The following is a 133344-nucleotide window of genomic DNA, read 5'->3' as shown; positions in this document are numbered from 1 at the left end:
ATTCTGTGTCTCCCTCTCTCTCTGCCCCTCCCCCGTTCATGCTCTGTTTCTCTCTGTCCCAAAAATAAATAAAAAACGTTGGAAAAAAAATTAAAAACAAAAAACAAAAAAAAAAACATAAGAGACTCTTAAATGTGGAGAACAAACAGAGGGCTACTGGAGGGGTTGTGAGAGGGGGGATGGGTTAAACGGCTAAGGGGCATTAAGGAATCTACTCCTGAAATCAATGTTGCACTATATGCTAACTAACTTGGATGTAAATTTTAAAAAATCAAGAAAAAAAAAAGAAAAACATCAATCAACTACTGATACCACCTGGTGCTAACCAGGTGATGGATTTTCCTCCCCTGGAAGAGATGAAAAGTTATTTTCAAAGACTGTTTTTTCAAGGATATTTTTATGATTTATTGCCTCCGTTTCTTTAGAAGAAAAAAAATTAATTCTTGGAAAAAAAAAGTTAAGTTTTCAGGGATATGGAGATAGAGTTAAGACATGGTCCCTGCACAAAAGAAACCCGTAACATCCGAGTACAGAAAGACTGACTTTTGATGGAATTTATAACACCGTTATGGTGTTGGCCTATCCATATACCACAGTTATGAGTGATGGAAGTTCAAACAAGGAAACTGTATGTTTTAAGTGGTGAGATGTATTAAGGAAGGCCTGACCGACAAGATCCTTTGGACCTGGAACTCAAAGGATGACCAGTGTTTTATCAGGTGAAAAGTGAGTAACTAGAAACTCAGATAAGTAGAACACTCCACTCAATGACAACAGAATTCACATTCTTCTCAAGTGCACATGGAGCATTCTAACATGGACAGACCATGTTAGGCCATACAACAAGCCTCAAGAAATTGAAAAGAAACAAGGTATAGTCCCATCGAGAAACAACTATTAGCTGTCTATCTTGCACTGCACACAGGGAAAGACTGACTGCTGAACTGCCTGTGGTGATACGAATCTCTCTGCCAATAGGAGGATGGATTTAGGACATGTTCCACAAACCTAAGAGTGCCTGTGCCCAGGTAAGCACCTTCCAGAAATGGCACACTTACTTACTGCAGAGGAGCACTTCAATACCAGCCTGCTGTCTCATGAACTGCACTCATTACTAGGGCTGGTCACTTATGTCAATCCAGCCCAACTTCCAGAAGTTGCTGCCATTATGTGTCCCCTCCGCTAAGTAAAGAAAAGGGTAGGCTTGCCTTCAGAGGACACAGGGTATACTGATGGCAGTTGCCAGGGAAACCTGCCAATTTGGCATTCCTCTGCCATCCAACTAGACCCAATGTACTTTGTTTTAAAGTAGGAACTAGACAAAGTAGTCACTGGGCAGAGTTGAGGGCATTATGGATTGTGCTGATGCATGAACCCATGCTCACCAATTTGGCTACTGACAGCTGGGCAGCATGAAAAGGGTTGACAACATGGGTCCTGCAAAGGCACAAAGGAAGCTGGGCTATGTGAAATAGAGCCCTGTGGGGAGCAGACCTATGGAAAGATAACTGGGGTGTACACACTAAACCTGACGCAGCTGTCCAAGTATGGCCCGCGTCCACTCACTCCCCACCCACACTGCCAGGCGAGCACGGAGCAGGTGCACTAGCCTGGGCAGGGGCCTTCTGCTGGAGGAAATGTGGACTCCATGTGATGCAGTATAATAGGTCCACTGTAAACCAGGACACAGAGGTCCCGGAAGTATTTGGGAAATAGTAAAAAGATTACATTTGCCTTTAAAATATTCCGACCCACAGCTGCTGACAAGGACTGTCCCCAGTGCCACCTCAGGCAAGGGCTATTGGGCCACACCCCAAAGCATACTGGATAGACCGCATGCCCTGTTTCTCACTGGCCAATAGATTACATAGGCCCTTTGTATCAGTCTGGAGGATGTTCTACTGTTCTACCAAAATATCAAATGGCCAATGCACACATGAAAAGAAACTCAACGTTATTAGCCATCAGGGAAATACAAATCAAAACCACAATGAGATACCACTTCATATCCACTGGGATAGTTATAATAAAAAGATGGACAATAACACGTTTGTAAAGATGTGGAGAAACTGGAACCCTCATACATTGCTTCTGGAATGTAAAATGATGCAGCTACTTTAGAAAACAATTTGGCAGTTCCTTAAAAAGTTAAACATAGAGTTACCATATGATCCACCAAGGCATATATACCCCCAAAATTGAAATCATTAGGTCTCGAGAAAAAAAACATGTATATGTTAAATAAATAAAACTATTCATAACAGCCAAAAAGCAGAAACAATCCAAATGTTCATCAATTGATGAATGGCTAAACAAAAATGTGAAATATCCATGCAGCAGAGTATTATTTAGCCATCAAAAACTGATGAAACACATATACATGCTACATGTATGAACCTTGAAAACATTATGCTAAGTGAAGGAAACCAGATACAAAAGTCCATGTCACATGATTCCATTTTTATGAAATGTCCAGAACAGGCAAATCTATAGAGAAAGAAGGTAGACTGATAGTCACTGGAGGGTTCTGGGGTAGAGAGGGCAAGAGGGAGTGATAGTTAAAGGATGCCAGGGGCACCTGGGTGGCTCAGTCAGCTAAGCATTGGCTCCGGCTCAGGTCATGATCTCATGGTTTGTGAGTTCGAGCCCTGCGTCGGGCTCTGTGCTGACAGCTCTGAGCCTGGAGTCTGCTTTGGACTCTGTGTCTCCCTCTCTCTACCCCTCCCTGAGCTGTGTCTCTCTCTTTCTCCCCCCTTAAAAATAAATGAATAAACATTAAAAAAAAAAAACCACTAAACTGTAAACTTTAAAGGGGTGAATTTTACAGTATATGAATTATATCTCAATGTTTTAAAACTCAAATAAGTCATGGAATTAGAATAAGTGTGATATACTTAGTATAGAACAAAGTGGGACTAATCATCTTTATTTGATTGTTTGCTGCAATAATGTTAAGAAAGAAAAGCAGAGCACAAAATTCAATAGATTTTAGTAATTCCTTCTGCAAAAGTTTATGGAGCTCTTACCATCCTATGTTAAGAGCTGCTTCAGAGTGCACAGAGTGTACAAAGTTGACTGGTCCTCAGCTCCTGTCCAAGAAGTTAATGGAGAGGCTTAGAAGAGGACACGGTGGACTGATGACAGCCCAAGCAGGGTTGCTTCTGCTTGCCTACCCAAGCACAGGGCATGTCAAGCGGGCCACCAGGCTTCCAGTTCTGGTTGCTGCAGACAGGCCTTCCTGGAAAGGGAATGACTGGTGAGATGAAGGCAAACAAGCCACCCAGGAGAGAGACACCAGAATAAATTACAGAACAAAATCACAGCTCGATCTCCCAGACAAGAGAGTGGTTGTGCACCCTTCCATCTGGGGCCCCTAAGGAGAGGGAAGGATTGGGCCAGATTTCTCTGGCTCCCAACCTAATCTCAGGGCAAGTTCTTCTAGGCAAGGAGGCTGGGGAGGGGATGTATTAAGGAGCCGGAAAACATGAGTCATCGTGCAATAGGTTATATCAGAGATTAAGAAAATGAGGGGAAGGAGAATAACTTTTAAAAGGTACAACCTGGGTGGGAGATGGTCCCACTTCAGCAAAGTGATGACGGGTAGAGGTACAGCCTAGATGGTGTGAGGCTGATGGAATAATGGGGCCTAGCTTGGTACCAAGTGAAGGAGAGGGGACAGCATCACACACAGAGTGAGCATCATGGCTGACTCAGGTCATAGGAACAGCAATGTGGAAGAGACATGGCCAGGACCACAGGGAGGGGATGAGACCAAAAAGTCTGGGATATAGTGGATACAGCAGGAAGATTCTAGCTTTCCTAATGGAGCAACAGCTATTCCGTTACCTTTTTTATCATTAGCTGCGCCTCCCCGACTCCTTTCCTCTATCAATTTGTGGGACCTGGGGACCTGTGGTTACACAGAATACAAAGCAAAATGCTGGAAATGACCCAAGACAATAAAAGTGCTGGGGAGTGGCGCCTGGGTGGCTCTTGCCGGTTAAGCATCGTACTCTTGATTTCAGTTCAGGTCATGGGCTCACAGTTCATGGGTCTGAGCCCCGCACTGAGTTCTGCGCTGGCAGTTTTGAGCCTGCCTGAGGTTTTCTCTCTCCTCTCTCTCTGCAACTCCCCCTCCCTCTCTCTCTCAAAATAAATAACTAATGTTACAAAAAAAAGTGCTGGGGAAAGAGAGTCTGTTTCAAAAGAGAAAGTAGCATTAGTGTGGAGATCAGGAAAGATTTTACTCACAAAGGTAGTAGCATATGAATTTGAAAGGATGTGAAAGATTTAAAAAACTGTTTCCTGGTGACAATAATACTAGTTTGAGAAAGACACAAAAACACAAAGAAAAAATGAAAATCACAAATTATTCTACTACTCAGATAAAACAACCATTAACATTTGAGGGGTATATCTTTCCTCATTTAATGTTATATACATCTATATATCTATTTATATCTGTCTATAAATATCTACATCTATATGGGTATATAGATATAAAAGTACATGTGTTGTGAATATATATGTACATATAATATATACACACATTTTTATATTTCAAAAAACTCTTGTGATTGATAAGGATTCTGAAAGGGAAACAGAAGAGGAGACAGAGAATAAGCATAGGGAGGGCAAAAAAATGCACTGAATGGCAACGAAGCATTGCAGAAACATGAGCTAAACAGGACTGGGTTCAAATCCTGCCTCTGCCTCAATGGAAACCCATGAAAATTACTTAATTATGTTGATCCCCAGGTTCCTCACGTATAAAATGGGGATAATAATATTTACATGATAGAGCTGCTTTAATGATCAGAGACGTGGATATGTCAAGTGTATGGCAATGGTAGGCAGTGAGCACATGTGTTGGTGTAGCACAGGCTGTTTGGGTAGCTGCATGTGGTTCTGCTTCCTTCTGGTGTAAAATACTTGCAGGTAAGAGGGAGGCCAGAGACAACTCACTCACTGTAGCCCATGGATCTCAAGGATTCCAGATCCCACTGACTGTAAGAACAAATTCACCAGAAGTGGCAATAGATCTTTTAAAACTGTTTAACAGCCACCACCCCCACTCCCCGCAATTTCTAGAAAAATCACAACCTGTAGTGCACTTAACACTCAGCCATCTCACTGCAAGGGATTTCCCTCTCATCAGCCATATTGCATTAGGCAACAGGCCAAGGTTACTAGGTCAGTTTTTTAATGGTTATTTTAATATTCTTCATGCTTGAAAAATTCTTCTGACCCTCATAAGCCAAAGTAGCAGAAGGACTATGATGGCTAGAATCTGACTGCTGATTCACTGAGTGAACTTGGGTCAGGTAGATAATCTATTTCTCCTGAAACAGGGCAGGCAAGTTACTGTCCCTGAGCAAAAGCATCAGCATATAGGGACAGTGACTCAGGGCCACCAATTTGAGTGAAGTATCTACATAATCCATTTTTCTCCAAAGCTATAAAAGTAATTGCCCACCCATCTCTGGCGAAGGAGACTATTATCCTTTCTTCACTGTGATTTGGATTCAATTTAGATATCAGCTATATTTATGAGCCCTCGATTCATTAAGCCCTGGAGACAAACAGATGGTGCCTTGTAATCAGGCTAAGGGCAAAATGACTTGGAGAGCCTGGAGATGAGTCAACACAAACCTATCTGCAGTGCCATTGAGGATGGCAGTATCTCCCAGAAGAGGCACCTCATTCTCAGGGAATTAGCAGACTGTAAAAATGGCCCTAAATCATTGCTGAGAGATACAGAGTAAGGGGAAGAAGAGAAGCAATCACCATCCAAAGCAGTGGGGGAGAAGGCAGGAGGGTTCTGAAAGGGCGACTGTGTAAACGGTGGGTGATCAAGAGAATTAAGAGGCTACAGGAGTCCACAGCCCCCACCTGGATATTGCAGCCCCAGTAGCTGAAATGCAACCTGCGTCACTGAACTGAGGAACTGACCTCTGCAGAGAGACAACAGTGAGTCATTCAGCCAGTATCTACTGGAGGCTTATGTTCAGGACACCACTAGGTTAGCATTGTGGGCGGTACAAAGATACACGTAACAGAGGCTCTCCTGCCAGGGTGCTTGTAACCCAATGTTCACATGTGACCACAGTACTCAACATCATATCGAGTGCCAGCAAGCAGCTAGGGAGCCACGCAGAAAATTATGTTTATCCCTCCTGGTGGAAAGAGTTGTTTGCCTGGGATAAACAGAAAGCTTTTGCTTCCAGTGATTAATTCTGTGTTTGTATAACCTATTAACATACCTGTGCAAATACAGATCATAAAAATAAGTCAATCTTTTTAGTTATATAGATTATATAAGATTGTAAGTTTTCTAACTTAAAAAATCAAGATATAAAACCGAATATTCTCTACTGAAGGGCATATTTAACAACAAACTATATGGAATGTAAAATTATATAAATTTTTTGAAATGTTTATTTATTTATTTTGAGAGAGAGAGAGTGCAAGCACGAGCAAGCAGGGAGAATCTGAAGAATCACAGCATCTGAAGCAGGCTGCCCCTCCCCCACTCACACTCCAGAGCCTGGAGCCTGCTTTGGATTCTGTCTCTCTGCCCCTCCCCCCTCTAAAAAATAAATACACATTAAAAATTTTTTTAAAAAAGTTTTCCTGTATAAATAATCCTCTTAACATCACTGCATACAGGAGTCAGGCAAATCTGGGCCAGTCTGGTCAGAGCAGAATACCATGAGAGCAAAGGCAGAGTGCCATCCCTACCTTAGATCTTCCCAGAGCTTCACAGGACTGGCCCCTCCTCGTTCAGTCCTCTGCTCAGATGTCATGGGCTGGATGTGGAGAAAGGAGGAAGTTGTGTCAGGGATTTACCCAGGTTTCATATTTGGTTAATGGGACGGATAGCCGTTCCACCAGCCAAGTCAGGGAATTTAGGAGAAAGTGCAGGCTTATTGGGAGGGGAGTGTCCACAGCAGGGGGAAGGAGGGGAAAGAGATGATTAATCCAGCTCACTTATGGACATGTTGTAGAATCTGTGGGATACTGAGGTAGAGATGTCCAACACACAACTGAGTGTAGGGTTCTACAGCTCAGGTAAGAAGTATGGCAGAGAGAGAAGAGAGCATCAGTATACAGATGACAGTAAAAAACCATGAGGGTACATGAGATGATCCCAAGAGGAAAAAAGAGAGTAGATGTCCTTCACTATTGTAGTCTCAGTAGTGTGACAATAACAGAGACCTGTGGGTTGAGCAAAGAATGATATGGAAATAACACACATATTTTTTTCCTCCTAAACCTGGGAGAGAGAAAATAGAAAAATAACTACAGGAAGGATGAAGGAGCTAGGAAGGGACTTTTTCTAGAAGTAGAAGAGTCTTGGGTAGGAGAAGCCCATAACAAGAGAGAGCAAACACAATTACAGATGAGAGAGCAAACGATAGATGAGGTGGCAAGAAATGATGGAATCCAGTACAGGAACTGATTGGTGTTCAGTGGGAGGAAGGCACTCAAGACCAGAAGAAATGACTGAGGTGGATGCAGGTAAGTCCAGATGTGAGAGCAAAGGAAGAGGTAAGAGAAGTTCTCAGTGCTCTCAGTGAAAAGGGTTAGTGGGGATATCAGGGGAATGGAAGGTGAGGCTGAGCAAAGATAAATGAAAAGTGTGACTTAATGGCACAGTTCAGGACATTTAGAGGTCTAGAGAAGAAACGTGATTTAAGGTTGCATTGCTGGCTAGTGCTTAGGAATATGGCAGCAAGAGGGAGGGGACTGCATTAGAGAGGGGAACTAACACGTACGGAGTGTCTGATATATCCTAAGCACTGTTCTTGGTAAATAGGGTTATTTAGATCTAAATAGGGTTATTTAGATCATACAATGCATCTAAGGAACTTACTAATATCCCCATTTTGTTGATGAAACGTTGAGGTTCCAACAGGCTAAATGACTTGTTTGAGGTCATAATGGTAATAAGCATTCAAGGCAGCATTCAAATCCATGTCTCTCAACTACATGCATGTAGCAGTCCTGGGGACACAGGCCAGTCCCCTTTCCACTCCACCACATTTTCCCCCCTTGGTATTTCTTAAGAAGAATGTTGCTGCCCAAAATAAAATAAAATAAAATAAAATAAAATAAAATAAAAGGGGGGGTGCCTGGGTGGCTCAGTTGGTTAAGCGTCTGACTTCGGCTCAGGTCATGATCTCGTGGTCCGTGAGTTCGAGCCCCACATTAGGCTCTGTGTTGACAGCTCAGAGCCTAGAGCCTGTTTCAGATTCTGTGTCTCCCTCTTTCTCTCTCCTCCCCCTCTCCTGCTCTGTCTCTCTCTTCTCAAAAATAAACGTTAAAAAAAAAATTAAAAGAAGAATGTTGCTGCCCAGAACAACAATAATATCTAGTGCATTGGTGGAAAAATTAATTCAAGACTAAAATGTTTCAAGTATAATATTTTTGTTCACTACAGAAAATATCACTATCTAAACACACAAATCCTACTGCCATACTCGTTACTAATAGAAAAATATTTTACATAGTTGAGTGAAACCAATGATATAAAAGTAGGAGACATTGACTTCCCCCCATGTGGAGAGTTTTGAGATTGCATTTTAGAACTATTCTTCCTAAAGGGCAGAGTGATGGACTAGGTACCTCAGACTTAATGTTCTGGCATATATAATTTGTGAAAAAGAGAAACTATCATACCTGAGCAGAACCTGGTGGCCTGATACGATTAGCAGCTGCTCCTTCTGGGGGGAAAAATAGCATTTCTTATAAAACACTTGATAGACTTAAATAAGCAGTCCAGGAAGGGGCCCAATTACCTTTTGCCACAGAATCTTGGTTTATTTAAAAGTTCCTACCTAGGGGCGCCTGGGTGGCGCAGTCGGTTAAGCGTCCGACTTCAGCCAGGTCACGATCTCGCGGTCCATGAGTTCGAGCCCTGCGTCGGGCTCTGGGCTGATGGCTCAGAGCCTGGAGCCTGTTTCCGATTCTGTGTCTCCCTCTCTCTCTGCCCCTCCCCCGTTCATGCTCTGTCTCTCTCTGTCCCAAAAATAAATAAACGTTGAAAAATAAATAAATAAATAAAAGTTCCTACCTAGTTTTAAACAAAACTTTTGGGGCACTGGGTTGCTCAGTCAGTTAAGCCTCTGACTTTAGCTCAGGCCATGATCTCATGGTTCCTGGGTTCAAGCCCTGCATCCGGCTCCATGCTGACAGCATGGAGCTGGCTTGGGATCCTCTCTCTGACTCTCCCCCACTCTCTATCAAAATAAATTAATAAACTTTAAAACGTTATTAATGTGCCTGGGAAGTTTACTTTTGTTTAAAACAAACACCTTAAGTAGTATTCCATGAATCTACAAAATGTAAGATGTACAGAGCTGTGACATATTGAGTAGCCCTGCAGGACAGTCCTCTAACATGGATTTTAAGATGGTCTGGGTCCCTGACGATTCTGCCTGAGAACTGCTTTGTAAGAACTATTGTTGCTTCAAAATAGTGGTTCTTGTCAAGGAGGTAGAGGGATGAGGCCACTGCATGTAGCAGCCTTCCATATCCTTAAGACCACAGATATGGCTTTAATACAAATAATATAATGAGCTAAACACTGAATGGGTTTTAACTTTCTGATATTCCCTTTCTAACCATTCTACTACACTATCATCTACCTCAAATATATTCTAACTATTCTGGTCAACATCCTACTCCCAAACCTTCAAGGGCCACCTGATAGAATACTGTGCAACTTCTTTAATTAGCATTTAAAGTCCTTCCCAATGTAGCTTAAGCCTACTTCCCATTATTCTGACTCTCCTTTAGTCACAAATTTTGCCATTTCCCCATTCACTGTCCATGCTAGAGCTACAATCCCATAGTCTACTGCTATTCCTCTGCCCACTGTTTTCTCTTTCTGAAATAGTCTCCCAATTTATTTACAAGCTAGTCATTCTTCAAAGCTTAATCACTCAAACCCCAGTCCCAAGAAGCCTTCTCTGAAACTGCTCGCTCACTGTATCTACCTGAGGCTGTGTTGAAACCACCTATCATAGACTGTTTTTAGTGTTTTTCTGTATCTTTTCATTCTACCTAATCAGACTGTAAATCATCTCAGGAAAAGGACTAGGTCTTTAACTTCTAAATCCAGTACAATACCCAACAAAATATACACACCAAGAAATATAATTGCTGAAGGTGACTTTGAACTCTGGTTTTAAAATTTCTGTAGCTATTACCAATTTTCTCAAAATTTTAGAAAAAATTCCATAAAGATCACAAAGTAGTTTTAAGAATATAAAAAAGAGTAGTGTAGCTTTAAACTGGGCGTCAGCTTAAATAGACATGAGTTTAGAAGCGCATTTCTCTTACAGTAGATACGATCGATCGTGTGTAAACCTCTATTAAGAACATAAGAAGTTACAAAGGCTCTCCAAAGAGCAGAAATTAGCAAATTAGGCAGACACTTCTTGTGCTGTCTTTCCTTCTACAAATTACAAGTAGGTTAGTTTAATGCATGAGAACCCGAATAATTTTTTAAAGTCTTCTGCATCAATTATACTTCTAAATGACAGAGTAAGGAGAATAATACATGATGTACATTTGCTATCAATTAGGTCTGCATGATGAAAGATGTAATGGTTTGTCAGCTGTCACTGCTGTTTTCTTGGAACACAACACGGAAAAAAGTATAACAGAATAACCTCCATTAAAAAATCTTCTGCATTGATTATTTCAGGTATTTATCATTATCATTTACCAAGATCTGGCTTCTATATACCAATCAGAAAGAGATAATTTCTCATACCACTAGGGCAGAGTCTGCCTCTTTCCACACAATGCACAGCACAGGAACTTTTAAAGTAAGAGTGCACACTTCTCATGCCAGGCGCTGTACTAACACTCTACCTACATTTTCCTCATTAACCGCACCACTGTTACCCCCATTTTACAGATGAAGAAAGTGAAGTTTTGAGAAGTAAAGCCCAAGGTCAAGACTACTTTGTGGCTAGCCTGAGGCTGGCACTCAAGTCTCCCAGATCCCAAATCTCATTCTCTGGAAATGTGCAAAGGAAGCTAACATTCCTTTGATTTGTACAAATCCCCTTCAGGAATGAATACGCTCAGCTCCCTGCTGCTATTAGCCTTTGTAGTTCCAGAATCACGGGGCTTAATGACTTCGGGTTTACCTTCATATTCAAGTCTCTCAGGCTCTTTTGTCATTTTAATTATTCTAAATAAGTCTCTGGTTATCCCCCTTATTTTTGAAACCCTACAATTACTGCATCACTTATGTCTTCATTTAACATCACTGGGCTCCTACTGAGCTGAGCTCAAAGACTGTTCCAGGAAATATGGGCGTGAACCAGACCAAGTATGTGCCTTCAAGTAGCTGAAAGCCATACCATAATAAAACCAAGGTATGACGTTTTTAATTCAACATATATAACACGAATGTTTCCTACGTGTGTCTTAACTCAATCATGAGACAAAAAGAGTTTCAGAATCCGGAGCTCACGGCACTTGGTTCCTACCTGTGTGATACACAACATGGGCAACCTGTCTCACTTCACGGCAACATTAAGAGATTCTAATTTAGTCACAGATATATTCCCTACGGCACAGTTGACGCTCTGCATCAGCTCGCCAGATACTGGTTATCTATCATACGAACAAACTAGAGGCTCCCTCCCTGGAAGTTCACTGTCACCTCAAGACACTGCCTTCCTCAGAGAAACTTCCCCTGTTCTGGGTCAGACCACCGCTCTAGAGACCCCATGCTTGCAACTAATGGCTGCCCCCCACCAGAGTGCAAGCCCCAAGAAGGGCTCCACGAGAGGCTCCACAGCACGTGTTCGTGGCAGCAGATAACTACTAGACGAGCGGAAAGGATCAAGCGCTCCGTCGCCCCGCCGCCGTCGGCGCCCGTGAAAGCCGGAACGTCCTCCCCCGAGCCTCCCAAGAACTGGCTGCGACCGAAGCCCCTCACGCCCGTCCCCGCCAGGCCCGCGCTCGGGATACAGCCTTCGCGGAGTTAGCCGCCACCGCACGAGGGAAAAAACGCGAGAGAAATCTGAGGTCCCGCCAGCCTAAGAGCCAGGGACGCTGGAGTCCTCGCGTGAACTTCTCACGGCGAACTCTCACCCCTGACGTTATCCCTACGCGAGAGCCGGGGACCCTGAGCCACAGCCGGCGCGCGTCATCCCCAGCCAATCCGGGACCTGCCCCACCCACCGCGCACACGCACGCCCCTGCCGGGACCCTCGCTTGCCGGCCGCTGGTTTCTGATTGGCTAGGATCAGGTGTGGGCGGGACAAAGAGAAGCCGGCTTTACAGCGGGCGTGGGCGAGAGCCTGAAACCGGTTGGAGCTTGACAACCGTCTGGAGTTTTAAGAGTTCCAGTCGTTGCAGGCAAGTGAAGCTTGAGGGAGTCTTGGGAGCGGAGGACTGCCGACCGTGGGGAGGGAAGAAGTGGTGCAGCGCTTGGCTGGGCCGAGAGGGCCTTGGGAGTGTTGGGGGCCGCGGGGCTGGGAGGAAGGGGCGATGCCCAGGTTGAACCGGACGAGGTGTAATTGGAAGCTCTCAGGCCCGACCTCGTGGTTCAGGGAAAGTTGGGGGTCCCGAGACAAAGCCTGACGGCCTGTCGGGTGAGGCGATACGGAGCCAACGAGAGGATGAAGCCAAAGCTTGTGGAGTGAATCGTGGCCGAGAGGGAAAACTCGGGGAGAGGCAGTAGTGAGAGACCCATGGAAAGGCCTGGGGCCGACCTCAGGGAGCCGGTAGCTGGAGCAGGGAGCCTTGTGGAGAGTGGGCCCGCGAGGTGGTGAGGAGGAACTGGGAGGGCGAGCGCTCCGGCCCGCAGAGTCCCGACAAGGTCACGGGAAGAGACAGGGGAGGAGGTTCTAAAGGTTGAGAGCGTAAAACCACACGACCTTACCCTTCTTTACGACCCCGTGTTTCCTCCCACCGTTGGCGATCCTCTCTTACGTTAGGGAGGTAAGAAGCCCTCAGGCCCTGTATAAACATCTGTGAAGGAATTTAAATTTCTTCCTGAAAGTTAAGCCTGCCGGTTAGAGATTAGAAAACATAGCGCGGGTTTAGAATTGGGAGCCGCTGAAATGATTCGGCGGTGTTAGTGTCCTTCCTCTTGTTAGTACCGGTGTGGGCAGCAGCTATTTCCCTGTATGGGGTAATCCCCACCGCAGGAATCTGTGCTTCGGGAAGTACCCAGGCACTTTCGAGTATGACCGGTTTAGGTTGAAAAGTTCAGACAGATTGAAGTGGTACCAGGCCCTAGCAGGACAAACATGTTTGAGTCATGTATACCAGGGAATCTCTTACTTCCTTGTGCCCCAGAATCACTTGAAGAGGGCTTCTTAAAATACAGATTCCTTGGGCCCTGCCCCTGACTCAATAACTCAGAATCTCCAGGGTGGGACCTTTGCAGCCATTTTAAACGAGCTGACAGCTGACCGATGAAAAATCAAAATTTGAAGCCCTTATTAATAGTTCCTGTGACCAAATGACGGGCTGTGAAGATCCTTCAGTCTGTTACATCATCTCCCTGATGTCTTTTCTAGGTTCCCATGCATTTGGAAAGGTCTTTGGTAGTATCTTAGTAAGTTTAGACAGTAGTGTTTTCGAACTGACTTTGACTATCTGGTCATCAATGGCTCTTTTTGTACCTGTTCAGCTTTTTTTTTTCTTTTTTTTTTTTATATATGAAATTTTTTATATATGAAATTTATTGTCAAATTGGTTTCCATACAACACCCAGTGCTCATCCCAAAAGGTGCCCTCCTCAATACCCATCACCCACCCTCTCCTCCCTCCCACCCCCCATCAACCCTCAGTTTGCTCTCAGTTCTCAACAGTCTCTTATGCTTTGGCTCTCTCCCACTCTAACCTCTTTTTTTTTCCTTCCCCTCCCCCATGGGTTCCTGTTAAGTTTCTCAGGATCCACATAAGAGTGAAACCATATGGTATCTGTCTTTCTCTGTATGGCTTATTTCACTTAGCATCACACTCTCCAGTTCCATCCACGTTGCTACAAAAGGCCATATTTCATTTTTTCTCATTGCCATGTAGTATTCCATAGTGTATATAAACCACAATTTCTTTATCCATTCATCAGTTGATGGACATTTAGGCTCTTTCCATCATTTGGCTATTGTTGAGAGTGCTGCTATGAACATTGGGGTACAAGTGCCCCTATGCATCAGTACTCCTGTGTCCCTTGGATAAATTCCTAGCAGTGCTATTGCTGGGTCATAGGGTAGGTCTATTTTTAATTTTCTGAGGAACCTCCACACTGCTTTCCAGAGCGGCTGCACCAATTTGCATTCCCACCAACAGTGCAGGAGGGTTCCCGTTTCTCCACATCCTCTCCAGCATCTATAGTCTCCTGATTTGTTCATTTTGGCCACTCTGACTGGCGTGAGGTGATACCTGAGTGTGGTTTTGATTTGTATTTCCCTGATAAGGAGCAACGCTGAACATCTTTTCATGTGCCTGTTGGCCATCCGGATGTCTTCTTTAGAGAAGTGTCTATTCATGTTTTCTGCCCATTTCTTCACTGGGTTATTTGCTTTTCGGGTGTGGGGTTTGGTGAGCTCTTTATAGATTTTGGATACTAGCCCTTTGTCCGATATGTCATTTGCAAATATCTTTTCCCATTCCGTTGGTTGCCTTTTAGTTTTGTTGGTTGTTTCCTTTGCTGTGCAGAAGCTTTTTATCTTCATAAGGTCCCAGTAATTCACTTTTGCTTTTAATTCCCTTGCCTTTGGGGATGTGTCGAGTAAGAGATTGCTACGGCTGAGGTCAGAGAGGTCTTTTCCTGCTTTCTCCTCTAAGGTTTTGATGGTTTCCTGTCTCACATTCAGGTCCTTTATCCATTTTGAGTTTATTTTTGTGAATGGTGTGAGAAAGCTGTTCAGCTTTTTTGACAGATCTGGGTTCATTGCTATGGGCAGATGAGAAAATTAAAATAAAGGAAAATCTAGAAGTGGTGCTAGTGAAAAAAAAAATCTATTCAAAGCACAGTTCAAATTGTTGGAAGAGTCAAGTCACTGGGGAAGGAAGTTCCATTTAATTTTATGCATGACTTGCATATTTTTACAATTCAAAGAAAGAAATGCAAGCTTTTGTTAGGGAATGGATTTTAATATTTTTCAGATTAACTATATTACCAGCATCATAAGATTGATGCTTTGGCAATATATTGTCAATCAGAAGAACTCTGGACTGTGTATCAGGAGATCTGGGTTCTAATTTTACCCTGCCAGAGATGTATTCTTGGTGTTGAGCAGTTCATATAACCCTTCATAACCCTTCTTCCGTGTGTAAAGCTAGGCTTTTGGCATGGATTAATCATCTCGGTGGTTATTCTCAAATTATATCACCCATAGTTATTGATCCTGATACTTTATTTATTTATTTATTTTTTTAAAAATTTTTTTTTTCAACGTTTATTTATTTTTGGGACAGAGAGAGACAGAGCATGAACAGGGGAGGGGCAGAGAGAGAGGAAGACACAAAATCGGAAACAGGCTCCAGCTCTGAGCCATCAGCCCAGAGCCTGACGCGGGGCTCGAACTCACGGACTGCGAGATCGTGACCTGGCTGAAGTCGGACGCTTAACCGACTGCACCACCCAGGCACCCCGATCCTGATACTTTAAAAGTTAGCCATTTTCAATTTATGTGCTGTAAATCATAAATATTTGGGAAACTTTCAGATGAAAATTAGGAAGAGAATTATCAAAATCTTACATGCAAGAAGTGTTATGAATATGTAGTATATTAGAATGTAAAAGATTATCTAAAAATGTAATATGAAGTATAGTACAATAAATCTGGTATAAGTGTTGAGTTTTTAATATTCCTCTTTATTTTATCCTCAGATGTGCACACAAGGTGTTCTTCATCAGAGACAGGTTATTATTAGTCACTTAAAGCAAATAGTGACCAAATTATTCCCCCATACCCGTATTCTTACCCTAGGGATTACTTTCTGAAAACCAGATCAAATGTCCTACCCATCTATGACCTTCCATCATAGGTGAGGAATGGAGATCAATGGATTTTCTTCTTTTATGTACAGGAGAGAGACTGCCATCCCCTCTCCTGAAAGAGGGAGACAAAAAACTTTTGCTCCATTGACCTGTTGAACAATTATAGTGATCCAGATGTGAGAGATTAGAGGAAAGATTACTGACTTTCTTGCTTTTAGAGATAATTCCCAAATGACTTCTTAGTTTAGGAATAAATAAGGCAAACGGAAAAAAAATGAATGTATCTGCAAAAGAAGATGCTAGTTTTTAAAAGTGGATTGTGTCATAGAATAGTTTTATAGAATAGGTTCCTGTGGTTGCAAGGAACCAAGCCCCACCCATGTTATCATTTCTTTAATATAAAAATTAAATAAGCACCTGGGTACATACAGTTTGGCATTTTTCTTACTGACCAATTAAACTCTACAAATGTGTATAATTGTTACTGCTTTCACTAAATATTCCTAAATAAAATATACCCGAGAATAACTTTAATTGTTGCAGTATATTATTTTTAAATTTATTCAACAAATATTTCGTGGTATGCTTACTATGTGCAAGTGTGTGAGGCAGTGAAGATAGATATAAGCAGGGCAGATTAGCCTCCTGACTTCAAGGATTCTAGCAAGAGAAACAGATACTTATAAGAAAGTTTTTATAGAGAAAGCATGAGGTCCTATAGGACTGCATAACCGAAGCAATTATCATAAACTCGGGAAGTCGAAGACTTCCAGTGGCCGTCAGTTAAGAACCTGAGGGGAGCCTGGGTGGCTCGGTTGAGCGTCTGATTCTTGATTTCAGCTCAGGTTGTGATCTCATGTTTTGTGGAACTGAGCCCCCACATTGGCTCTGCATTGAAAGCAGGGAGCCTGCTTGGGATTCTCTCTCTGTCCCTCCCTGGCTCATTCTTTCTCTCTCTCAAAATAAATAAACTTTTTTTTTTTAAAGATTAGAACTTGAAAAATGGGAGGAGTTAGCTAGGAAAAATATCTGAAGGAGATGGAAAGGAAGGAAAAGTGTTAGGCAGAGAAATCAGCTTGTGCAGAGACACTGAGGTGTAGAGAACATCTTTAAGAAATTTAATATGGTTATAATGTGGGATTCCGTTGGCAAGAAAGGTGGAAGGAGGATCTGTGATGAGCTGTTAGGCCTTTCAGAAGCTTATTTTTAGTTTTGAAAGCAACAAATAAGCGTATACTGGACTAAAATATAATGTTTAATCTCTCCATCTAGTCCATTTATGTAGTTTCTTGAAGGCCAGTCTCAAATATTTCTCTGAAAGTTCCCAAACCTACTTTATTTAAAAGATACCACACTCTAAATTCGTTTCTCATTGTCTCTGTTATGCTCTTGGCAAGTAATCATGCTCTTTCATGTCCCTTAAAAAAAAAAATCTAATTTTTAACCATTAATTATTTCAGTGTTTGTTTTAACTCTTCACATATACAGTGAGTGTCCTGAACTTAGAGCTTGTTGAACCTTGTATATAATAAAAGCTCAGTAAGTAGGGATTTATTCAATCAGCAGGTGATGGAGTACAAAAAAAGAAGAGAAAGTCTAGTTCCAATCTGAGTTTCCTCCTATTTAGCAGTGTGATGCTGCACAACTCTAGATTAAGGTTTTCTTCTCTGTCAGATGACAGAATTGGACTCTTCCCAATGGGGATGAGGGTTTAGAAAGATGATTTCACTTTTCAAACTAAGCACTACGCCCCCCTCTAGAGTTGGATTTTCTTTGAGGGTCTTACCTACTCTTTACACCCCCTGGAATAGCAAAGTGTTGAGTGAGAGTTATTATTGAAGGGAGTATGGTGCACTTGAAAAACCCAGAAATGAAGGTGAGATGTTATATGGGTAGTGGGATGGGCAGTTGACTTTTGACTTTACTGTAAATGACACTAATCAGAGACTTGCATACTATGGTTGACTCCCTTATTTTATCTGGGGTAAAGTTTACAGGCAATTTAAAATCAGTTCAGTGAAGAAGGAAGTATATATATACTGTGACTAAGGTGAAACTGAATTTGTTACTTTCTCATTGTGATGAAACGCCTATTAAATAGCTTCCTGTGTAAAGGGATATGACTGAAAAAGGGAGAATGGAGTCTTTGGTCTCTGTGGTAATGGAAGTGAATCTTTTTTTTCCTGCCCCCCCTCCCCTATCCATATAATCAGGTTAATATCTTGCCTTTTTTGGTACCACTTACAGGGGTAATATAAAAGAAGGTAGAAATTTTTAAGAGGGAGGCCGGAAATGTAAGGTATGGAAAGGGAAGTAGAACTGAAGCTTAGGAGATATTCATTCATTAAGAAGATGAATTAAGGGGGTCCTGGGTGGCTCAGTCCATTAGTCATCAGACTCTTGGTTTCAGCTCAGGTTACGATCTCACAGTTTGTGAGTTCGAGCCCTGCATCGGGCCCTGCACTGACAACATGGAGCCTGCTTGGGATTCTCTCTCCTTCAGTCTCTGCCCCTCCTCACTCACTCTCTCCCTCAAAATAAATAAACATTAAAAAAAAGATGAATTAAGAACAGCCCTGGAGGCCATTCAGTTTTTGGCCACTGCAGTTATTCATTTGCTGCAGTGATGGTAGAAATGATAACCCTAAGTAGAAAACTAAAAGGCTATCTTATGTTCAATTGAACATAAATTATGCTTAAAAAGAGGCATTTCTAGCAGTTGTATTTAAAATAAAAGCTTTGTCCTAAAAAAAAAAAACAAAAACAAAAAATAAAAGCTTTGTCCTTAATAATGAACTAAAGTAGAAATTTTGGTTATTCAGACTGTCATTTTTTCCCAAAACAGCCACCATCAATAATAGAGATTACTGTAATAGGTTGGAAACTATTCAGAGGTGAGAACTGAACCAGGTAGCATGTTGGAGTCAGTAAGTCAGTCTCAGTTGAAAGCAGTGAAAATTACACTTAGAAGTGCTTAGTAGGATTTTCAACATGTTTTGAAGAAGCAGTAAGGAGTATTGGTTTGGTTTGAGTGAAGTTGTTAAGTTGAAGTTGATTAAGGGTGAAAATAGCCAGAAAATTAATAGCTACTATTTTAATTGACAAAAGTTATTTCAGTTAAAAAAAAGTTTTCACTGTTATCAGTGACGTGGTGCTAAAAAGGAATTGGTTGTGTTGGATAAACATCAAACAGTAGGTGGGAATAACTACAGCCCTCCCTAAAGGTAGCTATGGGTTAAAAATACAGTTAGTTTCTAAAAAATCCTTCTTAAACTTCATGTGGATACACACTAGGTTTTTATGTGGAAACTAAGTATTTTAAGTACATCCAGCCATTCAGTGTTCTAGATCCTTTTAATTGCAGAACCTCTGGAAACTCTCTTTCAGATTCTTCAGTCACTATGTCAACCGGCACAGATGTTTCTCTTTCTTCATATGATGAAGATCAGGGATCTAAACTTATCCGAAAAGCTAGGGAGGCACCGTTTGTTCCCATCGGTAAGCTTGTGATGTTCTAATAATCAGTCTGTTGTAAGCTTTAGCGCAGTAGAAATGTGGTCAGTTCATCAAGCATATCCTGAAAGCATTTATTTTCATATATTTTTTTCATATGTTGAAATATGTAAGACTGGCTTGATAGAACTCTCTATAAAAAGTTCTGTGTGTATTCAGACTTCTTTTATTGACTCTTTCTTATTTCAGTGACCGTTTTGGGGGACCTGAAGATCACCCTCAGTCCAGTGATTTGCTAGAAAGACTCACAAGACTCAAAAAAACCTCTTAGACTCACAGTTATGATTTATTACAGTCTCTGCTATATTAACTGATTCCCTTCAGGAAGGGAAATAGGACTGAAAGTAAAAGTTCCCTTGACACTCTTAAAGCATCTACTGGCTCCACAGCCCACATTTTGAAGATGATCTTAACTTTCTGAATCTGCTACTATTTTGCTGCCAATTAAGGAGTTTTGGTTTTGAGGGGGGAAAATTAAAAACTCAATTTGTATGTTAATTAATGATCTCATAAAGCATCCTTATAAAAACAGTCAAAAGTACATTGATTGACAGTAAAGTCATTTTGGTTCCCTGCCCCCTTGCATGACATGCTTATGACGATTGGTTTTACAGGAATGGCAGGGTTTGCAGCAATCGTTGCCTATGGACTATATAAATTGAAGAGCAGGGGAAATACTAAAATGTCTGTTCATCTGATCCACATGCGCGTGGCAGCCCAAGGCTTTGTTGTGGGAGCAATGACTCTTGGTAGGTTCCTACAGGAAATTTTCAAGTTTGTAATTCCCATTAATAGATTTCTTTGTAAATAAAACAAGGCAGCTTGTAGCTGACTTTGAAGTAGTTTGTAAATGTCACTTATATTTATTTTCACATAAAAATTGGATTAATAAAAATAGTTCAAGTAGTGACCTATTTTTACTGTCTGTAATATATCTTACTAATATTTAAAAAAAAAGGTAATTCTGTGCATCACGGAACTTATAATTTCACTGAGGAGTCTAGATATGTATGTAGGTTGCCAGTAAGATCCATTATCTGGGAGAGACATATGATTGCTATTTCACTGAATTTTTGACAATAGGAAAGATTTTTATTAATATAAGTATTACATTCTTTTATTGGCTTTACTTGATGTTACGTAGCAAGAGTGACTCCTTTTAAAGTTGTAAGATAAACATTGATTGTTCTTTAAAACAAGTATTTCAATAGTCCGAGCTACCTGGGAAACTATATAAAAGAATTTTAGAAGTGTAAATAGTTTAAGAAGGCAGGAGTGTAAGCAGTTCAGGGTCTTGTTCCCCTTGTAAATATCGCATGGTAGCAGGATGCTACTTTTAGCTATTTTATGAACTGTTTTCAATTTTCTTAATGTCATGGGAAATATTTAAATGCTTAACTAGCATTCTTTTTCTTTAGGTATGGGCTATTCCATGTATAAGGAATTCTGGGCAAAACCTAAACCTTAGAAGACGAGCAGCTGTCTTGGTTTTGTTGGTGGTGCTTGCTCCAGACATCTCATGTTGAATTTATATGTTTATGTTGCAAATAAATGGTTTGAATGGGTCAGACAATAACATGGTAATTTAAATATTGTTTTCCTTTCTTGCAGGCTCAATTTGCCTGGTAACCAAATTACTAATGACTAGTTAGCTAGGTCATTCCGGAGAGTCAAATTAGCACAAAAGAAATATGTCACTTTTAAATGTACTTGTTAGTGGTAAAACATGCATCTTCTTAAAGCCTTCTGATGAAATGAGTTGTAAAGAGAACAACTTGGCAAACCTGAAGTCCTCCCAGTTGCTGCAGATTATCACATGCTTTTGATGTTATGTAGGAATCCTGTTTAACTTTTTTCTGCCTGTTTTGCAGACTGGTTGAGTACTTCAGTTTTTAGGGCTGGTTGGCTCTTAGACCCCTTTCAGAGCAGTGCATGGAATATGCTTCCCCACAAATGAACATGTGTGTGTGTGTGTTTAAACCAAACCTAAAAAGCTGATAACAGCTGGTTAGAAGTAGTATTTATTTCAGCATCATATGTAAACATGAGCATAACTTAAGTATGGGTCCCAGTTTAGCTTTTTTTATAATTGCAGAATTCTATTTATGCTATTGTATTAGAATAATTTTTAAATGTCATCTTGAAATAGAAATGTGTGTTTTAAGTACTAATTCTAAGGTAAATGAAAAATACTTTTTAAATGTATGAAATTTGTTTATTTTTCTTTGTAAGAATCATAAATGTAACAAATTACCTATGATCGAAGTGATTAGTGATTTATCAGCAAGGTGGTTTGGTCAGACATTATACACAAACTTTGGTATACTTTAGAATGCTTTATTGCACTTGTGGAATTTTCTTGTCTAACCTGAATTTACATTCCATGGTGATAACATGGTAAATGTAGTGTTATTAAAGTAAGTGAACACATCAGTCGTCTTGTATTTCTTTCAGTTTGGAAAAAATAAATCATTCCTCAAAGTAACACAAGGATCAAGTTCCAAGAAAAGAGAGAATGTCTTATACCTTTGGTAGGAACTGTGGTTAAAAAATATTTACTAAATAGGAATAATGGTTTACATTTATTGAACATTTATTATGTGCTACACACTGCTCTAAGTGCTTTTCATGTATAATGTCATTTAGGTTTCCTAACAACCCTAAGAGATAGGAACTATGATTCTTATTCAACAGGAGGAGACTGAGGCATGAACAGTATAAATATCCAACCCAGGGTCCCATAGCTAGAGAGGATTGTTGGTTTGGGACTAGAACCTGGGCAGTTAAGTGGTGGGTGCCAACAGGTATTAGGAAAGTTGGCCTTTGTGAAATCAAGGCTGGAGTGGCAGCAGTTATCCTAAATTAATAAAATTAGACAAGAGGTTATAGCATGGTCTTGACTCACCACTGACTGTATAACCTGGATCAAATCTTTTTTGAGTTGTCTCAATCTTAGCTATAAAATAAGAAGTTGAACTAGTTAATTTATATAGTCTTATGTAGCTTATAGGTCATTATATGAGTCTGTGAAAAAGTGCTTTAAAAATAAAAGCTATTACTAGGAGCTATTTTCTCAGGTTCCAGTAGACCTCATAGATCCTGGTAGGCAATCCTAACAATTGTTTCATGAAGGATAAGCCTTCTGTAGAAGAACACATTTGGAAACAATTTTCAGAAAATTATTGTTCTAATAGATGAGTACATTATTGATTCTGTTAAGCTAAATGCTCACTTGAGAGAAGTTGATCTAGACCAATGCCAGAGGATAGGGCAAATGAGTGAAGTGTGAAATGGTACTGAGCATTATGTAATTGGGTGGGGTTGCTCATCCAAGGAAGAGAGTGATACATTAGCTGGATAAGTAGGTTGGCATCAAATAATGGAAGTCCTTAACAGTGGCTAAAATGAATGTGGTATTATGTGTTATTGCATCAGTCCTGGATTCATGGTTCTGCCACCTACTAGCCAAGTAGCCATGGTTTCCTCATCCGTAAAATGGGGACAAGATCAGTGGCCTAGGATTTTTGGGAAGGTTAAATGCAGTGGTGACTAGCATAGCACCTGATGCATCGATATTCCATAAATGACTGCTATTACCTTGTTACTATGATAAGCTTGGGAATGCAGCAGGACAGGAGATTCATGAGCCCTGCCCTCAATTTATAGCCTAGCAGGGAAGGCTGCCATTAAGTGATTACAAAAAAGCATGATGAATGCTAGGTATAGGTTGCAGCAGTAACATCGAGGTTGGGGGACCTAACCTGGGGTTGGAGTGAGAGAAAGTATCCTTGAGGAATCAATGTTTTACCTAAAAGAAATGGTATGTTGATTTTTCACTGAGATTCCTTGGCTTAATGTTGCAGGTTACTGGAGAGCTGATGAGTGACTGTTTCCGTGTCTCCTCTGGTCTCTTTGAGGGCACAATGACCTAAAGTACCTGGCATTAGTGCCTGGCTTATATAGGTATTCAGTAAATGTGGAACTAATTGGGATAAGTAGGTTTTGGTTTTATTACATTCATGATCCTGCTGTCCCCTGGAGTTATCTATTTCTAATGAGCAACAGTGACATCTGGTGGTAAGAGTTTGAACTTACATCTTCAAGGTACACTCTGATTCTGTATCAGAGAGTCAGGATTTTGGAGTAGGGGATTGGTCATGCTGGGCAAGCCTCTTGCCTCACAGATGAGGAAATGCTACTTGGAGAGTTTCAGGAGCTTGAAATATAGGCTCTATCCCCATGTAAACCTACAGCCCATTGTAACATACCTACTAGGCCAGAACAAAGCTGAATAAACATAAGGTATTTTAAAGTTCTCTTGTGTCAAATAGTAGAACTGTCAGTTATTTATATACTTGATCCTATTTGTTTGTTTGTTTTGTTTTGTTTTTTTATTTTTTTTTCAATGTTTATTTATTTTTGGGACAGAGAGAGACAGAGCATGAACAGGGGAGGGGCAGAGAGAGAGGGAGACACAGAATCGGAAACAGGCTCCAGGCTCTGAGCCATCAGCCCAGAGCCTGACGCGGGGCTCGAACTCACGGACCGCGAGATCGTGACCTGGCTGAAGTCGGACGCTTAACCGACTGCGCCACCCAGGCGCCCCTACTTGATCCTATTTGAAATAAAGAATTTGTTCTTAGCAAGACAAAAGTTAGAAAAGTTTTCCCTAAATTCAGCAGTGATACGATAAATGGTTCTGGGTTAGAGATCAGTGTCCAGTTGGTCCCCTCAGAGGAACCCAGGAACAGGTCCTCTCTGTAGTATTCTGAGCTTTTTCTAATGGTGTTTGGTCTTTTTCCTGTCCCCAGTGTAACTCTGAAGTGTCACGGACTAAAATTTTACCATGTGAGGAGGAAATGCCATTGTGCCTTTCAGCTAGAGTGAAGAAAGCTAGAGGCCTTGCATGCCTATCACCTAAACTCAGCCCACACACAGCCATACTCGCCGTCTTCCCCACTGGTGCCCCTTCCTGGCTCACCCATTGCTGTCAGTGACACCCTCCACCTCCCCCTGTCACACTCTGGGCTCAAACTCTTAAAAATGTCTTCCCTTCCTCCTGTTCTATCACTGTTAAAGCGCTCACCAAATCCTGCCAATTTTTCGTAAGCAGAGTCTCCCGTCACTCAGATTTGTCCTTTTTCTCCTGTTGTACCACTTTAAACCTAGGCCCTTCAGCTCCTGTTCTGCTACCTCGTCCAGCAGCGCTGAAGCCCTGTGCTCACCACTGCCCCCATCTTTGCTCATGCTTTACCTGTTTCCTGAATGTTCCCTTTCCACAGTCCCAGGCAGTTCAAGTGCACACCATGAAGACCTAACCCAAATTCTATTTTGGTAAAGCTTCTCTGAACTCTCTAGGCCACGGTGGACTTTCCTTTCTCTCACATCTTGCCATGACAAGTTGAAAACACAATGCATGCTCCACTATAATAATACTTTTGTGCACTGCTTTGCTGTGTATTAAATGCTTCAATAGTCTTTTCTATTAGTTCTTCACAAAAATGCAGAAGTATGTATTATCCTGACTTTACCAACATAGGAAAGGAAAGCTGTAATTTACCCAAGGCCATACAACTGAAAAGTGGCAGAGCATGACCCAGAACTCAAGAGCCTGGTCACAGGGAGAAACTGCATGATGGAAGGGAAGGCAGGTATATAAAGTAATAACTGCTCAATAAATAATTGTTCTTATCTTCATTTCCACTTTCCACCACACACATATACACATTCATTACCCAATTAGGTCTGAGGTCCATTTCCCCCGCCAATATTCCATAGCTGCTTCTTCCTCAGGTTTCTTCATATATGAAAATTCTCAGTATTTGTTTTGGCCTTTATGAGAAGAAAGATGAAGAAATCCCCCCATATAAATAGTCTTTACTGTGAAGGTGGTAAATTAAAAACTAGTAAGTACACAAGGCATTGGGGACCTAAGCAATAGGAAAAAAACGATAATTACTGAGACCAGGTGACTCATTCAAGTGTTTATGAAAGACCATGATATGAGCTAAGAGTGAAATTGAGAAATGTGGGGTAAAATATAAAAAGATATTATCAATACATTGTGTCGAAGGCTTGGAGGGGAGCCGGGTAGATCTCATCCATCAGAGAGATCCCTTGGAAGCAAGGACTACTGAATCTTGGCAGAACATTGAGTTTCCTAATAAAATCAGCATATGATGGGTGAGATCACCATACATACAAACACTAAGACTTGAATAGCCAAAATGGTGTTATGCTAAAACAAAAATGTACTAGGGGGAGTCTATGAGAGCTGGTAGCCAACAAAGGAAGCCCAAATCCATGGTGAGTTGAAGAGACAGCACCTTCCAGCCAGAAGGATCTTGAACCTGGAGAAAATGAACAATTTTTATCTGGGGGGGGGGGGGGGGTGGTGGGGAGGAGGCTCCTGATCGTGATGAGTGTTAAAAATATCTCAAGGTAGTTTGCTTCTGGTTGCTTTGAATCCATGCTCCCAATATCTTTCTGATGACTCGTTTGGTTTCGTGGGTGTCTGATTCTGGGAAGGGAGGGGCCCTGGATATGGGTCACAATTCCCCAACGTAAACTAGTGGCTTAGTGTTCTGGTTTACATGTCAGTCACTTAATACCATGACTGCTGTTAAGTCCAACCCCAAGAGACATTTATGGTATAATGACCAAATCAGATTTTGGATCTGCAAAGCTGAAGTCCATAATTGGAGAGGTCTGAAATGCATAGAGCCTAATGGAGCCTTAGTTTTAAGCTGCAGCAAAGCTTGCTTCCATTTTGAGGCAAAAACAGCTAAATATGTAATAATACACCTGAAGAGTATTTCACAGTTTACAAAGAACATTCATGACCTATTTGATTATCATGGTAATAAACAGTACTATTGTAATTATTTTATAAAGTTTATTTATTTTGAGAGAGCACAGGCAGAGAGGGAGAAAGAATCCCAAGCAGGCTCCACGTCAACGCGGACCTGGACTCGGGACTCAAAACCATGAACCATGAGATCATAACCTGAGCCAAAATCAAGAGGCAGCTGCTTAGCCACTCAGGTGCCCCAGTACTGTTATTTTAAGAAGAAAGTTGATGTTTGTGACTTGACTCATGTCAGAGAGTTAGAAACCCAGGTACTTCTGATATTCAATTCAACTTTGCTTCTCATAGTAAGAAGAGGATCACTGTCTGCTTACGCTATATTTACTGATTTGTGGGAGCAAGCATATAATTTCAGTGCAGGAAAATCTATTTGGTGGCCTTATGATTATCTTTTAAAAAATAAATAAGCATAGATAAAGGTCCTACTTTATAGTTGGAGCTATATGGAACTGTGGGAAGGACCTAATTTTTAGGGATTAGAAAAAAGTGGTTAGACCCACAGAAATCTGTGCAACTGATTTTTTTTTTTAATTTGTTGTAACATGGGAATGCAAGCTGGTGCAGCCACTCTGGAAAACAGTATGGAGGTTCCTCAAAAAACTAAAAATAGAACTATTCTATGACCCAGCAATTGTACTACTAGGCTTTTATCCATGGGGTACAGGTGGGCTGTTTCGAAGGGACACATGCACCCCATGTTTGTAGCAGCACTATCAACAATAGCCCAAGTATGGAAAGAGCCCAAATGTCCATCAATGGATGAATGGATAAAGAAAATGTGGTATATATATACAATGGAATATTACTCGGCAATCAAAAAGAATGAAATCTTGCCATTTGCAACTACGTGGATGGAACTGGAGGGGATTATGCTAAGTGAAATTAGGCAGTCAGAGAAAGACAAAAACCATATGACTTCACTCATATGAGGACTTTAAGAGACAAAACAGATGAACACAAGGGAAGGGAAACAAAAATAATATAAACACAGGGAGGGGGACAAAACAGAAGAGACTCCTAAATATGGAGAACAAACTGAGGGTTACTGGAGGGGTTGTGGGAGGGGGGATGGGCTAAATGGGTAAGGGGCATTAATCTACTCCTGGAATCATTGTTTCACTGTATGCTAATTTGGATGTAAATCTTAAAAAATAAAAAATAAAATGAAAAAAGTAAAAAACAATTTGTTGTAACATATACATAACAAAATTTACCATTTTAACAATTTTTAAGTATACAACTCATGGACACTAAGTACACCTAACAATGCTGTGCAGCTATTACCACCATCTGCCTTCAGAACCTTCTCATCATCCCAAACAGAAACTTAACACCCTTCAATAACTCTCATTTCCCTCTTCCCCTCTCCCCTGCCAACATCTCTTCTACTTTCTGTCTCTATGAATTTGCCCTATTCTAGGTACCTAAAATAAATGGAATTCTACAATATTAGTTCTTTTTTTTGTTTGTTTTTCAACGTTTATTTATTTTTGGGACAGAGAGAGACAGAGCATGAACGGGGGAGGGGCAGAGAGAGAGGAAGACACAGAATCGGAAACAGGCTCCAGGCTCTGAGCCATCAGCCCAGAGCCTGATGTGGGGCTCGAACTCCCGGACCGCGAGATCGTGACCTGGCTGAAGTCGGACGCTTAACCGACTGCGCCACCCAGGCGCCCCTACAATATTTGTTCTTTTATGCCTGGTCCATTTCATGTTAGCATAATGTTCTCAAGGTTCATCCATACTGTAGCAAGTGTCAGAATTTCTTTCCTTTTTATGTCTGAATAATATTCCACTGTATGGATAGACCACATTTTGTTTATCCATTCATCTGTTGATGGACATTTGGGTTGTTTCCACCTTTGGGTTATTCTGAATAGTGCTGCTATGAACATGGGTGTACAAATATCTGTTTGAGGCCCTGCTTTCATATTTTGGGTATATATCCAGAAGTGAAATTCCAGGATCATTTAACTTCTTGAGGAACTGACAAACTTTTCTATAGAGGCCGCACCATTTTATATTCCTTAGCCAAACTGTGCATGAAAAATTCATATACAAAACTGTACATGAATGTTTGTATCAGCTTTATTTGTAATGTCCCCACACTGGAAACAGCCTAGAAATCTTTCAGTGGGTGAATGGTTAAACTGGCATATCCATACCGTAGAAAGCTACTCAGAATAAAAAGGAACAGAGTATTGATACACAAAACAACTTGGATGAATTTCCAAAGAATTATTCTGGGTAAAAAAGTCAGTCCCCAAAAGTTAGATACTGTGTATTTATATAACATTGTTGAAATGACAACATTTTAGAAAAGACAGATCAGTGGTTACCAGGGTTTAGGGACTGGAAGGTGGGAAAGGGATGTGAGTGTGGTTATAAAAGCCCAAGAGAGGGATCCTTGCGGTGAATGAAGGTTCAATATCCTGACTGGTGGTGGATATGCAAACTACCACCAATGTTGTAAAATCGAATAGAAGAAAATACACCAGAAACATGAATACAAATAAAACATGAAAAGATAGATGGATTATATCCTGTCAATATTCTTCTGGTTGATGTTGCAAAAGGTGGTCTGGTGCCACATGTCCATGCAGGTCTCTGAGGGTGAATGCCTCATGGGGGGAGAAAAAGCAAGAAAAGCGACTATGACATGTCTGAAGATTTTCAAATTATAAAGGCCTGAATAAATATTTAGAAAGCATCCTTGAACCTTCTTTCATATAAATTTGCCTCCCACTTATATTGGGCAGTGACTTAAAAAAAAAAACAAAAACAAGTGTTTTTCCACGATGAAAATAGACCATGTTCATTATTTTTAACATGCCCAAAGGTGCAAAAATAAAAACAGCATTGTAATTTCACCACCCAAAAATAACCATTTTTTAAAAATATTTCTATATTTTCCTCCCAGACTTGTTTGTGTTTGAAAAAAACACAAGTTTATTTAGCAATTACTATTCTGCGTCCCGCTTTTTTCACTACCACAACACAATTTTCCCCCACATTTTTTTCTTTTTTAATGTTCACTTATTTTTGAAAGAGAGAACCAGAGTGTGAGCAGAGAGGGGCAGAGAGAGTGAGAGACACAAAATCCGAAGACACAGGCTCCAGGCTCCCCAAACTGTTAGCACAGAGCCTGATGTGGGGCTGGAACTCAACAACTGTGAGATCATGACCTGAACCTAAGTCAGACGCTTAACCGACTGGGCCACCCAAGTGCTCCTCCCCAACATTTTCCAAAGACATTGTGAACGTGTCAAGTTTCGTGGTGGGCCATTCACTTTTCAACTCTCTTGCAGGGCTGTGTATCTCTGCGTAGAATGCTTGGCCCACGAAACTTTTAAAACCTACCTTCCAGAATCGGACGACTGAGCCAACTTTAAAGTCTCAGGCACAGGAAGCCTCTTCCCACCCAGCCCACCGCTCTTTTCCCCAAACTGCTTCAACCCGCCCCACCTCCGCCTTCTTCACTTTTCCAAGCGCCCGCTCGGCCTCCGTAGACACGTGGTGACGTCACTCATAGAGCGTTTCTGGTTTCCCTGGTGACGGTTGTCGGGGCAGCGCGTGCAGGCGTCCAGAAGAGACCAAGCCGCTGCGGCCCTAAAAGTGAGGAGCGCAGTGACCGCTGTAAGTGTGGGGAAGGACGGAAGTCCCAGGCAGAAGCCAGGGGAGCCCACAGCCACTGGGGGGTCCGGACCCGCGCCGGAGCGCACGCGCTCGCCCGGGCGCCCTAACCTGCCCCTGGCCTGACCCTCCCTGCACGCGTGGCGAGCGAGGTCTCGCCCCACTTCATTCTGTGAGTCTCCACATACAGCCCTCTTCCCTCTCCAGGCAGACACGTAGTTCCCATGCAGTACAGGGGTTAGTGAGGTTCGGAGGGTGGGTCACCTGCCCACAGTCACACAGCAGGTGGCATGGTCAGAAGTCCGGCCCAGGTCCGTCTGACCAGCGCACTGTTCTGGTATCTGCTACGGAGCCCTGCCGCACAAGTACTGAGAGGCGGAATGGGAACTACGCGACTTGGTGGCATCCACTTCCAGCATATTCCCGAGTCAGGGCCAGCCCCCCCCCCCCCCCCACGGGGCCCGAGCCGACGAGAGAGTCCCCTCAGAGCGGGACTCCCGCCCGGGGAACCAGACGTTTGCACCCCACCCCACCTCAAACTGATCCCTGCATTGATGCTACCTGAGACAGTCGGTGTACAGGGCGCCCAATCTCTTGGGCTTCTCCTCTCCACCCCCAGGACCCTAGGCTGTTGCTAGGAATACACTAGGCTAACATAATAAAGGCGGGGGGGGGGGGGGCGAGACGGAGTCTGGTAGGGCCAGAGGAGGCTCATGCCTGGAAGGGGCCTCACTCAGCCCTTGGTCACTGGTCTCTGTCCTCTGGGATCTTTGCTTTGCTACAGAAAGTAGAGTAATGGGTGGGTGCCACTCTCCCCAGCCCTTGGCTCCCAGTCTTTCCTGAGCCAGACTTCCTTCCATGTAGACTTAGCCCTAACTTAAAAACAAAAACTAATTAATAGGCTTTATTTCTTAGAGCAGTTTTAGATTTACAGAAACACTGAACAGAAAATAGAGAGTTCCTATATAATCCTCCTCCCTTTCCCCACTATTAATATCTTGCATTGGTGTTGCATACACTGATAAAGCTATCTGTTATTATTAAGTTAAAAAGTCCATGGTTTACATTAATGGGTTGTGTGTGTGTGTGTTGTACAGTTCTATGGATTTTGCCAAATGCATAATATCTTGTATCCACCATTAAAGTATCCTACAGAAAAGTTTCACTCCCCTGAAAACCCCCTGTACTCCACTGTTCATCCCTCCTCCCCTCTCCCCAACCCCTGGCAACCACTGATCTTTTTACTTCTCTACAGTTTTGCCTTTTTAAGAATGTCATACACTTGGAATCATACAGAATGTAGCCTTTCCACACTGGCTTCTTCACTTAGCAATATGCATTTAACTTTCCTTCATGTTTTTTCATGGCTTGATAACGCATTTCTTTTCATCCCTAAACAGCATTCCCTTGTATAGTTGTACCGCTTTATTTATTCACATATTGAAGGATATCTTGGTTGCTCTTTATTTTAGGTAATTACGCATAAAGCTACTATAAATATTCACTTACAGGTTTTCGTGTAGACACAAGTTTTCAAATCATTTGGGTAAATAATGATTTTTGGATCATTTGGTACGACATGGTTGGCTTTGCAAGAAACTGCCAAACTGTCTTCCAAAATAGCTGTACCATTTTGTGTTCCCACCAGCAATGAATAAAATTTTCTGCTGCTTCATATCCTTACCAACATTTACTGTTGTCAGTGTTTTGGATTTTAGCCATTCTAATAGATGTGTAGTATCACATTGTTTTAATTTGCAATTCCCTAATGACATATGATACTGAACATCTTTTCATATGCTTATTTGCCATCTATATATCTTCTTTGGTGAAATGTATGTTCAGATCTTTTGCTCCCTTTTTGATTGGGTTGTCATATTGTTGAATTTAAGAGTTCTTTTGTATATTTTGGATACAGTTCCTTATCAGATATGTGTTCTGCAGTCAAAGTTTTTCTTCCAGACTGTGGCTTGTCTTTTCATTCTCTTAACAGTGTCTTTTGTGGAGCAGAAGTTTTTAATTTTAATGAAGTCCAACTTATCAGTTTTTTTCTTTCATGGATCGTGCTTTTGGTATCGTATCTTAGAACTCATTGCCAAACCCAAGACCATCTAGATTTTTTTCCTATATTATCTTCTGGTGTTTTTTTAGTTTTACATTTACATTTTACATTTAGGTCTATGACCCATTTTGATGTAATTTTGTGCAAGGTGTAAGGTCTGTGTCTAGATTTATTTTGTTGCACATGATGTCCAGTGGTTCCAACACCATTTGTTAAAAAGACTTTTTTCTTCATTGAATTTCCTTTGCTTCATTTCAAAGATCAGTTGAATCTATTTGTCGGGGTCTATTTCTGGGCTATGTTCTGTTCCATTGATGTATTTGTGTGTTCTTTCCCCAATACCACACTGTTTTAATTTCTATAGCTTTATAGGAAGTCTTAAAGTTGGGTAGCATTAGTCCTCCAGTTTTGTTCTTCTCCTTCAATATTGTGTTGGCTATTCTAGGCCTTTTCATATAAACTTTAGAGTCACTTTGTTAGTATCCACAAATTAACTTGCTGGGGTTTTGATTGGGACCTATAGTTGCAACTACAGATCGAGTTGGGAAGAATTGACATTATTAACAGTATTGAGTCTTCCTGTCCATGAACATGGAATATTTATTTAGTTCTTCTTTGATTTCTTTTCATCAGAGTTTTCTAGTTTTCCTCATACAGATTTTTTACATATACTTATATACATATATTTTTTATATGCATACATTTATGTACATCTACATATTTACATATACGTGTTAGATGTATACTTAAGTAGCTCCATGGTTTAATGTGAATGTAGATGGTGTTGCATTTAAATTTCCATTTCTAGGGGTGCCTGGGTGGCGCAGTCGGTTAAGCGTCCGACTTCAGCCAGGTCACGATCTTGCGGCCCGTGAGTTCGAGCCCCGCGTTGGGCTCTGGGCTGATGGCTCAGAGCCTGGAGCCTGTTTCCGATTCTGTGTCTCCCTCTCTCTCTGCCCCTCCCCCGTTCATGCTCTGTCTCTCTCTGTCCCAAAAAATAAATAAATGTTGAAAAAAAAATTAAATAAAAAAAAAAAGAGAAAAATAAATTTCAATTTCTAGGTGCTGTTTGCTGGTAGGTAGAAAAGCAATCGACTGTTGTATATTAACCTCTGTCCCACGACCTTGCTATAATTGCTTATTGGTTCCAGGATTTTGTTTTTGTTGTTGATTCTCTGAGATTTTCTACATAACCAATCATGTCATCTGAGAAGAAGACAGTTTTATTTTTTTCTTTCCTTTGTTACTTTTCCTCTTCCGTTGTCAGAAACAGGAGCAGATTTCCCTCTGTTTTTCGCAGTGAGAATCTGGTAGGGTTCCTGGAGATAAAAATCACAAAACTATGAGGGCTGAACCCCGAGGAATTTTAAAACTGCAACCTAAGCCACACAGGATCGTCACCAATTCATCAGGTAGAGATTAGTGTTTCTACCGATATTGACTCTAGCTGCAGGCTTCTGCTCCAGTAAACTGTGATTCTTTGTATTCACCTGACTCTCCAATATTCAGGGCAGTACTTTGCCCTGTGACCTCAATTGTCTAAGGATTCTAAGTTCCACTGATTTCCAGTTGTTGATTTTTAGTTTAGATCTTTTTCTTATTGTGAGGATAGGAATGATAACTTCTAAAACTCTTTACATGTCAGAAGTTTCTGCTCAGCTTTAACTTTTGAAACCCTCTGCACCTTTGCTTCTACTACTCAAGTCCAGAGCAAGTAGCAAGACGACTGGTCATGCCCTCAGAGCACCACATGTAGAAGGCACAAATGTTATTAAGATGGATTTTTAAAAAAAAAAATTTTTTTTTTCAACGTTTATTTATTTTTGGGGGACAGAGAGAAACAGAGCATGAACGGAGGAGGGGCAGAGAGAGAGGGAGACACAGAATCGGAAACAGGCTCCAGGCTCTGAGCCATCAGCCCAGAGCCCGACGCGGGGCTCGAACTCACGGACCGCGAGATCGTGACCTGGCTGAAGTCGGACGCTTAACCGACTGCACCACCCAGGCGCCCCTAAGATGGATTTTAAAGAAATGCTTTCTAAACATTTGTTACAATTACATGCGAGTAGCATATTCACAGATACAGCAGCTGGTTACCAAAGATGGTTGGACTAAGGGAGGTCAAATTCATTCATTTGTTCCAGAAATATTTACTGAGCACCTACTGTGTGCTAAATACCGTAACAGGTCTGCAGTACAGTAATGAACAAAATAGATTAAAATGTACACTCTTAGCTTACAAGCTAGTTGGAGAACATAGGTGATAAGTAGGTAAAATGTTCTGTATATCAGATGGTGAGAAATGTGATGGAGAAAAATAAATCTGGGCAGGGGAGAGGGAGTTCAAGGGGTGGAAGCAAGGGAAGGGAATGCATTATTAGGTAGGGTGGTCAGGGAAGGTCTCCCTGAAAACATCCCCTCTGAGTAGACACCTGTCTACTTGTCTGGCAATGAGAGAGGAAAAGTAACCATTACAGGTTGAAAAGGAGGAAATAAAACTGTCTTGTTCTCAGATGACCTGATTGTCTATGTAGATAATCCCAAAGAATCAACAAAAACAACAAAAATCCTGGAACTAAATGTAAATATCCTGGGAAGAACATTTCAGCAGAGGAACAGCCAGCGTGGAAGTCTGTGAGTTTGATGCATTCTTGATAATGAAAGATGGTTTGCAAGAGGAACCAGATTACACTGGGCCCTGTTTTTATGCTGAGGTGAGCATGGTCCAACTTACCTACTAACGGGGTTTCTCTGGCTGATGTGTGGAGAAAAGACCATGGGGTGGAGGGCAAGGGCAGATGTATGGACATGAATTAGGAGGCTACAGTAAGGATCAAGAGGTGGGAAGTGTTCAGATTCTGGGTATATTCTGAATGTAGACCAAGAGCATTTGCTGATGGATTACCTATGCAGGGGGAGTAGAGGGCACTGATCATTAGAGGCATTGCCATTTTTCATTTTGTCACAGAGCCTTTACACATGCTGTGCCTCTGTCCCAAATGCTCTTCCTCTACTTAACTCCTACTCATACTTCCGGTCGCAGCTCACTTCCTTGGGATTGCTCTCCTGGATTCCCCCAGGCTATATCAAACTCTCTGATAGAGACTATCAGCGCTATGTATCTCCTTCAGAACATCACAATTATCATTTTATGCTTTTTTATGTGATCATTTGATCAATGTCTGTCTCCTCCACCAGACTAGAAACTCCATGAGGAGAGAGCTATTCATATGCCAATAAATATTTGCCGAATGATCTTCTGACCCACATCCTACACGAGCAAAGGAAATCAAGTTGAGTGTCTTTAGTGCTGTTTGCTCTAAAGCCGAAATTGCTGCTGTGGTTCCTTTATTCATTCATGGCATAAATGTTCATTTAGCACCCACTGCATACCCATGCTGCCTTGTGCTGCAGAGACAAGATTCAGAGATGAACATGACAGTTTCTATACCGTGAGGGTAGGTGGAAGGTGACAGAAGTCTTCCAGTCTTTCATCTGGACCCCCCCAAATATAAACGGCAGGCATATCTTTGTTCCTGCTTTTTTTTTTTTTTTAATTTTTTTTTTCAACGTTTATTTATTTTTGGGACAGGGAGAGACAGAGCATGAACGGGGGAGGGTCAGAGAGAGAGGGAGACAGAGAATCGGAAACAGGCTCCAGGCTCTGAGCCATCAGCCCAGAGCCCGACGCGGGGCTCGAACTCACGGACCGCAAGATCGTGACCTGGCTGAAGTCGGACGCTTAACCGACTGCGCCACCCAGGCGCCCCTGTTCCTGCTTTTAATATACACCAACCACACTGTCATGAAGTAGTCAGGAATCAGGCAGGGCCAACGGGTGTTTTGAAAAATTTAGCTTTAGCATTACTTCTTTTGTTTTTCAAAAGTAAAAGTTTTCCTTTCCGTTTCCTGGGAATCAGCATCCCCTGCTTAGATCCATGTTGTCTTTGGTCAAGGATCTACCTTGATTTGCAATTAAATTGTTTAGGAAGGGAAAGAAGAATGTGGTCAGGGCCCATCTCAGAAGGTTCCTGGCATCCACCCTTCAGTTGCCCCTATCTGCAGCTTCCTGCCACCCCAGCCTCCGCCCTGATCAGTCCACCCTGCCTCTTCTTTCTTCAGACTCACCCATCTGTTCCCCTCTCTGCCTAGTAATATCTGCTCACCTCTTATCTGCTCCCAGCATCTTTTCTTCCTCCATCTTCCCCTTCTCTCTCCCACCTCCTACCTAGCCTCCTGCTCACCCTTTCCCCATAGTGCTTTGTCCACACCCCTGTCTTGGCCACCTGAGGCCCCAGGTCAGGATGCCCTTCTGAGCCCCAGGCCCACCCAGCATCTCCATGTGGAAAGCCTAGGGAGTCTCAAACTCAGCAGTGCCTGGGACTGGGCTTGCCAGCAGCTTGGAAAACTCCTCTGCCTGGAATAACCATCTCCCCAGCCACTCAAACCCAAACCTTCTAGACTCCCCTCTCCTTCTCTCCTGCACACTTGCCTCACATTTCTTCCATTTCGGCATCATTCCCGTTCCCCATTCTCCATCCCCACTGCCGCAGCCTTGATTTAGGACCACGTTGCTTCCCGGAAGCATCCTCCCAACTAGGCCCCTTTGCCTCCAGCTTCACAAAATGCAAGTGCGATCCTGTGTGCATCCTCTAAACATCCCCATCATCTTCAGGTTGAAGTTCAGGCTCCTTAGTTGAGCCAGATAAGGCCTTCTTTCCAGTCCCTCCCCAAACCTCTGCGCTGCCCTCTGTCCATCCTGAGCCTTTCTCGATTCCCCACACTCATCACAGTCTCTCTGCAAATGCTCTTCTTTTGACAGGACAGCCCTCTGCCCCCCACCCCTGGCGCCCTCTTCTTCCACTGGAGCCAGATTCTTTAGCACTCAACTTCAGGCTGACTCAGTGCCTCCCTCTCCTGCAGGTTTTCCCAGCCTCTCAGAGCACCTGCCCCCCCCCCCCTTATTCTCAGGCCTCACTCATCATTAGACTCACCTGGGACACTTTAAAAATAGATGCAAAAAATAAATAAAATTTAAAATATAAATAAAAATAGACAGATGCCCAGGCCACAGCCCAGACCAACGACATCCAAATCCCTGACAGAGCAGATGCTAATGCCCTGGCGGCTGATGTAGACCAAAGGTGCCCCGTCGGTGCAGACATGCTGTCTGTCTCCCACAGATTTGACTGGGTTGAGGACACCCCATCTCATACGATGAGAAAGATGATAATAGCTAAACTGTCAGGAGTGGTCACATGCCAGGCACTGTAATACACACTTTCCATGCATTCTCTCATTTAATCCCTACAGCCACCCTGTGAAGTATATAACGATTATCATCCCATGAGATCATGACCTGAGCCGAAGTTGGATGCTCGACCGACTGAGCCACCCAGGCATCCCTACAAGTTATTCTTTATTCATTTATTTACTCATTCATTTTTTAAGTTTTTTTTATATAAAAAAATTGAAGTAAGGGCACCTGGGTGGCTCAGGTTAAGTGTCTGACTTTGACTCAGGTCATGATCACATGGTTCATGGGTTTAAGCCCTGCATTGGGCTCTGTGCTGACAGCTCAGAGCCTGGAGCCTGCTTCGGATTCTGTGTTTCCCTCTCTCTCTGCCCCGCCCTTGCTTGTGCTCTGTCTCTCAAAAATAAATAAACATTAAAAAAAATTTTTTTTTAATTGAAGTAGAGTTTACACACAATGTTTCAATGGTTTCAGGTGTACAATATAGTGATTCCACATCTCTATGTTATGCTGTACTCACCACAATGAGGGTAGCCACCATCTGTCACCTACAGCAATGTTGCAGTACCATTGACTATATTCTCTATGCTGTGCCTTTCGTCCTGTGACTTAGTCATTCTGTAACTAGAAGCCGGTAACTCCCACTCCCTTTCCCCCATTTTACCCGTCTCCCACCCCCTCCCCTTTGGCAACTACCAGTTTGCTCTCTGTATCATTCATCCATTTTTTTTCTTTCATCTTTGAGCACCTGCTATATTCAGTGACAATTCTAAAATATTAATTGAAGGCCCATTCTGGGAAAGATGCTGAAAATTAGGAAATAAGACCTAAGATCCCTGCCCTTAAGAGTCCTCTTATAAAAGGAATAGCAATAAAGCCATAGATAATTATAATACATTAAGGTAAATTTAGTGATCAAAGGATGCCCAAGGGACTCTAGGAGTCTACAGAGTGTCTCCAGGGAATCTTCAAGCTAAACAGGAGTTTTGGGGAAAGGGGAGAGGCGAGGAGGGAAGAGCCTGGGGAGGAAGGCATCCCAGGAAGGTAGAGTGGCTGAAACAAGCCTCTGAGATGCCTCCAGGCTTGAGCACTGGGAGGAGTTACAAAACCAAACATCCTCAAGGACTGATGGCAAATGAAAGTGAGTGAATCCAGCAGGTGTGAGAGAAAGAACACCATTTATAAGCAATGATACCAGACAGCCGAGGTGGATGTGCCGGCTGCAGCATCTGGGAGTGGGAGGGATGGTGTTGAGTGGAAAGAGCATAGCCTGCCCAGAGGGAACTCCTTCTGCTAAGAAGCTGCTGTCCATGTAAGGCTAGAGACCCAGCACGGCCAAAGCTGTAAACTTGTCAAAAAGAAGCTGGAAATCTGGATTTACTTGAAATCTACAGATGTTTGAATGGTTTTTTTTTATTTTTTTTTAACGTTTATTTATTTTTGAGACCGAGACAGAGCATGAACGGGGGAGGGTCAGAGAGAGAGGGAGACACAGAATCTGAAACAGTCTCCAGGCTCTGAGCAGTCAGCACAGAGGGCTCAAACTCACGGACCGCGAGATCATGACCTGAGCTGAAGTCGGACGCTTAACCGACTGAGCCACCCAGGCGCCCCTACAGATGTTTGAATGTTGACAACAAATTCAAATCCTCACGGAGCATTCTGAGCAAGTTAAAGAAAAATGTGGGATGGATGCAGCTCTCAGACCAGCCAGAGTGCCCTCCATGAGTCCTGGCCGGGTCTTGGAAAGGCAGGAGCCACTCAGATCTGGTTTAAAAAGATCCCAAATGATCAGGTGCGGTATAGGTTAGAAGTACCAAGACAAGGCCCAGGGAAGGTGGGAGGCAGGCAGCCAGAGAGATGGGGAGGCACCAGGGGGATATTGGAGTGAGCGGGCAGGAGATAAGGTGCAGAGGAGGTGACCTTGTGATGTGAAGGAGTGGCTGTGGAGGCTAGAGGGAGCTATGTCATGGGGCTGGGTCACTGTGGGCCCAGTAGCCGAGAAGGCTTTCTGCTAATGGGTCACAAGAATCACTGTGAGGGCCTGGAAGCCTCTGTATGTGGGGCAAGAGAAGGAGGAAGGGATTCCCCAAGACAGACCACCAGAAAGGTAGAAAAAAATAGTATTTTGTTCCTACCATGCATAGCTGACAAAGTACCTTCATGCACCACCACCCAATTTGCATTTGCCCCTTACAGCACATCTATGGTCTCCTTCTCATCTCCTGCTTACTGAAGAGGGATTGAAGCCCAAAGAGGTCTAGAAACTTTCTTTCTTTTTTTTTAATGTTTATTTATTTTTGAGACAGAGAGAGACAGAGCATGAATGGGGGGAGGGTCAGAGAGAGAGGGAGGCACAGAATCCGAAGCAGGCTCCAGGCTCTGAGCCGTCAGCACAGGGCCCGTCGTGGGGCTTGAACTCATGGACCATGATCATGACCTGAGCCGAAGTCAGACGCTTAACCAACTGAGCCACCCAGGTGCCCCTAGAAACTTTCTAATTCACACAGCTGGTATAGAGCAAGTTCACCCTGAAATTCAGGTGCTGTCTCAGCTTGGGCCAAGCTACTTGTATGGTAGCCCAGACCAGCAGTGTCCAACATCCAGGCTGCACCCTGACTAATGACATCAGGATCCCTGGGTGGGGGACCCAGGCACCAGTATCTTAAAAGCTCCGGGTGTTTTCAGTGTGTAGCAGGGGTGGGAACCGCTGTTTTATATGCTAGTCACAGCCTCCAAGTTGCTTTTCCAAGTTGCTGTTGACCTAGAATGATTTTTAATAGCTCTTCCTTTCACTCTCCAAGGTAACCCAATTTGGAATATGAAGTATATGATGGTCCCTTCTTATAATCTACAAAAAATAGGGAATCACAGGATAAACTTATTTTTAAATTCTCCAGTTATATTTTCAAATAATAGGCTCAGTAGGGTTTTCTTCAATCTCTAGGCACTTTTTCAGGTGAAATTCCCCTAAATTGGGTTGGCAAACTAAGGTGCACAGTCCAAATCCAGCTCACTGCCTATTTTTGTAATAAAGTTTTATTGGAACACAGCCACACCCACTCATTTCTGTCTTGTCTATTGCTGCTTTCCATTACAACAGCAGAATATAATACTTGTAACAGAAACCATATGGCCCACAAAGCCTAAAATATTTACTATCTGGCCCTTTACAGAAAAAGTCTGATTTTCCTGTTTATATAACATTGAGTCTGATTGTTAAGTTACATTATATCCCTACGTGTCCCAAAAGATGGAACGGGGAATTGAGTGACTATGGTCAGCTGTGCAGACAGTCAGCCGTGCCTGTGTGACTGAGCCCCCTGTAAAAACCCTTTTGCTTGTCTGCTTGTTTAATGAAGTCTGAGCAGAGGCTCATCTATGGCTGTCACACATTCAGCAGAGGTGTCCAGGGGTTCCTGTAGTTTGAGGGTCCCCAAGACTATCCTGAGCTTCCACGATTTGATAGAAGCACTCACAGAACTCAGCAAAGCTGTTATACAGTTAATTCTGATGAAAGAGTACAGATTAAAATCAGCAAAGGAAAAAGGCACATTTGGCAGAGTCCAGGAGACACAAGGCACAAGCTTCCAGTTGTCCTCTCCCAGTGGAGTCTCAGGAACAGAGCTTGCTTCTCCCAGCAACAATGCATGACAACATGCATGGAGCATTGCAAGCCAGGGAAGCTCACCCAAGCCTTGGGGTCCAGGGTTTTACTGGGGGTCAGTCACACACGCATGGCTGACTGCATACATGGCTGACCTTAGTCACTCAATTTCCCACCCTTCCAGAGGTAAAGCTGATATGGCATGGCCCAAGGTCTCCATCATAAAATCACATTGTTAGCATAGGCCATCTTGAGTGGCCCAAGCCCAGGTAAAGAAAGGCTTTATTGCCAGGCAGGATATACCTAAGACTTAGAGGTTACCTCCTTCAGAGCAGGTCAAGGGCCAAACCTTCCTTTGGAATGTGCAGGGTGTGGACAACCCAGACTTGCTGAGTTAATTCCTCTAACAGGACAGAACGATATAGTTATATAGTTATAGTTATAGTTATAGTTATAGTTATAGTTATAGTTATAGTTATAATTATAGTTATAGTTACAGTTATAGTTATATAGTTCCTCTAACAGGGCAGAGCTACCTAGTGAGGAATTCCAAGGTAACAGCAGCTCCTCTTTTGCTGTGACAGGCTCAAAGGCTATACCGTGGGCTCAGTTCTCAGCACATCCCAACCACCTGGGCAGCACTAACACAGCCCCATGCCTGGTCTCCACCCCAGACTAGTTAGATTGAATCCTCCAGGACTGGGGCCTGGACATCAGTACTTTTGAATTGTATCCCTGCAGATTCAATATTAAGACAGCTTTAACAAGCTCTGGGTGTAGGCTCTGGGACCACCCCTGAGGACAGGGTAGGGATAAGTACAGTGGAAAGGTGTTGCTGGAGCATCTGGGGGTGGTCAGGCAGGGAGCATGTTCTTCCTGGGGGGTCAGGAAAGGATGTGGTGTTTGTGCTGGGCCTGGGAGAACCAGCAAGGTTTAAGTCTAGGGGAGAAGGACATATAGGGACAGAGCAGCAAAGTGAGACTAGAACTGGCCTTAAGAAAGGGAAAGTTGGCTGGAAGAAGAGACAGAGGCTTAATCCCCCAACACCTTTAATGCCTTTGGACTTGGTTTTGCAGCTAATGAGCATCTGCTGAAGTTCTTTGGTGCAGGAGTGTGTCAGGCTAAGAGCTATGCTTTAAATAAAGTATTCCCTCAGCCAATGCAGGGTAGACTACAAGTAGGAAAAAGGAGAGGGCAGCCAGGGCAGTAAGGACCTGCTTGAACAGTCCTAGGACAGAACCATCTGTCATTTGTTCATCTAATACTCATTTCCTGCCTGCTACACACCAGGCCCTGTTCTAGGCACTGAGGATCCAACAGTGAACATCAGATAGTGCTTGCCATTGTAGGACTGGCAGAGAGGGAGAGAAGCAATCAATAAACATACAGTGTGTCAGGTGAAGCTAAGTGCTGTGGAGAAAGATACAACAGGGTAAGGAGTGTGGGGAGTGAGAATAAGAAAGTTTTCCACAATGGAATGGTGTAGAGACTTCTCTGATAAAGTGACGTTTGAAAGAAGTGAGTAAAGTGGATGTCTGGGAGGAGAGCATTCTAGGGAGAGGGAATGGCAAGTACAAATGCCCTGAGGTGGTCGTGAGCATAATGAGAGTGGGGCTGGAAATACACGGACATTTATGTAAAGACATTTATGGAGGATCAACAAGATTTATCACTACATGGATGGTGGGTGGATGTTGTGACTTCAGTTTGGTTTCAGGCAGGGGTGCTTAACACCAGACATGAGGAGGCCGTTTAAAAATTCCTGTGTCCGTGCTCTGTTATTCTGTTTACCTGAAGTTCAAAAGTAGACAAAAATACCCAGAATGTATGAGGAACTCTGACCACTCAATAATAAGCAGACAACGTGATTTAAAAGTGGGCAAAAAATATCAATAGACATGTCACAAAAGAAGATATGAAAATGGCCAGTAAGCACAGGAAAAGATGCTCGATATAATTTGATATCAGGGAAATGCAAATTAAAACCACATTGAGATGCTACTTCATAGTCACTAGAGAGACTAAAATTTAGACTGACCATACTAAGTGCTGGCAAGGATATGGAGCAACTGGAACTCTCAAACACTGCCGGTGGGAATGTAAAATGTTACAGCCAGTCTAGAAAACAATTTAGCAGTTTCTTATAAAGCTAACATAAATTTACCATATAAGCTGGCATTTCCACTTCTATGTATTTGCCCAAGGGAAATAAAAACATATGCTCACACAAAGACTTTCTTGTATATGAATGTTTATAACAGTTTTTATTCATAATAGCTGAAAATGGAAACAGCTCAGGTGTCCAATAACAGGTGAATATATGAACAAACTGTGGTATATCTATGTGATGGGATACTACCCAACAATAAGCAGGAATGAACTAATGATGCATGCAACAACATTAATAAATCTCCAAAAGGTACCGCTAAACACACACACACACACACACGAACAAAACAAAACAAAAACAAACCACAAAGGCTACCTACTGTATGATTGCAGTTATATGAAATTCTAGAAAAGACAAAATGTAAGGGATCAAAAGGAGATCAGAGTTTGCCTGGGACTGGGACTGGCAGGGAGATTGTCTGCAGAGGGGCACAAAGGAACCTTTCTGGTGTGATAGAAATGTTCTACAGTGCTGTTGCTCATGGCTGACACACGTATATGTGTTTGTCAAGACTCATTTGCACACATAAAATGGCATATTTTATTGTCAATGACTTATACTTCGGTAGAATTTAAAGATTAAAAAGAAAACATAAAACTCATCTTCAATGGCAGAGGTCGGAACAGTGGTTTCTTGGGGGGAATGACTGCCTGGAGAGGGCACAATATAGTCTGCTTGGGGACAGGAAGTACTTATACCTTGATCCAGGTGGTCACCCCAGGGATGTATACTTATGTAATGGTCCAATGAGCTGTACATTCAGGATTTATGTACTTTACCATGTGTAAATTATACTTAGAATTTAAAAAGTATGATGTCTGAACCCCGCTCCTGGAAATTGGGATTTAATTGGTTCAAGGATGTGTCCAAGCTTTGTTATATTTTAGAAGCCCTTAGGAGATTCTAATATCCAGCCAGTGTGGAGAGCCATTGCTTTTAGAGACAGGAAGGAGAGCAGTGTTGAGTCTGAGCGACGGGGAGCAGTCTGGTGGCACATTCAGGGCAGGAGGAGGATGTTCAGCTCAGCCTTGGCTTTCAGGGGATTTGAGGTGAGGCTGGGTCTTCCAGGCTTCCATAGGGATACACACAAGGCTAAGCAGGGTACTGCAGACTTGGAGGCTGTAGACAGAGCTGACTGTGTGCTGAGTACTCTTGGGAAATGTGTGCTTGTTGAGGTTTGCTTCTACGCAGGCTTCTTTTCCTACTCCTAGGGCAAGATGGCAGCAGATGAAGGTGCACGGGACACCTTGCGGCTCCAGTTCAAGGCCATGCAGGAGATGCAGCACAAAAGGTTGCAGAAGCAGATGGAGAAACAGAGGGAAAAGGAACTGAGCCTCGAAAGCAAAGTTGATGACCAAAAAGAGCCCTTGGAGATCTCGGATGGCCTCAGCCTTCTCCAAGCTGGGGAGCAAAACTCAAAAAACAGCTTCGAGCAGAGGTAAATGCAAACTTGAACCCACCCAGGAGCACTGGAGAAAGGTAGAGAAGGTGGGGGAGAAATTATTACAGACAGCTAGACAATCAGGTTGACTAGATGCGTGTGTATAAGTTGGGCCACAGAGGTTTTGACACAGAGGTTGTTACTGAAGATTTGCCTCTGATAGATCTGTGCTCCCGTGGATATAAGTTGGTATGAAATGTGTGTAAAAATTGTTCAAAGTCAAATTGAAAATTTGAAACTCATCAGGGTGTAGTTTATTCACTTGGATTTTCTTATTCAGTCTCTCATGAAAACCGTGTTTGGGTTTCTGGGGAGGTGGTTGGCTAACTCTGATGGTTCATAAATGATGATTGCTGCAAATTCTCATCTGAGATCGTTCTCCTATGCCAATTCCCTTTCCTGACACATAACAACCATAAACATACCTGTCCTAAGAAAGCTCTTGGTGGGTTCCTTGGTTTTTCACATTGGTGAAAAGGTTGAAAGTAGTCTGGAATCTTCTCATTTTGTTTTAAATTCAGTGCATGTTGATTTATACTGGTTGTCAAAGCAGAAGTCTATATTGATAACAAAATTCTCTGATAGTAAAAAAAACAAAAACAAAAACAAAAAAACCAAAACTCCACAATAGTTGTTGAGTTGTCTCTTTGCTTCTGGTTTGGCCCAGAATCTATCTTACCCATCCTCAGATGGGTACTTTTTATGGTTTCTCAACTTTCAAAATGTTCCACTAAAAAATGTTAATAGGGAAAAACATACAGGTTGTGCAATAATTGGAAAAGTTCCTTTGGCTCCGAGATATTAGCTCTAAGTTAACCCCAGACCTATGTTTCCACATGATCTTTTCCCAAATTGGAGAAACTAGTTGGTGGAGGCCCGAGCCACTGGTGGAATAACAGCAGTAATGATGATATCAGCTGTTAACTAATAATAACCGTTCCCTATAACGTCTATAACTTACTCACTTCCCACACAACTGTCCCTAGGGAGCCTGTTCTGTGCCTCACGGTAGAAATGATCACAGACCCATCAATCATGTGGTTCTCGTGTTTTAAAGTGCTGGAGAGTACCTTGCAAGACAACTCATGATGAACAAAACCAACCACCTGCTCGGATTTCTGTCAGGTTTACCTGAAACCTAGAGACCTAGGCTCAACTTAAGGCTTAGACAATTCCTATGTGGTCTTCTAATATGTATATGTATGTGTATATACACATGCAGTTAAGACTATCAGTATCTTGGGGCACCTGGGTGGCTCAGTCGGTTAAGCATCTGACTTTGGCTCAGGTCATGATATCGCGGTTCATGGGCCCAAGCCCTGCCTCGGGCTTGCTGCTCTCAGTGCCAAGCTCGCTTTGGATCCTCTGTCTCCCTCTCTCTCTACCCTTCCCCTGCATTTCACACATTTTTATATATATTGCTACTGCAGTCAGTCTGTTCTAAATGCTTCATGGTACATGCTATGATTTCTTCTCAACCTATAAATAATTTAGAAATGTGTTTTTCTTTAAAAAAAAAATAATGTTTTTTGAGAGAGAGAGAGAGAATGTGAGTGGGGGAGGAGCAGAGCGAGAAGGGGACAGAGGATCTGGAGTGGGCTCTGTGCTGATACAAGTAAGCCCGATGTGAGGTTCAGACTCACAAACCATGAGATCATGACCTGAGCCAAAGTGAGACATTCAACTGACTTGAGTCACCCAGGTTCCCCAGGCATGTGGTTTGTTGTTGTTTTTTTTAGTCCCAAATGTATGATGCGTTTGGGGGTTTGTTTTTTATTTTATTTTTTTGCTGTCTTTTTAGTATTGATTTCTAATTTTAGTCAATTGCCATTAAACAAAAAGATGTGTATGATGTCCATTATGTGGAATTTGCTAAGATTGCCTTTGTGGCCTATAAGATGATACATTTTTATCCATGTTCCATGGATGCTTGAACAAGTATGAATTCTTGGAGAGAGGCAGTCAGTTATATAGCCCTTTCTTAAATCCATAGTACACAATGTAATTCAAACCTTTTTTCTCTTTTCATGTGTGTGCATGTGTGTGTGAGTGTGTGTGCATAGTCACTCAGTTTTGAGAACAGTGTGTTAAAATCTGCTCATTGACATTTTCCATTTTGTACAGACGAGTTCTTTTCACCACCTAGTGCCCAACCAGGTACAACAAGCCTGGGCAGTGGAGGCCTGACTCCTGCCCCATCGGTCCCTATAATTCTGCCTTTGCCCTTGTAGGATGCTTGAAGAGGAGATCACACACCTTCGAGAGCAGCTCAGGGAGACAGTGGATGAAAATGGGCGATTGTATAAGCTGCTGAAGGAAAGGGACTTTGAAATCAAACATCTCAAAAAGAAAATAGAAGAGGACAGATTTGCCTTCACAGGTAGCTCAACCATTGCTGTGGCAGTGCCTGCCCTGATCTCCAGGTAGCTGGCCGAGCTGCCATGGAGCCCCCTGGGCAGGGCAAAGAGCAGGTTCCAGAGCACACGTGCTCAAGAGAGAGTGCCAAGGGTCAGCCATGGTCAAGTTCATGCGGATGAGTAATGGAAATGAAGGAGAGGTAGGGGAAGAGAGCAGGCCAAGGAGGCCAGTGAGCCAGGAAATGGGAGCACAGGAGCAGCAGGGACAGTCGGCAGGCATTCTGGGTGGTGTTGGTGAGCTGGCTAGGACTCATAACAGGGGTTCTCCGTGGGTTCTTGCTGCACGTTTGTCGGGCCAGCGCGGTCCATTTTATCTTGGTGCTCTGGCTCAGCCGTTGTGTTGTGGATGTGAAAAAACCCCAGTGGAAGCAGGCATTCACTCTACAGCACTTGCTGCTCCAGAAAAGTGGACGAGACAGGGAAGTTAGCTGTTCTGAGGGAATTTCCTGGGACCTAGTAGGGTCTAGAGTGGGCCTTGGCCCTTTTGGTCTGGGCTGGACCTTGGCTCTGTTGGTAGCGACATTGGCCATATGGGTCTGGGGATGACCTTAGTTCTGTGGGTGTGACTAGACACTGGCTCTGTGGTTATGAGCTACACCTTGGCCCTACAGATCTGGTGGGGACCTTGGCCCTGATTGTCCTCTGTTCCATGTACACCCATTGAGCAACTCCCAGGTAGCTGACGAAACCAGAAAGTCAGTCTAAGTAACCAACCACAGATGACAATGGGCCTCACCCGGCATCTTCCAGAGTGCCCCTCCCTGCCTTTTGAGAGCCAGTGTATTTAAGGGTAGGTACATGCAGAGGACCGGTAGTGAATTCACAGCCTTGGTCACTATTGTGCCTCACTCCATTCTTTGGCCTTTTCTGTCTAAAAAAACAACACTGAAGGGAAGGACTTGTATTGTGAGGAATAGAAAACCACACCCAGCCTGGCTGAGGTTCAGATGTGAAGGGGCAGCTTGCCCTTTGGCAGGGCCATAGAGAAGCTGATGAGTTCCAGGGGGGAAGCAGGAGACGCTTCCCCTCCCCAGGAGCCTGTGGACACAGGGGTGATTCCCTCTCTCCCAGCTTGCCCCGTGCTGTCCTTTGCTGGCTCTGCCAGCTTGCTCAAGGCCTCGTCTGACTGCCAGCCTCATCTCTTCCTCAGGACTTCTTAAATCCAGTCCATGCTATGCAGTCACCATTTCTGATTTCCAGTGTCAAATTTTGAAGAGAAAGGTCTGACTGGCCCAGCATGTGTGTTTAGACCAGGCCTCAAGGGACAGTCTGCTGACAGCTGACGGACTGGTTTTCCTTTGGCTGGATTTTTAGTGATTGCTTTAATTCTGTTTTTGTTTTTGTTTTTTTTTTTAAGTTTATTTGAGAGAGAGAGACAGAGAGAGACAGAGCGAGAGCAGGGGAGGGGCAGAGAGAGAGGGAGACACAGAATCTGAAGCACGCTCCAGGCTCTGAGCTGTCAGCACAGAGCCCGACGCGGGGCTCGAACTCACAAACTGTGAGACCATGACCTGAGGTGAAGTCGAATGTGTAACTGACTGAGCCACCTAGGCTCCCCAATTCTGTTGTTTTTTTTTAACTATACTTCTTTGCATAATTTTTTAGTGATTGCTCAGGCAATCACAAAATACATAACTTGTCACAGGCTACTTAGAATTAATATTTTACTAGTTCAAGTGGAACAAAGAAACTACCACCATATGGTTCCCTTTACCCTCCCCCATAATAGTGCAACTTTTATATGTATTATATCTCTATATATTGAAAATCCCAACAGATAATGTTATAATATTTGCTCTCAATCATTACACATATCTTACAGAGCCTAAGGAGACAAAAATAATCTATTATATTTACCCAGACATTTAGTATTTCTGTCCTTGCCCATTCACTGCTGCTCCCTTATCATGGGATTGCACCTTCAAGAGTGGGGCTTGGGAAAGAATAGAAAGAAAAAAAAACAACAATAGAGGATTTTTCTTGTTTTCTCTGAGTGCCCCTTCCTGCTCTTGGACCTCTTCATGACATCTACTTCCAGGATTTATGCTGCTTTTGAGTCCTGGAAGGAAAGCATAACACAGAAAACTCACTGCTGGACCATGTGTCCTTCCAGATCTGGTTTCCATCCCTGTTCTGAGCCTTTCTCCTGAAGTGTCCCTAGCCTCTGCAGCAGGTAGGAGGAGGCCAGGGGCAGCTGCAGGCCTGGGCTGCGTCAGTTTGAAAACCATCAAGCACCCTTGTATACCTTCCACCAGTTGTCACTTTCAGTCTGTTCTAAGGCACATGACAGTTGTGTTAAAAAAAAAAACAGGCCTGGGGCGCCTGGGTGGCGCAGTCGGTTAAGCGTCCGACTTCAGCCAGGTCACGATCTCGCGGTCCGTGAGTTCGAGCCCCGCGTCGGGCTCTGGGCTGATGGCTCAGAGCCTGGAGCCTGTTTCCGATTCTGTGTCTCCCTCTCTCTCTGCCCCTCCCCCGTTCATGCTCTGTCTCTCTCTGTCCCAAAAACAAAAATAAAAACGTTGAAAAAAAAACAGGCCTAAGAAGGTGTCCCTGCTGGTTACCCACTGCTGGAATGTCGGAAGCATTCAGAGAACTTGCAGACCATCTGACCAGACCTGCGTTGCGCACGTGGACAGGGGACTGTGAGGCTACCCCGTCAGTCAGGAGCTGAGCTGGGCTAGCTCCCATTGCCTGCCATCTGCACGGCCCCATACAGTTCAGATTCCCACATTCACACCCTGCCAGCAGCTTCCTGCCCTTGCCCACTGTGTTCTAGCTACTCCGTCCTGCTCGATGGGCCTCAGATTCTCCAAACATATTCCTGCCCCTGGACCTTTGCACTTGCTGTGCCCTTTTCTTAGAATACCCTTCCTAGTTGGGAACACTCTTCTTGATGGCTTGATCCCTCACTTGTCATTCATCCAGGTCTCTGTTCACACGTATCTCCACAGACAGGCCTTCCTTCCTGACCACTCCATCTAAAATAGCGTCACCCCCATCCCTCTCATCCCCTTGCCCAGCTTCATAGCAGGCAGTCCTCCCAGGCACTGGAATGCATATTTATTTGTTTTGTATTATCTGTCTCCCCTGCTGGAATGTAAACTCCATAAGTCTGTTTTATTCACTGTTGAATCCCTAGTAGCGAGAGTGCCCAACACTTGGTGAAACTCAATAAATATTTATTAAATGGGTGCATGCCTCTGTGTTGGTTAGGTGTCACCACAAAGCTTTGTGTCAGAAACAACCACATCATCTTGGCGGCATTCGGCAGTAAGCATGTATTGAGCTCAAACATCTGGGGTTAATTGGGGCTCAGCAGATCTAGGTCGGGCTTGACTAGGGTGGGTTAGCTTTATTCCACGTGTCTCTCTTCCTCGTCCTGGGCCCAGCCAGCTGGCCTGGCTGTGTTCTTGTGGAGAATGGCACGAGTGAAAAAGGGGGGGCTTTAACTGCACAAGTGCTTTTCAAGCCTCTACCTGTGCCTTATCTGCTAACAACCCATGGCCAAACAAGTCATTGGCTGAGCCCAGAGTCAGGCAGGCATAGAGGGGTCGAGGGGGGCACACACGATTTGCCGGAAGGCACAGAGCACAGGGTGTGGGTGTGTAACCGTGTCACTGAGGAGGGCATGGAGAATTGGGGCAATAAACTGATATCCCATAGAATTAAAACTCTGCTTCCGGATTTTGTAATTTCCTGAATGGCTGCCTTTCTACTCATCGGAGTGGGGTTTCAGGGTGCCTACGTGTGCAGTCACTCCCCCGAGCCTCTGCCCTTTCATGAGGGTTTCAGCTTTTCAAACCCCAGGGCTGTTGGTAGTGTGGCATGAGTTTGATGTGTGGGCCTGTGCTTTTAATTGACCTCCCGGTTTTCCTTCACTTTAGGGACAGCCGGTCTGGCCGGGGATGTGATCGCCACCAAAATCGTCGAGCTGTCCAAAAAGAACCGGGCGCTGATGGCAGAGTCAGAGGGTGCGAAAACCAGAGCGAAGCAGCTGAACAATCGCATCCGGGAGCTGGAGCGGGAAGTGAGGGGCCTTGGTCACTGCCGCCTCTGGAGGGGACTCCCAGGACCCTGGGCCACTCCTCCAGAGAGGGAGCCACACTTAGATGCTTTGGGTCCCTCTGAAGGGCTTGTGGGCCAGTGTTCGCTAAGAGTGCCTCAGTCTTTGTCACGTCCTGAGAGGGGAAAGTGTGTCAGGAAGCAAGGGGGGGCACAGGGCACGGGGAGGCAGCCGGCATGGCGGTTAGGACGCCGACCCGGAGCCTGACCACCTAGAGGTGAATCTTAGCTCCAAAGCTGCCTTACTTTGTGACATTGAGCAGGCTATAAACTCACTGTGTCACATGACAGTAATAAGAGTACTCACCCTAAGGTTTTCTGAAGATTAAGTGTAAAATGCTTTGACCAGTGCCTGGCAGGTAGCAAGTACTAGATAAATGTCTGTTAAACGAATTAACAGGGAACCTTGTGCCAGGGCACTCTAGCAGTTGGTCTCACTTTTTCCCATCTTCCTCTTTCTGCTGCCCCCTGCCCTCCCACAGCTAGTCACAGACCCCTCCAGTCTTGCAAGGACACAGCCCAAGCAGTTCATGGTCCCTTAGGAGCTGCAATGGAACCCATATGCTAGAGAAAACCTACGTAGCTTCCTTATATGGCTGAAGAAGTTGGAGCTTAAAGAGGTTAGGGGGCTTTCTCAAGTCATACAGCACGTGGTGGTGCTGCATCGCAAATCCAATTCTGTTGCCCCCCGAAATTCTCCTCAGTTGCTGTGGTAAGGCATTGAATGAGAGCTTCCTTATTCTATAACAGTTTGTTTGAGACCCATCTCAGGCTCTGTGCCAGGCCCCACGGGGGGAGCAAAATAGGCATGGGCCTTGCCTCCTCAGAGACAGACCCAGCCCCGAGGGCCTCGTAGAGGAGTAGGTACACACAGTGGGTCCATGGAGGATAGGAAGGGGCCACACTGGGAAAGGGGGCATGGGCCCCCATGCAGAGGGCCCAGCAGATACCAAGACTCTGAGTGGGGAAGAAAGTCTGGGAGGAAACCCATGTGGCCAAGAGTGAAGCAAGAAGAGGTCAGAGACCACACGCCCAGCCTTGCCAGACACAGTCCGGTGTTCGTGTGAACAACCGGGAAAGCAATGGAGGGTTAGTTGACTGTATGCAGTGCTGGGCTTGGCTACAGGCCATGAGCCCATGTGGCAGGTTTCTTTGCATCTCCTCGTCTTTGTGTCTCCTCGTCAGTCACATTAAGTCCATAGTCCCTTTATGGTACGCCTCCCAGACTGTGGACAGAACTCTGGGATACAGACCACGGCTGCAGCGTTATTATGTGCTAAGCTGTTAGTGAATCCTGGTGCTACTCTCGTGTGTAGTTGGGCAGTGAGGCCGACAATGGATTAAACCCTCTCTCATCACAGCAGTTTGTAGAGGAGAGTTCTTCCATTAATGGTCCTAAAGTGAGCTGAAAGGTGAACCACACACCCGTGGCGGCACCAGGGCACTGCACTCAGGCACGGCAGTTGCCAAGCAGAATCCAATATTAAGTGCGAGACTTACTTTTCAGCTGCAGGCGGCCCAGGCCAGGCTACCAGCCAAGGCGGCCACCGACGTGGGAGCCAAGGCGCCGAGGGCTCAGATGGGAGACAGAGCCTTGGTATGAATTCTCTTCTGTGCTGGGGAGTCTGGGAGGCAGCCGTGGGCCTGGGTCTCCCGTCCTCTATGTGAGTATAGGCGCCTGTGTCCAGGGTCCACCTCCGTTGCTGAGCCAGTGCCCACCATTGTGGCATCCTCAGAGCAGCCATCAGGGAATGAAGTCCGTGGCCTGAGGCCAAGAATGCCCCAGTGGAGGCCAGGTCTAATTCTGATTCAGTCCCTAGAGAGAAAGAACAGGAGGGGTCTGAGGACCCTGGAACCCTAGAATGTGGGGACCAGCAACGAAGGTCTTGTCCAACTGGCCTCCCACTCTCAGCCCAGCTGTGTCCTCTACAGCATTCTCACTGGGGAGACATCCAGCCTCTATCTTACCCCAGGGACAGGGAGCTCACTAGTGCCCAGCCCTGTGTGTTGGTGGGGGGGACATTTCATATTGTGAGAAGTCTTCCCTTTGTACAAAGTAAAAGTGACTATTGGGAATGGCGGCTTGTCCCTCAGATTCCATTTTGCTCAACCAGTGTGTAGGGCATGAAACCCAAGAAACAGAAATTGCAGGCCCATGAAAGGAAGGCAGTCTGACCCTGTGGGTTACCAGGGGGGAGCATGGAGCCCAAGGCAGATAATAAATAGCATCAGAGTCTCAAGAACAACCCAGGAGGCCTCTCCAGGGGTTTTTCTTGGGAAGCCAGACCAGTTGGAGATACAGGGAGCCAAGCCTTAGGACTCCCTGTTCAGTGTTCCTTTTCTAGTCTCACCTCCCTTTTGCCTACAATGCAGAGTAAAGCCACCTCATGCCTTTCTTGAGGAGAATTAAGCCCTCAGTGTATAGTGATAGGGCCCTAGGTTCCAGGAGTAGAACCTAGTAGAGTGAAGGCTAGTCTTGTATAAACCTGTCTCATTGGTGGGAGGGCTCTGCCCTTGGCAGGGGCTGTGCTTATAGGGCCTTTCCTGGCCCCAAGGGACACTGTTCAGCAGCTCCTGCTTTATCCAGAACACTGAGCACTTCCACGTCCCTGACTAGTCTGCCACTGATGAAGGACTGCTTGATTGGTCACTTGTTGAGCCCTGTGACTCAGGGAATCAAAGATACGGCCTCTGTCCACAGGGGAGCCCAAGAGGGGAGATGAGCAGCCATATTGAAGGAAGGAGGGGGACAGGGCCTTCAGAAAGAGTCCCAGGGGCTCAGAGTTCACAAAGAGAGCACACCATGCGAGGCAGCTAGGAGGTGGGCTGGAGGAAAGTTCCTGAGGTGGGCCTTGCTGGAGAAGGAGGATGGAGGAGGGCCTTCCAGCAGGAGCTGTGCAATCCGAGGCTGAGAGTCTGAGAAGCTGTTCTGTTTGCTAGCTGGGTGTCGGCTGGACAACGTCTGGCTGCAGCCCACAGCCAGAGAGGGGAAAGGGGAATGTCAGCCAAACAAGGCTAGCGTGGGGTCACCCACGGAGGGAGGCCTTGACTGGCAGCTGGAGCAGGAATTTCAGCTTTGCTCCGTGGCCGAGGGGAGCCTTGTGGGCTTCTGATACAAGAGTGGGTGGTGGGCCGCAAGCCTCAGCTCAGCAGTAGCCTGTGCTTTCCAGGGTACCTCTGATCAGACAGACAACAAAAGCAACACCCCCCTCACTGGACTGTTTGGGGCAGCCCCAGCCTGAACCACACTCCAGAGGCCTGCATGCTCACTCCTCATTCTGGCCCCCATGTGCCAAAGCACATTCCAGAGTGGAGCTGAATGCCTTGTCTCCACTTGGCACAGTCAGCATGGGGCTTCAAGGGGCTGTGCCGTGAGCAACACTGGCATTGTCTGTGCCCCTCAGACTACATTTCAGTTATTCCCTCAAAGAAAATAGCCCAGGGAATGGAAGGCTTATACCCATACTCAAGTCCCCCACAAAGCCTGTGGAATTTCACTCTGGGCTGAAGTAGCCCTGAAATGGCAGGAGGCGGGGGTGCAGCTGTCCAGGAGGAGAGGGCTGGGGGGCTTGGCAGAGCAGAGGGGTGAAGGCTGTTATGCATGCGGGTCCAGCCCTCACTAGGACACTATCTAGTTCTCAGCCCCCTTTGCCAGCTGCCCCCTCAAGCCAGGCTAGGCCCCCAGCCCTCACACTGCTCTCTGTCAGAATCTGCCCCAGAAAGCATCCTTTACGTGCATTATGCTATCGACACTCATGGCATCCTGGAGGCTGGTGTTGTATGGCCCTATTTTACAGATAAGGAAATCAGGCTTGGGGAGCGGTGTCTGTCATTGCCTGGGTTCTAGATCTGGGTCCAGGATGTGTACTCTTTCCATGCTCTGAGCAGGGTCACAGCCATCACGTGGGACACTCATAAATAGAGCTCCTGCACCACCACCAGGGCCAGTGGGGGTCATGGCACCCAAGACCTGACAGGCAGGGGTCACTTGCCAGCCTGGGGCAGATGTAAAACAGCACACGAGCAGGGAGAAGGATGGCAAGTAGCCAGACAGGGGGAAGGACACACACACACACACACACACACACACACAATTTTTTTAAAGATACGTTTGCGTTCTGTGTAAGTTCCCGGTTTATTCTCTGTTCACATTTGTTACTCTGTTTAGCCTCATGGTGGAGCTGTGAAGAAGCAGGACAAAGAAGTATTTTTATACCCGTTCCACAAACGAGGAAACCAGATGAGGCCAGACTTCTCGGGCTGTGTGTCCAATTCCTGTTTCCTTCACCAGTGGTTTTCACCTGGGCTGTCCAGAACCTCTGGGGTCCAGGGAACCTCCCAGACCCAAGCTGCGTGGCTCTGCCTTCCATGCTAGTGTTCACAGGAGGTTTTGTGTGTGGCTGCTGAGGAGAGATCAGAAGTCCACTGCAGCCCCCGCCCTGCTTCCCAGAAGGCCAGCTCACCTGGTCTTTGGGGCAAGAGCAGATGGTCTTGGCATCACTGCCCGATGGGACTTTCAGCCCACTGGTGATGCGTGGGCGCCAGAAACAGCTTCAAGTGGGAGAATCAGCTAGTGCAGGGGAGGGACCAGGCTTCTTCTAATCTGACTTGTGTCAAACCCAGTCAGCTTTGTGCCCTTGAGCAAGTTACTCCCCCTCTCTGGGCCTCATTTTCACTACTTATGGAAGGGGTTTGGATGGGCTGACCATGGAATCCCTTTAATGCCAAACTTTTTTGAGTCTCAGAAACTTATACTGAAGACAGAGAAATGGGCCGCGCATTTTTTTAATAATTTTTTTTAATGTTTATTTGTTTTTGACAGAGAGAGAGAGAGAGAGAGAAATAGTGCAAGTTGGGGAGGGGCAGAGAGAGAGAGGGAGACACAGAATCTGAAGCAGGCTCCAGCCTCCGAGCTGTCAGCACAGAGCCTGAGGCAGGGCCCGAACCCACAAACCGCGAGATCATGACCTGGGCCGAAGTGGGCACTCAACCGACTGAGCCACCCAGGTGCCCCTGGGCAGCACATTTGAGAAAAATTTGCATCCAAATGGTTTAAATCAAACATTACTAAAAAAAAAATAAATAAAAGACATTGCTGAGAGTTCCAGCAGGCAGTTTTCATGGTTGCTGCAGTTCTGCAAGCCACAGAAATGGAGTCTTTGGGGGTCAAACTGGGTCCTTATTTCTATTTAGTGAGTTCATTGCCAGGAAAGGGAGCCTCAGGCCCAAGCTGATGGTTCCAGGGGAAGGAGGCCCCGAGTTAGGATGGTCACCATCCCCCTGCCAAGTTGAGGTTGCCTTCTGTGCATGAACTAGTCCCCTCTTTATTCTGAGTGGAGACGGTTTAGCTGCAATGCCAGTCTTTGGAGCACAGCAGAGAGTGCCCACACCTAGGGGGTGTCTGGGAGGTGTGCGGCCTGCGGGCTTCCTCCAGGGGCTCCCCCTTCTGTGGTCACTGCCTGTGTCCGTGGACGTGCAGTACTCTGAGCAAAGGGCTTGGCGCCCAGGGTTGGGTTGCCAGGATTCACGTCCACGCTCCACCTTCCCCAACCGGGTCTCCCCAGCCACTTCAGCATCCTCTGCCTGTGCACCTGACAATAGAACCTGCCTCACAGGGGTGCACGGGGATTACATGAGTTGCTCCATGTTGAGCACCCAGCCCGGTGCCTGGCACACACCTGGCTGAATGGAGGCTATGATTATTGCTACTATTAGGCAACAAGTGACTACTCTCTCCTCTGTCCTTCCCAACTAGCCAGAGACCCCAGAGGTGAAGGTCTTGCAGGACAGGCTGGCAGCCACAAACCTGAAGATGAGTGAACTCCGCAACCAGATCCAGTTGGTGAAGCAAGAGCTCCGGATGGCCCAGAAGGTATTTCAGAGCCAGCAGTCAGGTCTTCCTGTATGGCTGGGATTGGGAAGAGCATGGCCAGGACAATGGGTTCCATTCAGGGGCAGCAAGTGCTTGGCCCCATGAGCATCATGCTGCTTGCTCTGGGTCAGGTTCCAGGTCCAGTAACTTCCTTCTGTCGGCCCTTGATATTGACCATTGGTGAGTGGGGTTGCTGGCTGCCTGAGGGGCCCTCGTGGTGCCCTCGTGGTGCTCTCCCAGCCCTGGACAGAGAAGGACAGTGCCTTCTACCCAGGGAAAGTGCTACAGACTTTCCTTATGCTACGTGCACCCTAGTAGATCCCGGGTCTCTCCTTAATAAGCCACCTTGGACTTGGAAGCCTGCCAAGACTTGCCTCCTGCCCTCTGCTGTCTGTGATATTAGAATATGAATAGGTTGTTTGTGTATTAAAGGCCCCTTTCAAAGAAAAATACTTAGACTTGGGATGCAGGCCCAGCTGGTTCATTATTTATTTTTATTTACATAGTGAATTCTCTGGCACTTGTCTTCTCTGCTGGAACCACTCAGACTAGCCAAGATTTCCAAAACAGTGTTCTATTGTGGAAACAAGCGCCGGAGACCGGGTGCGCTAGATTGGGTTCCCGTGACAGGCTTCAGAGGGGCTCTGGGCACCAGCTGGAGTGTTTTGTGTCCACCTCAAAGCCTTGAGGTAGGGCCTGCACACCACCGTTCAACAGCTACAATGTTGGGCCCTTCTGGAACCAAACACCCCCAACTGACGTTCGGTAGCTCTCCTCCTTGCTGTGCTCAGACACGGCCCCTCGTCGGTGGCTTCTTACAGAGGTCAAGGCCCTGTGGCCATGTACTTCCTGTATCTATGCAGAATGATCTCAGTTTTCAGTGACAGGTGAACAAATTGAGGAAGCAGATTTTGGTCAACTTTGCAGTTCACTCATCCCGGAATATGTCAAGAGCAGAGAGGGCCGCCTCTGGGCATTGTTGGCAGTCCCTTGTCGGCTGTAAGCATCGCCAGGAAATGCTGGGGCCGGTGGGATTCCTGCTTTCCCAGGGACAGCGGCTCTGAGAACATGGCCAGCTGGCCCGCGAGGCAGGAGGAAGGTGTGTAGGCGGGGGCCAGGCCCTCTGGGAGCCCCGTGCACCCTGCACTGCTTCTTAGTAGGGCAGCAGTATTAGGGCTCTTGTGGGGCCCTCTCTCCTGGCCTCACTCGAAGGGCCTGCCGTTTTCAGGTTTTGACCAGTGAGGTTGGGGAAGATGTGAATGTCCAGCAGCTCCTGTCCTCTCCTGGGACCTGGAGGGGTCGGGCTCAACAAATTCTCGTTCTGCAAAGCAAGGTGAGTGCGCTTCCTCTGGGCCCGAACAGAGGGCTCAAAATGCCCCAGAAAGGCTGACGCCGACCCACATTAGAGGCACAGAACCCTAAAAAGGCCTTGAGGCACTACAGAGCATGCTTGCAGGGCTGCGTCGTCTTCCATTCTCCCCCACCAGCCTGATTTTAATTTGTTATTTAACGAACAGGCATTTATATAACACTTACCATGTGCCAGGCACTGGCGCTTAACAAATGCCAAAACCTTTGATTTATTTTACCCTAGGCATATTTTCTTCCCTAGTTCATGTAAATTTGCGTGACTGTTATCCTTGCAGGCTTTTTCCAGTTTTGTCCAGATGCTTGAGGGCTTTTGAAAGTTTCAGTTACCCAGTAGACTTAGCCTTACCCCCGTCTTTATGTTCTAAATATTTCGGAGCATCTCTGGAGGCTAAGAGCTGCGGCTCCAGAGCCAGGCTGGCTTGGCTTCAAATCCCAGCTCTTGAGTCACCAGCTGTAACGGCCTTGGGCAAGTTCATTCTTGTCTCTGTGCCTCGGTTTCCTCATCTGTATCCTGTGGATAAGGATAGGAGCCACCCCACAGGCTTGTTGGGAGGACTGAATGAGTCTATATGTGTAAAATGACCAACGCAGTGCCTGGCATGGAGGAAACACTGTACAAAGGTTAGCTGTGGCTATTTTCCTTTTTTGCCTTCAAACCAAAAAGCACAGGAGTAGGTGTGTAACTTCTACTATTTGCCAAGCACATGGCCTGCCTCCCCAGGGACTTTCAAGTTCACAGTTCCTGGGTGGCTTTTGTCCTCAGGGCCTCATGGGGATCCTTGCAGCCAATACGAAGGTGCAGAAAGTCTCCAAAACACTGTAATTAATGACCAATGCGTGGCCTTGGGGTTCAAAAGACCCCAGTTTGAGTCTGCCTTCAGTTGCTGGTCTATAGGTTCAGTGACCTTGGGTAAATCACTTCTTCGCTCTGGGCCTCTGTCTCCTCACCTGTAAAACGGACGGTGTTGTGGATTAAATGAAATAACATTTGTAAAGCACCCAGCACAGTGCCTGGCCATAATAAGCACTCAGCACGTTTGTCGTTACCATTGTTAAGCTGCATAAATAAACGATTAAAAGTTTCATAGTGTTCTCTAATGTTTAACTGGAATTACCACACATTGCCACACGAGGGCGCTGATGTGTGCTTTCAAAAGCATGCTGTGGAATCCTAGTCAATTTTGCCCCAGCATAGGTTTACCCAACTGTGTTCCATCATTTATGTATCAACGTGGAAAGCAGGGTTAGAAGGACCCTAGGCATTATTCACTTCAACTCCAGTGCAACAAAACCATCGTTCTGTGGGGTGACCTCTACCTGCCACTGGCCAAGAGCCTATGAGTGCTGCACTGTGAGCTGTGGCCCACCCGGGCCAACTTGGGGTTTCTCAATGTTGCCTAATCCTAAAAATCACCCATAGCAGGTGAATAAAATGCAGGTCCCCAGGTCCTTCCCCTGGAGTTCTGACTTGTTGGTCTGGAGTAGGCCCTAAGATTTGTCATTCTAAGCATCTTAGGGGTTCCCAGGCTCAGACAAGTTCAGGATACTGAATCCTTATAACTTTATACGGGGTGTACCCTTAGGCCCATTTCACAGATGAGGGACGCGAGATTCAGAGAAGTTAAGTAAGCTGTGCACATTCACACAGTTAGGCTCTGAGCTGGTCTCTCAGCTTTTAAATGCCGTCCTCCCTCTGCAACATCTCCTGCAAGTGGCCAGGAACACGTGGCCTCCCAAGTCTTGGGTGACCTGTCTGTTAGAGAGTTCTTCCTTGTACTGAGATCCTCCAACCTCTCTCTCCAAGGTTCCTGGAGCCACTCAGCTGCTTCTTGGTCTCAAATAGCTTCTAAGGGATGGAGTGATTTTTCTCATTGTCCAACTAAATCCCCCTCGCGTCCTCCCCTGTTTTGCTCAAGATGCCGCCTCAGGTTCCTCCCCCACCTCAGTGCCCCTCATATGGGGTTTCTGCGTCCATCAGACCCTCCCCTAGTGGGATTTCCTGTTGCACCGCAGGACAGCCTCTGAGTGGTTGAGTCTGTGGGTGCAAACCCACTGTGGAATGACTAGTTTACCGCTCTCAGGTTCGTGAGCTTGAGAAGCAGTTGGGACAGACCCGGAGCCAGTCTGCAGGAACATCCAGTGATGAGCCGTCTGTCTATCCAGACCCAAGGAAGCTGTCTGCACAGGAGAAAAACCTGCTGAGGATCCGCAGCCTGGAAAGGGAAAAACAGGAGGGCTGGGAGGTAATGATGTCCAGGGAGGAGGTTAGTCGGGCACGTGGCACCGGGAGAACATGGCCACCTCTGCAGGGCTCTGAGGCCCATGCGTTCATGAGTTCTGAGTCACCCCTTACAGGCAGGAGACACCTGGGGTTTGGGGCACCTTAGTGCATGTTCCTCACATCCTGTCAATCCAGCTTGACACCCTCAGCCCATTTCATGAGCTTTAGGTGGCCCCATCCTGGCTGTTCTGGAGATGTTGGACCTGAAATTGTCACTGTAAAACGAGAAGAGAATGTCACGGCCCAGAGTGATGACCCAGGGACAGCATCAGGTGGGGCTCAGGGGAGGAGAGCTCCAAGCTGTGGGGAGGCGGGCAAGCTGGGACCAGCACCACACGCATCTCACTGGCTGTGCTGGGAGTGGCAGAAGCCAAACTCTGTCAGGCTTATGCGACAAAGAATGTATTGGCCCATGTAGATGAACAGTCTAGAGGTGGTCTAGCTTCAGGCACAGATGGATCCGGGGATCTGGGGACTTGGTCTTAACACCACTTTTTCCAGACAAGCTTCATTCTCTCCTGTGGGGACTCCTGGTAGTCCTAGTTTCTATCTTCCAGCCCAGCCCCCACAAACAAAGGGCTTCTCCTCCCCAGTAGTTCCAACAAAGTCCCAGAGCCATGTCACGGCAGTTATGGTACGGGATGCTTTGACCGGCCAGCTTCAGATAGATCCCCTCCCCTGGGTCTGAGAGATGAGTCAGCCTCTCAAAAGTGGGTGTGAAAGTGGCGAGCGGGGCTTTCTCAAAGTAAGTAGAGGAAGAAGCAGGTGCTGGGAGGCTGGGCACGCCCACTCCTCGGCACTGGCCATGGGCTTCTTAACAGTGAGGCCTTACCTTTCCATCAGGAGACTTCCATTTATGAGTGCCAACTCTGGGCTAGGCCCTGTGCTAGGAACGTTGTGACCATCGCTACGTCATACCCCCAGCGTCCTAGATCATCAGGTGTGAGGAGGGAACAGTGGGACTGGAGAAGCAGGCAGGGCCAGGTCCTCCCAGACCTTGTGTGCCGGCCGGGGGTTAGGCTTTTGTCTTGAAGGAGGTGGAAAACCACCAGAGGGTTTTAAGTTGTGGAGGGACGCAGATTGCTATGCGTTTGGGGAAGGTCACGTGGTCAGGTATAGGGGGCTAGGTTGGAGGAGGTATGGGAGGCAGAAGCAATAATCCACTTGAGACATGACTGAGGACCTGAGCCAAGGCAGTAAGACTATAGCCAAAGGCCAGACAACCTGCAATATTTGAGGGTCGACTTCACAGGGCTCAGTGACGGGATGGGCGGTGGGAAGCAGAAGGGTCGTGAAGGACTTCCAGTGAATGTCACAGGTGGGTAGAGGAGACAGGGAGGAGATTCAAGGGAGATGGGGAGTTGAGATTTGAAAATGTTGGGTTGGAGGTGCACCTAGCTCAGACTTACACATTCACCCAGAGCAGAGTATGTTGTAGTTGTTGAACCAATCACAAGCCACGATGCGGGTAGAAGGAATCTGTTCCCCATGTGCACTTCCTCTGCCAGATGCCCACTAAAGGTGAGGCAGCAGAGCAACAGGTGAACAGTGGCTGCCTCCTTGCAAAGACCAGAGGCCCATCACCTCCTTACTATTTGTCATTTCTGTAAATCACTTCCACAGGGATCTGAAAACACCTTCCCAGTGATAATTAACCCTCAAGACCAAAGCAGATTATGCCACCTAATGCCTAAACCCTCCTCAGTGTCGCAATCTCGGCTCCTGATGGTTTATCTAATCTGGACTCTGTCCCCTCACTTGCTGTGCTCTAGTCACACATGTTCTGCCCCGGGGCCTTTGCTCTTACCCTCATTTCCTTTAGTCTCTGCTCACACGCCACCTTTTCAGAGAGGCCTTCCTGGACCATGCCATTGTCTCCCCGCCCCCCACCTCTTCCCTTCCCCACTTTTCAATAAGCATTCCGTCACCATTTGACATCTGTCTTCCCAGCTAGGATGTTAGCTCCTTCGGGAGAAAGACTTTGTTTTGTTCTCTGCTGTATCCCCAGCACCTATAGTAATGTTAAATACATAGTAGGCCCGCAGGGAATGTTTGAGAGGGGAGGGGGGGGGGGGGGGGGGGGGGGGGGGAGGGGGGGAAAACTCCAAAGGCGTGGGCAGCACTTGAGTTGTCACTTTGTAGCTCATGTGAACGGGGCACGGTCCAGGCCGACGACGGGCGGCCGCACGGGAGCAGTGGGGCAATGCAGTGGGGCGGCACCTACTCATCCAGCTCTTGGTGGGGTGAAGCCACTTCAGTTTGAACCCTGGGCTTGGTGCTGTTCACTAAAGCATGGCTTTTCTCTTTCCTCAGCTCAAGCAGGGAGTGAGAGGCGGGGGCAGCCAGGCTCTCTGGAAGACACAGCCAGAGCTGGCGAGTGTTTCCTCTCCTGTCTGACCCAGGCAGAGCCAGGGCAGCTGCCTGGACACCTGTGTTCTCGGGCTGACGGAGGAGTGCTGTCACCCACTAGTGACATCTGTCATGCACCAAGGCGAGGGCAGGAGGCTCTGGGCCCACCTGACACCCCCGAGAGGCGAGGGCTGGGGGCCAGGGCACCGGCTCTGGGCCTCACCTGTGAGCGAGAGCCAGCGACCAGATGTGGCCGAGGTCCCATTCAGCCCCACTACCCACGACTGTACTTCCTGATTACAGAAACTTGTGGGGGAGCGGGATGGCCTCCAGAGAGAGCTTGAAGAACTGAAAAAGAAGTTTGAGGGCATGAGGTCCCGGAACAAGGTGCTTTCAAGCGAAGTGAAGACGCTGAGGAGTCAGATGGGGACCCTGGTGGAGAAGGGCAGGCATGACGATGAGCTCATCGATGCCCTCATGGTACGGCCCAGCCTCTCGGGCCCGGCGAGAGCCAGGCCAGGTCCCTCAAACACGGCCCCCACCCTGCCCAGAAACCCATGGCCCAGCTGCAGCCAGAGTGAGCCCTCTCTTGCCCCAGTATGCCACCTGCGTAACCCAGAAGCCCATCGCCCCCAACCCCCGTGGGTCCCAGCCCCAAAGCCATGCCCCGGGGACAGGAGCAGCAGAGGCTGCCCGAGCATGTGGACAGGTCGTTTTGCGTGGTGCTGGTGCGGGCTGTGGCGTCTGAGCCAGCCCCAGCCACTGGAGCTTTGGAGCCCAAAGAAGGAGACATGGACAGGGAGGAAGGAGATGGCATATTACACCCTGGGTGGTTTTTTCAACGAGAATGGGAGGGACAACTGAGCGGGAGGCCAAGAAACTCTTATCCATGTGGCAGCATAGAGCCCCTCCCCTTCTGGGCACCCGGGGTACACGTGGTTCATAATGGTGGGCTGCCAAGTCAGCCCCTAGGGTCGTAGATTATAATCCCATTTCCCACATGGGGAAACTAAGATTCCAGTTAGCAAAGTCTTCTGGGACTATAGGCCTGAGTGCAAACCAGGTTGGTCTGACCATAAAGGCTTCCTTGATTGGCAAGGCCGCACTGCTTTCCTGACTCTAGCCTGCTCTTTTCTCTCTGGGACCGAGGCACCAGAGGTGTTGGTCTCTTGGCTCCCACGTTGTGCGCCAGGCCCCTGAGGTGGTCATGCCTGGCTTGGCCGGGGTGCGTGGGGGCACAGGTGCTGCTTAGGCACCACCCTCGTCCATAATAACTTCACCAGGTGGGGTGGTAGGTGGAGCACAGAAGACCTGAGCTCTAGGCCCGCATCTATGGACACTTTGCTGTGTGACCCTGGGTCAGTTGCACCTCCTCTCTGAGCCTCAGCTCCCAGTTTTTAAATAAGGGGTAGAGCTGGATGTCCTCTGAGGTCCCTGTGTGCCACCATATGTTACTGCAGATGGCATGAGGAAAGCTGCAGACAAGCCCCAGCCCTGCCGTTCAGAGCAGTGTGCCCTTGGGCTCTCTGGGCCTCAGTTTCCTCCACTCTGAGTTGAGGACAGCGGCCCCTTTCCCCATTCCCAATCACTGACCTGTCCTTTCTGATGGCCTTCAGGTGAAGCCCCCACCCTAGTAGTCTCCTGGGAACCTCTGCAGGGGACGGGGCCTTGGTCAGGTGTTGAGGGATCCCTGGCGAGGGGTGCAGGTACTACCTTCAAGGCCATCTCCCAGCAGGGGGATAGGGTTTCTTTTTACCCAAGTATCTCCCGCACTGGCTGAGGGGCCACCCTCCGAGCTGCTTTCTGTTGTCCTGAGAGCCCCTTGGATGTCCTTGGCCCAATCTCAGAGAAGGAAGTTGAGGACAGGAAAAGGCCATGGTTCCCACCTGCCTGGTTGAGCCCCGCTGAGGGCAGGCAAGGAAGGTGCCTTTCCTGCTTCTTAAGGGAACAGGGAGCATCCCACTAACAGGTTCCTGCAGGAGCAGGGAATGGATGGGGGGGGGGGGGCCGATCTTCCCTGCCTGCCTTGCCCAGGGGTCATGGCTAACCCCGTCTGTCATCTTCCCTCCTGCTTGGCGCCCCCAGGACCAGCTGAAGCAGCTGCAGGAGATCCTGGGCAGCCTGAGTCTGCAGGAGGAAAAGACACGGGCATCCCAGCTCCGCCTGGACCAGCAGGTCAACAGTGAGGCTCAGCGGAGCAGCAGCCTCATTGCCCAGCTGCGGGCCATGGTGGCCGAGAGGGAGGCCAAGGTGCAGCAGCTGGAGCTGGAGATCGGGCAACTGGGCGTGCAGGTGAGTAGGGCGCTGGCCTGCCTCGGCCCGCCGTCCATTTCCAAGCCCTGGCAAGTCCATCCACCATCCAGAGAAAGCTCAGCAACTGCCACTTTCCACCTGCCTTTCCTCAGGCCTCACCATGCCCTACCTGGCTCCACTTTGGCCCTCTGCTTCCCTCTGGCTTCCCACCCATCCCCACACACCTTTCCTCTCCTTCCTCTGATGGTCTCCCTTCTCTGCATAAAACCTGTCTGGGGCTCCGCGTCCCCCTTGGCCTCACTCGATCCTCCAAGGTCCAGGCTCCTCCCAGCTCCCCCTCCCCCTCCCCACCTGTGGCCTTCACCCTCATGATCCAGGATGGCGGCTACAGTGCCAGGCTTTACATTCCCATTCCAGGCAGCAGGATGGCAGAAAGGAAGCCACTCTCCATCCAACTTGAGAGGCCCCACGTGATAAGCAGCTATTGCTGCTACCCCCCTCCTGCATCTTCTCTTTTTAAAAAAAATTTTTTTAACGTTTATTTATTTTTGAGAGAGAGAAAGACACAGAGGATGAGCAGGGGAGGGGCAGAGAGAGGGAGACACAGAATCCAAAGCACGTTCCAGACTCTGAGCTGTCAGCACAGAGCCTGACGTGGGGCTCGAACTCACGGGCCGTGAGATCATGACCTGAGCCGAAGTCTGACGCTTAACCGACTGAGCCACCCAGGCACCCCCTGAATCTTCTCTTCACCCTTCCCTTCCCCCACACTCTGGCCATGTGGCCACCGTTTAGCTCCTTATGCGGCCCTGCTTTGTCCCCATTCCAGGCTTGTGCACATGCCTGAAGCATATGTCTTCCCTTTTTTCCTCCCCCACTACCACTGCCCGTTCAGTGGTCCCCGGCCTTTAGGCCCTACCCAGTCATGAGCTTCTCCAGGGAGCCCCAAGGCCCACATTCTGTGTTCCATGCCCTTCCTGGGCACTCTCCCAACTCCCCGGGCACCCCCAGGCCAAACCTTTGTCACCCTATGTGATCATCTTCCTGTTTCCCCCTCTAAACTCCTCCTGAGGGGGCACACGCCATGGTGCCTCCTTGCCTGGCACAAGACTGAGCCCCCAGTGTGCTCAAAAGCGCTTAATGCTTGTCTAATGAGGGGGTTCCTTAGAGTTGTACCTTGGTGGGTGCCTTGCTGCCACAGCCTGGGCTGCTAGGGGTCAGGCACCGTGGAACCGTGGACTGTCTGTGACTCCTTCCTGTGGTGGTGATGCTCAGAGGAGAGGGGGATTGGTGGCCTCTGGGGAAAAGGGTTCCAGGACAGGCACACAAGTCTCCCCAGGGCAGAGAAGCCTCACAGCCAGGGTGACTGGGACAGCCAAAGGCATGTCACAGAGCAGCCCTGCCTTTCGTTCCCAGGGATCCAGGTCCAATCAAAAGTGTGGGAGCCCACGAGCCCCTCAGCCCCAGCCTCAGTGTGGTGTTGCCTGGGCTTGGGGGTTTGTCTCACAGCCGCCCATCCGCAGAGGCCAGGGTGGCCTGGGACCTCAGAAGTGGCTGTGGTAGAAAATGTTGCAGCCCCTGAGGGTGAAGGCAGGGAGCCCAGGGTTGACCAAGGCCTAGGGACAGAGTATGTGTGGCCGTGAGTGGGGGCATTGCCTTGCAGTCCTCACCCTGCTTCCCAGTGGGAAGTGAAGTCTCAAGGAGCATGTGGGAACATTCCAGTATTTTCACTCCACCACTGTCCCGCCTCCAGGCACACAACACAGAACCAATTCTTACCTCAGAGGTCATCGGCTAATTGGGAGCCACAAGAGAAGTTGGTGCACACATCTCAGGATGGGCAGGGCTGGGGGACGTGCCAGGTTGTCTGGGACTCACCCCCAACTATCCACCCCTGATGGCCTGACCTCCTGCTGGGGGTCCTCCAGTGCTCCTTCTTCTGGCCTCACCAGCTATCCAGAAGCCCGAGGTGCCAGGGGGAAAGGGGGCCCGGGAAGCCCAGCCTCCCTCCAAGACTTCTGGCCCTTGCTGTGGCCCTGCCACCCTCTATGGCCCCAGGTGTCTGGAAAGTCCAAGCGTCTCCAGCTGACAAAGGCAGCCAGCCTCAGGTCACACGTGGCATTCACCCTGTGTGGGTGGGGCTGCTCAGAGAGGTGGGCCCACTCAAAGACGTCAGCCTCCGATCTGGCCTGAATCAAAGGCCACGCACTTCCCTTTGGGACCTGAATGTAGAACAGCTTCCTGGCCCGGTCACCACCTCGCTCCATGTAGCTCCCTTTCTGAAGAGAGGCATTATTAGATGTCATTATCATGCAACGAGTGCCTTCGCCAAACAGCCTCCCTTTTCTCTCCTGAAAAGAAGCCTCTTTCATATCCCCTAAAAGCCCCGAACTCAAGCCAAGGCCCCCTCCTGCCTTCTCCAGGCTTCTGAGCCAAAGCGCTGAGCGTCGAACCCATGTCTGTTCCTTGCAGTATCTTCGGAATAAAGGAGTGGGCGAGGGGTCCGGTGGGCCTGAGGTCAACCCTGCCTACGCTGAGTTCCTGGAGGACCCGGGCCAGACGAAGTCCCCGGCCTCAGCAGGTGATCACGTTGGCAGGCTTGGATCTTCTCGGTAAGAAAAAAAGTGGGATAGAGGGGTTGGTAAGTGAATATTAATTATTCAGAAAAAAGGCTGCCTCTGCTGGGAAGCCACGGGTGCAGTTCTGAGATGACTGTGCCATCCGTTGTCCTTCCAATCTGTGGGCCTCTCCTATTCCATTAGCCCTTCGTCTGCAGGGAGGAGCCGGTTAGGCTCCAGGTATTATTCCTGCGAGAACACCTGGTTGCAGCTCCCTGTAATATCCTTTCTGATCTGGCCTTGAAACGCACCTGCTTCTAGGATTCTCAAACAGACCTGTGTTGGATTGCTCAAGGCTATGATGTCTCCTGGTTCTGTCTCGTCTTGAGCAAGCAAGAGTTCTGGAAAGAAGGGCAGCAAATCCACAGGACTGCCCTGCCAGGCTTGCTGTGAGGACCAGCACCAGCCACCTCCTCGGGCTCCCCGGATCCCGGCCGGCCCCTGCTCTCCTCCCAGGTGGGGCCCAGCCGGCCTTCCCGTGGTGATGAGCCCCTTTTGCCTTCACACAGCTCGGTGACCAGCCTGGGCCACATGCTGGTGGAATCTGCTCTCACGTGGCCTTCTCTGCCCAGTCCTCATGGGGCCTCAGCCAGGTATGAACCCAGGATCTCAGAGCCCTCACAGTCCTTCCCATCCTTGATTGGTCGGCCAGTTCTGCCATCCCATCATAAGGAGGGGAAACTGAGGCCATGCCAAGTCAAAGGACTCTACCAAGTTTATATAAAGACATGGAGGGTCAGGGAGGCCCAGTGCCTTGACCAAGGTGGTAGAGCAGGTGGCTTCAGAACTTGAGTCTTGGCCCCTGGCTTGCAGTTCAGTGTCCCTTCCTGCTACCACAGAGTTAACACAGGGACTTCCAGGGCCTGGAGCCCAGCTCCTCTCCTTGTCTTCTCTTCCCCACTGAGACTCAGTCTCTAGGGCGAGAATTTCATGTCATACGGGGTTACCACTTTAAGTCACTGATATCCCCTCAGCTGTCTGGCCCCTCTTTGTTGTTAGAATCAAGCCTAGTACTTAAATGGCTCCTTTGTTTTCCTGCCAGCTCGCAGACAAATGGTAGCTTTGTCCTGCCTCTGAGCCCTGTCGTGAGCCCTGCCCACTGTCCACTGGAGCCATGCTCCTGGCGTCAGCCCCCATCTCCACCCCTTAGGCAGGTCAGCTCGGGTTCCGGGCCAGGCCTCTGAGTGGCCCTAGTCCACATCTGACTTGCTCTATGGCTCCGGGCTTTCCTCCTCTCTGAGATGCTGTTTCCTAAGTAGCGCCTGAGACACTTCTAGCCTGACTTTTGGCAGCACAAGGGACCATGGGCCAAGGCCAGCCCTGCAGCGGCCCCACCCATCAGCCTGGAGTCACAAGGGCACTTGGGGGAGAGTGGGCTACTCCGAGTGACAAGATGACTACTTCCAAGTGTGGGAGGCCTCCTGGGGCCACAGGGAGAATGGACAGGCTCCGTCTCTCTGAGGTTTTAGTCACAGTAGTGGGAGTGGAAGAGGGACAAGATGGCCCTCAAGATCCCTTCCAGGCCTGTGTGGCCGTCACCTTTGCGCTCCACAGGGAAGCAGGAGCAGATGTGCTCCTCAGCTGTCCAAACTGCTGGCTCTCAAACTTATTTCTTGCACGTTACACAAATATTTACTGAACTCAACCACGTGCAGGCCCTACCCTCATGGAGCACACAGACCTCTTCCCACAGTGACAGGACGAGGAACGTGTCTATTGGGGCTGGCATGGTGACCGTGATGGGGTATCTGGGAGGAGGGCAGGGGGGAGGGGTCAAGCCCCTTTCTCCTACAGCTCCCTCCTACACACACCCCCTCACAAGAAAACCATGGAGGTGGCTTTGACCAGAGCTTTCTGGACTGCAGTGTGCACACAGATCAGCTGGGCATTTGCCAGGTTAGATGCAGGTTTTGACTTGGCAGGTCTGGATCCACAGGCACTGATTCAGCAACTATATAGTTTGAGCAGCAAAGCCTTAAAGTATATTTAGGAGTCAGAACATGGAAGAGTCTGCAGTCCTCAGGGCCCATCTCATCCAAGCCCCTCAACTTTCAGAGGGAGGACCCAGGCCCAGACAGGGTAAGAGACCTGCCCGAGATCACAGAACAAGTTAGCCCCTGGGCCCGCACCCCCCCCCAGCCCAGCTCTCCATGTGTCCTGCGTTGCTAGAAAAGCAAACAGAGGATCACCAGGGCCTCGGGGGGAAAGATGAGGGCAAAGCAGAGAGCAGCTTGGGACTCACAAGTGGGCTCTGGGGAGTTGGGCTGCGGGCAGAGTTCACCTTCCATCTGGGCTCCAGCCAGCAGGTGAGGGGCTAGTAGGCAGGCCCAGTGGCCAGGAGGGGAGCAGTGACGGGCTAGATCAGCACTGAAGAAAACTGACCAAGTCACAAAGTGGGCTGGGCTTGAGGCCAAGCCAGGAGATGCAGGAGGGCTGGGACAGGCTGATAGGGAGACAGAGGCTAGGCATGGTGGCCAGACCACTGGCCACACAGGTGCCCAGGACACCCCAGGCCCTCAAGGGCCAAATTCCATAGCAGCCAGCCCAATTCCAGGCCCCTCCAGGGACTGGATAGACAGAGATACTGATGCAGCTCTAGCCATAGTGAGATCTGGCTGTGCAGCCAGCTAAGTGAGGTCTAGAGACTTCAGCAGGTACAGGAATAGTGGGCTGAGAAGAAGCTGGAGGAGGAAGACCATCAGGGCCAGGATGGATGGGGTTGGCTTCCTTCTCTGTGGCTATCTCTGAGGATCCCTGAATGTTCTTCCAGTCCCTCCTACCATCAGAGGTAAGTGTGTGTCTTCAGATAGCCCCTCAAATGACTTCTGCCCTCTGTACCCACCCTGGTCCCCAGGTTCTCGGACTCCCCAGAACAAAAGGGCTGGCAGGCACAAGTGACAGAGTTCAAGGCCCTCTGGCAGGCTGCTGAGGTGGAGCGCGACCGGCTCACCGAGTTTGTCACTGTCCTACAGAAACGGTAACACATGGCACCCAGGGACATGCTGTCATGGGCCTATGTGGATGGGGGTGTGGACGGCCTGACACAAGGGCATCTTTCTTGGACAGGGGCCAGGGCTCATCTGTGACTGGGTCCACCTTCCTCGAGAGTTTGGCTCCCACAATGTTGGTCTAGGGCATTCCCAGTCATCACTTGTGTGCTCAACTAAGTGCTTCACAGCTTTGGGGCCCTATTGTCATTCTTGTGATTTGTCCTGTCCTATGTGTATCCAGCGGGACTGCTATATGCATGTGGACATGGGGTGGGAGTCTCAGGGGAGAGGCTCTCTGGAGTAGGTAAATCAGTCAGATGAATCCACAAATAATTGAAGTCTCTGATGAACATGGCACCGTACTTGGCACCATTGGGAAATTTGGTGGCAAGACAGAGGCTAGACTGATGTCTGAATTACAGACAGCAAGAGAGCCGCTCATAGATGGGAGGTGAAACTGCTCTGGGGAGGAGGGAAGCATGTCTGCCTTGGGTGCCTGGGTGGACCAGGAGGTATAGTTTTCTCCAAGGGGTTGTCGACAGACTTCCATTCAGATAAATCAGTGCTCCTTGCTCAAGTGACCCTTTTGGCAAGAATTGCAGGTACTCAGGCCAACACATGGCCCAACCATGTGACCTCCACAGTGGAAAATATAAAGGATAGCACTGACTTCTTACCCTAACAGGGCAGGCAGCCAGGGCTCTTTGGTGACAGACAGTAGAAACCATTTCTGGTAAGTTAAGGGAAAGGCAGATTTTTGGAAGGTGTTGGCAGATTTTAAGGGGCAGGGCAGGAGAGGAGCCCAAGGAGGGGCTTGGGAATCTTGGTCGCAGGACCCCTTGGGTGGTCTCTCCTGGGGCACTGGAACAACACAGGCCCAGTGGCTTCTTATGCCAGCAGGTTGTGGGAGAGAAGGTCTAGATGGCCTGGGTTGCTCTCATGTCCATCCCTAAACACAGGCCAGGCACCTTGCTAGAAGGACCTCCAGGTACTCACAGAATGGAGAAGGGGCAGTTTGCCACAGGGAAAAATCGAGTACCATACCAAAGAAGGAGTGAGCGGTGCTGGGAAGTGGTCGATGAATGGCCATTCCCGAAGTAGTGAGAAGTGACTAGCTATAATTATTTTCTTTTCATGTAGTACATAGAGAAGATACGAATTTCAGATATACTCAGGGATAAGAGAAAAGTCACATTAATTTCTCTTCTGTAACTGAAATATAATGGATAGCACAAGTCTCTAGTCTATCAAATGGAAGAAACATACTCAATTTAGGATTTCTCTCCCATTTCTCTCGAGCTTCACCTGAATTTGGGGGATTTTGTGAACAAAAGTGACTTAGTTATGTATTGCTGTGTAACAAACCATTCCAAAGTTTGTGGCTTCGCACACAATGGTTTATTCTTTCTCGTGGCTCTGTGGGTTACCTAGGTAATTCTGTTCCACATAACGCCAGCCAGGATCACTCATATGACCTTGTTCAGCTGGAAGGTAGACAGAGGTGCCTCATTTCCCTTTACTGGGCTCTCTTTCCGTGTGGTATTTCATCTGTCAGGGCCTCTCTCCATGCAGAGCTGGGATTAGGGTGAAGTGAGCAAGGTACCCAGAGCACAAAATTTAAGGAGGCACTCACTTTCAGAGTCATGCACATGTGTTTTTCTCTCAGCTGATACCCCTGACCTTTTTGGGTTCACTCTGCGGCTTTATGTCATTTTAGGGTGTGAGGGAGCTCTCTGTGGCTCTCTCAGGCCTGTTAGCCAAGACACATGGCCATTTCTACTCTCGAGCATTGCTGTCTCCCTGGGCTGTAACTAGGAAACAGGGCCCAAGCTCCCTCTGCATTCGTATCCCCTCCAAACTTATTTGGATTTCTCACCCCAAAGTACAGGACCTGCCTTTCTCTGAGATCCCCAGTTCTATTCCTTTCTTTATCTGGAGAGTCTGTTCTGGTCTTGCGGGGGGCGTGCGGGGAGGCAGAGTTTCCCCCTCTCATACACGCCCTATCACTTCTAGCTGCCTCAGGCCCCCTGCAATTCCCCAGTCTTGTGTCCACATCCTGGAGAAACCACTGTGCTCTGCTTGGGATTCCCCTCACTCCCTCACCTGGTGCAGGTAGACTGAAGATAAAAAGAGAGCTGGTCATCTGTTTCCCTTCTCTCAAATCCTGTGTCCAGTGTTCTGTGTCTCTTGACCTGCTGTCCAGTGTCTGAAACAGTACGTTTCATACGTTTTAGCCATTTTTCTAGCTGTTTACACAATAGGAGGGGCTAGTCGGCTGAGTCTGCCATGACAGAAGTCACTAAATTTGTCTCCTTTTGAAAAGCATATAGTTGGCTTTGTTTTTAAATTCAATCTGTGAATTTGTGTTTGAGGATGTGATTTTAACCCATTTTAATTTTTACAGTATTTGGAAATATTTTGATCAGCTAAATTAATAGTTTCTATCTGCCATGATTTTTCTTTGCTCCTTTTTCTCCATTCTCCTCCTTTATGTTGGCTGGGTCGAGTTTTATTTCCCTCTCTTCTATACAAGTTTGGAGGTTATAGATTCTATCTTCTATTTTAGTGGTCACCTGTACTCTTTTAACATAGAGTTTCTTTCAGCAAGTCTAAAGTCAGTAGAATTCTTTATTATCCCTTTGAGCAATAGGATACATTTAAAGTTTTGCTTTGTTTTGTTTTAGTAACCTCTACCCCCAACACAGAGCAAATCTCTGCTCAAATTCACGATCCTGAAATCAAGAGTCGCTTGCTCTCCCGACTGAGCCAGCCAGGCACCTCGAATAGTTGAGAATGTTTAATTCTGATTCCCCTTTTTGTGTCTTCCATGTTACTGGACTCTAATATTTGTCTATTACAGCACATTCTTTTTACAAAATCCTCCAAAATTAACCCTCCAAATTCACCTTTTAAAAAATTAGTCAGTATCCCTTTACTTCGGCCAACGTATTTAAAAATGTCTTCCTTCACTGTTCCTTCTCGCATCTCAATCTCCCCTCTGGGTTCAGTTTCCTTCTTACCAAAGTGCGTCCTTTAGTTCAATAAGACTACGTGGATGGTAAACTCCCTGTGTCTTTATTTACTTTGGAATCTTTATTCTGCCTTTCTCTTGAAGGACAATTTCCCTAGACACAGAATTCTTGGTAGCTGGAGGCCATGAAAGCCCATTGTCATTGAACATCCATTGTTGCCAAAAAGAAATCTGCTATCAGTTTGATTGTGGTTCCTTCCTAGTTATGTCCTTTCTCTCTAGAAGTCTTTTCAGATATTCTCTTTGTCTTTGGTATTTTGAAGTCTCCCTGTGATGTGTCTAGGTATTGTATTTCGCTTTATTTTTCCTACTTAGGAACTGGTATGCCTTTTCTTTCTGAGGACTTCAGTCTATACATTGCCAAGGACGCACTCCACGTGTTGCCTCTCCCCATTGTTTCAGTTCCTTTCATCTAAAATGCCTCATCGGGAAGCCTGGGTGGCTCAGTGGGTTGAGCAACTGACTCTTGATTTCAGCTCAGGTCTGATCTCAGGGTTCGGTGAGATCGAGCCCTGCGTCAGGCTCCCTGCTGAGCACAGACCCTGCTTGGGATTCAGGATTCTCTTTCTCCCTCTCTCTCGGCCCCTCCCCTGCTTGCTTATGCTCACTTGCTCTCTCCCTCAAAATAAATAAACTTTAAAAGTAAAATAAAATAAAATGTCTAGTCAGCCTATGTTAGACCTTCTTTCCTCTGCAACTCTTAAAGTTTCTCAATATTTTGGGCTGATAACTGCATAGTTTCTTCAAATCTGCATTCCATCTCATTAAACCTCTTCAGCTACACTTCATTTGCCATGAAACCTATTTTAATAATTGTAATTTTCATTTCTAGCAGCTCTTTTTTGTGTAAAACCCCCTGTTCTCTTTCTTCTTTTTAAATGTTTATTTATTTATTTTGAGAGAGAGTGAACAGGGAGAGGGGCAGAGAGAGAGAGAGAGAGAGAGAGAGAGAGAGAGAGAGAGAGAAAGAGGGAGAGAGAGAATCCCAAGCAGACTCCACACTGTCAGCTCAAAGCCTGGCGTGGGGCTCAAACTCATGAACCACAAGATCATGACCCAAGCTGAAATCAGGAGTTGGATGCTCAACCCACTGACCCAGCCATGCACCCCTCCTGTTCTCTTTCTTATATTATTTGTTCTTTCATTAAGATTTCTTGCTTTTCTCCTTGTAATAATATGAAACCTACTTCATCCCTTGAAACTTACTCTATCATCTTCATTACTTCTTGGGACCCTAAGTAACGTCTGTTACCTCCCCCTCACAGTGAATTATTTCTCTATGTGTTTTGTATTTTTGTGTTGTTTCTGTAAGCTTTTCTTCAATGCTATTGTTTTTTCCTTCCTGTGGGAATTCTTGGGTTATGAAAGTGCTCCTACAGAATGGTTCTGCTTTTGTTTCTGTGGAGCTTTGGGGGTGTCAGTGGTCTCTGAGTGGTACTTTATTGGTTTAGGATTTCCTGAGCACCTGAAGTGCTGGCCTTGTGGTTCAATTTTCTCATGATCGGTGCTTCCCCACCAACACATTTAAGGCCCAGTAGATTGCAAGCTTCCTTACCACTTCCCCAGCTTACAGATGGATTTTGTCTAAGTCTCTTATTGCAAACAAGGCATTCTTTTGAGGCTTCCAGAATTATACAGGGAGCTTCCTTGCAGCTTGCTGCCTTATAGGAGCCCACGTTTACAGCTTCTACACTCAACATTGGCCTCAAAATACCCGCTTTGTGTGGTCCCTGGGTAGCTCAGTCGGTTAAGCATCAGACTCGATCTTGGCTCAGGTCATGATCCCGTCCCGAGTCAGGCTCCACACCGAGTGCAGAGCATGCTTGGGATTCTCTCTCTCCCTCTCTTTCTCTGCCCTTCCCCTGCTCATGCTGTCTCTCTCTCAAAATAAATAAATAGTTTTTTAAATCCTTGCTTTATGTGATTGGAAGTTTTATTAGTTTTTCTATTACAAACATATACTTACTTATTGTAAAAAGCCTCCTTTTCCAACCTGCCACTCCCCATTTCTCATAGAAAAGAACTGTCAGAACTTCTAAAATGTTTTCTTTGCACATCCAACAATGTATATGCAAATATATGTGTATACATATGTGCACATATATGCACATACATTTTTATTAAAAGATGGATTCACACTAAACACATCTTTACATTTTTGTTAAGAGTATACCACTGTTGGGGCGCCTGGGTGGCGCAGTCGGTTAAGCATCCGACTTCAGCCAGGTCACGATCTCGCGGTCCGTGAGTTCAAGCCCCGCGTCGGGCTCTGGGCTGATGGCTCAGAGCCTGGAGCCTGTTTCCGATTCTGTGTCTCCCTCTCTCTCTGCCCCTCCCCCATTCATGCTCTGTCTCTCTCTGTCCCAAAAAATAAATAAACGTTGAAAAAAAAATTTAAAGAGTATACCACTGTTAGGTTTCTAAATGTGGAATCATTGGGTCATAGAATGTGTACATTTAGATGTTTACAAATAATGGCAGGTTACCATTTTAAAATGAATTCGTTTACATTCCCACCAATGACGTGAACTATCCACCATTTCCCCATAGCGTCACGTCTACAAAGTTTTATCAGTGCATAATGTTTTTGCCAAGCTAATTAAGGAACACTATTATCTCATGGTTGTTTTTATCTACTTTGCTATAACTAAAAGTGGGGATGAGCATATTTTTCACATGTTTCCAGCCTTTCACATGTTCTTTTCTGTTAAATATATATTCATACTATTGCACATTTTTAAAAAGAGTTGTTTATATTTTTTCTTTACATCTGTAAAGAGCTTTTTATGAATTATGTATATAGTATTATGTATGTAATAAGTAATATTACATACATTTGTCTCCATAAAGGTCTTGTATCATTTATATTAAATTAGTTCCTGGGCATGGGGACCTCCTCATCTGAGCATCCCCACATTTAAAGTCCTCACGAAAGCAAAATTTTTAACATGAAAACATTCACTAATGACTTGCCTTACTTAACATTGTTCACTTTACACTGCCATTTGGGTCACTTTGGTCAGACTCTTGAAATATAATGAAAATCAATTACAAAGTAAAAAGGCAAATTAACAAAAAATCTGGCATGTCATGAGGTTGATGCCCACGATGTTAGGGAGCTGTTAGAAAGCCATGGCAAACATGAATCTAGCTGAATTAGCCCAGTAAATGATTAAAGAAGAACAAATCGGTGAGAATGCAGACTGGTCAAAAGAGAACACTCAGAATACCAGTGAGAAGTGTCGAGTAGAAAGTGAAATCTGCAGAGGCCGGAGAAGGAGCAGCTCCAGACCAGGCCACAGGTGGAGGAATGAGAAGGATCTGAGCTTTTGTGTGTGTTTAGAAGAAAAGCTGTGGAGCCTGCTGATAAATTGGAAGCAGAGAGCAGTGAGGAAGAGAGAGAAGGCAAGAATGACGCTCAGGTATTTAGGCCAAGCACCTCTATGGGCGGTGGTGACATTTATCAAGATTCCTCGAGGACGGCACATTTTGGGAGGAGAAACCAAAAGTTCGATCATTCCTAAACGTTGTCAGACTTCATAAAGTGCTTTACCATTTATATGGTGTTTGCTGTTAGTTTCTTATTTCCCCTATCACGAACCTAAACAAAATGCAAACATTACTGAAATACACGGCAGGAAAATGAAAGCCCCTCACCCACGGACGACAGTCAGTGACTGCTGCAGACCCCTGCTTTCAGCTCACTGGCTGAATTTCGTTAGCACTAGTATCTATTTGGTTTTAAATTTTTAATCTGTTATAAATGTTTTAATTAGGTCATATATTATGCATAATCTTCTGCTACTTCTTTCACTCAGTAATAAATCTCAGACATCCTCTTCATATCAGCACACATCCTTTTTATGGTTAAGGAGTTTTTTTACTGCGCGAATCCACTATGATTTATTTATCCTTTATTTACATAAATGGCATTATATTGTATATATTCTTGTGGCACTTGTTTTTTTCTTCACCAGTCCTACAGTCTGGAGATCCGTGTTTATACACGTAGCTCTGCCTCCTTCTTTCCTGTTGCCGGAGCAGTGCTGTCCGTTAGAACTTTCTCTGATGCCGGAGGTGTTCTGCAGCTCGGCTGTCCAATGCAGCGGCCGTTAGCCACATGTGGCTCTGATCACTTGAAATGTGGCTAGTGTGACTGAAGAACTGAATTTTTTGTTTCATCTTCACTAATTTCAACTTAAAACAGCTACATGTGGACATGAGGCTGCACTGTGTTGAACAGGACAATCTGTCATATTCCGTCACATTCCGTGGTATGAATATTTGCCACTTGTCCTGTATTCCCCCTGTTGATGGGCCTATAGGTTTTTTTTTTTTTAATTTTTTTGCTCTTGCAAATTAAGTCTCAAGGAACATGCTTGAACAAGTCATGGTAGTAGCTGTATAACTGTGTTATTGTACAGTTTTGTGTTAGCAGTTGTATACTGTTCATAACTGTCACCATTGTGCTCCTTCTTGACTCTTACCACTTCCTCCAACACTGTAAATTTCCAGGCCTCCACTCCGATTTGCATATGTGTATACGACCCTTTGCTTCGGCTAAATTTCAGGAGTGCTGGCCTTCTAGCTGAGCCTTTCATATCACAAAAGTCTGGAATGCCATACCTAGACTCAGGAAAGACCTTAGGCCCAGCCCCAGCGGATTAAACAAATCCTTCAGGTGCAATGGCCGAATAGCAATATCTTCAAGTCCCAAGAACTCAGGATAGACATACAGAACATAATAATGACTAATAACAATAAATAATAATAAACAGAAAGCAATCACTAACCCCAAGGAAAGCAAAAAATTAAATAAGAAAACATGATCATTACCGTGCCACATGTCTAAATAATCGCTCTAACGTAACCTGTGGTAGACAGGATTTTGTCCCCTATGCCCTTTGCTTGCTGCTGTTGTGCCTGTGACTACTTTATGATATGTGCAAAAGGGACTTTGCAGATGCAATTACAGTTATGGGCCCTAAAATAGGAAGATTATCCTGGATTACCAGGTGGGCCCAATCTAATCACTTGAGCCCTTAAAAGCAGAGAAATTTCTCCAGCTGGGGTCAGTGAGAGAGATGTCGTGGAAGAAGTCAGAGAGAGTCAAAGCATGCTAAGGGGTGTCTGGTTGGCTTTGAAGATGGAGAGGGCCAGGTGGCCTCTGAAACATGAAAATCACTCATCCAACAGCCAATGGGAAACAGGGACCTCAGTCCTTCCATTGGAACTGAATCCCTTCAATAACTGAATGAGCCTGGAAGTGGATTTTCCCCCCAGAACCTCCAGGTAAGAACCCAGGTCAGGCAACACCAGAACCTGGAGCAGAGAAACCAACAGAGCCTGCCAGACCTCTGGCTTACAGAACTGTGAGGTGATAAGTGTGTGTTGCTTTAAGCTGCTAAGTTTGTGGTAATTTGTTACAGCAGCAATGGAAAACTAATACACCACCTACTATTAATTCAGCTGGGAAATGGTAATGTAACTACACTGGGAAGCGGAGGGGTAATTCTGTTTGGTAAGGGGAGAAGGCCAAAATAAAACTAAATTCTCATGTTGCACGACAGGAAATTGAAAGATTATATTGAAACCTTAAAAATAGCAGCGTGGGCATCTGTAGAAATATGGCAGTAAATATTCAGAGAAACAGCTAAAAGTGTTCTAAGTGATTGCTTCTGGAGAGCCGGAAACGGGAGTGGGCAGGAGTGCGAGAGGCTGGCGAGCTTTTCATTTTGAGCCTTGGAGAGAACTATATGGTTTTCAAACGCACGTTCCTCGGTTCCTGCGGTAAAAATAAAGAACCGGTCACAGCACCGCCAGGGCACGATGTGCCTGCCTCTCTGAGGGCCAGAGCAGGTGGGCCGGGGGCTGCCCCCTGCCTGCCCCTGCCTGCCCCCGGCAGATGGACGGCAGCCCCTCCTGTCTCATCACCAGGGTGGAGGAGAGCAACAGCAAGCTTCTGGAATCAGAGAAGAAGCTGCAGGAAGAACGGCAACGCACCGTGGTGCTGGAGCAACACCTGGAGAAGATGCGCCTGGAGCCTGGGAGGACGTCAGTCTGTCAGAGAGCAGCCCCCAGGAGCAAAGCAGGTAGGGGCTGGCCCAGGGCCCCCAGCCCGCAGGGGGTGGCCTTGCCGTTAACGGGAGAGCCCGCCAGCGGCAACCACTTCAGCCCCGTCCAGAAGCATGGGGGAGCGGAGGCCTCCATCGGGGCGGAGCTCAGCCTGCCCGTGCTGTTGGGTGTCTCCTTCCCCAGACCTCCTCTTCAGAGCCAGGAGCCCCAGAAGGCCATCAGCCCACGTGGCTCTGACCCAGCCCACCCGTGAGCCCTCATAAAAGTGGCAGTGCCTCTGCTAAACGCTCTCAGCTACCACCACCACTGCCTGTCACCCCCACCCCAGCCCTTAACCCTCTGTCCCCAGCTGACTTTGTTTAGAGTTGGTCATGAGGCGAAGTTGGCCTGCTGAGGAGGCCAGAACAGCAGCAGGGGCTGACCGGGAGAAGAATCCCTCTCTGCTTGCTACAGCAGCAGAGCATAAGCAGGGATGGAGTGGCTTCTCCGCAGGCTTGGGGACCAGGCTTCTCTGTCTTGTGTGCCGTCATGTTCAACATGCGGCTTCCACGGTCTAAGATGGCCACTTCGGCCTCCCCAGCAGCAGCACGAAGGGCAGGAGGGAAGGGACGTCCTGCTCCTTACCTTTTAAGGGCATGGTCCTAAGGTTGCTCGTGTCACTGCTGCCTTCACCCCCTGACCACACCTAGCTGCACAGGGAGATTTTGTTGTCCTAAAGTAAAAGATCTAGTGCTGTAACCCAGTCGTTCTCAAGGTGCCGTCCCTGGACCAGCAGCGTCGGCCTCTTGTGAGGCTGTGGCCAGATGGGGGTGCAGGATGCCAGAACGAGAAGCCAAAGAAGGAAGAATCGCTAGTGTGGAGGGCCCAGGCCTGCCTCCCTCTGACGTCCCCATCCCAACCTCCTACAGGCTCTGGAGGGAGGTGCTACCCCCATTGCCCTGTCTCTCAACACTCCACTACATCCCCCAGCCGTCCCCTAGCAAGGACACTCAGACCTTTGTCCCCAGCCCAGATGAGATGAGAACATTTCAGAAGGATGTGCCAGAAGTGAGGCACAAAGCAGGAGTTGTACCCTTCTCCTTTCTCCAACCAGCAGGGCCCAGGACTCAAGGGGCCTTCCAGGAGCTGCTGAGAATCCAGGCTGGGGAAGGTCCCTGTAACTTACCCTGCTGACTCTCCTGGGCCCTCAGGAACAGGTCCTCTAGGGAGGTGGTATTTCTAGGCTTTGGGCTTACCTCCTGAGTAACCTAACCAGGGGGTGCTAAGCCACGGCAGGAAAAACCGTTTTGGTTCTGCCCAAATAGCAAGGGGCAGCTGCCTGAGAAAAAGTGTTCATGTGGCCTTTGCCACCTGCTGGCCTGTGACATGGGCAGAGCACCACCCCATCTGTAGAATGAGGAGACCTGACTCTGGAATTTGGTCCCTCCACAGCAGTTCCACTCCAGTGGGGAAGATGGATAATAACCAAACAAGCCACTAAAAGACATGCTAAGTCAGAGGAGGTGATAGGAGGTGCTGAGAGCAGCTGGTTTCCATCAGGGACAGGGGGCTAGTGAAGACCTCGTGGAAGAATTGACATCTGAGCAGAGACAATGGCAGGGACGGGGGATGAGCACACAGATACCCGAGGGAAGACAAGTGCAAGGGCACTGTGTGAGAGCTTAGCTGGAGGCTTGAAGGAACAGCAAGTGAGGCCGGAGTACAGCCGGCCAGAGGGGAGGGGAATATGAGGCAAGGTCAAAGAAGTGACAAGGTACTAAAGAGGTGGTCAGATCACATAGGTCCTGAGGTATAAATGTGAGTTCACCCGGCCTCACAAAGCTCTAGAGGCAAGAACTATCATCCTCATTTTACAGATGAGAAAACCAGCTCAGAGAGGTTGATGGTTTACCTGAGGCCACACAGCAAGGGGGTGAAAGCCAAGTCTACTGACTCCAGGCGATTTTCCCTGGGCCACACTATCCCTGAGAACCACGCCGCCTCTGAGGGCCTTTTCAGCACTGGTTTTCTGATGCTGTGATTTGCCCAAATTCCCTACCCATTGGCTTTGATTTCCTTTTCTGAGCATTCTGTGGCCTCTGGCCCTGGCCACACTGGATCCCCTGTAGGTATGTAGGGAGCTGCTGGTCAGGGTTGGCTCTGGAGGTGGGGGTCCAGTGGTGTGAGGGCATCAGAGGCAGTGATGGTCTAGACTCAGGCTCAGTGTGCAGGGCAGATCTCAGTCCCAGCTGCCTTCCAGAAACTTGTGAAGTGCAAAGTTGGAGACAATAACGAGAGGAACCACCCCGCTACAAGACAAGCAGAATCAGGGCCGTAGCAGACAGCACGGCCTGAGTCCAAGGGAACGCAGAGCAGGCATCAGGAGGGCTTCTAGAGGGAGGCAGCCCTCGTGCTGCATCTTAAAAAAACCTTTTTTTTTTTAATTGAGGTATAGTTGACACACAATGTTAGTTTCAGGTGTCCAACATAGTGATTTGACAACGTATATGTTATGCTATGCCTTGTCCTTCATCTTGGAGGAAGTATAATGTTTCAGCAAATGGAAAAGCAGGAAATAGGCAGTGGAGGTGGGGAAGGAGGAGAGAAGGAGAGCATTTACACAGGGCCAGGGCGTCATCACAGAAAGTGGCTGCCACTGCCCCACAGGTCTGCCCACCTCCAACACCAGGCACAACCCGAACGGGAGTGAAAGGAAGGACCCCTCCTTCACCCAGCTCTCCAACGTGCCCGTGGAATCACAGATGGAGGAGCTGACCACCAGGTGCTCTCTTGCCCCACCTTCCTGAGGGTGGCATTGTCTGGGTGGAGGTGCTTCGATGGGCGGAAGGATCGTGTCCCTCCCCCTTTGACTTCTGTCTGCCCCGAGGTCGGCCTGCCTGGGTTCTGGGCCTGCGATTCAGCAACTGTCAATCAGAGGGCAGAGAGACCCAGCCATATCCCTGATGACCTCAAAGTCCCAAGAGAAGTTTTACCAAGTGTGGGTTGCTAAACCCTCTTTTCTCACTCAAACTTTTCAGGGTCAGAGACCATGGTATTCAAAGAAGGATGGGGAGGACCTTTACAAAGTAGTCCTCCTCCTTGAGGCAGCCAACATTCGGGGGGATACTGGGTGCCAGGCCCAGGGCTGTGGGTGGGCCCAGAGAACAATCCCACATGGTATTCCCCCAAGGGTCTGTGGGAGGAGGGGACGGGTCCAGGAGAACCCTGAGCCTAAAGAACAACCATGCCAGCAGCCCTGTTCCCAGCGCCCTTTCCACATGCACGCACCCCCATGTATGCCCGCACGGCCACGCTAAGCCCTTTCTTCATGTGGCCCAGGCTGGCCGTCCAGGCGGAGGAGAATGAGATGCTGAAGGCCGCCCTGGGCAGCGCCCTGCGTGGCAAGGAGGAGGACTTCCGTATGTACCACGAGACCCTGGGCCAGGTGAAAGGGGTCTTCCTGCAGGCCCTGCGGCAGCAGAAGGCGGACAAGCACTAGGACGGTGGCTCAGTGTCAGCCTGGCTGGATGAGGCAGCCTTAGGCTCTGAGAGGATGAGGCTCTGTCGACTCCATCTGCTCTGGCAGCCAACCTGGGGCAACCAGCTCAGCCCCTTCTCCCAGAAGAGGTTCCCCGAGGGTGACCAAAGCCAACATCTCAGACCAGGAGGGCAAAGGAAAAACCCTGGTTGAGCCCTGCCGGAGACCCTGGACAGGCGTGGATACGGCAGGGGAGGAGGCCCAGCTGCCTGCTCAGCACCGGCGTGAGCTCTTGGACAACAAGCCGGCTGTGAACAGACGGCGGTCCCCTGGGCAGGTGCTCACCACCCTTGTCCTAGGACCTAGCTGGGAGTCCCTGTCTGCCCACATGGCTCCATATGCACAGGCGAGCCCTTCATGCTCCAGCTGGGAGCGTCCCTCAGGCCACCCAGGCCCCCCCACCCCCCCCCCCCCGACCAGGGCATATACCCCCCATTCTCCCCTCCATGGCTCCATCCGTGGCCACCCCCAACCTTTGCAGCCTTGGGGACATGTGCTCCCAGCCACTTTGTCAGCCCGCTCTTCAGGGGTCTTCCTTAGATGCAGACCCTCAGACTTGTAATAATAATGATTATTTTCATAGTCACCACAGGTCCTAGTGAGTGAGCATCTATTGTGGAAACCTGACCCCATCTAGTCCTTTAGTAACCCAAGGATTTGTCACCCTATTTGGCAGATGAAGAAACTGAGGCTTATAGAAAGAAGCTGGGCTAACATTTAACCCTCCAGTTGAGCAATTAGCCAGGACGGGAGTGCCCACCCTCAGCCAGCTGCTCCGGGGGTCGCCTCCGTTTGCTTCCAAAAAGGCTGCCTCTAGTGGATGCTGGTGGTGGAGGGCAGGTGCGGAGCTGGGCAGGAGCTCCAGGCAGGAGGATTCCGAGGCAGCGAGCCCAGGCAAAGGCATGGTGTTCCTCCCTCACGACCACACAGGGGAGCACTGGGAGGGCTGCGGCAGGAGAGCCCCCAGGTCCCTCTGTAACTGTCACAGGGTCACTCCCTGCTTCACTGCACTTATAGCCATGGGGAGAGGTGGCCCTAAGGAAAGCCATCCACAGCCACACACACCGACCAGACCCCCTGGCCACACCTGTGTGCACACAGGCCCACACAAAGGCACAGATGCACACAAATACCTACACCCGGGAGTACGCAGCCATACGTGAGCGGCGTTCACACCCCCAGACACGGGCTTGTGCTCACACTCCCACACGTGAAGACCAGTCACTAGCACAGTGACTCACAGATGTGGGGGCACATGCCGTGCAAATACCTCCTCCTGAAGGGAAGCCACCTGGGGCCCCTGGGACCCTGTCTGCTCAGGCCCTTCCTCGGGGATGGGGCCATGGAGGTACTCTGTGTTGCCCCACAGTCAGGAAGCCCCGGACCCTGCCTGGAGTGACAGGTCTAGAGGCTCCTCGGCAAGTGAAGGCCAACAGGATGAGGCAGCAGTCCTGATGGGGTCCTAAGGGTCCCTGGAAAGGAAGATCTCTCCTCCAGTTCTTGGTGGAGGGAAATGGCCAGGCAGCGCCGGAGGGACTGAGAGGGTCTGTGCTGAGAGGGGACGTTGTGTGACCGTGAGGAGTGGGCCCAAGGCAGAGTCAGGACACCAGACCAAGTGATCAGTACCTTCCCCTGCAGGCATGGGGGGAGCCCCCGAGGGTGGTCCGAGTGCCTGTGTGCAGGTTCCAGCCCCTGGGGAAGTACCTGGGAGGGACAAGCAGGCAGAGGACCAACTACCCTTCCTCACGGATGGATAGCGTGGTCACGTCAGGGAAGCACAGGGTGGCATAACCCACACTCTAACCGCTCAAGGGTGGTTTTGCTGCCCTTCCTGGGTCAAGGGTGCATCTGAGAAAGGAAAGTGTGTCAAGTCACGGGGTCTGAATGGGGGTGGTGCCTGGGGCAGATCTCTCTTCCAATTCACCAGCTGTGTGGCCTTGGGCGAGTTACTTAACCTCCCAGAACCTCCACGTCCTCATCCGTAAAATGGGGGCAGAACTAGAAACCTCCGTCAAGGGCTGTTGAGCTGTCAAAGAACAGCTCAAAGACATTTAGCTGATTATTCGGTTGCCATTCACTTCTGTACAAGGCACATGTATCAATAGATTGATTTCATTCCACAAAGATAAAACAGGATTCATATGAGAGAGAGAGGCCAGAAAAGACTGCCATCGGGCATAGTAAATCTTGTTTGCTCATTTTGGGGTCAACTGGCTAATTGGCATCTTGCAGAGGTCAGTCCGGGCACTCACTCCTTGCTTAGGCCACCTGTGGACATAAAGACAACAGTCTCCATTTACAGATTCTACAGGCAGCCTTGAGAGCTTTGCCGCGGAGCTGTGTGCTGCGGCACCTGCCATCAGCACTCCAGCTTAGTTAGACCAAGTCTGCTCCATCCTCCGTCAGAATCCCTCTTCAGGAGTCGCTGAGTTGAAAAGGGTCGAGTGCTAGAGCAGTGGCTGGCACACAGTAAGTACTTAATAAATGTTAGCCCTTGGTATTGGTTATCTCTTGAGCCGCCCCACTGCCCCAGGCACGGGGGGTGTCGGGTGAGACAGACATGGCCCCTGAGCTCTAGGAAGTGCCCCGCCAGCCAGTGGGGGAGACAGACTCACAGGCCGCCATCCACTCAGCCGGCCGGCCATCAGGTGGGGAGTGCCACCGGCATGCCAGCCTCTTCAGGCCTGTGAGTGGTCCAGAGGTAGATCTGACTTGCTGTTTTCGGGGAGCCCCTGGTCAAGTCAGAGGCATGGCAAATAGGGCTGGGATGGAGTGGGAGGGGGTGGGGTGGGGGTGGGATGCACACAGAATGCAGCCCCTCAGAGCCTCTCACCTTCTCTGCTGAGGCTTCCAGGCTCGTTGTCCAGATCTGGGGTTTGGGGGGGAGGGGGCTGTCCATACTTCCCCGAGGAGTGGGAGGTGGAGGGTGGAAGGGGAAGGCCCAGGAGAGCCTGGGAGCAGGCTTTTTAAGGAAGGGAGGGGTTGTCAAAGGGGCCAAGGACTGGGGCCCTGGGGATCTAATGCAAGTGGGTCAGGTCGGGGGTAGGGCGGCCTAGTCTGTGCAGTTTAGTGACCGTGGCCCCTCCAGAGCAGCACCACCTGCCCCTGGGACCCTGAGGAGGAACTCCTCAGCCCCCAGACAGGTAGGCAGCCGGTGGGCTGGACTTGCCTTTCACAGATGACAATGCTGAGGTCCCTTCCTGGGGCTGAAAAGTAGTAGGGGGAGGAGAGAGACAGGTGCTTGGAGGGCGGAGGGACAAGGACAAGTGAAGAGGCTGGGTTGGGGAGAGGCCTCACGTGAGGACTCTCCCTGGCCGCACCCCAGGCAGGTGCTGCGAGCCTGGGTGCTCAGGTTTCGGCACTGACAGGTGAGACCTGGTTGAGCTGTGGGTGTGGCTTGGCCACTGTCCCTGTGAAGGCCTCTGGGGCACTACAGCTGAGCTGGACAAGGTCGCAGCCTGGCTCGGGCTGATTCCAACCCCAAATACATTCCATTGCCATGGGGCCCCTCCCCTGCTTTCAGGAGCTCAGGGCAAGGTGGCCTGCAGTGGGGGTCCTCCTCTGTGCCCCCATAGGCAGTGGCCAGAACCAGCCTCTTCTCTCCATCTCCATCCCCAGCGAGGCCCAAGCTACCCCACCTCCTCTCCCCAGGCACTGCCTACAGTCCCTGAGCCTTGCATACACACACACACAAAGTACACACGTCACACACTAGATACATAACACACATGCACATGCACATGCAAAGTGCACACGGCATACGTATATACACAACAAACACACCACAAACAACATGCAAGGCAACACATACACAGACCCCACATACAACAGACACAAAACACAATTATAGACACACAGGATACTTCCCACACATTTTTACTCTGAGTAACAATACACTGGGAAATGAAAGGGGACGCTGGGACTTGAGAGAATTGGCCCCCCTGCCCACTGTATCTTTCCCAGTGGCCCTTGCAGCATTTGGGAAGCTGACCCAGGCCTTTGTCCTGATCTAAGCCCAGTCGACTTCCTGCCCTCGCTTTGTGGGCTGGCCACGGCAGGCACCCTCCCTTGCCACCACCCTCATACGGGGTGAGGCTGGCTTTGGACTGTCCGGTGCCACGTCCAAGAGGCCTCTCTAGCCCTCTATCCAGCCTGCCCTCCCCACATGCCAGGCTCCCTGCAGACCCCGCTGCGCACAGCTCCTGCTGGGTGAGCTCTGCCTCTCTGGGCCTCTGGAGTGAGGGAGCTGTGGCTCTCTTCACGAGCAATTCAGTGAGCCAGGCCCTTCATGGAGTGAGTCATGGAATCCCCCCCAAAGCCCGATAAGGACAGAGCAGGCTCATTTACAAATGGGGATCTGAGGCTCTGAGAAGTGGATCCCACCAGCGAGGCAGATCTTGGGCTCAGGCTCAAGTCAGCTAGCTGAGCCTGTGCTCTGCATGTGCAGCCAAACCACCCATCCGCGTCTCTGAGCCATTCTCTTCAAGCCTCGTGAGAACTGGCTGGCATGCCCAGGCTGGTCTCGGCCTGCACCCAGGGTGGGTGAATGGGGTTCTTGCCTCTGCAGAGCGATCAGCTCCAGAAGCTTATGGGGCTGACCTCCTTGGGTGTCAGTTTCTTTTTCTATCAACTGGGGGAAATGGTTAACACCTTCCCTAAGGTTTGTAGTGACATTAAAGAGTCCATGTAAAGCCTTAGAACCGTGCCTGGCTACTGGGGTTAACTTACTACCCTTCTAATAACCACTGACTCTACCTCAGGACTCCACTTGGGTGTGCCGCACCCCACCCCTGCCCAGGAAGCCCTCCCTAAGCCCTGAAGTCTGGCTCAGGTATCCATCCCTCCTCCAGTGTGACCCATGATCCCAGCTGCAGCCCTCACCCAGCCCCTATACTGTGCAGTAATCTCCACGTGCACTTCTCAGGTCCAGGCACCATGACGAAGGCCACTGTGTCATTCTGTGTGGTGTGTGTGCAGGGGTCTCCTTGCTTCTTCCTCTGGGCCAGTGTGTCTGCCTGGAAGGGAGCTCATTGCCTAAGGGCATTATGGGAGGATAGGGGACTCTCTCTCCCCTTCCCAGACCTTGGTCGGGCTCTGGAAGTTGCCCTGCTGGGGGAGGGGGGAGGAAGAGCCCCTTCCTTCCCCATCCTCAGCTGAGCCTGTGGCTGGGGTCCAGAGGTCAGCAGGAGCTCCGGGACCTGTCCTGTGATTTATTTCAGTCACACAGCTCCTTCAACGCCACTCTTCCACCGACCCCAGACCCTCCTCACTGCACATGCCTGGACAGGCCCCCACAGACACGGCACAAGTATATACAGCTCCCTTAGACTCAAGGCTCTCATCCTAAAGGGAGACTAGCAGATGTTCCTGTCCTCTCTGTGGGTTCTTCAGGGTACCCTTCTGCATTGGGAAGGCTGGGCTGAGGCCTTGGCTGCCCCTTCTGTGAGTGAGGGCCCTGTCCTACTGCCCCCAGAGAGCTCCCAGTCGGTTAGGGACACTCAAGAGGATGCCAGCCACTCCACATACATATTTAAGCCTTGCCAAGTGACCCTGCCAGCACCCCTCCACTTGGGCAACTGCCTGTGGGACAGGGCTGAAGTATGGGGCCCCCTCTGCCACATGTCTCATGCCAGTTCCAGCCCTGCTAGTTAAGCCAGTCCTGCCTCAGGCACTGATGGCTGGCCAGTTAGGACTCTTGGCATGATGAAATGAACCAGGGCAGGGGGCTAGATGGATCTGCCCTGGGACGGCCCTTGGGAGTTCACATGTAAAGGTGCAGGGTAGAGTACAGAGCTGCGCATGAAGTGTGCATGTGTGTGTGTGTGTGTGTGTGTGTGTGTGCAGTGGGGGCAGGGCACAAGGCCAGTAGGGGCTGTCCGGAAGGCTTCCTGGAAGAGGGGAGTCCTGGATAGCAGTGAGAGGGAGACACAGGCTCTATAGACCAGAAGAGGCAGATTGGAGTGAGGCCCAGGTGTCCCTGTTGGAGCCTATGCCACTGGCCACCCCTTCCCCCACCCTTGCCCCCCCCCACAATCCTCCCTGCGGCTCCCTGTGGCCAGCAGCTCTGCAGCGCTCGGCTCTGCTCCACTCTGCTCAGCTCCGCTCCAGGAAGGCCACCTCCTCCCTGCCCTCCTCCACCCTCCTCCTGCTGTCACCACTCACCGCTCATAGCCTTGAGGGGGTGGGGACCCCAGGGCTGGACACACCCCACCGTGGCCCCAGAGCCTAGCTGGTCGGACGGACGCAAGGTCGGACGCAGGACCCCGGAGCCCGAGGTGGGCAGTGTGCCAGGGTCCCTCACAACCTCCTCAAGGTCAGTGCCATCTGGGGATGCAGCCACTCTGGGGTCCTTGAGACCTGCGGAGCCCACCTCAGGCCCCTCATCCCAGACTTCAGAACCCAAAGCAGTCTTTTACCCCAGGTGTACCTAAGGTAGGCAGGACCAGGGGGCAGGGGCACCCCTGTGTCCACAGGGTAGCCTAGGTTCCAGGGGTCTATCGGAAGAGGTCCGAGGCCGGGGGCCAGCCCTGGCCCTGCTCACAGGGGCCTCACTGGAGACACCCTGCACCGGCCATGGGGAGCTAAAATTGGAAAGTAGCAAGTGGGAGGCAGCTGACAAAGCTATTTCGCGGGCTCTTCACTCTGCTCCGGTTTCAAGCTCCTGCTCCAATAACCCGATCCTCCAGGCCTCCCTACCCCCACCTGGCCGATGAGGAGCTGCCTCAGCCCTCAGCCCAACAGTGCAGAAGTCAGGCTGGAAAGCCCCCTTGTATGGGCAGGGGCAGCAGTGCTCTTCTCTTATCTGAGATTCCAGACAGCTCACTGAGAACACACAATCCTGTCCCAGGCTCACTGTGTGACCTTGACAGGTCCCTGTCCCGCTCTGGTCCATGACCCCTCTATCTATGTAGTCGGGAGAATGCCAACCCTGGGGGCCCAGGAGAGCTGGTTGTGGTGCTGGTAAGGAAGATTTGGGGGAGGATCAAGGGTGGAAGACATGGTCATGCCAGCCACCTCTTGGCCCAGCCCAGGCCAAGAAGGTGCCTATACATGTTTCTCCCTTTAATTTGGCCCTGGGTCTGTTAACCAATGCACCCTTGGGAAGGCCCCAGGCCAGGCTGCAGTCTAGGAGGGGATAGGAAGGGATGGCCCAGCAGGACTCCTGAGGATGAACTAGGCCCTGGAAGGAGGGAGTGGCTAGGCTCACCGTGAGCCCGATAACAGTCAGCACCTTGGACAGTGGCCAGCACCCTCCCTGGTGCCCGCCTGGCCCTGCCTGGCCCCACACCCACTACCCTGGAGCACCTCTTCAAATAGCACCGCCTCCAGCCTGTATCCAGGGCCTGAATACAGAAGTACTGAGAGAGTGGGGCTGGTGTGGCCACGGACACAGGCAGGGACCAGGGAAGTGGCAGACTGGGGCTCAGAGGCTGGTTGGGGCAATGGGAGTCAGTGAAAGGCTGGAGGCTGCATGAGAGGTAAGGAAGCTTGATGCTGGGGACAGGACCTTGGGGGTCTTGAGCTCTCAGGGAAGTAAAGGCAGCTCTGGAGGGGTGTGGGAATCAAAGAAGGGGATGTTGAGGTGAGTGGGGCATTATTAGGAGCTAAAGGAGGCTTACTGAGGGGTGTGGGGACCCTTGGGGCCAGAAACATGATTGAGGTGATATAGGGTTCTTCCACATGAAGGTTATCTGAGGCCCTGGCAGAAGCAGTTTGAGCAAAAGGTGGGGACCGGTCTCCCTGAGAGGTATGAAAGATTAAGCGAAGATGAGGCAGACAGGCTGAGAGTGAAGCTTATGTTTTCAAGAGCCTTCAATGGGCAGGGTGGGAGTGGGAGTAGCAGCTAGGAAGGGACACGGGATGTTGGCAGGTGTGGGAGGAATGGGGAGAGGGGAGGGGAGGATAATAGCATGAGATCTCTGAAGGGCAGGAGGGGCAATCTCTCTTCAGAATGGGATCCCCATCACCTTTGTGGGGCACCATGAGATGGGGCTAGGCAGGGCAGGGGGGCAGCAGTGCCCTCACTCGATCTGTCTCCCCCAGCACCATCCAGGCTATGGGCATCAAGACAGCGTTGCCCGCGGCGGAGCTGGGCTTGTACTCCCTGGTGCTGAGTGGGGCTCTGGCCTATGCTGGCCGGGGCCTCCTAGAAGCTTCACAAGGTAACAGCCGGGCTCTGGAGCAGAGGGTGGGAACCTTCTTCCCCTTGGGGCCTCAGGGTTCCACCCAGCAAGGCCAACATATTCCCTAGGCCCAGGGGGTTGGGCTGAGCTAGGCATAGTCACAGGGAGAGACAGATGCAGAGACACTACAGAGACCAGCACACAGAGCCACAGAGAGAGAGAGAGAGACTCAGACACTCGGGGATACAGTCAGAGACCTGGCCCCAGACACACAGTGAGACCCAGAGAGAAGCAGAGGCAGAGAGAGAGAGAGACCGATCTAGACCCATTCCCCTGCCTCTAGGGTGGGAATCAGCCTTGCTGTAGGGGCAGGTGTGAGTGTGTGTGTGTGTGTGTGTGTGTGTGAGTGGAGTCCTCCCCAGCCCCCACTAAGGCCACATTCCGTTCTCAGATGGGGCCCACCGGAAGGCCTTCCGGGAGTCTGTGCGACCTGGCTGGGAGTATATTGGCCGGAAGATGGTAGGTCCTACGCCCCAGGATCCCTGACTGAGGTCCCTTACCCTTGGCATGTCTCTCCCATCCCAGACCCTTCCTGACTCTCCTATTCCAGATATTCCCATGTAACAGAGGACTCACAGTGGGGAGGGTCTGTGGCTTGAGCTTCAATGCCTTCAGTTTCTCCACTGGCCCATCCTGTGTCCTCCTGGGGCCACATCAAGCCTGACCCAGACACTGTTCGTTTAGCAAATAAATTGAGACATGCTTCAGCAGGGGCCTCCAGAACCACCCTTCCCAGGAACAATGCAATAATGGTGTAATGGGAGGCAATATGCTGGACCGAAGGGGAGCTTTGAGGGGCAGGGCAGCTCACATGGTGCCCCTCACTCCTCTCTACCTACCTGGCTGGGGAAGGCAAGGACCTCAGCTATTGCTGTCCTCTACTGCATAAGAATACAGGGGCTGGAGAGGTGCTGGGACTCTGATCAGCCAAAGTGCCAGCCCATCCTGCCCCCTGCCCCTCCTTAACCTGCCCGGGCCTGCCCCAGGACGTGGCTGACTTCGAGTGGGTGATGTGGTTCACCTCCTTCCGCAATGTCATCATCTTCGCCCTCTCTGGACATGTGCTGTTTGCTAAACTCTGCACGATGGTTGCCCCCCAGGTGAGCTGGACTGGGCCACCCTAGCCTCCCCTGCAACTCCCCCTCAGCTACAAGGGTTGGGGTCCCACCTCCATTTGTATGGATAGATAAGCCATTCCTTCTCCCTGTCTACAGCTCCGCTCCTGGATGTATGCCGTGTATGGGGCCCTGGCCGTGCTGGGCACGATGGGTCCTTGGTACCTGCTGCTGCTACTTGGCCACTGTGTCAGCCTCTATGTGGCCTCACTCTTGGGCCAGCCCTGGCTCTGTCTCGGCCTTGGCCTGGCCAGCCTTGCCTCCTTTAAGCTTGATCCTCTAATCTCCTGGCAGGTGTGCAATGGGGAGCAGCAAGGGTGGAGGGTGCAGGAATAGAACCCCAAACTTCTCACTCCATCCAGAGCCCTTACCTCCTGAGTCTCCCAAGCATTTCCTTCACTTTCCCACCTGTCTCCAAGCCTTTGACTGTGGCATAGACCTGCCCACAAAGTGGCCCCATCCACTGCAGCAGGGACAGGTGATTTCCTGCTCTGTCCAAGCACTTAACATGAATTAGCCCTCAGTGGCCAGTGTTGACTGACTCTGGGCAAGACAGGAAGGGGCAGGACAAGGCTGGGCCCCTGTGGGAAGCTGGGTGGACTTCCCAGAGACGGGGCACCTGGTGAGCTGGCGGCCTATTCTCTCCCATCCAGAGCGGGTTTGTAACAGGCACTTTTGATCTTCAAGAGGTGCTGTTCCACGGGGGCAGCGGTTTCACAGTGCTGCGTTGTACCAGCTTTGCACTGGAGAGCTGTGCCCACCCCGATCGCCGCTACTCCCTAGCTGACCTGCTCAAGTACAACTTCTACCTGCCTTTCTTCTTCTTCGGGCCCATCATGACCTTTGATCGCTTCCACACCCAGGTGAGAGGACACCCTGTGGGCCCCCAGAGCAGGGCTGGGGCCCGGTCTTCAGAGAGGGGCTCCCATCTCAGGACTCCCAGGGCAGGCTGTGTCCCCATCCTCAGGCATGACCCCAGGATGAAGCCGTGGTGGCCTGCCTCCTCAGACCCCAGCATGGGGCCACATTCCCCCTTCAGACAAGGATCACCGGGTGGAGAAGTGTCTCCACTCTCGGGCAAGGCTGCCAGGATGAAGCCGCGTCTCCCCTCAGCCTCGGATCCCCGGGCAGTTGGTGCCTCCTCATTCAGAAAGGATTCCTCCGGCAAGGCTTGCCTCCCCACTCAGACACTTGGCATCCCCCAGATGAGCCAGGTGGAGCCGGTGAGGCGCGAGGGTGAGCTGTGGCGCATCCGGGCCCAGGCCGGCCTCAGCGTGGTGGCCGTCATGGCCGTGGACATCTTCTTCCACTTCTTCTACATCCTCACCATCCCCAGCGACCTCAAGTTTGCCAACCGCCTCCCGGACAGCGCCCTCGGTGGGTGCGCGTGGGGCCAGAACAGGGGCTGGGAAAGACAAAAAGACCCTCTGCGCCCCCATGGCGTCACAGCTGGGGAAGCTGACACCCTGAGAGGGCACAGCACCTATCCAAGGGTGGGGGGATGGGGACTTATTCTTTGAAATGCGGGGGACTTGGAGATAGCTTTGTTCTGCAAGGCCAGAGCGGTTGGGGCTAAAGCCCGCCCCACTGGGCCTTCGGGTTGACTTCCACAACCGGGAAGGGGTCTCCCCTGGGCGGGCCCAGTCCAGCTCCTCCCCCAGGAAGTAGGGACGGGGTCTCTGTGCGGGCTGGCCGGGTGCAAGGACCTCCCCTACGCACTGTGGAGAAAGTGTGTAGGGGAGACCCTGGCTCTGCGCCACCCCTCCTGGGATTTGGGGATCCGGGGAGCGAAGACCCGCGCGACGCCCCCCAGGCAGTGACGACACCCTGTCCCCAGCTGGCCTAGCCTATTCAAACCTGGTGTACGACTGGGTGAAGGCGGCCGTGCTCTTCGGCGTGGTCAACACCGTGGCTCGCCTTGACCACTTGGACCCACCCCAGCCTCCCAAGTGCATCACCGCACTCTACGTCTTCGCGGAAACGTGAGTGCGAGATCCCGGGGACATGCCACGGGGACCCCCACTTTCCCGTAGCCTCTTTCCCCCACTCCCCTGGAGCTCTGCTACGGGCTGATGACACCCATCCACTCTCCTCCCTCAGGCACTTCGACCGTGGCATCAACGACTGGCTTTGCAAGTGAGTTGGGGTGGGGTGGGGCAATGGTCACATCAAACTGCCAGGTGTCTGAGCAGGGCAGTGCAGAGACTGGTCCACGTTCTAAAAGATCAGCCCTGGGCCAGAGGAAGCAAGGAGGAGGTCGTCGCAGAGGTCTAGGTGAAAGACAGAGGTTTGGACGTGGATGGGGGCATTGGAGGTGAGAAATGGTTGGAGACACACCAGGGGGAGCCTGGACAGGACTTGGCCATAGATTGAGGGATTGGGAAGGAGAGGGTGATGACTCCCAGATTCCTATCTGGGAGGTGCGGCATCCAGAGAGGGGTTCTGTGTGAGAAATGTCTGGTAAGATCTGGGAGACATCATTGTGGAGGTTCAGAGAGGTGGTTGGGTCTGAGGGTCTGGGGTCCAGAGAAGTCTGGCCAACTGATGCAGCTCTGAGTGTCATGAATGTGGGAGGGTAGTCTTTGGTCCTTGGGAGTGCATTAAGTCTCCAGGAGAGAGAGCAAAGAAGAGGAGACTAAGCGTAGCTGAGATTGGAGCTGGAAGGACTCCCATTGGGGGAAAAGGGAGAACCGTAGAAGGGACTGAAAGGCATGGTCAGAGGGGCAGAACGGTCAAGACCACATGACAGCCTGGAAACAAAGGGAGACCAACCAGGCATTGTGGGGGCAGCTGGGTCAGATGCTGCTGGGGAAGCTACTGAGGGGGGAACACAGAGGAGTGACTGAAGGGAGAGGTGAGGTGTCTTAAGACAGCAAACAATGGGACGTGCTTGGTTGCTAGAAGTATAAGCTGGGGAGGCAGAATACAGGGGTGATTGTTAGTGTAAGGTCTCTGGGAGGTGATGGAACCAGAGCTAGGCAGCAGCTTGGCTTTGGGACAGGGAGGAGGAAGAGAAGCCATCATGGAAGCAGAATGGCACATGAGTGTAGAGCAGTAAGGGATCCACCTGAAGGCTTTGGTTTTCTCCATGAAGTGGGAGGCAAGGTCACCAGCTGAGAGATGCAGAGTTGGGCATGGAGGGAGTCAGCATCTTTGTGTCTGCTTTCCTCCTGCCTAGCTCGCCCACCACACCCATTCAAGTTGTGGGCGAGATAAGGGTGGCATAGCCACTGCAGAGCATGGCAGACGAAGCTGACCAGAGAAACCGTGGCATTGAGAGCCCAGGTAGGGTTGAAAGTAGTGGATTTTTGGACAGTAATATGTGAAGGTGTCAGATTTTCCTTATTAGGGCTTAGCTTCTTGGGTGTGGGTGAGGAGAAAGTGGGGGATTGGGCTCTCTCAGATGGGTGAGAAGGAAGAAGTGAAGGATACAGGGTTTTAGATTATTTATAATGATGACTCATTGAATTTAAGCCCATTAAAGATGGTGGTAAAGATAGGGTCTTAAGATGAGGAAGGGGCAGAGGGGTCAGTGAAATTGAAGAAGTGGAGGTGGGAGGCCACATCAGGAGGGGCTGGTCGAGAATGGTAATTAGGAAGGAGTGAAATCTCAAGAGGTGACAAAGTTGGAGTTTGTCCATGGGAGTGGGTGGCTGAGTTGATGTGGAGAAGAAGCCATTGGCAATGAAGAGGTCAAGTCATGGTGAGGCCAGTTACTCAAGGGGTCTTCTACTGAATTTGTTTAACAAATATTTATTGAGAACCTACTATGTGCCAGGCACTGTTCTAGGCACTGGGGATACAGCAGTGAACATGGCAAAGACCCTGAACTCATGGAGCTTACAGTCTAGTGGGGAGAAACAGACCATAAACAGGTAAACAAACACATAAATAAGATAATTTTAGAGAGTGGTAAGCATTATGAAAAAAGTAAAACAAGTGTAATGGGATAGAAGCTGGCCACAGGATAGAAGCTTCTACAGCTGTGGTCCGGGCAGGCCTCTGTGAGAAGCTATTTGAATAGAGTATTGAGTGATAAGGAAATCTGAGGAAGAGAAGTCCAGAGAGAAGGAACAAGCGCATAGGCTGGAGGCACGACCCAGCTGTGTTTATCTGAGGGACAGGAAAGCCAGTAAGGCAAAAGCATGCATGAATGAGGGGGGAAATGGTAGGTGATGAGGTCAGGGAGGGATCTTCTAGACTTAGTTGAGAGGTGGTTTATTCTAAATGTAATGGGGAGCCGCTGGGGGAGGGTTTGATCGTGGAAGTCATGTGATCTTACACTCTTAAAAGATACCTCTAGCTGCTGTAGGGGGAGAATGGACGGTAGGGGGCCAAAGGGAGAAGCAGAGAAATGGCTTAAGAGGCTCTTGCAATAATCTATGTGAGGAGATGATCGGCTGGATGAGGGTGGTAATTGGGGTGGCAGCAGTGGTCAGGACTGGGTGGAGCCTATAGAATTTGCTGGCTTGGACGTGGAGAGGGGACTTGATAGTCTAAAATGGCACCGAGGCTTCTGGGTGCAACTGAATGAATGGAAGTGTCATTATCTGAGACAAGGATGCAGCGGGTTTGGATAGGGATGGGGGAATCAGTCATTCAAGTGAGAGATTCAAGTGAGATATGGATTTCCATATCCAGGGAAATATATGGATCAAGGGAGCAGGCTAAAGACACAGATTTGGGGCTCATCAGCATAGAGGCAGTGTTCAAAGTCTTGGGTCTGGATGAGATCACTTAGGGAATGAATAGGAGATAGGGAATTCAAAGCTGAGCCTTGCACCTTCTGAAGTTGGGTAGAGGAGAGGCAGCCTCCTCTGGGTAAAATGTGCCCAGGGTGATAGTGCTGAGGAGGGCTGCCCCTGTTGTGTATCCTTTGCCCATCTCCTACTTGCCCTCACCCACACTCTTGCTTGTCCTTTCTCCTTCCTTTCTTGCAGGTATGTGTATGACCACATTGGTGGGGAGCACTCCGAGGTGATCCCGGAGCTGGGGGCCACTGTGGCCACATTTGCCATCACCACTCTGTGGCTTGGACCTTGTGATATTGTTTACCTGTGGTCATTCCTTAACTGCTTTGGCCTCAATTTTGAGCTCTGGGTGCAGAAGCTGGCTGAGTCGGGGCCCCTAGCACAAATTGAGGTGAGTGGGGAAGGTCTGGGGTAGCAGTTGGCTGGGTCATCAGAGGGGGTGGCACTGCTGCTCTCTAGAGTCTTCCAGCCACATGTGGCCCCCCGTCCAGAACTTTCTCAGCACACCCTCCTTGTTGTCAGGGCAGTGGCTCCCCCTTTGGGTATCTAGCACTTCCTTCTATGAGAAGTGGGCGCCTGCACCAGGCTGTGTTGGGTCAGACCGTCCCCTCTCTCTGGTCATCCGTGTCCTCATCTTTAACACTGAGGGGGAGCTGGGGTGCCTGGGTGGCTCAGTCAGTTAAGCATCCAACTTCAGCTCAGGTCATGATCTCACAGTTCGTGGGTTTGAGCCCCTCGTCAGGCTCTGTGCTGACAGCTCAGAGCCTGGAGCCTGCTTTGGATTCTGTGTCTCCCTCTCTCTCTGCCCCTCCCCTGCTCATGCTCTGTCTCTCTCTCAAAAATAAATAAACAAACATCAAGAAAAAAAAAAAAAGAGAGAGAGAGAGCTGACCTGGGGGCTCTCAGAGGCCCAAGCCCATCCCCAGGACCTGGGATGGCCATGTGGGCAAGACCTGTGGCCAACCATGTCCTCTTTCCTCCGGCCCTCTTGCCCCACTGCCAATGCTCTCCTGGACTGGGCAGGCCTCTCTGTCGGAGCAGATGTCTCGCAGGGTCCGGGCCCTCTTTGGGGCCATGAACTTCTGGGCCATCATCATGTACAACCTTGTAAGCCTGAACAGCCTGGAGTTCACAGAGCTGGTTGCCAGGCGCCTGCTACTCACAGGTGAGGGAAAGGGGGGTGTGGCTATAAAAAATGCCAGGCATCAACCTTGAGGACTGTGACCTTCTGGCCCTTCTGAAATGCCCCCACCCCAACCCAACACCCTGGGGACTCAGAGGGAGGGCTAGTCAAGTGGGGACAGGCATGAGAAGAGTCACTGAGGATGGGGTCCTGCTCCTGCGCATTGATGACCTCTTTCCCGCACAGGGTTCCCCCAGACCACTCTGGCCATCCTGTTTGTCACCTACTGTGGTGTCCAGCTGGTGAAGGAGCGAGAGCGAACCCTAGCACTAGAGGAGGAGCAGAAGCAGGACAAAGAGAAGCCCGAGTAGGTGGGAGGAGGAAGAGGGGAGAGGGATGGGTTCTGCTCAGCTGTTCCCAGGCCCGGGCCCAGACCAGGCCAGATGGGGCCTGACTGATAGAATAAAAGACTTTTCTACCACAGTTCGGCTGTTCCCTGTCCCTTCCCCCAGCGGTCTCCTGGCTCCTTGTCCATGCTGGATGAGGGGGTGGAGGTCTGGGCCCCAGGGAGTGGGGGGCAGGCTCTTGGTGCACACAGACTGCGGAGGAGATACCTGTGTGCGGTGCAGAGGCCGCTGACCTGGCCAGCCCAGCAGCTGAACGTTGAAGCCCAGAATCTTCAACCACTTGGTCACTGACTCTTGGAGTACCTGATTCCAGACCCTGAGCTACTTGCTCAGAAGGCACTTTATTCTTCTTAAGGAAGGTGACTTATCCAGGCCGCAGGGTGTGCTTGAGGGGGACACTCCCCATCTGACAGGTAAGGAGATGGCTTCCCGTGGGGAAATTTCCCCACGCACACACACGCAAGCTGGGACTGGGCCAGAATGCAGCCTGGGACACCTCTCTGTGGTTCTGGCTCATGGAACAAGGACATCAAGGATACGGAGATGCCTATGAGCCCTTAAGTTCCTCGTCCCTGCCCGGAAAGGCTAGGACTGGGCAGCAATTTCCCTCCCCTGCCAAAGCAGCAGCCCGGGCGGCACAACGGGATCCAGGTGGGTTCTGGCCTCTCCCAGCCTCCTCTCGGGAGTCCCCACATGGCGGGCCTGTGTGGCCACAGGACAGGAGGGATGCTAAGTTCAGGCCCTCCGGGCTGGTCACATCTTGGTCAGGCGCAGCACGTTGAGCCGCACAGGTAGGAAGGTGGCACCGGCTGCGTAGGCAATCTCCCGCAGGACGCCCTCCCACTTCTTCTCATCCTCATTATATCTGGGGGTGGGAGGGATTGGGGACAGGAGCGCAGAGCTTGGTCAGCCAAGTGCAGAGTGGGCCCCGGCAGGGAGGGGTGGCTGGGTATGCTAGGCCCACCCCTGGGGACTGTCCCTCCGGCCCCAGGCCCATCTCCAGGAAGGTCTGGTCCTGGAGAATTCTCATGCCCTGGGAAAGGGGGCTGCCACAAGGCCCACCCTTAAAGAACAGCCACCCCACATTCCAGGAAGGGTCACCTCTTAAGGAATGCCACACTCCTCCAGGAAGGCCTGCATCTCCATGGTCCCTCCTCTGGACAATTCTGTATTCAGCACTCCAGAAGCCCCGGTCCCCAAGTTCCACCCACCCCCATGCCAGCAGCAGGTGCTCCAGGCACGGAAACCTCTTCCCTCCACCCCCAGGAAGGGTCAGATGGAAGGTGATGGTTCTGAGAAGCTGGGGTCCAGCTTCTTCTCAATCCTGGCCCCAGTTCTCCAGGATGGAGCAGGGAAGAAAAGCTTAGCTGCCTCTTCAGGGCCCCCTCTACTCCCTGGGGCCTGTTTCTGTGGGTCTCTGCCCTAAGCTTGGGGTCAGCTCCTGACTGAGACACGGCTGATGCTCCACAGTGGGACTTGGTACCCTGTGAGTCAACCCAGACTTTGCCAGCCACACAGAGACTGACTCTTGGAGTACCTGATTCCAGGGGCCGAGCAGGGTGTGTCTGGTGCCCCTTCCCCATGGGACTCCCTGGAAGAGGAATCGCCCCACTCCCAAATGAGCTTGCCAGTCCTGCTGTGGGGCATCAGCCTTGCTCAGACTTCCCCTCACCTCCCTGGGCCAGGCTCACCTCCAGATGTCATTGAGCTCTGTAGGGACCAGCTCTCCAGACTCGGTCTCCAGTGTGGCAAAGCCACCGATGGCATAAAGGGTGCCCGCCAGGCTGACCAGGCTGAGTGAGCTGCGTTCCTGTGGGAAGGCTTCAAAGGGTGCCCACCTGGTGGGGAGAAGGGGGCATGAAGAGGCGCATCACCCAGGGGCCTCAGGAGCCCCAGTGCCCATAGCTTCAGCTGCACCTCTTTGAAACCTGAATCCCAGACACCCATGCTCCCAGCACAACCTCTTGTGTCCTGACCCTCCCAGGACCTCCCGCAGGTCTTCCCCTTTCTCCTGCCCCTGCCACTTCCCTTCATGGACCCCTGGTCATTGCATCCAGCCTGTCCCGTGAAATCCACCACAGATCTCCCCATTGTCCCTCCTTTGCTCCTGAACTAATTCTTGCTTGCTCGCTACCTCAGCGGCCACTGAGCAGTCCTCTCCTGGTGCCCCTGCCCCATCCTTCTTCTCCTTTCACTGCCCAGTTATTCTCAGGGTGTCTTCACTCCCCTCCTCTGGCCCTGAAGTTGGGCCTTCATCCCTACCCTCCAAAACAGCACTCAGGTCCCCAGCCACCACAGAGCATAACATCCAGGCACAGCACGCATCTCTGCTGATGTGCCTTTCTCACCTCCCCCCTGCCTACCCTCTCCTGTCCTCAGGCTCCTTCCTGGATGATGTATCTGCCCTCACCATCCCTTGGGGTCCGGGCCTCGGTTTCTCCCTCTTACACTCTCTCTCCCGAGGGAGCTCGTCCCCTCCATTTTCTGTTGACCCCTGCTCAGCGTTCTCCCTGCCCTGGTGGGCTCCTCCTGGATGCCCCCAGTTCCCTCAAACCCACAGGTCCTAACTGGACCCTCACGTTTCTGATCTAATGCCAACTGTTCTCCAATAAATGGCCTCCCACCCTGCCTCAAAGGCGTCCACTTCTCCCTCTTATCCCCAACATCCAATCAGTCTCTAAGTTCTATTTCTTGTGTCTCCTAAACTCGAGCTGCTCAAGGTGTGGCTCGTAGACCAGAAGGCATCAGCATCACCTGGGGGCGGAGGGGGAATTATTACAAAGACACACTCAGGCCCTTCCCCAGGCCTGAGAATTAGAATCTGCATTCTAACATGATCCCTGGGAGATTCGTGTGTGCATTACAGTGGGAGATGCCCTAGCCTACGTCTTTCTCCAGTGCATCCCCTCTGCCCCATTTCTGCTGTGCCCGCATCTCCAGGCCACCACCCTCCCTTGCTATACAGCTGCACCCCTGCCTCCTGGGAAATCTTTCGTCTGTTCTCCACATCAGCTGTCATCTAATAAAACACAGATGTGAGCCTAAAAGCCATCACAGGCATTTCACCGCCCTCAGGATAAAGTCCCGCAGCCCTGCTCGCCACCTCTCCAGCCCACCCACCATACCTGAGCCAAGGCCCAACTTGGCACCAACTTCCCTCTGCCTGGGGCATCCTTCTCCCACCATCCCTTTCGTGGGCTAAGTCCAAATGGACTTCCAACTCAGTTTTCTCCCGACCTCCCAGGACCAGGCAGCATCTGTTTTGGTCACCGTTGTATCCCTGGCACCAGGCCACTGCCTGGTATGAGTCTCTGAATGAGGAACCTGGCACCTCCCACCCCACTCCTGGGAGCTCTCTCCTGCAGAGCAAGCTGGCCATACCCCTTGCCCCACCTCGTGGGGGAAGCCCGCCTCGTTGCTGATCAGGGGAGAGAGGCTATGTCTGTGCTGACGTCCAAGCTCAACAGCAGACGCCCAGGGCAGCAACTATGGGTCCTGCCAGGACAGACACGGAGAGGGCCAACAGGCCCAAAGCCACACAGCCAGGCAGTTACAGTGGGGCCCTTGGTCCCTGGCTGCCCAGCCGAAGGGGTCAGGAAACAGTCGTACTTGTTGTCCGCGATGCTGTATACTTCCGCTGAACTGGTCAGCCCCGTGTCTGTGACCCCAGCGGCTACAAAAATGCGGCCGTCGTGGACGGTGGCCCCGAAGAGGGAGCGGGCAGTCTGCATGGGTGCCAGCTCCTTCCACTCGAACTTCTTAGGGTCATAGACACACATCTTCTTCAGGCACTTCCTGGAAGGTGGGGGACACCGAGTGAGAGGGGAGGAGCCTGAGCACAGCGCCCCTCCTCGGCTTCGGGAGCACAGCGCCCCTCCTCGGCTTCGGCTTCGGCTTGGGTCCCTGCAGCCCGCACCAGCCCTGGAGAGCCTGGGGAGGCTGTGCTCCCGCTCTAACCTACAAACCCGCTCGTGCGCTCGCTCCAGGCCCCAGCCTCACCTGTCACTGCCCTTGCCGCCAATGACGTAGACCAGGTCCATATGGGAGAGCACCGCGTGGCCGTACACAGCGTAGGGCAGCGGGTCCGATTCGCCCCATTTGAACGACCTGAAGGGGACGGGAGTAGGGCGAGCGCCGGGGTCAGGCGTGCGCTGGGTCCGCGTCTCTGCAGTCGCCCGCCCACCCGACACACATTCGGAGCGCACCCCGTGCGCTACCTGCACCCCCAGGTCCCTCTCGCACCCCCCTGCCGACCGCCCCGCCTCCGCCTGCCCGCAGCCCCGGCTCTCGCTCGAGCCCCCGCCGCGGGGCCCCTCAGCGCCGCCCCGCCCCGCCCCGCCCCCGGCCCGCGCTCACAGCCGGTCGTAGCACATGACCGAGTCTAGGCTGCGCTCGCCGTCCTTGAGCTCCCGGCCGCCGACCACGTAGATGGAGTTGAGAGCCTCTCCCAGGCCGAAGAGGCAGCGCGGCGAGGGCAGCGGTGGCATTCCCAGCCACTCGGAATCCAGGTGGTCAAACTGCGGGGCCGGGCGTCCAGTCAGCCACCGGCCCCCACGTCCCCGGCCCCGCTCCACCCCGCCCAGCCACCCCGGGCCTCCAGGTGGGGCCAGAGCAGCCTGGAGGTCATCCCTGGAGACAGTGCCCTCTCTTCCTACCAGGCGAAGAACAACTGAGGCCTCCGGAGGTTAGGCACCCGGAAACCACCATTACAGCGCCAGGATGGGGCACCCCACGCGAAGTCCTGTCCCTTCCCCAGTACAACTCTGCAAGTGAGGCCTGCCTGCCCTGTTTTCCACCACATCCCACTGTACAGGAAACCTCCAAATACAGCTCTGCCACTCATCTCTTAAGATCTACAGTGTAAATCTGTGGCCCCGACCACCTCCACAGTCTTACACAATGGTATCAGAGGCTCATCTATCTGGAAAGTTTCTGGAGGCTGAGCGGTGTGAGGATGAATGCTTTATCACCATCAAGTAACCTTCAAACAACCTTATCAAGCAGGCAAAATAATATCCCCATTTACAAACAGAGGCCCGGAGAAAATAAACAATGTGCCCGCCATATGCCTTGGCTGGTAACTGGTGGAGCCACCCCTGGTCCCCCCACCCTGCCCCTGGTTTAACCCTGGTACCGTGTTGCCCCTCACCCTTCTCACACCTGGTCAGGCCTCACTGAGCACACCACTGGCTAGGTTCATTCCAGTCTCTGTCCCTTGCTTACCATTCCCCAGGCAGAAACACCCTAACTTCCCCTTCACGCATCCAAATTCCCCCCCAAATAGCAAGACTCAAACCTACATGGCCAGTCACCAGGAAACCGTCATCTCTGCCCTCCGAGATCCCACACTACACTACCATTTGGACTGGACACCCCACTCTATTGGCCCTTTGCGGGCCTCAATTTTCTCATCTGTACAGTGAAAAGACTAGGCAGGAAAGTCCCTTTGTTTGGGACACTCTGTTCTCTACTCCAGTCCTGGCTTCATGCAAAGGTCCTGGCTCCAGACCCCTACACTGACCTTGCTCCCCCTTCTCACTGTGTCTGACCTCAACTCCTGGGCAGAGATAGAGCCTCCAACATATAAGACCATCCTGGGGCCAACATCCCCCTGAAACTGAGACATCGGAGTTATGTAACTAATTGTCAATTGCCTATAACTGTCTTCAACCTTCAGGCAAGTGGCTCAGTCAACCCCCCCCCCCCCCCGCCGGTGTACTTCTCGTCCTAGACCCAATGGCCACTCCCAACAAGTAGACACAAGCTTCTCCTGGGCCCCAAGGCTGCCCCTCTCCATTCCCAGAACCCAGTGCTGGCTGCCCCTCCCAGGGCTGGGCAGGCACCTGCAAGAAGTAAGCACTCATGGGGTCCTCTTTGTTGTCCTCGTTGTAGAAGAGGCCCCCGGCCACAAAGACCTGGTTCTCCTTGGTCACGAGGCTGACATGGTTCTTAGGGATCTGGGTGGAGAGGGAAGCACAGTAACACTCGTTGGCTGCTGGATCATAGGCCACGGCTCCCTCCTCACTGATCATGAAGATGAGGTCCTGCAGGAACATGCCAAAGCGCAGAGTGTCATTGAGGATCCCGGGTATGATACGTTCGTCCTCCTCCACCTGCTCCTCCTGTGCCTTGGCTTCGCCTGTGCCCTTGTCAGCAGCCTTGGACCCGGCTGCCTCCTTCCCCTTGTCCTTCTTCTTCTTGCGCAGCACAGTGAGGCGGCCCTCGTGTGCGTCCTTCACCATCTGCACCTTGCGCAGCAACTCAGGCTGGGCACGCACAAGAGGGTGGTTCTCCACGCGGCTCTCCAGGAAGGCGCGCGGCAGCAGGCGGCAGCGTATGCTCTCGAAGACGGTGGGCAGCGCACGCTGGCGCTCTGCCTGCGCCTTGGCGTCGCCGCTGCCCGCCCACCGCATCACCGCCTCGAACACCGCCTCCTCCTTCTCCACGTTGAGGCCATCGCTGGAGATGATGGCGATGAGCTCGTCGGCCGAGAGCCCGAGGAAGTCGGCGTCGCGCGCCACGAGTGAGAAGCGCGCGCAGATGAAGTCGCGGGCGGCCACGGCCAGGCGCGCACAGTCGAGGAGGAGGCCGAGGCGGAAGACGGCCAGGCAGTTGGCGAGGCACAGGCGCTTCTGTAGGAAAGACACGCAGATGGTGAAGATGGACGGGATCTGGAAGCGGTGTGCTGCTGCGAACAAGTCCTGCACGCTCGCCTCGTCCAGCGCGATCTCCGACGTGTACAGGTAGTGCAACACCTGGGCCACCACGTCCGGGGACACCTCCTCCAGGCGCAGCTCGCCGGCCTGCTCGGGCTCAGCCAGGAAGCGCGCCCGGAAGTAGGGGCTGCAGGCGGCCAGCACCAGGCGGTGGCACGGGAACTCGCGCTCCCCTACCCGCACCACACAGTCGAGGAACTTGCCGTGGTCCAGCATGTCCTTGAGCCCGTCCTGCAGGAGCGTCTGCTGGTACAGCCGCTGCTCCTCCGCCTGCTCCAAGCCCAGCGCCATGGTGGGTGGCTTGGGGTGCCGCTGCCTGGCCAGGGGGGGCTCCTTTTTCTATTCCTCTGCTTTCCTTCTGGGCCACTCTCAGTCTACGCAGCTGTCTTCACGGAGCTATATATAGAGGTGGACAAGACCCTGTAAGGCGAGCTGCCTGGCTTCCTGCACATGACGCAGAGGGGACAGCTGGGTGGAGGCCCCCTCCCAGAGCAGCCTTGACTCAGCCCCAGGGGCTCATGGGACGGGGGTGGGGTGTCTGGGCCTAGGAGAGCCTCGCTGCCTCATTTCTAAATGGAGCACACCGAGGTTCCGTTGCAATTAAGACTGCATTCCTTGGTCAGGCAATACCCCTGAAGGAAGGGGATGACTCAAGCTCTGCCCCTCGGTCCAGGGAGGAAGAAGCATTGGTATCCCTCTTCCAGGGTCTCCCTTCCTTCATGCCTTCTGGGCTTTTCTGTCTGGGTGCTTCCATCTTCTTCCCTGGAGTATATCTCACCCCAGCCACCCCTGGATTCAGTGTGCTTGGGTTTCCTGCTCAATGAACTTGGGAATGGCATTCACTCACTGGGGACCTTGGTGCCCTATCTTTAAAATGGGAGGACCTTTCCCCCTTTCTGCTCCAGATCTGAGACCCTCCTTAGACTGTGCAAGGAAGCAAGAAGGTCACCATCTTTCCAAAGGGCCTGTACAGGTCACATGGCTCTGTTGAGCCTCAGTCTCCCTTTCTACACAATGAGGCATTGGAGGAGTTCAATTCTAAGGGCCACAATTACAGTTCTGCTGAGGCTCAGAAGCACTGAGGTTCTGTGTTCCTGGGAGTACACTATCACAGGGTTTTAACACTGTAAGGCGTCAGACACGCTAGAAAATTAATTTCCTAGGATTCAACTATTCTAGGTATAAAAACTCCCAGGGTTTTAGCATTCTAGAGGAGTGACACTGTGGATTCTAGTGTTCAAAACGTTAACACTCTTAAGAGTTTAATGTTCCAAGACAGCTGTCTATGCTCACTGTCTTTGGTCCATACTAAGCTTGACCTGAGCCTACGTGGCCTTGGGGCCCTTGTACCCTGTCTACCATTTAGGGGGTCAGAGTAGAGGCCAAGGATAGCCAGTCTTTATGCCCAGCCTTCTCTGACCTCCTTACCAACCTCCCCCACCACCACACACACACACACACACACACACACACACACACACACATCAGCCTCAGCCACCAAGATTAACTTGCTCCCAAAGTGCCAGAGGCTGCAGCTGTGGGTTAAATTTAGCCCCCAGGACACTGGTGTGAACTGTTATGGGGCATTCTCCCATCATTCCTCTGAGTCACTTGTTTATAATCTCAGGCTTGAGGGGCAGAGGGATTGGAGAGGGGACCTCAGGATAGGCCAGGGCTGAGTCACCTCCCATTTGGCGATCTCAGAGATGTCACCTCCTGTCCCTCCTGAGCAGCGCATTCAACGATCGTTTGCTCACCCCACCGGCAGGTCTTAGAGAGGCACAGCAGCTGGGCACGTCCTGGAGGTGGTCCTGTCCATCTTGCAGAAAGGGCAAAGTCTCACCCCAGGGCTCCCAGCAAGGTCCTGGGCTGCAGGGCATTTCCAACAAGCACCATCAGTGAAGAGACCAGGCTCTGCAAGGCTGAGCAACTTGGCCAAGTTGCTCAGCTGGCAAGTGGCCAGGCCAGGGCTCAAGGCAGATCTGCCCACCTCCAAAGGCTGTGGGAATCCCTCCCCACCAAACTGCCTCCCGCCAATTAACAACAACAACAACAACAACAAATTAGTGGTAGCTTCATTTTTCAAAGACCAGGACAGAAAGTACATACCAAACAATTAACTTATGTTTATCATATGACTCAATGACGTATTTTTAGATTATGATGAATCCCATAGTGCTCACTGCCTACCAGGCATTCCGCTAGCATATTTATATGTGGCTCATTCATTCATCGAGAACCCACTGTGCACTCTTCTCAGTGTTGAGGATTCAACAGTGAACACATCAGGCAGGAATTCCTGTCTTTACGGAGCTTATGTGCAGCCAAAGTGGGCGGTTGGGGGGAGACAGTAACAAGCAGTTATACAGAATGTCAGATGATAACTGCTAAGTGACAAGTAGCAGAGAAGAGGTCATGGAAGGGACAGGTGGCAGTGGTAATAATTTTAGTAGATAAGTCAGGGTCGACTCACTGAGAGGACTCCATTTGAGCACGTTCAAGCCATGGGATAGGAGGATTCCAGGCAGGGGTAATAGCTTGAGCAAAGGCCCTGAGGCAGGAGCACACCTGCCATGTTCCAGGAACAGGGAGGAAGCCAGTGAGGCTGAAGCAATGAATGAGGAGGTGAGTAGGAGGAGATAAGGGCAGAGGAGTAAGGTGGGGGCGTCAAGTAGGGCCATGTGGGCCAGTGTTCAGACTTTGGTTTTTCTCTTTGGTGAAATGGGGAGCCACTGTTTTGTTTTGTTTTGTTTTTTTAAAGAGGACTTTTTTTTAAAAGTTTATTTTTGAGAGAGAGACACACAGAGAGAGGGAGAGAGAGAGAATCCTAAGCAAGCTCCACACTGTCCACGAAGAGCCAATGTGGGGCTCGAACTAACCGCGAGATCACGACCTGAGCCAAAGTTGGGTGCTTAACCGACTGAGGCACCCAGGCGCCCCTATTTCTTAATGATAATTGTGGGAAATGCAAACTTACCCACAAGTAAAGAGTCTCCCATGCCAGTCTCCCATGTCCCCATCTCCCCACTTCAGCAACTATTGAGTCACCAACTTGCGGCCAATCCCATTTCATCTGCCCCAGCCACTCTGCGAGTCACTCAGGGAGAAGTCCGGGGATTGGACGCGAGTACAGGACAGAGTGGGACAAAGCACATGGCTTTCAGCTGAATCAGGGAGGATGTCATCTCACTTCATCCTTTGAATTTTTACTCATTTAGTCTTACCCCAAATTATGAGGTAGGAATTACCTGCCCCCCCCCCTTATAGAAGCTGAAATTTAAATGGCCAGCAGGGGCGCCTGGGTGGTGCAGTCGGTTAAGCGTCCGACTTCAGCCAGGTCACGATCTCGCGGTCACGATCTCGCGGTCCGTGAGTTCGAGCCCCGCGTCAGGCTCTGGGCTGATGGCTCGGAGCCTGGAGCCTGTTTCCGATTCTGTGTCTCCCTCTCTCTCTGCCCCTCCCCCGTTCGTGCTCTGTCTCTCTCTGTCCCAAAAATAAATAAAAAATGTTGAAAAAAATTTAAAAAAAAATAAATGGCCAGCAAACAGGGATCAGTCTTATCATGTTTTTTTTTTTATTTTTTATGCTTATTTATTTTTGAGAGAGAGAGAGAGAATGCAAGTGGGGGAGGGGGCAGAGAGAGAGCACAGAGAATCGTCAAGCGGGCTCTGTGCTGACAGCAGAGAGCCCAATGTGGGACTTGAACTCACAAACCATGAGATATGACCTGAGCCAAAGTTGGATGCTGAACCGACTGAGCCACCCAGGACCCCCCCCCCCATGTTTTGTTTTTTTTTAATGGCTTTGTTGAGGCATAAGTGACATACAATGAACTGCACATATTTAAAGTGTACAATTTGAGAAGTTTTTTTTTAAGTTTATTTTTGAGAGAGAGGGAGAGGGAGCCTGAGTGGGGGAGGGGCTGAGAGAGAGGGGAACAGAGAATCTAAAACAGGCTCAGCGCTGACAGCAATGAGCTTGAAGTGGGGCTCGAGCCCACGAACCGTGAGATCATGACCTGAGCCAAAGTCAGATGCGCAAAGGACTGAGCCAACAATTGGTAAGTTTTGATGTGCATATATATACATCCACAAAACCAGCAGCCCAATCAAGTTAGAGAACAGATCTATGTGTCCTTGTGCCCTTCTTTAATCCCTCCCTCATCTCTCCCCACAACACCCCCAGCCTGACAGTCACAGATCTGCTGTCACTATCATTCCTTTGCAGTTTTTAAAGTTTTATAGAAGCAGAATTATGTAGTATGTCCTCCCTCTCTCTCTTCTGACTTCTTTTACTCAGACAACTATTTTGAACTTCATCCAGTTTGTCTACTCATGTCCTGCCTTCATTAGGAATCTTAGCACATCACAAGGGTTAAAGAAAAATGCCAAGTGAAATTTTTTTTTTTTTTTTTTTTTTTTGGCCAAGTGACAATTCTTGAGAAAATGTACACTCATTTCACCAAGGTCAGAGAACAAACCCCTTGCAAATGTGCCAAGAAACCAAACAATGCCTGCAAGCCTCATCGTATGAGCAGGCCTCACCCAGATGTAGACTTGGGGCTGTACCTCAGCCGCCGAGTATTTGCTGGAATAGTCGTGCTGTATGACAAGATACTTGTCACGCTCAGTAGTCTCCTCCCATCTCCTAAATGGTCTTTCTATGCGTGGGATAGTCACACATCTATAGTCCTTCCCCAAGGTAGAAGCCAGAACTTATTTTCTCAGCCTCACTGACCAGAGGGAAAAAAAAAAAAAAAAGATACCAGTAACCGAGGGACCTCAAGGAGACAGTGGACAGTGAGGCCCTCCAGTTCACAAGTCCTTTCACACATGCTGACTGCCATTGGGTTTTTTGGTGCTCCACTTTTTAAAAATTATTGAGAGGCGCCTGGGTGGCTCACTCGGTTGGGCATCCAACTCTTAATTTTGGCTCAGGTTGTGATCTCACGGTTCGTGCGTTCAAGACCTGTATTGGGCTCTTTGCTGACAGCACGGAGCCTGCTCGGGATCCTCTCTCTCAACCTCTCTCTGCCCCTCCCCAGCACGCTCTCTGCTGCGTGCTTTTTCTCTCTCCCCTCTCTCTCTCTCAACATAAATAAATAAACGTTAAAAAAAAAAAAGCTTACAAAAACCCACAGTGCCATTATTACACTAATTTTGTAATTATTGAAAAGATGACTTCTGGCTTAGACAATGTGGGACTCCTTTCTCCCTGCTCTTCCCTGTTAAGTACAGTGATAAACCATGGAAATATGCAAGAGGCGATTAGAGAATAACTCTGAAAAGTGAGAGAAGGATGATATACTCCCACCCAACAGAGGATGACCCGGGTAGGCTTACTCCTCTCGCAAATTGCACAGGAGTCCCACTGACACCAGACGAATGCAGCCCCACCAGCAAGGGGAGTTTATCAGAAGCCCACCAACAACAAGCAGCCGGTGGAGGGCAGTGGAACACTCTCCTTCCACACCTGGCCTGAGACCCACATTCCCTGCCAAGGGACGCCGGGCGACCTGGCCTGGGGAAACTCGTTCTGCTCTCTCTGGCAGCAGCAGCAGGAACAGGTGGGAACCCCAGCAGCAGATAACCCAAGCTGGTGAGAATAACATGGCAAAGTCTCTGAAAATTAAATTGTCATTGGAACCGCAGCCCACAGAAGTAGGCCAGCACCCGCATGCCAAACCTAAACAGGGCAACTGCCCGTTATAAAAAAAAGAACCAAATAGAACCCAAAGTCTTCTGACATAAAGCCAAAATGTCCAGGATACAATAAAAAAAAAAAAAATCACCTGTCATAATAATTACCAGGAAAATCACTACTTGAATGTGGAAAGAATCAACTGATGCCAACACTGAGATTAATCAGACGTTAAAATTATCTGGCAAGGATTTTAAAGCTTCATAAAATATTTCATACAAATGCTTCAACAATCAATACAATTCTCTTGAAAACACATTTGAAAAAGACAAAATCTCAGTAAAGAAATACAAGTTATATAGAAGAGCCAAATGGAAATCATAGACCTGAAAAATACGGAAATAAAATAGATATAAAACAGAAATAAAAACCCGCTGGATGGCCTCAATAGAAGGGAGATGACAGAGGATAAAATCAGTGTGCTTGAGGGTAGATGAGTAGGATTTACCTAATCGGAAGAACAAAAAGAGAGCAGAGCGGGGGGAAAAAAATAATAATAATGTCATCTTGGGCCCATGAGACAATAACAAAAGATCCAACATTTGTATCATAATAGTCCCAGAAAGAGTGGCGAAAGAGAGAGGGTTACTGAAATAGTAACTGAAGTAAGAATGGCTAAAAACTTCCAAAACTTGGTGAAAGACACAAACCTGAAAATTCAAAAAACCAAGCAAACCTTAAACAGGGATAAACCCAAAGAAACCCATGCCAAGACACATCATAATTAAACTTCTTAAAACTAAAGACAAAGAAAAAAAAATCTTGAAAGCAGCCAGAAAGAAAAAACACATTACCTATAGGGGACACTAATTCAAAGGAGGGTGGGTTTCTCAACAGATACCATAGGGCCAAAAGAAAGTGTCACATTTTTCAAGAGCTGAAAGGATGGTCAGAGGTAAATTCTATATCCAATGAAACTATCAGGAACGAAAGGTAAATAACTCCAGGGAATCTACAAAAAAAAAAACCTTCAGGAGCTAATAAATGAGCTCACCAATGCTGGAGGATATAAAATCAACACACCCAACTTAATTGCACTTCTGTCTACTGACAATGAACATGTAGAAATAAAACTTAAAACTTAATACTATTTATAATCAGTCCAAAGAAATTGAATATTCTTTTTTTAAGTTAATTCATTTTCAGAAAGAGAGAGAGAGAAAACAAGTGGGGAGGGGCACAGAGAGAGAAAGAGAGACAGAATCCCAAGCAGCCTCTGCACCATCAGTGCAGGGCCCAGTGTGGGGTTCGAACCCATGAACTGTGAGATCATGACCTGAACTGAGATCAAGAGTCAGATGCTTAACTGACTGAGCCACCCAGGTGCCCCAGAAATTGAATATTCTTAACAAAACATGTACAGGATCTATGCTGAAAATTACAAAATGCTGATGAAAGAAATCCTAGGAGACCTACATAAATGGAAAAACATACTATGTTCATAAACTGGAAGGCTCGGCACAGTAAAGATGTCAGTTCTCCCCAAATTGAACTGTAGGTTTAATTCAATGCCTATCAAAATCCTAGAAACATTTTTAATGGGCATAGATAAGCTTATTATAAAATGTATATGGTAAGGGACAGGCCCTAGAATAGTTAAAACCATCTGGACAAGGAAGAATAAAGGGGGAAGAATCATTCTACCTGACGTTAAGGCTTCCCGTTTAGCTCTAGTAATCAGGATTGTGTGGCAAAGAGTCAGACACACAGATCAATGGAACACAATAAAGGATCCAGAAATAGATCCAAATGTGCTCAACTGATTTTTGACAAGGATCAAAAACAAGTCAATGGAGGACAGAGACTTTTCAACAAATGGTTCTGGAACAATCAGACATCCATAGGCCAAGAAGAAAAAAAGAACTTCAACCTACATCTCATACCTTATACAAAAATTAACTCAAAGTGAACTTAAATGTAAAACATCTAAGATAATCTTGATGAAGAACAAAGTTGGAGGTCTCACACAGTTTTATTCCAAAACTTACTACAAACCTACAGTAATCAAAACTGTGTGGTCCTGGCATAAAGACAGACATATAGACTACTGGAACAGCATAGAAAGCCCAGAAATAAACTCTCACATATATGTCAAATGACTTGTGACAAGAGTACCAAAACCATTCAATGAGGAAAGGACAGTCTTCTCAACAAACGGTGTTCAGACAACTGGATACCCCACCCAAAAGAATGAAGCTAGACATTTATCTCATACCATATAAAAAATAAACTCAAAATATAAGAGTGAAAACCAGAAAGCTTTTAGAAGAAAAGATGGGGTGAAAGCTTCATGATACGGAACTGACAATTACTTGGATATGACACCAAAAGCACAGGCAACAAAAGAAAAAACAGCTTGGACTACATCAAAATTTAAAACTTCTGTATATCAAAGGACACAACTGACAGAAAAGGCAGCCCCTGGGATAGTAGAAGATATTTGCAAATCATATAAAGGGTTACTATCTGAAAAATATAAAGAACTCCTAAAGTTCAACAATAACAAAACAAGCTGATTAAAATATGGCCAAAGCACTTGACATTTTTGCAAAAAGGTGTATAAATGGCCAATAAACACATGAAAAGATGTTCAGCATCACTCATCACTAGGGAAATGTAAACCCAAACCCCAAGATCCCGCCTCACACCCATTAGAATGGCCGCTATGCAAAAACGAGCAAAAAAGCAAACAGGTGTTGGCAAGGATGTGCAGAAATTGGAACTCTGTGTACCACTGGTGGGAATGTAAAATGGTACAGACACTGTGAAAAACAGTATGGCGGTTCATCGAAAACTTAAAAATACAATTACCATATGATCTAGTAATCCACTTCTGGTTATATACCCATAGGTATTAAAAACAAGTACACCCGTGTTCACTGCAGCATCATTCACAATAGCCAGAAGATGAAAACAACCCCAGTGTCAATCTACAGATGAATGGATACATAAAATGTGGTATATACGTACAATGGGACATTATTCAGGCTTAAAACGGAAGGAAATTCTGACACGCGCTGTAACGTGGATGGAACTTGAGGACAGTATACTAGGTGAAAAAAGCCAATCACAAAGAGACAAATACTGTATGATTCCACTGAAATGAGGTACCTAGATTAACCAAATTCATAGAGGCAGAAAGGAGAAAGGTGCTTTCCAGGGCTTGGGGGTAGGCAGGAGGGCATAGGGGGTTGGTGCCTAGTGGGTCACAGAGTTTCAGTTTTATGAGATTGAAAAGAATTCTATCGATGGATGGTGGCGGTATCCTACAACAATGTGGATGTACTTAATGTCACTAACTGTACACTTACAATTGGTTAAGATGCTAACTTTTATATTATGTATATTTTACCACAACTTAAAAAAAAAAAAGAGAGAGAGCTTTGTCAGTCCAAGACTGGACTTGGCTCTTTTGTTTTTAATTTTTTTTTTACATTTTTATTTATTTTTGAGAGACAGAGTGTGAGTGGGGGAGGGCCAGAGAGAGAGGGAGACACAGGATCCAAAGCAGGCCCCAGGCTCTGAGCTGTCACCACAGAGCCCGACATGGGGCTTGAACCCACGAACTGGGAGATCATGACCTGAGCTGAAGTTAGACACCCAACCAACTGAGTCACTCAGGCGCCCCTGGACTTGGCTCTTAAAGAACAAAGTAAGTGAGCATCTTTTTAAAAAATGTGAAACAAAACTATAAAACTTCTAGGGAAAAAAAAATAACAGGACAGTAGTTTTGGCATTTGGCTAGGGAAAGAGTTATTAGACTCAACATCAAAAGCATGATCCTTAATGGGGCGCCTGGGTGGCGCAGTTGGTTGAGCGTCCGACTTCAGCCAGGTCACGATCTCACGGTCCGGGAGTTCGAGCCCCGCGTCGGGCTCTGGGCTGATGGCTCGGAGCCTGGAGCCTGTTTCCGATTCTGTGTCTCCCTCTCTCTCTGCCCCTCCCCCGTTCATGCTTTGTCTCTCTGTCCCAAAAATAAATAAACGTTGAAAAAAAAATTAAAAAAAAAAAACCAAAAAAAAAACAAAAGCATGATCCTTAAAAGGAAAGTTTGAAAATTAATCCTCATCAAAGTACAGAACTTTTGATTTGCAAAAGCCCATATGAAGAGGATGGAAAGACATGCTACAGACTGGGAGAAAATATTTGCAACATCTAGACACACAAGGAAATCTCAAAACTCGACAGTAAAAAACAAAACAAAACAAAACAAAAACAAAAAAACCCCAACAATCCAACTGGAAAACAGGCAAAAGACCTAAACCGATATGTCATCAAAGATGATGTCAGATGGCAAATCATCTCCTGAAAAGATGTCCAATATAATTACTCATCAGGGAAATCTAAGTTAAAGCTACATCACTGCGCAGCTATCAGAGTAGCTAAAATAAAAAATAATGACACCACCAAAATGCTGAAGAGAAGGAGAAACCATATCCCTCATACATCGCTGGTGGGAACGTAAAGTGGCACAGCCTCATAGATAACACTTGGCAGTTTCTTGTAAAATTAAGCCTGCAACTATTATATAACCCAGCAATTGTCCTCTTGGGCATTTATCCCCAAGAAAGTAAAACTTATGTTCCTACAGAACCGATATGGGAATATTCATGCCAGCTGTATTAGTAATAGCAAAATAATGAGAAACAGCACTGTTCTCCCTCAATGAATAAATGTAGTACACACAGGGGCATCTGGGTGGCTCAGTCCGTTAAGTGTCCAACTTTAGTTTGGGTCATGATCTTGCTGTTCGTGGGTTCGAGCCCTGTGTAGGGCTCTGAGTTGACAGCTCAGAGCCTGGAGCCTGCTTAGGATTTTGTGTCTCCCTCTCTTTCTTCCCCTACCCCACTCGTGCTCTCTCTCTCTCTCTCTCTTTCAAAAATAAATAAACATTAAAAACAATTTTTTTTAAATGTAGTACATACAAACCATGGAATACTACTCAGCAACACAAAAAAGTGAAGTACTGATATACACAGTAACTTGGGTCAATTTCCAGAAGATTAGGCTGAGTGAAAAAAGTCAATCCCAAATGATTACATACCATATACATTAAGATAACATTTTGAAATGACAAAAATTTTTAAACAGAGAACAGATTGGTGGCTGCCAGTCATTAGGGACAGAGTGGGTGGTGGCGGGGGGGGGGTGTGTCTGTATATTTATAAAAGCACAAGAGAGGGAACCCTATGGTGGTGGAATGTTCTGTCTCCATTGTGATGGTGGATATGTGAACATACACATGTGATAAAATTCTGTAGAACCAAATATGCACACAAATGAGGACAAGTAAGGTTGGGGAAATCTGGGTAAGAGCAGTGGGGTGTCATTTTCAATGCCCTGGTTGTCATATTGTACTAGTTTTGCAAACTAGTATCATTGGGGGAAACTAGGTAAAATGTACAAGCGTTTTCTCTATTATTTCTTAAAGCTGTGTATGAATCTGTAATTATCCCAATAAAAATTTACACTAAGAAAAAGATCAAAGATTATCCAATATCTAAGGAAAGTCTCATGAGAAACAAATGAAAGGAAGGGAAATTGGAGGAAACAGAGAAAAAACAACAGGACGCAGAAAAAATTCAAACATTGCTAGTAATAATGTCCAAAAAATGCTTACATAATAAAGCGGCAAACACCACAAAAAAAATTCCAGAGAAATTAAGAAGAACTTTTGGAAATTAAGAAGTATAATGGCAAAAATATAATACTTGATAGAAGAGTTGGAAAAGAAATTTGAGGAAATCTCAAATTTGAGGAACAAAAAAGATGAGGTAAGAGAATGAGACAAGCAGCCCAGAAGTCCAATATCTAAGTAACAGGAGCTTAAGAACAGAGAAAAACTTGGAGAGAAAATGGTTTAAAGCCATAATTCAGGAAAGTTTCCCAGACTGACAGAGCTCACCGAGTACCCAGCTCAGTGGGTGAGAAAAATTCACACCAAGTACATCATCGGCTTGAAGGTTCACAAGGCTGGAGGTGAAGCAAACGGCCTGAAGGCTTCAGAGAGGGAAGGACAGCACACATGTAGCATTGGGAGTCACAATGGGATGGGGAAACTGGCATCTAAAATTCTGAGGGCAAATGGATCCCCACCCAGAGTTGTTACCCAGGCAAACTCATCCCTACATAAGACTAGAATAAAAATAGGCAAGACCTTCAGAATTCCATTCCCTGAAGTGGTTCTGAAGAGAAGCTACATTTTAGGGTTAGGAAAAAAGTGGTCCACGAAGTCATAAACCTTCTAGAAGTTAGTTTTCTGAGGGAAACTTCAAGGGACACGGTCTCATCAAAGTGTGACAGTGAACAGAGGCCTGGGGATGTTGTTAAGCAGTAAGTGTCCTTATGGGAGATGGCTTCACTTTTGTGCACACCAGGTTGTCTGCCACACTGGCCACTTGTTATTACGAGGATGGAGCTTCGTGAAGACGGTCACTAGCTCCACTGCCTCCTGTGTTACTAGGTCTGGGGAGGACCGATCACTTTGGGCCTGGCCACAGGTCTCCACATGCCCAGGAGCCTGTCTGCAGGAAGCCCCCTGTGGATGTGCTTCACCAAATCAAGGAAGCAAATCCAGATAAAGGAAGACAGAGGATTCAGGAAAATGGGAGATCTGTGTAGGAAGTAGCAGAGGGAATCCTCAGAAGGGTGGGAGATCCCACCATGACAGCTGGGGGAAATCAACCAGCCCAGATTCGAGCGAGCGAAGATTCTGGAATCACAGTGCCGAGAGGAAATTGATGGGTGTGCACATATCAGGAGAGTTGCATTTACGGCAGACTTTGGGTACACAGAAGTGATAAATGCCTAGAAACTGAAATAACATGTTAAAAAGTGACAAAAGTAAGAAGTTGTACAAGAAAGGAAATGGAATTGTATTCTATGATGTGACTTTGTTGAGGTCGTAATAGTCATAATAATATATACACTGAATGTTAATCTCACCCAAAATAATAATACAACTATACGTGGAGAAAGGGGAAGAGAAGCCATGTGTAGTGTGTGTGTGTGTGTGTGTGTGTGTGTGTGTGTGTGTGTGTTGGGAGTATTAAAGAAATCAATAAATGATGCCTAACGCTGCGGAGGCGTGATTTTCATAGGCATGAGGGTAAACACCAAAAATACCAATTGAATTGGAAATGGTTGCCCATTGGGAGTTGGAAAGGAAGAGCTACAGGCAACTGCAAGCCTTGCTTTTTTTTTTTTTTTTTTTAAAGGACCTTCCAGAAATATTTGGCTTTTTAAACGTCCAGAAAATTTTTAATTGTAAAATTTTAATTGGAAAATTTTAATTTTAATTCTGTAAAAAAGGGATTCTACAGAAAACAATGCTGTGTGGTGTTGGGCTGGTGCTCACAGCACACACTGGTCTCACCCAGTGCCCAGGAGCAGCTGATGCTGTGGAGTGGTGACATTGTCTAGGGAAGAATCAATTATGGAGCCAGCACAGAGATTTGCCTTGCCAGGCTGGGGCTTTCCTGTAGGATTCAGTGTCCACTCCAGACCTGTGCCCAGTGTGTATGCGTGGGCCGTGGTTTCTCTCAGGATGGCTGGGTCCCGGGACCAGGAATCGGGGTGGGAGAGGGACCCTTTGTGGCCACCCAGCGTGTTTGGACAGCCTTTTCTGATTGTGAGTCCTACCTGCCTGAAGTACCAGACATGCTCACCTTCCCAGCCTCCCTTGCAACTAGGGTATAAATACTCCTGCACTCCAGGACGCGATGTGTTAATGAGCAGTTTGGTCCCAAAGAGCAAAACTGGGGAAGAATGAGTGCTCCAGAGATGCCAGCCATGGTGCCCTCCGCCACCCAACGTCCTCCTCCTAGCCCAGCGTGACTCATGCCTGAGCAGCTCTGGACAGAATGTGAAGTTGGAAATGGTATGAGAATGAGGGGGGTGGCGGTGGGGCTGAAGGAAGAGATGTGCAGAGAGGCATCAGGCACACAGATGGGGAACAAGAGGGGGTGGAGAGCAGAACCAGAGAGACAGAATACCAAGAGAGCAGGGGAGCAGCCGGGCCCTCATTTTCAGCGCGACCTCATCAGCAAGCCTCATTTTCACGGCGACCTAAGTGAGCCTGTTCCTTTTGCTCAAAGAAGGAGGGCTGTGCGGAAAGGTACCGGCCCCCAAATTCTGGGACCTGCTCCTTGGACCTGCCCTCGAAGGGGAGGTGCATAAGAACAGGAAACCCACGTCCTGGGACAGGTTTCACCACCAGCTCCCCCACGCCCATCTCCAGCCTCTGCCTGTCAGAACCGGCACCTCCTCTCTGGTTCGTGAATTCACCCAGCTGCTCAGGGTCAGACCCCTCCTCCCGTATCCTGAGCCAGTTGCCACAAACACAGGGGCCTTGTTCACCGTGTAGCCCCAGGGCCTAGAGTTCCACCTGGCGCAGAGCCAGGGCTCTGTATATTACCTGTGCAATGATATTAATAATTCTTAGAGGTCTGTATATTACCTGTGCAATGATATTAATAATTCTTAGAGGTCCCCAGAGAAAGCCATCTGCTCCCTCCTTGGAGGCCACTAGCCGTCTTCCTCGTGCCCACGTCAGCATCTCTGACAGCTGGCTCCTTCAAACCACCCTTGCCTGCCAAGTGTTGCGCACATGAGCCGGAGTTGTCCCTGTTGTCCTGGGGGCTCACGCAGAACCATACCGCAGGGGGCCTGGCCTCCTGTGGGCACTCCTTTGGGAGCCTCGGCATCAGTTACCCCGAGACCTCTCCTCTCTCCATCCCCTTCTGCATCCAGCTCAAGACCAAACACCAGTTTGGGGGCACATCTCTGCTCTTGCCTCAGCTCCTGACTCTGGGTGTTCGTAAAGCCCAGCCCGCCCTTAAGGGAGTGACACAGGGTCTGCAGCTGCTCCAGGGTACAGCTATCCATGCGGTCTGCGGCTGAGCGGCCAGGCTCTGTGCTGCCCTTGCTCTGGTCTAGGTCTTTCCAGCCAGTAGTCAGGGCGGGGAACATGTAAAGAAGAGGCTGGGCCAAGGGACAGTTGTACTGACTTTATTCCCCTTCACTCTTGTCCTCACCCTCCTGCTATCCCCCACGCACTTGGGCCCTAGACACCAAGGGTCCACACACACACCTGACACAGCTACCTCTGGGCCCCCAATGAGGAGTGCGGTGGCAGCACCTGCCAAGTTCAGAGGCTGAGGCTCTAACTCCAGCCTGTGGTCAGGGGGCTTGAGGCCCACCTCATCTCTCTGCTCACCTCCAGCTGGCCCAAGACCAGGGAGCCCAGGGGGAGCTGGGGAGGGGGCAGGCCCAGGTTCCAGACCCAAGTTCTGGACAAATGGGCTGAGAAGTCCATCTGGACTGAGGGGCACCCCCCCACCCCCTCCACCCTGTACATCTCTAGTGGGATGTGATGATCCCCTGCCCCCTTCCCCACAGGCCCTGGGAAGTGGGTATGACGCCCCAGTCCCCTTACTCCAATATCCAGGTGCTTGTTAATGTCTTAAAAATAAAAAGGAAAAGGAAAAGCTGGTAAAACAAGAACCCCTACCCATACTGGCACTGCTGAGGTTCCATTATTGCTTCAGACCCTTGTGATCTGGCTGGAAAGGAGCTCCCACCCACACTGGCCTGAGGGGAAGAGAGCATTTAGCACCAGGGACAAGGACTCCTGACCCCACTGGGACAGGGGCCTCCCAAGAGAGGGCTTGGCCATGCCCACCCACAGCTACAAAGACCATTTTGACCAGAGCCCAGGCTGCCTGCTGTCTGGATCCCCACCCTCAGAGGAGAGGTGTATGAGAACAGGAAACCCAAATCTTGGGACAGGGTTTCAACACCAGCTCCCCCCACAACAGCCATCTCCAGCCTCTGCTTATCAAAGTGTGGCCTCACGGGGACCTGATCTGGCCAGCCCCCGCATCCCCCCCGCCCTCTCCCCACCCGGCTCACTCACTAAAGCTGTAGTGGGGCTAGCTGGTGACAAGACCACCAGTCCCCATGGGAGACCCTGGTGTCAGCGACGGGGGGTTGGGGGAACCCAAAGGGGTCCCGACCTACAGCACATTGGGGGAGATGAACTTTTTCGGGGAAAACATGAGCCAGCTCTGAAGAGCTGCCAGGCACTGGGTCCAGAGGTTAGAAATAGCAAGGAAGAGGAGGAAACGGGGGGGGGGGGGACCCTGAGGACGTCATGGAAGCCCAGAGATCAAGGGGTGGAGGAGAGGGAGCTATCATAAAGCAGGAACCTGGAACCCTCAGCCTTGGGGTAAGGGAGCTACACAATTGGGAGCCTGACAGGGAGCCTTCCTCCCTCAGTGAGGGGCCCACCTTCTCTCTCCAGAGGACAGCAGGGGTGTCTGAGGGCATGTCTGTAGGCTCTGGCTTGCACTACTGCCACGGCCCCAAATGCAACTAGGCCAGGGCACTGCCCGCTCTGTGCCCAGAGAACAATCAGGGCTGTGTAGCTTGGATTACGAATCCTCAAATCACTCGGGCTTCTTGGAGCTGCCCACATCTGTACAGAATAAAGTGCTTCGTTTATTGATGATTAAAATGTCCCCAGCCCCCACCCCAGCGCCATGGGCCTCACAAGGAGGTCAGAGGGGTTCCAACCCCCTCAGCCCTTGGGCTGATGGGGCCCACTCCCCCCCTGCCCCCTGCCCCTGTCCCCCTTTGGGCTTACCCACTCCAGCCATGCTTGGGAAGGTGGTGGTGTGGGGGTAGTCGTGGGGGTTTAAGGTGCAGAGTATAACAAACAAAACCGTATAAACACAAAGGGAAAGAGCTTAACTAGGAAACATGTAGCTTATGGAACCTTCCTCCCCATTTTAAAGGCAGGAATAAAGACGTTAAATGACAACAAAAAAGGGTGTCCTATTAGTGCCAGCCTCGTGGGGGCAAGCATTGGGCACAGGCTGGGGCTCCCCCAGAACTCCTGCCCCCACCCTGGGGCCTGTATGTGCAGGTTCCTCTCGCCCACAGTGCTACAGGTGCCCTGCCCACACCGCAGAGGCCCAGGAGGGACAGGGATGCCGGGTTGTGGCCAGACCTAGGAAGATGAGGCCTCTGCCTTCAGAGCAGGGATGGGGACAGACACACACACATCTCTGGTGTGGGAGAGACGACCAGGGCAGCTGGTGAGGGACGGGGTGCTCTGTGAACAGCAGCCCTGCCCCCTGCCCCACTGATAGCACCTTGAAACCTTAAAACATTTTGTCTATGCCTCCTTCTCAGGGCCCTGCCCCTGGTGTTCACCCATTTGCAGGGACTTCGACTGCAGCCCTTGGGATCTGGCACTGCGGGAGCCAGCCCGTCTGCCCACCCAGGGCCTAGCCCCCAGCCCCCTGAGGCCCAGCGGCTTCTGGGGATGTCTTCTCCTGGACTCAGGGACCTCAATGCAGCCTGGTACAGCTCAGGGTCCCTGTGCCTGCTGCCAGGGTGGTGGGCGGGAGAGCAAATGCCTGGGGTCCAGCCCCTGCCTACCCCCACTGCACATGGTGCAAAGCTGGGTCTGCAGCCTTCACACTCCGCCACTCCCTCCACAACACGCTCACAGGCATCCAGACTCAAGCTCTGTGCCTCAGTGTCCACAGCCCTCAGACTGGGTCCACGACTCCTTCCGGGGGTGGGGGGTGGCTGGCACTCCAACTCTTCCCCAGACTCCCCAGGATGAGGGGGCAAGTTAGGGTGCACAAGGGCGGCAGAGATGAGCCACCGAAGCTGACCCAGGCTTGGCTTGGCCAACCCCCCTCCGGCTTAGGCATCAGCAGAGTGACCCGTCACACCTGCTCCCCAGCCCCTCCCTCCCTGCTGTACCTGCTGCTCCAGCACCCCCCTCACCTGGAGGGCGGTGCTGGAAATAGTTTCCTCTCTTTTCTTTTTCCTTCACTTCCAAGAAAAAAAAAGTAAAGGCTTCAAGGAGTCACTGAAGGGGGGGGGCCCTTGGGAGTGAGGTGTCCTTCCCCCACGCTGGGGCCACCAGCCTGCAACACTCCCAGGGCCAGGGGCCTTGAGCAGCATGTGTCCGGCCGCCTCTGGAGGTGAGGGCGGCAGTGCCAGGCCAGTGCTGCTGCCCTCCCACAGGAAAGACGAGAGGGCGGGGTGGGGGGGTCCGTCCCAGAGGCGCCCCCCCTCCCCCCCCCCCGGCTCCAGGCCCCGCGCACGCGCGGTTCGGCAGTCAGTTGTTGGCGCTCATCCTCCCGCCGGAGTTGGCAGTGGTGGGGAAGAGTGGCGGTGGGGGCGGCAGGTGGGGCGGGGGCGGCAGGGTCTGGGGCAGCCCCGGGAGCAGGGGCAGTGCGTGAGCCGGAGGCTGGGTGGGGGACAGGCCTGGGGCAGAAGGGGGGCCGTCGCTGGCCAAGGGGTGACTGACGCGGAAGCATTTCTCCTTGTGGGCCTTGAGCATGTTGGAGAAGCGGAAGCGCTGGCCGCAGACATCGCAGGGGTAAGGCTTCTCGCCGGTGTGCGTGCGCCGGTGCCGCTTCATGTTGGGTCGGCTGGTGAAGCTCTTGCCGCAGATCTCGCAGATGTATGGCTTCTCCCCTAGGCATTGGCGACGGGCACCGGGGAGTCACTGAGGAGTCCCCAGACCCCAGCTCTGCATCAGCCTCCCCACGCCCAGAGAACCATAGCGGGGCCCAGCCCCGGCACCGGCGGGGCCTCCCTACCCGGGGAGGCAGGGAGGACGGCACCGAGCCTCATAGAGAAGGGCAAACTGAGGCCCAGAGTTGAGAAAAGGGGCATGGCTGGGGCCACCCCAGGCCTCCGGAGCAGGACTGCGAAGGGGTCCCTCCCTGGAGGCCGCCATACCTGTATGGGTCTTCATGTGCTCGTCGAAGTACTGCTTCATGTTGAAGTCCTTGCCACACCACTGGCACATGAACTGCTTGTGGCCGATGTGGATGCTCATGTGTGACCGCAGCTGGTACTTGTACTGGAAGCGCTCATTGCAGTTCTGAGGGTGGGGGGGAGGGTGAGGCCCAGGGGCAGAGGAGGGAGCAGCCTTCAGGAAGGGAAGCACCTGCCTGTGACCGCAGGGCCCAGGGAGGACACACACACCGGGAGGGGGTCCTGGGGTGGGGCAGCACATGGGCAGAAGAGAGGCCAAGGGCAGGCAGGGCCCAGGCGGGAATGGAGGTCAAGAAGTGGAAAAAGGCCAAAGAATGGAGGGAGTCCTCATGCTTAAAGCTGAGCTCCCCCCGCCCGCCCCTCTGTCCTTCCTCCTTGTTGGAAGACCTGTCCCCCTCATCCCCGTCCACAGCCCTGTCTGCTCTGAGATGTTCCTCTCTCCACCTCTCCAGAAAGCCCACCCCATGTACCGTTCTAGCCCAAGGAGACTGCCCACCCTGAATGCGTGGGGGTTGCATTGGAGCTGGGGTGGCAGAGGGTGGGGACCGGGGGGGGGGGGCAGGCAGGTGGGCATCCAGGTAAAGATGGAGTGGGAGGCAGGGGCCGCGGACACCAGGGTGGGCCCCCCCTCTTTCTGAATCCTGGACTCCACTCCCCACAACTCCCAGGTTTTTAGGCAGCTGCCGCTCCTGCTCCCTGTCTGTCCAGGTGGCCCCCAGGGCAGGCAGAGGAAGGAGCTCACCTCGCATCTGAAGGGTTTCTCCCCAGAGTGCTGCAGTGAGTGCACTTTGAGAGACATGCTTCGTTTGAAGGACTTCCCGCAGGTCTCACAGGTGAAGGGCATGTCCTTGGTGTGGGCTGTGGGGCAGGCCATTATGTCTCAGGGGGATGGACCCCCATGGCTCCTCCCAGGGGCTCGCTGCCTGACCACCTCCCACAAAGGGCCTCCCGGGAGGCCCACCTACTTTAAGGTCTGCTTCAGAGCCTCGGTCCAGGATCTGGGGCTGACTTCAGGGTGAGGGCTCTTCCCTCTGGGCTATGTCTGTCTGTCTGCTCTCAAGTCTGGTCAGACTAGCATGGAGGCCCTCACGTTCTTCAGCCTCTGGCCAAGACTGCTTCACTCCCAAAACTTTGGGGAGAGACTGAAGGACTCCCAAGTAGGACTGGCCTCGGCTCAAACCCTGGCCCGCCACTGGCTCCCTGCACAGCCTCTGTGGGCCTCAAGCATGCCCTTCCATAAAGACAGGCTAGGAGTGGTACTGAACCTCAAAGGTGGGCCTTACAGGGGTGACACTGAGCAGTCCAGAGGGAGTTAGCTGTGCTCCCCTAAAACCCTGGAGAGGTGAGGACTTAACGAACTGTTCAAGGAAGATCTGGGGGGAAATAACTGGAGCCAGAGCTCAGAGCTGGGAAACTCGAGCCCAGGAAGACTACCAGTTCTGGGTTGCTCCGCATGCTCCTGGCTGAGACCTCGAGCCTGGGGCCCCAGCTCCCAGGTGGCTGGAGAAAGGGGGGGGGGAGGGCCTGGCTAGGGCCATATCTCCCTTGAGCCCCAGGCCCCAACTGGGCAAAGAAAGGAGGGGCACCTGGACACCAGACTTCCAGCCAGGCCCACAGAGGGGAGGGACGGCCATGCCCGAGGCAGAGTAACCCAACACACACTTGGGGGGGCCTCCTTACTGTGTCGCATTATCATGGGTTGCGTTCAGAGAAGCCCGAAGCCCTGTGAGGGCCAGAAAGAAGGTGATAAAAAAATGAGAGGCACACCTGTCCTGAAACTGAGGGCCTATGTCTGCCCATACGTCACTTTGCGTGATTTAGGAAAAGGCGCTCCTTTCCCTGGTGGCCACAGCCCCATGCTGTGGCACATAGTCCGGTTAGCAGTGTGCCAGCTGGATTCTGGTCCCCATCTGCCATCTTGTCCAGGAACCCTTGTGCAGTGTGCAACCTGCCCAACTATACATGGTAGTCCTGACCTCTGCAGTCCTGTCCAGGCCACGCTTGCCACTGCAAGCAGCCTCCCCAGGCTTCACAGCTGAGAGGGGCCTTTTCACGCTTTCACACCGCCCTTGGATAGGAAGTCCTTCCCAGCACAGCCAGCAGCTGGCCGAGCTCTGACCTCGGGCCCCATCCTCTCCTGGCCTACTCACCAACCATGTGCTTGCGCACGTGGGCCATGGTGTAGAACTTCTTCTCGCAGATCTCACAGGAGAACTTCTTCTCCGCATAGCCATGCACGATCTTGTTGTGCTCGTGGAGGGACCAGAGCTTCTTAAAAGCTTTACCACAGGTCACACACTGTGGGGTAAGAGGACTTTAGGCCCCAGGTCCTGAGTCAGGACCGTGTGTGACCTGGGACAAGCTGCCCCTCTCTGGACCTCCGTTTCTTCACCTCACCTGTGCTGGCGAGAGAGCCCCGGGTGTCCAGCGACCAGCCAAATCGGATGTTCTGGGAGTTGGGGATGGTAATCCACCCACCCAGGGCTGCAGCCTGGGGCCCTCCCCCATCCTTGAACCGAACTAGGGTCAGGGCCCACCTACACGAGGAAGCCCCTCCTCGGTGCTCATTTTAACAAAGCATCTCTCTACTGAGGGGCCATGGTAACAGGTCTGGCGGAGCTGGGGCACTATCTTTGCTGCCTCCCCCTGGGGGGACCCAAGCCCTGACCCCGTGGATCCTCGAGGAGATAGGTGCCAAAGGGCCAGGTGGGGGAGACTGTGGGAGGTACCAGGCCCCACGAGGGAACGGAGGGTGGTGGGAACCCTGGGGGCCCCCCTCCTCCTCCTGTCCTACACATCCCTGCAGGACACTCTTCCAGAGGGCTGGAGTAGGTCAGGCTTGGGCAGAAATGGGTCAGGGCGCCCAGCTCAGAAGAGGCACATGCGTCTTTCCCCTTCAGGAGGAAGGCTCAGGTGTGTGCAGGTGGAGAGTCAAAGGGCTGCCCAGCAGGCAGGCACGTGGCAACAGGTGCAGGAGGGTGGGGCAGGAGACCAGGTAACCCCCGGGTAACACTTTCTCCACGGGGCCATGCAATTAGCAATTAGCTCAGGCAATTAGCGCCGGCCTACCTGCTGCCCCATCAATCCCCTCCCAGGTCAGAACAAGCCAAAAGCAGCCAGGCTGGCCCTGTGCTGCCCACACCCTGAGCGGCTAGGCTGGCACACAGGCTGACCCGGGGCCTGGCCACCAGCCCAGCTCCCCTGCTTGGCCCCAGCAGCCCCTGCTCTTCCCAAATTTCTCATCCAATCCCTCTTTCCAGGCCCAGGCCAGCTGGCATCTCCAAAGCGCTGACAGCAAGCAGGGGCTTTCTCCTGCTCGGTCACCCCTTGCTCCATTCAGCCTTTGTGGCAAGTGGAAATGGCGCCCTCTCTGGGCAAACCCTGCACCGCTTTGTCTGTGAAACTATAAATGGTGGTGGACCTGTTGGCCCTCTAGCAGCCCTAGGATTTACTAAAACACGGACTCATCCCTCCTGGCAGCTGGCTATCCGCCAGTCTCAAGTACTCAGACAACTCCCTCCTCTCATCCTCCAAAGCCCATGCTCCCCTTCGCCCCTCTGGCCAAGGGTACTGTTTGTTTCAGTCCTATCTGCACGTGTCTCCACAGGCCAAGCCCGGTTCCGCCCACCTCCTCCAGGAAGGCACTGGCATTATCCCCACCACCCTGGGCCTGGGCCAGCTCCAGGGGCCAGGGGCAAGTCCGGCTTCCCCAGCCTGTCTGTCTGGGCAACGCAGGCAGCACGACGCGGGGTGCCTGGCCTCAGTGGCCGTGTGGCGTCAGCGGGCCTGCTGCCCAGCCCTGGCCCACCCCCCACCCCCCCCCAACGGAGCCGGCGGGGCCCACCTGGATGTTGCGCTCGCAGTCTGTCTGCCGGTGCAGCAGCAGCTCGCTCTCCAGCAGGAAGCGCTTGCCGCACTGGTCGCAGATCTGCATGCGGCTGTGGGTCACGTTCATGTGCTTCTCCAGGTACCAGCGGTTGTTGAAGACGCGAGGGCACTTCTGGCATGGGTGGTGCTGCTTCTCTTCCAGCTTCACCTTGGCCCCCAGCCCGTCAGTGGCCTGTGGCCCTCGGGCCGGCGCAGAGGCTCCCGGCGTGGGCTTGGGCCTCTTCCCACCCCGTGGCCTGGTCTCCTCAGGCTCAGGGGGGCCCCGGCGCCGGGCGTTCTCTCGGGACCTAGTGGCCATGCGACCGTGGGGAGGGGGCTCTGCCCTGCTGCCCCGACGCCCCGCCGGCCCCTGCCTGCCCCCTGCCTCCCCCTCCTCCTCCTCCTCCTCTGAGCTCTCTTGATCCTGTTCACTGTGCCCTTCCTCTTCTTCCTCCTCTTCCTCCTCCTGCTCGCTGTGCCCTTCCTCCTCATCTTCCTCCTCTCCCTGACTGCCACCCTCCTCTTCCTCTTCCTCCTCCTCCTCCTCCTCCCCTCCACTGCCACCACCCTCCTCTTCCTCTTCTTCCTCCTCCTCCTCCTCCTCCTCTTCTTCCTCCTCCTCCTCCTCCGAGTGTCTCTGCAGCCCGTCTTCCCGCCCCAGCACCATGGTGGCCGGGCCCGGGGTGGTGCCCGGCTTCCCCTCGGGCCCCGTGGACACGTGCAGAGTCTGGTTGTTGAGGTTCACCTCCACGATGATCTGGGACTGCTCCCGGCGGCTATAGGTGCCAGAACCCCCTAGCTCTTCCTCCAGCCCCTCCCCGCCCTCCAGCTTGCACAGGCTGCCAGGGGGCCCACCGGCCTCTTCGACACCACCCTCCTTCTCCTCCTTGAAGAAGGGCTGGGCTGGCCCAATGGCAGCAGGCACCGTGCCACCCGCGGCCCCTGCCCCGTCCTCGACACGCACAGAGTAGGGGTCAGGGCCCTCGCGGGCATAGATCTTGGGCAGACCTGGGGCGTCTGCCTCCTGCTTGATGTCACAGTAGTAGGGTGGTGCGGCCGGGGCGCAGCCAGTGGCCGGCTGGGCCAGGGCCACAGCGCTGGGGCCCGGGGGGCCTAGGGAGCGGGCATCCAGCAGCTCCTGGCAGGACGCGGCGATGTCAGCCATCTGCAGCAATGAGGCGGCGCTGAGCACCTCGTGGACGTTGGCCGCGTTGACCAGCAGCTTGGATGTATAGATGAAGTTGAGGATCTGCTGCAGGCCGCCGGGCGCCAGCGCCTCCAGGGACAGCTCCACGCGCTGCAGCTGCTTGTTCTGGGTGAAGAGGGAGTGGAAGAACTGGCTGTAGGCAGCCAGCACGCCCTTGTGTGCCGGGAAGACGCTGCGCTGGGGCACCAGCACCAGGTCCACGTCGCAGAGGTCAGGCTGGAAGAGGCGCTGCTCATTCAGGCGGCCCATCAAGCAGGCGAAGTGCAATGCCACGTCCTCCACCAGCGAGAACTCGGCCGCCGGTGAGTCTGTCGTCTTCTCAACCAGCAACTGCGGGGCACAGGGCACAGGTCAGGTCAAGGCCAGCAACCCGGGCAGCACCCACCACCGGGGAGGCAGCCTGCCCATCACTCCTGGCTCCACATTAGGGAGAAAGAGCTGAGGCTCAAGCAAGGATTGCGGGGCAGGGCTGGTGGGGGTGGGGGGCGGGACCAGGACTCAAGCCCCGAGCCAGCTGCCCCTTAGAGCTCAGCCTCCAATCATGACTTGGCTCCTGGGTTAGTAGGTTAGCTTTTCTGGGCCCCCGGTTCTTCCCTGCAAAACAGGAAGTCATCCTGGACAGGGAAGGGGAAGAGAAGGAAAGAGGAAGTAACAGGGACTAGGGTGACCAACTGTCCAGGAGTGCCTGGGACCTAGCGGTTTCCTGGGACGTGGGGGTTTTCTGTGCTAAAACCAGGGCCGATCTGGGCAAACTGGGGCGAGGTGGTCACCTCAGACACAAGCATTGCTTCAGCATTTCCTGAGCTCCGTGGATTCTCTCCCTCATACTCACTCACATGTGGAAATAAAACCATGCCTGCCCAAGCCCAGACACCTCAAGAACGATAGTCAGGCTCATTAGCTCACCGCTCAGCCTCTGGCTGCTACTGCACCCTGGGGGTAGCACCTCAGAAACCCCTCACCTCACCAGCGGAAGGCCTCAGGGTCTGGGCCTGAGGCCTTGCAGAGGTGGAAATTCTTGTGAAGAAATCCAGGCCCAGAGCCTGGTCCCACTGTTCTGCTGGAGGAGGCTGGTGGGATCCAGCCAGCCCCTTCTTAACGGGACCAGTCTGCTGCCCATGGCCTCAGGCCTGGCTGCCAGCAGCTCCCCCTCACACAGGGGTTCTGTGGGGGTAGAAGGACAGAGCTGCGTTACCTGTCCACTGTGCTTAGAGACAGGAGCCCCCCAGGGCTTGTCCTAGACCCTCCTCCCTCTAGGCCCCCAGACCCCAGGTCAGGTACGTCCAGGCCCGGAGGCTCTAAGATGGCCCCATCTTGGAAGTCACACTACTTTGAAGCCTCAGAGAGGCCCTCAAAGTCTGAAGGGTCAGATTATCAGGTCCTTGGCCACATCCGGCACCTGTGAATTGTCCAGAATAAGGGCTGGCTTAATCATCCCTGGCTCCGCCACAGCAGCTTCCCCAAAAGGTAGACAGCACACAGGCAGGCTGCCCAGTCCCGTGCATGGGTCCAGTGCACAGATGTTCAGTTAATATCTGCCGACCACCTGCCTGGCCGGACCAACTCCACAGGTTCCAGTTCGGGGCCCTCCTCAGGCCCCGTTTAGCTGGGTCAGAGCCGCCTGTATTTGAGGGTTACCTTGCCCCACTGCCGACAAGCCATCAGCTCCTCTCCCCCAATCACCTCCCTGAAAGCCCTGGGATGAAACCTTGGTTCCGTCTGTTCAGAGCCTGCCCCAACGCCCCAGGACAGTCCTTCCATTGATAGGGCAGCAGTGGGTGGGCCCAGTCTGGGCTCAGGGGTGGTATCTATGTTCACCTATGAGAATCTGCCCCAGGCGTCAGGATGAACCTCAAGGAGCCACAGGGGCAACCTGCTTCCAGATCTGCCCTGAGCCCCACCCTGCATATCCAGGGCAGCATCCACCCCATGCTCTCTCAGATCCCAGTCTGGCCAGACTCTTGACCATGGAGACCATCTTCCTCAAGTTCTCCCACGCCTCCTGCCTCCCAGCCAAGAAGCCAACCATCTGCCCCTCTGTCTCAGGACTGCTAGCCTGTCCAGGCCTGGCCAATCTAACAGGGAGATGGTGCCAAGTCCCTCCCATCTCCCTCCTCTGACTCATCCTGATTCATCTTCTGGGACCAAACCCTACCGCACGGATGGGGAAACCGAGGCTCAGAATGGAAGGATCCCACAAGTGAACAACAGCAGAGCCCCAGGACTTCCAGCTCCTTGCTGAGGCCACCCCTTCCCTGCTGGACTGGACGCCACTCCATGTGGATGGATTTCTTGGCTTGCAATGACTTAAAGAGCAGTAAGAGGCTTCTGGGGAACGTCAGACTCAGGGGACCAGCTGTGCTTCCCTAGACCCCACCACTACCCTCTGCAACCTGTGGCCTCCTCCCCAGAGCTGCTACCACTTGCAGGTCAGTGAGGGGTCAGGATGCAACTTGGGTTGTAAGAGGGCCCCTAAGGGCCACCAGGGGCCAGACAGTGGCAGAAGTGGCTTGGATAAGGGCTTGTTAAAGCCAGGCCTGTTGAGGGGAGCACATCCTAGGCCACAAGGGCCCCAGTACACTCTGCATCCCCCTTCCCAGAATGCCCTCCGGTGCCTACCTGGCATTGGGAAAAAGGGCAGTGCCCGACCTTCCCATGTACAGACCTGGTCCCAGGGCCCTCTGGCCTCAGCAGGAAAGGAGGGGCTAGCCTGGAGGGTATTGGTGCCCCTAAAGACGCTATTCCCACGGCAGTACCCCCCCTCCCAAGCCAGTACCACCCTGCACCCTTGAGGGGCCCGAGAATCTCACAGTCAGGAACCTTGGCTGGACTTAATTGGCAGGGCACACCCAACCAGCCTGAGTCCATAACCCGTCAACTACCTCGGCAGGGCTCGGCCACCCCCTTGCCTGGCACCTCCCATGCAAGGCCCACAAGCTGCGCCTGCCTCCCCAGCCAGATGTGCCAGTTCCCTGAAACTGCAGACATCCCTCCCCAGTGGCTGTGCCAGCTGCAGCCAGGTGCACTCCATCCTCAAGTCCAGACCAGGCCAGCCTATTTAAGACACAAGACCAGGGAAGTGGTCAGGCACTCCTGTTGCCCTCAAACTCTCCCCGCAAGCCAGGCTGGGGATTGGGGGGTGGGTGGGGGGGTGGGGTGGGAAGGAGCCCAGGTGCCAGGGACACCTGCCGAGATTGCTCACCAGGGCCAGAGCCTTCTGCATCTGAGGGATACCCTCTCTCAGCGCCATGAAGCCGCTGGCTCCCTGTCCTGACCTCCATGGAGGCCCCGGGATGAAACCTGGGCTTGCATCGGCACCCCCTCCACACATACCCCAAACGCCCACGACAATCTTTATTGCCGGGTAACCATAGGTGGGGCCCAGACTGAGCAAGGGGGCACAGGTTCATGACTTCCAGGCTCCTCTTTTTGGAGAGGCGGTGTCTGTGTCAGCCTCTTCTGCGTTCATGGCCCCACTCCTTTCCCAGGAAACAGGCCCAGAGAGGGCAGAGGACTGGCCCAAGGTCACACAGTAGTCTGGACCGGAGCTGCGGACGTCCCGCCCCAACACACCCGGCTTGGCCCAGTCGCCCCAAATCCCCAAACAGGGCGGCTCCAGCGCCCACGTGGCCCAAGGCCCAGGCGGGAATCCGACCTCCCCCCTCCCCCCCATCACCCAGTCGAGGGCGGCGGCGTCCCAGGCTCGGAGAAGCGCCCCCCTCCGCCCGCGCCTAGCAAGATTCAGCCTTTCGCGCCTGGGCCCCCACCCCAGGAATTTAACCCCCTCCCCGCCGAGGGCCGCGCCGTAGCGCCGCATTCCCGGCCCGCGGGGACCCGGGAGAAGGGGTCGGGGAGACCGGCGAGGGGGAAGACCCCTCCAGCAACTCCACCCTGAGCTGGCGGGCCGTGCGCTCGGGAGGGCAGAGCGGGCAGGTGGGCGGATAAGCGGGGGGACAGGCAGGGCCTTGCGTACCATGGTGCCGTGGCGCTGGGGGCTCACAGGGCCCCGCGGGATCGCGCTGCCCCCGGCGGCCGGGCCGGGGCCGCTCCATGAAGCGCCGCGCTGGGGGCCGCCCCCGCGCAGGGCCCCGCGACC

General features: G+C 49.9%; 5 protein-coding genes and 1 long non-coding RNA gene across 21 annotated transcripts in view; 3 read left to right on the top strand and 3 right to left on the bottom strand.

Moving 5' to 3' along the window:
- Nucleotides 1–204: 204 nt before the first annotated feature.
- On the bottom strand, nucleotides 205–12197 carry LOC121033531 (uncharacterized). Of its 5 annotated transcripts, none has more exons than XR_005791961.1 (4): nucleotides 9077–9126; nucleotides 8683–8840; nucleotides 3027–8080; nucleotides 205–2487 (listed from the first exon to the last, which is right to left on the bottom strand). It is a non-coding gene; the product is annotated as an uncharacterized LOC121033531 (long non-coding RNA). The 5 variants fall into 5 exon arrangements; XR_005791963.1 differs by lacking the exon at nucleotides 205–2487 and having other exon boundaries at nucleotides 2991–3910; nucleotides 6742–8080; XR_005791962.1 differs by lacking the exon at nucleotides 205–2487 and having other exon boundaries at nucleotides 2991–3238; nucleotides 6742–8080.
- Nucleotides 12198–12261: 64 nt separating this feature from the next.
- HIGD1A (HIG1 hypoxia inducible domain family member 1A) lies at nucleotides 12262–21934 on the top strand. Its single transcript, XM_040479956.1, has 4 exons — nucleotides 12262–12387; nucleotides 19376–19486; nucleotides 20116–20250; nucleotides 20920–21934. The coding sequence occupies exons 2-4, from the start codon at nucleotides 19390–19392 to the stop codon at nucleotides 20967–20969; spliced, it is 282 nt and encodes a 93-aa protein (XP_040335890.1). The 5' UTR covers nucleotides 12262–12387; nucleotides 19376–19389; the 3' UTR covers nucleotides 20970–21934.
- A 7941-nt stretch (nucleotides 21935–29875) lies between these two features.
- Nucleotides 29876–83963, top strand: CCDC13 (coiled-coil domain containing 13). 4 transcript variants are annotated; one of them, XM_040479942.1, is made up of 17 exons: nucleotides 29889–30005; nucleotides 34578–34778; nucleotides 44307–44533; nucleotides 46768–46916; nucleotides 50838–50980; nucleotides 52523–52612; nucleotides 56771–56887; nucleotides 58116–58220; nucleotides 60340–60501; nucleotides 63192–63368; nucleotides 64974–65180; nucleotides 67614–67753; nucleotides 68269–68352; nucleotides 70614–70736; nucleotides 79718–79872; nucleotides 82502–82616; nucleotides 83174–83963. In XM_040479942.1, exons 2-17 carry the CDS (start codon nucleotides 34722–34724, stop codon nucleotides 83331–83333), a joined length of 2211 nt encoding a protein of 736 aa, XP_040335876.1. In that variant the 5' UTR covers nucleotides 29889–30005; nucleotides 34578–34721; the 3' UTR covers nucleotides 83334–83963. The 4 variants fall into 4 exon arrangements, with proteins under 4 accessions (XP_040335877.1, XP_040335879.1, XP_040335876.1 ...); XM_040479943.1 differs by lacking the exon at nucleotides 34578–34778 and having other exon boundaries at nucleotides 29876–30005; XM_040479945.1 differs by lacking the exon at nucleotides 34578–34778 and having other exon boundaries at nucleotides 29888–30005; nucleotides 44287–44533.
- HHATL (hedgehog acyltransferase like) lies at nucleotides 79767–99027 on the top strand. Of its 7 annotated transcripts, none has more exons than XM_040479951.1 (12): nucleotides 79767–79872; nucleotides 91416–91534; nucleotides 91947–92014; nucleotides 92542–92655; nucleotides 92770–92964; nucleotides 93324–93533; nucleotides 93876–94047; nucleotides 94508–94652; nucleotides 94771–94806; nucleotides 97611–97812; nucleotides 98445–98586; nucleotides 98791–99027. In XM_040479951.1, exons 2-12 carry the CDS (start codon nucleotides 91429–91431, stop codon nucleotides 98913–98915), a joined length of 1515 nt encoding a protein of 504 aa, XP_040335885.1. In that variant the 5' UTR covers nucleotides 79767–79872; nucleotides 91416–91428; the 3' UTR covers nucleotides 98916–99027. The 7 variants fall into 7 exon arrangements, with proteins under 7 accessions (XP_040335885.1, XP_040335884.1, XP_040335887.1 ...); XM_040479950.1 differs by lacking the exon at nucleotides 79767–79872 and adding an exon at nucleotides 84076–85841; XM_040479953.1 differs by lacking the exon at nucleotides 79767–79872 and adding an exon at nucleotides 89378–89685.
- A 224-nt stretch (nucleotides 99028–99251) lies between these two features.
- KLHL40 (kelch like family member 40) lies at nucleotides 99252–107524 on the bottom strand. Of its 2 annotated transcripts, none has more exons than XM_040479947.1 (7): nucleotides 107425–107524; nucleotides 104795–106063; nucleotides 103308–103468; nucleotides 102951–103058; nucleotides 102561–102746; nucleotides 100643–100789; nucleotides 99252–99816 (listed from the first exon to the last, which is right to left on the bottom strand). In XM_040479947.1, exons 2-7 carry the CDS (start codon nucleotides 105956–105958, stop codon nucleotides 99705–99707), a joined length of 1878 nt encoding a protein of 625 aa, XP_040335881.1. In that variant the 5' UTR covers nucleotides 105959–106063; nucleotides 107425–107524; the 3' UTR covers nucleotides 99252–99704. The 2 variants fall into 2 exon arrangements, with proteins under 2 accessions (XP_040335881.1, XP_040335880.1); XM_040479946.1 differs by having other exon boundaries at nucleotides 107352–107516.
- Nucleotides 107525–120360: 12836 nt separating this feature from the next.
- ZBTB47 (zinc finger and BTB domain containing 47) overlaps nucleotides 120361–133344 on the bottom strand; it is a 14150-nt gene continuing 1166 nt past the window's right edge. Inside the window, exons 1-6 of one of the 2 annotated variants that reach the window (XM_040479932.1) lie at nucleotides 133222–133338; nucleotides 128019–129578; nucleotides 126325–126472; nucleotides 124917–125032; nucleotides 124136–124280; nucleotides 120361–123868 (exon numbers count right to left, since the gene is read on the bottom strand). In XM_040479932.1, the coding sequence (XP_040335866.1) occupies nucleotides 123507–123868; nucleotides 124136–124280; nucleotides 124917–125032; nucleotides 126325–126472; nucleotides 128019–129578; nucleotides 133222–133224 (2334 nt within the window). In that variant the 5' untranslated portion in view covers nucleotides 133225–133338 and the 3' untranslated portion in view covers nucleotides 120361–123506. Of the gene's footprint in view, nucleotides 123869–124135; nucleotides 124281–124916; nucleotides 125033–126324; nucleotides 126473–128018; nucleotides 129579–133221; nucleotides 133339–133344 lie in introns of those variants that run through there. The other variant, XM_040479934.1, reaches the window with a different exon arrangement.

The sequence above is a fragment of the Herpailurus yagouaroundi genome, unplaced genomic scaffold (assembly GCF_014898765.1).
Source record: "Herpailurus yagouaroundi ecotype Mexico unplaced genomic scaffold, PumYag 159, whole genome shotgun sequence".
Lineage (NCBI taxonomy): Eukaryota > Metazoa > Chordata > Mammalia > Carnivora > Felidae > Herpailurus > Herpailurus yagouaroundi.
Note: the sequence above shows the minus strand (reverse complement) of the source record. Positions and strands in the feature narration are given on the sequence as shown.

Bases quoted from the DNA above. Each gene is read 5' to 3' on its own strand.
- CCDC13 (XM_040479942.1), top strand. From the start codon at position 34,722: ATGAAAGATGGTTTGCAAGAGGAACCAGATTACACTGGGCCCTGTTTT. The intron at 34,779-44,306 runs GTGAGCATGGTC...TCCTACTCCTAG, and splicing joins GGCCCTGTTTTTATGCTGAG to GGCAAGATGGCAGCAGATGA. The intron at 58,221-60,339 runs GTGAGTGCGCTT...TACCGCTCTCAG, and splicing joins TTCTCGTTCTGCAAAGCAAG to GTTCGTGAGCTTGAGAAGCA.
- HIGD1A (XM_040479956.1), top strand. From the start codon at position 19,390: ATGTCAACCGGCACAGATGTTTCTCTTTCTTCATATGATGAAGATCAG. The intron at 19,487-20,115 runs GTAAGCTTGTGA...TTGGTTTTACAG, and splicing joins GGCACCGTTTGTTCCCATCG to GAATGGCAGGGTTTGCAGCA. The intron at 20,251-20,919 runs GTAGGTTCCTAC...CTTTTTCTTTAG, and splicing joins TGTGGGAGCAATGACTCTTG to GTATGGGCTATTCCATGTAT.
- HHATL (XM_040479951.1), top strand. From the start codon at position 91,429: ATGGGCATCAAGACAGCGTTGCCCGCGGCGGAGCTGGGCTTGTACTCC. The intron at 92,656-92,769 runs GTGAGCTGGACT...CCCTGTCTACAG, and splicing joins GCACGATGGTTGCCCCCCAG to CTCCGCTCCTGGATGTATGC. The intron at 94,807-97,610 runs GTGAGTTGGGGT...CCTTTCTTGCAG, and splicing joins ATCAACGACTGGCTTTGCAA to GTATGTGTATGACCACATTG.
- KLHL40 (XM_040479947.1), bottom strand. From the start codon at position 105,958: ATGGCGCTGGGCTTGGAGCAGGCGGAGGAGCAGCGGCTGTACCAGCAG. The intron at 103,469-104,794 runs GTGCCTGCCCAG...CCGGCCCCGCAG, and splicing joins TGAGTGCTTACTTCTTGCAG to TTTGACCACCTGGATTCCGA. The intron at 103,059-103,307 runs GTGAGCGCGGGC...CGTCCCCTTCAG, and splicing joins GTCATGTGCTACGACCGGCT to GTCGTTCAAATGGGGCGAAT.